Here is a 138,789-nt window from a genome sequence, read left to right as displayed (position 1 = left end):
CAAAGCCAAAGTACTGACTTTTTGCCATATTTCAACACAAAACATCGTATTTAAAAGGTAAGGAATTATTTTTTTCCACGGTACTTCAGTATTCAAAGTTATGGGACTGGGTAGTTGTTAAATGTAGGTTAAGTTACTGGTCCACTGGCAGCAGTTAAACAAAGGCAATGAAGCGGTTACCAAAATGAATTGCTTTTTCATGATCAATAACATATCTAAAACTAAATATATTTCTGACAAATAACTAACTACATGCCACTAAGGTGATGGATTGATCCTCAAACTGTATGTTTATGGAAAAATAAATAGTTATGGCCATTAGTGATCACAGACCAATTTTGATTTGGTTGTCCAAAGCTTTCTTCAGAATGTCCAAGCTTCCACCTCACCTTCCTCCATTCCATCCCTGGAAGCCCCAGTCCACCTTGGATGCTGTAGTATCAGCAATGTGGCGCAGTCTCTGCCCTGGTCAAAGGATGCTACCAAACCATGATCTGGGACCAATCTTCACCAAGCTGTCACAGGACCTGGAGTCTGCAACCATGCCCCTCTACACCAACTACTTTGACCCAGTCACTGACCACCTGCCCAACAGTTTCACATTGGGACACAAGTGGGTACTATTCCATTTGATATACTTTTACTATCTAAACCAAAATCTTACCATTGATAGTAAATGTCTATCTCCAGAGAGCTTGACTGACTAACAAAAAGCCTTTCTCCCCTTGTGGTGTAAGGCTGAACTTCAACCTGAGGCTGAACTGCTTTGACTCATGGGCAGACCCAGAGAGAGAGAGGGAAAGAGGGAGAGAGAGAAGCCACCATGTCCCCTCTTACGGAGGACCCCGCATCAGTGGTGCCTGCCTGTCTAGACTGACTAGGAACGGAACGCCAAGCGAGAGTAGAGGATCTATGACCAACAGTCAGTTTATCTATCAAATGTATGGCTACCACTGCAGGTGACCCTGGGCATGTTAGAATGCGTGTCTTGTCACATCATTAGACTTTAAACCAATATATTTCTGTCAGTGTGAAAAATAAAGAGACTATGCATACTTTAATTACATTTTTATGGAAAACTTATTTTTAGAGTACTGTTTTATCAGTGAGTACATTACAGGTACAAACTCTATGCCATTATACTAGCTACAGTCAAGTAAAACATACTTAAGAACCTGCAGAGCACATAAAAATACCCTCCATTCACTATGTGTGTGTTCAAGTTTGGAATCACAGCCCCTGAGTTGTCAATGGCCCTTTAGTAAATTAAGCAAAATTCAGTCCAAGGTCAATGTTAGAGTCTGTGAAACCACAAACGGACAAGGTAGTACAAACACACACAACTCACAAAATGTGTGTCTAAATGCCTTTTTCTTTTTTTTTATGGAGAATTGGGGGTGGGGTTACTTTCTACTTGTAGAACTCATGCTCCTGCTCATCCTTCTTGATAACAGTCTTGTAGGCCTTCTCAAAGTCCTTGGCCAGGACGATGTACCTATTTTCACGGACAGCCAGCATGCCAGCCTGAGTGAGAGGAATGAAAGAATTATAAGCACATTTATCAGAGCGTTTCCACTTCTCACACCGACAACAGGTGATGTAACAGAGGATATTTAGTTATCTTTGGAACAAGAGTTAGTGAACGCAATAACTCGCTACTCTTTGACATTGAGTCTTTTGGAGTAGGTTGACCCCCCATGGAAGAATTCCTCCCAACAGTACGGGGTCCCACTCACCTCCTGGCAGATAGAGTTGATGTCTGCTCCAGAGATCTTGTCTGGTCTGGCCACATCTACACACTGGTTAAGGACAACCGCAAATACAAACTCATACGACACTGAACAATGTAGTGTTCTTTGGGTTACTTAGCAACCAAGGGACGTTATGGGAAAGTGCATTAGACTATACAAAGAAGGCATTCAGGTAGAGTACTAAAAGTCATGGTTCATATGACCTTTAATTGAGAATATTGTCCCAGATCAGAGCTGTATTCAAGGAGGTAAATATTTAATGAAAACTTAAAGCACACAATGAACCGGACACAGAAAAGGATTTGTGCTCCTGTGCCTTGATCTGAGAAGGAAACTATTGCATGATGCCGCTAGGTTTTTCTTGACACATTGATAGAAAGTTAATACAATACACACCTGCACCCATTAACACACACACACACACGTCATGAGAGACTGTTGTAGGTAGGGCATAATAAGGATACAGTCCTCCAGGTCCACCTCCTCAGAGAGGTTCATCTTGCTGGTGATGGTGGAGAAGACCAGACGTTTCTGCCGGCGGTCAGGTAGGGGAAACTCAATCTTTCTGTCCAGACGGCCCGGGCGCAGGAGGGCGGGGTCCAGGGTGTCTGCCCTGTTAGTGGCCATGATCACCTGACAAGAGATCAAACAGGTGGATCAGACAGAGGCAGGAAGTCATGACAAAGGCTTAACCAGAGGCTTTAAGAACCATAGTAGTACATCACTCACTGTATAGGTTTAGCTTAAGTGTGACTACATTTATTTTTTTTATTTTTTTTACATATTCTCAATGTGACACACAAGGTTACAGGTTAGCTGCATTAATCAGACTACAACCTACAATAAGCCCTATAGACAGTAAGTCACAGAGGCAAAGCCCATAGCCCTCTCACACTTTGCTCACCTTGACGTTGACGGTCTGGTCAAAGCCGTCCATTTGGTTGAGAAGCTCCAGCAGAATCCTCTGCACCTCCCTGTCCGCTGTTTGGGAAGGAGAGAATACAATGAGGGATTATCAATGTCAGGGTTCAACCACACCATTAACTGCTTGGTCTTGTTTTCAGTCCTAATAATCAATCCCACTCAAGATAATAAGGCCACAACCAAGTTTGTCTTTATTGTAGATCTCTGTGAATCTGTTTGCCTGGATGCTTTAAACAATGATGACATTTACCAACATCTTTACAGGTAGTTCTGTTTTGAAGGTAAATTCCGATTCCCAACTCTAACCTGAAGTTATCTGCAACTACCCTGTCCTTAAAAACCCTATCTAACTCTATGGTGGTGGCAGTCAAAACAAATCAAAATATGAAGGTTATTTATTTCCCCATTGCTCAACTTGATAAGCTGACGGACCATGGGTCTGTTGTGTCCTTGTGTCTCCATCTGGGCCAAGGATAAACCATAGCCTAGCTAACACTCACAGCAACTAGGGGGCCTTTACAGAAACATGTTTCACCTGCTTAGTTGAGGCCGATTTGAACATTGTTTGATTGAAATACTGCAATTTAAACCGCTCAAATGTGTGTTGGCATGACAAGATCCAGGGTTCGTACAGACAGTGGCAAGTCAAATTCAATGACTTAAATATTTTTCCAAGCACTAATGTTTATTTTTAAGGACAATCAATTCGTAGTATTTCATACTACTCAATTGTTTCTAGTCACCACCAGATGGCAGTATATCACCACAGCCAAAAAAAGAAAACAGTATTCATCACTACCTTACAAGTTCTACTCAATAACGCATTGTTTCACGAGATACGTAAGTCAGTACTGATGATTTTGTCATTTGACCACCGATGAGCAGAGTTTTGGGAGATGAATACTGGTGAACACACATTTCCTATTCGCATTACTACCAACTTCCAGCTTAATTACTTTTTTATTGGGCCTTTGGGAATCTACTAGTTAATAGCTGCGAAAAATAGTCTTGCATCTGACTGGCAGCTTTAGGGTCGCCGGTCGGGTGGGCTGTGTCAGAAAAAAAATGATAAGTAAACGGCCACCAGAACAGCAGGAGCACAGCTGCCACTTGTCTTTCCCCCTTTATGTGGCTCTTCAGGGCCGATTTACCGATTGCGAGCACGCAATGTCAAAGTCTGATGCATTTTTTGCACCTTACATGGTGTCAGTTGGTTGGGTCCAGTGATGTAGTGGTAAAAAAGGTGGGTGAACTACATTGAAAAAATATATAAAAACGCAACATGTAAAGTGTTGGTCCCATGTTTCATGAGCTGAAATAAAAGATCCCAGAAATGTTCCATATGCACAAAAGGCCGGCTTGAATCAACATTTTCCCGGCATTCTAGCCATCGAAGTGATGTTTGGCGGCGCCTAATCAGTCAGTTCTGTACCTAACTGGATGAGTGGCAGTGTGGATGGAATGAGCAAGCTCCCCTGGCAACTACAGCGTGAAACATGTGAGGAAATACAACTCTGTAGTCTGTCTGGAAATTCATTCGTAAGACCAATACATTATTATATTTGATATTTTTCATATCCAACTTCCGGCGCCGATAGAGATGGCTGCCTCGCTTCGCGTTCCTAGGAAACTATGCAGTATTTTGTTTTCTACGTGTTATTTCTTACATTGGTACCCCAGGTAATCTTAAGTTTTATTACATACAGTCGGGATGAACTACTGGATATAAGAGCAATGTCAACTCATCATCATTACGACCAGGAATACGACTTTCCCGAAGCGGATCCTCTGTTTTGCCCACCACCCAGGACAATGGATCGGATCCCAGCCGGCGAACCAAAACAACAACGCCGTAAAAGGGGCAGACGAAGCGGTCTTCTGGTCAGGCTCTGGAGACGGGCACATCGCACACCGCTCCCGAGCATACTACTCGCCAATGTCCAGTCTCTTGACAACAAGGTTGATGAAATTCGAGCAAGGGTAGCATTTCATAAAAGACTAACGTTCTTTGATTCACAGAAACATAGCTCACACGAGACACGCTATCGGAGTCGGTACAGCCACCTGGTTTCTTCACGCTTCGCGCCGACAGAAACAAGCATCTTTCTGGTAAGAAGAGGGGTGGGGGGGTATGCCTTAAGATTAACGAGATGTGGTGTGATCATAACAACATACAGGAAATCCAGTCCTTCTGTTCACCTGACTTAGAATTCCTCACAATCAAATGTCGACCGCATTATCTACCAAGTGAAATCTCTTCGATTATATACAGCCGCATATATTCCGCCCCAAGCAGACACATCGATGGCCCTGAACTAACTTTATTTGACTCTATGTAAACTGGAAACCACATATCCTGAGGCTGCATTCATTGTAGCTGGGGATTTTAACAAGGCTAATCTGAAAACAAGACTCCCTAAATTCTATCAGCATATCGATTGTGCTACCAGGGCTGGTAAAACCCTGGATCATTGTTATTCTAACTTCCGCGACGCATATAAGGCCCTCCCCCGCCCTCCTTTCGGAAAAGCTGACCACGACTCAATTTTGTTGCTCCCAGCCTATAGACAGACTAAAACAGGAAGCTCCCGCGCTCAGGTCTGTCAACGCTGGTCCGACCAATCTGAATCCACGCTTCAAGATTGCTTCGATCACGTGGATTGGGATATGTTCCGCATTGCGTCAAACAACGAATACGCTGATTCGGTGAGCGAGGTGATTAACAAGTGCATTGGCGATGTCGTACCCACAGCAACTATTAAAACATTCCCAAACCAGAAACCGTGGATTGATGGCAGCATTTGCGCGAAACTGAAAGTGCGAACCACTGCTTTTAACCAGGGCAAGGTGACCGGAAACATGACCGAATACAAACAGTGTAGCTATTCCCTCAGCAAGGCAATCAAACAAGCTAAGCATCCGTATAGAGACAAAGTAGAGTGACAATTCAACGGCTAAAACACAAGAGGTATGTGGCATCGTCAATCACAGATTACAAAAAGAAAACCAGCCCCGTCGCGGACCAGGATGTCTTGCTCCCACACAGACTAAACAACTTCTTTGCTCGCTTTGAGGACAATACAGTGCCACTGACACGGCCCGCTAGCAAAAACCTGCGGACTCTCCTTCACTGCAGCCGACGTGAGTAAAACATTTAAACGTGTTAACCCTCGCAAGGCTGCAGGCCCAGACGGCATCCCCAGCCACATCCTCAGAGCATGCGCAGACCAGCTGGCTGGTGTGTTTACGGACATATTCAATCAATCCTTATCCCAGTCTGCTGTTCCCACATGTTTCAAGAGGTCCACAGACGATGCAATCCCACTGCCCTAACGCATCTGGACAAGAGGAATACCTACAGTGGGGCAAAAAAGTATTTAGTCAGCCACCAATTGTGCAGGTTCTCCCACTTGAAAAGACGAGAGAGGCCTGTAATTTTCATCATATGTACACTTCAACTATGACAGACAAAATTAGAAGAAAAAAAATCCAGAAAATCACATTGTAGATCATCAAGGACAACAACCACCCAAGCCACTGCCTGTTCACCCCGCTATCATCCAGAAGGCGAGGTCAGTACAGGTGCATCAAAGCAGGGACCGAGAAACTGATAAAACAGCTTCTATCTCAAGGCCATCAGACTGTTAAATAGCCACCACTAACATTGAGTGGCTGCTGCCAACATACTGACTCAACTCCAGCCATTTTAATAATGGAAAAATGTATGTAAAAAATGTATCACTAGCCACTTTAAACAATGCCACTTAATATAATGCTTACATACCCTACATTACTCATCTCATATGTATATACTGTACTCTATACCATCTACTGCATCTTGCCATATTTATGTAATACATGTATCACTAACCACTTTAAACAATGCCACTTAATATAATATTTACATACCCTACATTACACATCTCATATGTATATACTGTACTCGATCCCATCTACTGCATCTTGCCTATGCCGTTCCATCACTCATTCATATATCTTTATGTACATATTCTTCATCCCTTTACACTTGTGTGTATAAGGTAGTTGTTGTGAAATTGTTAGGTTAGATTACTCGTTGGTTATTACTGCCTTGTTGGAACTAGAAGCCCAAGCATTTCGTTACACTCGCATTAACATCTGCTAACCATGTGTATGTGACAAATAAAATTTGATTTGATAAACACATTTGATCATTATCTGTTCTATCAATTAAATATATATTTTTTTAATCCCCTTTTTCTCCCCAATTTCGATCTGGTCTCATCGCTGCAACTCCCCAAAAGGCTCGGGAGGCGAAGGTCGAGTTATGCGTCCTCTGAAACATAACCCGCCAAACCGCGCCTCTTAACACCAGCCCACTTAACCCAGAAGCCAGCCGCACCAATGCGTCAGAGGATACACCGTCTGAGGTCAGCCTGCAGGAGCCCGGCCCGCCACCAAGAGTCGCTAGAGCGCGATGAGACAAGTAAACCCCCCCACCGTCAAACCCTCCTTTAACCCAGGCAACGCTGAGCCAATTGTGAGCAGCCCTATGGGATTCCCGATCACAGACGGTTGTGTGACACTCGGGAGGCCCTCTATTCTCATTTTAATTCCAAGTACCTTTCAAGTACCATCTTGACAAAATGTCAGATTTTCAAGGTTTTCCAGTACTTGAATTTCAGAGTACCAAATTCAAGTACTTTAAGCACCTTGTGAGAACCCTGAAGATCACAGGTAGAGACATTTGATATCAGGAATGCCAATCTGTAAATCTGCTAAATTTTGCTTGTCTTATTGGATTTGGTTGCTATGTGCAATGCTAGTGATTAGCCAATGACCAGTCCATTCCATAGCCTATTCTGTGCAGCTGATTTTAAAAGGTACACAATGGCTCATACCTCCAGTCTGTGCATCAAAACGCTTGGTAGCGATGGCATCGATCTCATCGATGAAGATGATGGCGGGTGCGTTTTCCTTGGCCAGCCGGAAGACGTCACGCACCATGCGGGGGCCCTCGCCCAGGTACTTCTGCACAAACTCGGAGCCTACCACGCGGATGAACGCCGCTGAGAGAGAGAGACCAAGATATCAAATCAAATGCATTGGTCAATAACCAAATACTGATATGGTAACATGACAATTTTTTGCTACCAAAAAAATTACATTGTCTAATCACCTGTGCATCCTATAGATAATGGTGAACATGGTGAATGGCCTACCTGTTGTGTGGTGAGCCACAGCCTTGGCTAGCATGGTCTTCCCACAGCCAGGAGGCCCATACATCAGAACCCCCCTGGGCGGGTCAATGCCAATCTGTTTGTAAAGCTCAAAGTGTGTGAGTGGAAGCTCCACTGCTTCCCTCACTTCCTGCTTCTGGATATCCATCCCTCCGATGTCAGCATACATCACATCCGGCTTTTGGTCTGCACGGAGAGATACAGGAAAATGGTATCAATGAGTGGACTATGCATGTATATGTATGTAAGCACGCATGAATGCATGTTTGTTCCACTCATGACTGTGCAATATATATGACAAAGGGATATGTATACCAGGGGGTAGAATAAGTGTGCATGTGTACCTGATGTGAGCATCATGATGCTGCTGTCAGCCTCTGGGGGGAGCACATCCACCAGGGCATTGCTGTGCTTGTGCAGGGCCACCGACGCATTGGGCTTCAGCAGCTCTCTGTCGATGGTGCTTAGGATACGCACATAGTAGTTTGAGCCTGAGTCAAGGAGAAAAGGGGGTGACAGAGACAGAGAAGGGGGTGGACAGATACAGAAAAGGGGGTAGACAGAGAGAAGCAGAGAAAGAGGGTGGCACAGGGAAAGAGGGGGAAATGTCATTAGTGAATATTAGAGCCACATATTTAGCATTACAGTAAGAATGAGGCATTGGTGTTACTGTGCAAAATATGGGTGCTTATGGGTGTGGCTATTAGAGAATGAACAATATGGATTTTTTTAGGGGTCAAAGACCAATATTTTAGGCAGATATACAATATCATAAAATTTAAGCCATGTATGCAATAATGCATCAATTTTAAAACCGACCAATAAATTTGACTTTGTTTTTAACCAAACTAAATAACATAATGGTAATTGTATTTGAATGGTAAATGAAGATGTCATAGGCATACTCACAATACAGGTGAATCCATATTCAATACTAGTGTGTGCATGCATTGAGTTTTTGAGCTTGTTTTGGCTGGTCAGTAGAGTCTATGGCGCTAAAGATGACACTTTGTTTGCCCTTCATTTTGGACTTAGAGTATATTAGCCAACTGATCAACAACATTCGCATGAAAGTACCATGCCAGCATGTCACGCCTGTATGGAATGACATCATATAGGCACTGCTGTGAGTTTGAGAAAATAAAATAACATATATTTAATGCAAATGGCACAAAGGAAACGTTATGATTTGTGATCACGGATGTTTACGAAACTAGAAGTTGTTATTTTCTGGGATCGGGAAAAAAGTATTCTCTCCAAAGAACTCAGGATGAAATTTGAAACAACTCAATTGGCTATTCTAGCTATCTGTCAAGAAATGGGTGGGTTATAACGTGATTCTACTGCTACATTTGGATAGAGCGAGGCTGTAACTCCGCTCCCTTTCACATCTCTCATATCACTTGCTGCTGTTTACTGCTACTATGATAAATACACTGCTAGTCCCATGTATCGTGAGCTGAAATAAAAGACCCCAGAAATGTTCCATATGAACAAAAAGTTATTTCTCTCAAAAGTATGCACAAATTTGTTTACATCCCTGTTAGTGAGCATTTATCTTTTGCCAAGATAATCCATCAACCTGACTGGTGTGGAATATCAAGAAGCTGATTAAACAGCTGTCTCAAGTTGAGGGAGGGGGAAATTGGCATGCTGACTGCAGGAATGTCCACAAGAGCTGTTTCCAGATAATTTAATGTTAATTTCTCTACAATAAGCCGCCTTGAATGTCATTTTTGAGAATTTGGCAGTACGTCCAACCGGCGTCACAAACGCAGACCCCGTGTAACCATGCCAGCCTAGGACCTCCACATCCAGCTTCATCACCTGCGTGATTGTCCGAGACCAGCCACCCGGACAGCTGATGAAACCGTGGGTTTACACAACCGAAGAATTTCTGCACAAACTGCCAGAAAACCGTCTCAGGGAAGCGCATCTGCAATTTTGGTCACCGTGTCAATTAATCTGTTTCTCAATACTGCACCTTTCTGTTAGAGGATGAGCAAGCTTGCCGCTGCTGTTGCTGATTGTCCCAGTTAGACATTCATCAGCATTGTGCAGTGCTCGTGGCTCAGGCAGTGAGTGGCGGCTGGCATAGCAGCAGTATTGCTATGCAGCGGGACTATCAGCCAAACCGATAGAGAAGGGCCAATAATCGGACCGATATATCGACTCGGACTCAAGTCTCCAGTCTCTAGAGGAAACAACCAGAGGCTTACCTACACAATATATGTGAGGTCAGATAAGAGTAAAAATACTGTACCTGTGGTGGAGCCCACAATGGCTGTGTTTTGGTCCACAGCCTCAAGGAACTGCCCGATGACCAGGGGGATACTCTGTATCCTCTTCACCTCCTCCTGGGCGTGGAGGAACTCCTTCTTCAGGTTCTTCTGTTCATCTTTGATGTACTCCTCCTGCACCTCCAGAAACTCCAGCTCCTGCTGCAGCTTCTACAATAGTAAAGGAGAGGGTGGGAACGGTGTCATGGAGAATGTATGTTTGTTGATGAATCATGGTGAACCAATTTTTTAAAATCATATTACTCCAGTGCTAGCCTCTACACTGGCTTCCTGTTAAGGCAAGGGCTGATTTCAAGGTTTTACTGCTAACCTACAAAGCAATACATTGGGTGCTCCTACCTATCTTTCCGATTTGGTCCTACCGTACATACCTACACGTACGCTATGGTCACAAGATGCAGGCCTCCTAATTGTCCCTAGAATTTCTAAGCAAATAAGAGCTGGAGGCAGGGCTTTCTCCTATAGAGCTCAATTTTTATGGAATGGTCTGCCTAGCCATGTGAGAAACGCAGACTCTGTCTCAACCTTTAAGTCTTTATTGAAGACTCATCTCTTCATTAGGTCCTATGATTGAGTGTAGTCTGACCCAGAACAGACTATGGGAGGCACACAGTACTACATAGAGCCATGACCACACAAAACTCTATTCCACATCAAGTAACTGACACAAGCAGTAAACTTAGATTAAAAAAAACATCTTATGGAACAGCAGGGACTGTGAAGCAACAACCATTGGCACAGGCACATGCATTCACACATGATAAAATACACATGGATTTAGTACTGTAGATATGTGGTAGTGGTGGAGTAGGGGCCTGCAGGCACACAGTGTGTTGTGAAATCTGTGAATATATTGTACATTTTTTTAAATTGTATAAACTGCCTTAATTAAGCTGGACCCCTGGAAACGAAGCTGCTTCTTTGTTTAAATACAAATACAAGGTGAACGGAAAGGCACTGGAGCGACAATCCGCCCTTGCCGTCTCTGACTGGCCGGTTCCCTTCTCTCCACTGGAATTCTCTGCCTCTAACACTATTACGGGGGCTGAGGCACTGGCTTACTGGTGCTCTTCCATGTTGTCCCTAGGAGGGGTGCGTCACTTGAGTCACTGACGTGATCTTCCTGTCTGGGTTGGCGACCCCTCGAGGTTCATGCTGTGAGGGAGATCTTTGTGGACTATACTCGTCCTTGTCTCAGGATAGTAAGTTGGTGGTTTGAAGATATCCCTCTAGTGGTGTGGGGGCTGTGCTTCGGCAAAGTGGGTGGGGTTATATCCTGCCTGGTTAGCCCTGCTTGGGGGTATCGTCGAACGGGGCCACAGTGTCTCCCGACCCCTCCTGTCTTAGTCTCCAGTATTTATGCTGCAATAGTTTGTGTCGGGGGGCTAGGGTCAGTCCGTATATCTGCAGTATTTCTCCCGTCTTATCCAGTGTCCTGTGTGAATTGAGTATGTATGCGCTCTCTCTCTCTCTCTGACTTGAGCCCTTGGTCCATGCCTCAGGACTCCTTGCTGTCCCCAGTCCACCTGGTCGTGCTGCTGCTCCAGTTTCAACTGTTCCACCTATGGAACCCTGACCTGTACACTGGACGTGCTACCTTGTCCCAGACCTGCTGTTTTCAACTCTCTCTCTCTCTCTCTCTCTCTCTCTCTCTACCGCACCTGCTGTCTCCAACTCTGAATGATAGGCTATGAAATGCCAACTGACATTTACTCCTGAGGTGCTGACATGTTGCACCCTGTACAACCACTGTGATTATTATTATTATTATTATTATTATTATTATTATTATTATTTGACCCTGCTGGTCATCTATGAACGTTTGAACATCTTGGTCATGTACTGTTACAATCTCCACCCAGCACAGCCAGAAGAGGGCTGGCCACCCATCAGAGCATGGTTCCTCTCTAGGTTTCTTCCTAGGTTCCTGCCTTTCTATGGAGTCTTTCTGAGCCACTGTGCTTCTACATCTGCATTGCTTGCTGTTTGGGGTTTTAGGCTGGGTTTCTGTATAGCACTTTGTGACATCTGCCTATGTAAAAAGGGCTTTATAAATACATTTTAATTAGTGCTTTCAGATAGTATTCATATCCTTAGACTTATTCCACATTTTGTCTGAATTCAAAATGGATTAAATGTTTTTTCTCAATAATCTACCTTCATAACCCAATAATAAAAGTGAAAACTTTCATAAAAAATGTTTGCAAATATAATGAAAATGAAATATGTGAATGTTATATTTCTGTAAGTATTCACACCATTGAGTTAATACTTTGTAGAAGCGCATTTGGCAGTGATTACAGCTGTGAGTCTTTCTGTGTTAGTCTCTAAAAGCTTTCCACACCTGGATTGTGCAACATTTGCCATTTTTTATTTCTTTTTTATTCTTCAAGCTCTGTCAAATCATTGCTAGACAACAGTTTCAGGTCTTGCCATATATTTAAGTCAAAACTTGGCCACTCAGGAACATTCACTGTCTTCTTGGTAAGCAACTCCAGTGTAGATTTGGCCTTGTGTTTTAGGTTATTGTCCTGCTGAAAGGTGAATTAATCTCCCAGTATCTAGTGGAAAATAGATTGAACCAGGTTTCCTCTAGGATTTTGCCTGTGTTGAGCTTCAATCCACGTATTTTTTTTATCCTGAAAAACTCCTCAGTCCTTCACGATTACAAGCATACCCATAACATGATGCAGCCATTATTATACTTGAAAATACAGAGAGTGGTACTGTGTTGTATTTGCCCCAAACATAAATTTGTTTTCAGGAATAAGGTAATTGATTTGTCACATTTTTTGCAGTATTACTTCAATGCCTTGTTGCAAACAGGATGCTGCTTTGGAGTATTTTTATTCTGTACAGGCTCTCTTGTTTTCACTCTGTATATTAGGCTAGTATTGTGGAGTAATAACTCCATTGTTGTCTCCTATCACAGCCTTCAACTCTGTTTTAATGTCACCATTGGTCTTGTGGTGAAATCCCTAAGCGGTTTCCTTCCTCTCCGGCAACTGAGTTAGGAAGGATGCCTGTATCTTTGTAGTGGCTGGGTGTATTGATGCACCATCTAAAGTGTAAATAATAACTTCACCTTGCTGGAAGGGGTATTCAATGTCCATATTTGTATATCTACAATATGTGCCCTTCTGTGCAAGGCATTGTAAATCCTCCCTGGTCTTTGTGGTTGAATCTGTTTGAAATTCACTGCTCAACTGAGGGACCTTAACGATAATTGTGTGTGAGGTACAGAGGTTAGGTTGTCATTCAGAATTCCTGATAAACACTATTATTGCACAGTGAGAGTCCATGCAACTTAAGCACATTTTTACTTCAAAACGTATTTAGGCTTGCCATAACATAGGGATTGAATACATGACTCAATACATTTCAGCTTTTCATTTTTTATTAATTTGTTTAAAAAACTCAAAATATAATTACACTTTGACATTACGGGGTATTGGGTGTAGGCCAGAGAAGAAGAAAAAAGCTATATTTAATACATTTTGAATTCAGGCTGTAACAACAAAATGTGGAAAAAGTCAAGGGGTGTGAATACTTTCTCTAGGCACTGAAATAGTTAACATCTTTACTGTGACTGAAGAAATCACAGAAAGGGCCTGTATGATTTAAAGTGCTTTTCTTGTTGTGCTGACAGAAATAGACCTCAACAGTCAAGCATAGACAGAAGCTGTTCCCAGTACAGACCTTATATCTGCTGTAAAGGTCTTCAAGATCTTCTGGTTCTGGGGCCAAGAAAGAAAGCCCCGTCTGGGGTCGTGAGTTCAGCATGGCAGGCACTTCGTCCTGTGTAGACATAAGACAACATAAGCATTTACACAAATTCGACGTTGTAAGCATAACCCCAAACATGTGAAAACGCTGTAGCAAATGTTAACGTTAGCTACTAGCTAACTGTTTGTGGTGTTGTTAGCTAGCTTGTTCATTTACTTGCCTAATGCTGGGTGAGAGATGACCGATAGAAAAAGTGAGAGGAGCGGATTGGAAGATATTTCAATCCACAACATTGTTTCAGTGCTGTTCCGTAAAGGATAAGTACGTTGCCGCGGTAGGTAACGTTAGCTATTCATGTTGTGGGTGTAGTATTGGTAAGCTTGAAGCTACAACAAACAAAATAACAAGTCAACGGCCGGCAGCTAAGGTTAGTTAGCTAAGTTAACAAATCAGATAACAACCGAATGTAGAACTAGCGAAGTAGTTAAATAGCTAGCGCGATAAATTAGATTGGATATGACGGAGCCTATTGTAATGTTAACGTTAGCCTTTTCTAAATGCCTTATTATTAATTACTAGCCAAGGCAGATGTCAGCTAACGTAGCTACACCAAAATACAAACGTTTAGCTAACTGGCTAAAGTTGCCTAGCCTGCCAGTTGAGATAGCATGTTAGCTTACATGACAGAGCATTTACAGTGCCGTGAATGAATTGGCACGTTTAGTTGGATGACGGACGAATTAAATGTATTCAGAGAACACTTTAAATTAAAGATAGTACGTTTTAAGTTGTCTGTACTTTTTAAAGTTGTGTATAACCAAAAACAACGGTAAAAATGTACACAGTCAAAATGAATCATACCTGAATTTTTTCAACAGTTACTCCAATGTCCTCCATGTTAAATTCCCTATCATGCGACGTACTACGTAAGGACCCAAGCGACATTTGTGGGATTCATGGGTAATGAAGTTTCTGTGGACAAGCATTATCAACAAATGCAAATTAATTGAGAGATTGCTCCACAAATACAATGATTTGTGTTCTTCGGAGTAATTTGTTTTCTAAACCTTATAGTAAGCAAACACCCTCACATCACTATGAATAAGATGAATAGTAATGATAGATATGATGGACAGCAGGTGAATGACTGCTCACGCTCTCTTTAGCAGAATCCTAGTTTTATGTACAGAACAGTTTGGCAAATTATGTTGACAGTGACGTTCAATAGGTTAGGTGAGGTTTGTGTATTTCCTGACAGTTAGCTGGTAGCTTTAATAGGCTGTATGACTCTGCTGCTGCTGCATAGTCTGTTGCATCTTTCCTCTGTTGCATTGCTTTTCATTTTTGTCTTGTATTAAATCTGTCCACAGATGGAAAAAAAATGCTTTATACCAAATCTATCACAACAACATTCAGTTGTTTTCGATGGATCACTGTCCATAGGCTAAGCTTCCCTTAAAGGCAATTACATTAAAATTGCCAAAATTATATAGCCTAATTAGCCTACTCCTGTCTATACAGAAACAAATAAAATAATTCTAAATAGGCTACTACACCAGAAAGCATGATTTGGCCACAGAGGGTCATTAGCGTCTTTGAAATAAATAAGATGTGGATTGTTTTAAATCGCATTGCCTACAGTCGTTTTTTTTTTTTTTTTTTTTTAATATATAAATATTATTATGGAAATAGTGTGACGGTGAAGGGCTACGTAAAGGACAGGGCGCAGTTTGCTTCTGAGAATCCCCGTCTAACTGTCGCTTCCCAATCAATTATGTCCGGTAGCCTCTGGATATCCTGCGAACGTTAGATAATATTGCCATGTTATACGATATATATACATTTTTTAAATTACAAGAATATGGGCATTTTACATTTAAAACATCGCTGTCATCGGTTTAAAACACATATAACTCCTGTTTAATATTACAATAACATCCATGATATTCAAACAATTCCCCTCATCCAAATCTAATATATATATTTTCACGGACTCACCTTCAGAAAGCTCCAATAGGATGGATTCACAGACTATCTTTTTATCTGTCCTGGCCGCTAAATATTCGGGGCTGTTGGCCTGTGGGTTTGTGGGCTTGTAGTTGCACTAAAGCGGTGCTAAACAGAGTGGATCGGTTGTCACTAGACTCGCTCCACGGTTGTGTCACTAACTAGACATAGTACGGAATGAGTTTACTTTGGGGTGACGTTTTTTTCGGGCGATATCCCGTATGTCATAAAAATGGGGATGGATTACCCCCCAGAATGTTTTAGAGAACAAAAGGCAGTGAATTCAAACAACGGGAGGGGATGTCGAGACATTTTGTATGCGTGTATTGCCTTTTTGATTTAGACCGGGTTGGGGGCACCGGGCGCTGATTAGAAATAACATTGTTTAACCCCGGGGTCGGTCTACATACTGTATTCTTTCTGGGGTGTTTGAATTTAAATTCGGGTTTGAAAGACCTGTGTGTTAATGAATCGAAAGTGCCCATTTTAAGAGACGCCGTCACACTTTTTGATGGGGGGTAGGCAGATATCCGGACATACTGTATGCATGATAGTGCAAACCTTGGTTTCAAACGATCCCTACAGAGACACACACCCCCCTTTTGTTTTTGAAACACACACACCTCCTGGCCCAGCACAAGCACACCCGCGCACCCGCGCACGCACATGGCTTTTCCGTAAGTCTTTTTCTTCGCGACAGACTGGGTTGAGAGCGAAAACGAGAGCTTCCCGTTCATTAAGAGGTGAGATACAATTTTTAAACCATTTTATTTAATTAAAAATATTTAGTACATACAGTTTAAAGCACGTTATAATTAAACATTTTTACTATTCCTTTCTTACAGATAAAGGGGCTGGTTAGCCCTGACCATTATCCATTTCCAATTCACGATCGCAAAGACGCTTGCACGCTCCATCAAAACTCCGTAAATTTTCACTCCATGGGTAGATAATCCGTCCGGCATGTAAATCCTGGGTATGCCCACAGCATTAATTAATAAAATGGGTAGAAAATGAATCTGTTTAAGTCATAAGTAAAGGCCTTTCATAAAGAGGCTGTCATGATTGACTGTGACACATATTTTACACGTACTGCTTGTTACAGGAGACTACTGTTGTACATTGAATATCCACTAGCAGATTTTTGTAGCATCTCCACTATATCTGTCATGTTACTGGGGTCTTTTAAAAAGTCAATAAACATGCGTGTCGATTGTACACTCTTGTTTCACAGTAGATTTGTTTAAGCCCACCAAGAAACACCTGATTTATCACACGGCATTAATTAATAAGCTGGGTATAAAATTATTCTGTTTAAGTCATAAGTAAAAGGCCTTTCGAAAAAGGGGCTGTCATGATTGACTGTGGCCCATATTTAACACGTATTGCTTGTTACAGAAGACTACTGTTGTACATTGAATATCCACTAGCAGATGTTTGTAGCATGCATCTCCACTATATCTGTCATGTTACTGTGGTCTTTTTAAAAGTCAATAAACATGTGTGTAAAGTGTACACTTTTGTTTCACTGTAGATTTGTTTAAGCCCACCTAGAAACACCTGATTTATCCCACAGCATTAATGAATAAGCTGGGTATAAAATTATTCTGTCATAAGTAAAAGGCCTTTCGAAAAAGAGGCTGTCATGATTGACTGTGGCCCATATTTAACACGTATTGCTTGTTACAGAAGACTACTGTTGTACATTGAATATCCATTCATCCCTGTTACACCTTTATGTGTTGGCTCTCTATGTCTGTGCATAGTGTGAAATGTGGTTTCCCTAAAGTTATGACACCCTAAACCTGAATCTGAAATGACCTTTAGGATCTTTCTTATCTCCCCGGTGTACATGCACCGAACATCCATAGGCTGGAGCCACCTGGAAGCTCGGTGCATGTACATATAAAGATAACTAAATAGGAAACTCAACAGTGTGTTAGGCCGAGAAACATTATTTAGATGGCTGTTTTATTGTTGTTGAAAGCATGAATTGTACACAATGTGAAGGGACCTTGTTTTTAGTTTTTAGTTTTCCATGTGTGCCAATTCACCGGTGAATTCTGAAAAGATTGTTCCATAGGGGTGTTTTTAGGGTGTGAAATTGGTTCTTGTAGAATACGCTTCATTTTCTTCCATATTGTCATGGTGTTCGTAACTATGAAGTTGTTCATGTTCTTAGCTTCATTCTTTGAAAACAGACACGTGAAATATTCTGGGGATGTGCATGCGCATCTTCAATATGTACCCATGGTTCCTCTTCAGTGTATTTAACTATATGTCACAAGTAAAGGCATTGGGTGGCGAGTTGATACAATTCCAGGTCTGGAAGGCTAAAACAACCCTCAAACTTAAGGACATGTAAAACTTTCCTATTTATTCTATGAGTTTTATTTGCCCATAATAAGTCTGTTATGTCCAAGTATACTTTTTTAAAGAGTTTCTTTGATGGGGTAATTGGTATTACCAAAAATAAATATAAAATCTTTGGTAGCCATGCCGTTCTAAATAGGTCTATTCTACCGGTAATATTTATGGGTAGATGGCTCCATTTAATTATATCTGCTTTCATATTGTTGAGTAATGGAATAAAGTTATCTTTATATATTTGTTGTTTGTTGTCGCTCATTAAGCATCATAAGTATTTCATATGTTTTTGTGGTCCACTTAAAGGATTGCTGTAGATCATGATTTATTCTTTTTCCTATTGCCATTATTTCAATTTTCTCCACGTTAATTTTATATCCTGAGATTTAAGAGTATTCTGAAAACATTCTTTACAAGGGGGCAGTTTTCAATATTAGTCGTCAGGTATATCAAGAGATCGGTGTCAAATAAGTTTAGTTTATATTCATGTTTACCAATACTGATGCTTGTTACATTTGTGTCCTGTCTAATTATTTTTGCAAGTGGTTCAAATGCCAGTGCAAACAGGAGAGGGGAGAGAGGACATCCCAGTCTCATGCCCCTTTCTAAAGACATGTCATCAGATGTATTATTTGTGTATATTTCTGCTTTAGGATATTTATATCATATTTTTATTAAATGTATTATTTCAGTTGGAAAGTTCAAGGCTTCCAAAGTTTGAATAGAAAAAGCCAACTTTGTCAAGTTACTTGCTCAACTCATATGCACATGAATTAAACATAGACAACAAAAAAAAACAGTTTTCATTCTATTAAAAAACAAAGAGGTGGTGTGTTTCTTATAAGGTTCTCTAGATTACGTTACTTAACCATACAATAGATACAGGACATGATACCTAAAAACTTTTTTGCACAGCTTGTATTCTCACTTTAGTCTGTGTTTTGACGGAAGACCACAATACTCAGATCATTACTGTGGCAAAAAGGAAGATGGCAAAGGCTTTGATATCATCAAATATAAAAAAGATTTGTGGAACATTCGGATTATTGTCTTCACCGCTGTAGGTGAGATTTTTCAACCCATTCAGTTATTATTGTATTAAAAATGTTATAGCAAGACGAATTCATATTTGAAATAAGTCTGACTGCTTCATCATTACTAAACCATGATGAACACATAGCCATAAACTATATTTAGAGCAAACTATGTTAACAGTCTGTCACGAGTACAGGATAATAGCCATTAAATACCATGGCTAGTAACAGGTACGTAGTAGGCTAAACACAGGATTTTGCTTGATTATCCTCTATGTTTCTCAGGAACCTGGGCCCTTAAAGTTATCCAGAGACCTGATGAGATTGTAAAACTGGCTCAGAATACCGCATTGGTCTGTCAGTTCATCCACATCCCAGACTAGCAGGTAGCAAATAAGTCCCATTCTCCACTGGCATAAAATGACCCAAATGACAAGACTGTGGCCTGACCCAGAGTCACCGTACAAGGATCGTGTGGATGTTCTGGACAGTGACTGCAACTCACCAAACAGATCTGTACTTCTGAAGAATGTCCAGTGGGACGATAGCAGAGGTAAGTATGAGTGTAAACTTTGTTATAGGGCCGCCGGACAAGAGGACCAATGGGAGCGGCGTTAAGCTGTTGGTACATGGTAATGATATCATTTCTATGCTTTTGCCATGTTGTCCACTAATAGCAGTTTTTCAATTTCTATACCAGACTATGTTATGAGACAAATGTGTGTGTGTGTCTTTCTGTATGTCTAATCCAGATTACATGAGAATGAGACCCAAATCATGTGTGATGTGAATGTTTCCCGGGACTATCGGTTTGTCTTATCCTTGCTACAAGTATACACCATTCATCCTCGTCACCCCAACATTCCACTGTCTGTTATCCTGTCTGTGATTCTCCCGTTGGATAAGGGCAAGAACTATGAGTGCCAAATCCACCTGGGCTCCACCATGATAATGAGCCAGCCCTTCCAACAGCCGCTTGATTACAGTGGGTCACATCTATGATGACTTCTTGTCCTGCGCAGGTCAGACAGTAAGACTGACTGTCACTGGCTCATTCTACAACACATTGAAAGCCATTCATGAAAGCGGTGGATGTTGTTAATATTTGTATTATTTATTTTATCAAATCAAGTTTTTCACCACATTTGTGTGAGGATAGACTTTTGTTATAAAATTAACTTTCCTGTGTGATGAGGGGAATTCTAACTCTTTTGCTTCCTCACTGTTTTGACATCCATGTTTCAGTAAATGTTTTCTTGTGCCCAAACGGGGGAAGTTCTAAAAGGGGACATTTGTGCTCCTATATACCAGCCAACAATATCAACAATCATGAACATTTTGATTATAACTGAAAGTACTGAAGTTGTATCTATCAGGTTTCAGGTATGACCCAGATGCAGACAGTGTCGAAGAAACAACAACAATGTTCTTGTACAGGGGCAGGCAAATGACAGGTCAAAGGCAGGCAGAGGTCAGTAATCCAGAGAGGGCGTAAAAGGTCCAGAACGGCAGGCAGTCTCGGGGTCAGGGCAGGCAGGGGTCAATAATCCAGTGAAGTGGGCCAAGGTATAGAATGGAAGGCAGGGTCAGGGCAGGCAGAACGGTCAAAACCGGGAAGGACTAGAAAACAGGAGCAAGAACAGACAGGAGAAGGGGAACATACTCGTGTGGGTTTCACAAAACAAAACAAACTGGCAACAGACAAAAAGAGAACAAACGTATAAATACACAAGAGATAATGGGGAAGATGGATGACACCTGGAGGGAGGTGGAGACAAGCACAAAGACAGGTGAAACAGATCAGGGTGTGACAGTATCAGATTAAAGTGCCTTTTTCTAACTTGTGTAAAATATTTCTTCAGACAAGATTATCAATCTTTTCTTGAGAGAATGTTTTTCCACGTCTCCTACATAAGATGGAGTGTTTACCCTTTCCCGCTACCAAACAGAATGAAACATATGGCATAGCAACAAGGCCCCAGGATACAAGCACCAATCAAATTGGAAGTAAACAACCAGTCAGTCGAGTCACTGTGCAGCTGCAAATGTCTTAAGGAGACTCTCGAGTAACATCTGTGACTTGCTTCAGTATTGCTGGGATAACACTTGAGTACTAGGAATCAGCAACTTCTTCACTGTCACCAAGCACAAAACTGACTTCTTGTTGTTAGAGTCCCAACTAACCATATCTACAGAAATCTGTTGTATTAAATGTGTGTTGTTTTGTTGTTTTCTCATTGTTTTAGCAATATTACATGTATTGTAAATGGTCAACTAAAATGAATTCATAAATCAAATGAATACAAAAGTATATTCTCACAGCTTTGCTCCCTGGAAAGTCACAATTTGTGTTTGAACATGGGTCATATTTTCATTCCCTCATTTGATAATGCTGTGATTTATAAAGTGTTATTCTCATACAAAAAAAATACAAATGACTGGAGTTAGAGGAACAAACAATTTGGAGGTCAGGTCAGACTGACTGGATGAGATGAGTAGATGTGTCTCCCTGTGAGCCAAAACATGGGACAATAATCCTAGAGTCTACTGTCATTGTTCAATTGTAAAATGAGATATGAGCCATTCATTTGACTGATGTTCCCTGTCCCAGTGTGCACTAGACTTGCTTTAGTTGACCTGTGTTCAGAGAGCATCTGTGTGTGTGTGTGTGTGTGTGTGTGTGTGTGTGTGTGTGTGTGTGTGTGTGTGTGTGTGTGTGTGTGTGTGTGTGTCTGTGTGTGCTAGCGAGTATTCTTCACAAATTAGCTATTATAATACCGTTACAGAATAAGTTGTGTTTTATTGGGAGTCCAGTAATACAACTAATAACTAACACTCCTTTATCTCTCCTTTCTCTCTATTCCTTTTCCTTTTTCCTCCTCCTCCTCTCTCTTCTCCTCTTACGACTGAACTGTCATCCATTCCTGGTTTATTCATTTCCTATAGGAAACACAGTCACCATGTTTAGATACAATGTTAATTAACAGCAATTGACACCTCTCTCTCTCCCCCTCTCAATTCAATTCGATTTCAATTTAAGGGCGTTGTTGGATTGGGAAACATATGTTAACATTGCCAAAGCAAGTGAACTAGATAATAAAGAAAAGTGAAATAAACAATAAAAATGAACAGTAAACAATACATCGCTGTGATGGCACTGTGGTATTTCACCCAAAAGATATGGGAGTTTATCAAAATTGGGTTTGTTTTCGAATTCTTTGTGTATCTGTGTAATCTCAGGGAAATATGTTTCTCTAATATGGTCATACATTTGGAAGTAGATTAGGAATGTAACAATAGGGCTAGTAGAGTTAACAGAAACAAGGCAACCGCTCAAGAGCACACTAATAAACATGAAACCTAAGCAAAGATACAGGCCAACTGTGGAATCTAATTAACAAGGCAACCAGGTGAACAGAGAAAGTAATTAAACACAGGTGAATCCAATAAGTAATAATCAGGGTAACCTGGAAACTAGAAAACAGGGTAAGGGTGCCCTCCAGCGGTAACCTAATGTAACAACAATCAAATAACAGAAACTGTGAAGGAAGTGCAGCTCAGTTTCCACCTAATGTTGTGGGCAGTGTGCACATAGCCTGTCTTCTCTTGAGAGCCAGGTCTGCCTACAGCAGCCTTTCTCAATAGCAAGGCTATGCTCACTGAGTCTGTACATAGTCAAATATTTCCTTGAGTTTGGGTCAGTCACAGCGGTCAGGTATTCTCTGTTTAGGGCCAAATAGCATTCTAGTTCGCTATGTTTTTTTGTTAATTCTTTCCAATGTGTCAAGTAATAATCTTTTTGTTCTCTCATGATTTGGTTGAGTCTAATTGTGTTGCTGTCCTGTGGCTCTGTGGGGTCTGTCTGTGTTTGTGAACAGAGCCCTAGGACCAGCTTTCTTAGGGGACTCTTCTCCATGTTCATCTCTCTGTAGGTGATGGCTTTGTTATGGAAGGTTTGGGAATCGCTTCCTTTTAGGTGGTTGTAGCTGCTTAATTCTGCTCTGCATGCATTATTTTGTGTTTTACGTTGTACACAGAGGACATTTTTGCAGAATTCTGCATGCAGAGTCTAAATTTGTTGCTCGTCCCATTTTGTTCATTCTTGGTTGGTGAGCGGACCCCAGACCTCACAACCATAAAGGGCAATGGGTTCTCTAACTGATTCAAGTATTTTTAACCAGATCCTAATTTGTATGTTAGATTTTATGTTCCTTTTGATTGCATAGAAGGCCCTTCTTGCCTAGTCTCTCAGCACGTTCACAGCTTTGTGGAAGTTACCTGTGGCGCTGATGTTTAGGCCGAGGTATTTTTTTGTTTTTGTGTGCTCTAGGGCAGTGGTTCCCAAACTTTTTATAGTCCCGTACCACTTCAAACATTCATCCTCCAACCGTGTACCCCCTCTAGCACCAGGGTCAGCGCACTCTCAAATGTTGTTTTTTGCCATCATTGTAAGCCTGCCACACACACACACACTATACAATACATTTATTAAACATAAGAATGAGTGTGAGTTTTTGTCACAACCCGGCTCGTGGGAAGTGACAAAGAGCTCTTATAGGACCAGGACACAAATAATAATATTATAATAATTAATAATTTTGCTCTTTATTTATCATCTTACATATAAAACCATATTTGTTCATAAATAATTGTGAATAACTAACGACAGGTTAATGAGAAGGGTGTGCTTGAAGGATGCACATAACTCTGCAATGTTGGGTTGTATTGGAGAGAGTCTCAGTCTTAAATCATTTTCCACACTCAGTCTGTGCCTGTATTTCGTTTTCTTGCTAGTGAGGGGCGAGAATCCACTCCCTACATAGGTACGTGGTTACAAAGGGCATCAGTGTCTTAACAGTGCGATTTGCCAAGGCAAGAAACTCTGAGCGTAGCCCGATCCAGAAATTTGTCAGTGGCTTCTGATTAAATTACATTTTTACAGAACCGCTTGTTGCAATTTTGATGAGGCTCTCTTGTTCAGATATCGGTAAGTGGACTGGAGGCAGGGCATGAAAGGCATAACGAATCCAGTTGTTTGTGTCGTCCGTTTCGGGAAAGTACCTGCATAATTTCGCACCCAGCTCACTCTGGTGCTTCGCTATATACATTTGACATTGTCCGTATGCTTGAGTTCATTTGCACACAAGAAATCATACAATGGTGGAAAGACCTGTGTGTTGTCCTTGTTAATGCAGACAGAAAAGAGCTCCAACTTCTTAATCATAGCTTTAATTTTGTTCCGCACATTGAATATAGTTGCGGAGAGTCCCTGTAATCCTAGATTCAGATCATTCAGGAGAGAAAAACATCATCCAGATAGGTGTGAGAAACTCGTCATCATGCAAGCGGTCAGACAAGTGAAAATTATGGTCAGTAAAAAAAAAACATGTCAATACTTTGCCCCTTGATAACCAGCGCACTTCTGTATGTTGTAAAAGTGTTAAATGGTCGCTGCCTATATCATTACGTAATGCAGAAAATACACGAGACTTCAGGGGCCTTGCTTTAACAAAGTGAACCATTTTCACTGTAGTGTCCAAAACCTCTTTCAGGCTGTCAGGCATTCCCTTGGCAGCAAGAGCATCTCGGTGGATGCTGCAGTGTACCCAAGTGGTGTGGGGACAACTGTTTGCACACAGTTTACCACTCCACTATGTTTCCATGTCACGGCTTTTGCACCATCAGTACAGATACCAACACATCTTGACCACCAAAGTCCATTTGATGTCACAAAGCTGTCCAGTACTTTAAAAAGATCCTCCCATGGTTTCCTGGTTTCCAGTGGTTTGCAGAAGAGGATGTCTTCCTTAATTGACCCCCCATAAACGTAACGGACATATACCAGGAGCTGTGCCAGGCCCGCCACATCTGTTGACTCATCCAGCTGTAACGCATAGAATTCACTGGCTTGTATCCGAAGCAGTAATTGTTTCAAAACATCTCCTGCCATGTCACTGATGCGTCATGAAACAGTGTTGTTTGATGAAGACATTGTCTGTATAGGTTTATGGCCTTTTCCCCCAGCATTGTCCAAGCCATATCCACGGCAGCAGGAAGAATTAAGTCCTCCACAATAGTGTGGGGCTTGCCTGTCCTAGCCACTCGGTAGCTCACCATATAAGACTCTTCTAGCCCCTTCTTATTAATAGTATCTGTTGCTTTTATACACGTCTTACTACTCGAAAGTCGTCTTGATTCTCACTCAAAAAACCCTGTGGCTTATTTTTCAAATTGTCATGTTTCGTTTCTAAATGTCTGCGCAAGAGTGAAGGTTTCCTGCGAGAGAGCAACAGTTAATGTGATTGGATGCTAATTATTTGACTAGGCTACCTGTGTTTGACATTGTGTTGTTATTACGCTGAACTCTAGATGGTTTAATTTAATTTTTGGCAGTGAAACAAGGCTACTCAGGCGAGAAAAAAACCTCACCCAAATGTATTTTTTATTTGGTGTACCCCCGACGGCATTGCGCGTACCCCAGTTTGGGAGTACCTGCTCTAGGGCAATGGTGTCTAGGTGGAATTTGTTTTTGTGGTCCTGGCAACTGGAACTTTTTTGGAACACCATTATTTTTGTCTTACTGAGATTTACTGTCAGGCCCCAGGTCTGACAGAATCTGTGCAGAAGATCTCTCTCTCTCTCTCTCTCTCTTCTCTTGTAGACTTGCCATTCTACTTTTTGCCTTCTGTATCCTCCTTTTCCCCCCACCCTTCTTGTTCCTCACTAGATCCTGTGTCTCTTTTAAAACCTTCCTTTCTAATTCCATTTTTGTCTTCCCTCGTTCAATGGCTTCCAGTTATTTCAATCTTGATTGTGTCATTATCTCTCTCGATCATTTCTTTGTTCTTTCTTATTTCCCACTTTGTGCCTCCCTTTTAATATTCTCTCTTTCTATCTTAGCCCTCTCTTTTACTATCTCAGCTCTCTATTTTACTATCTCAGCTCTCTCTTTTACTCTCAGCCATCACTTTTTCTATATAGGCTTTCTTTTTTCCTATCTCAGACCATTTTTTCTTCAACTGTTCCTCGTTATCCTCCAACCACCATTTCTCTTCCTGGATCTCATGTCGAGGGCATCTCCCCTCATGTATGGTCTTGAAGTGTATCTCCTTATTTCTGACCATATCCTTTCCCTCTTTCTCTCTTTTCTTTCTCCATTTCTCCATCTGGTTTGAGTGTGGCAAGAACTGCAACACTGCTGGGGTTTTCACACAACAGTTTGCACCGTTTATCAAGAATGGTCCACCACCAAAAGGACATCCAGTCAACTTGACACAACTGTAGAAAGTATTGGAGTCACCACTTACACCTTGTAGTCCATGCCTCGAAGAATTTAGGCTGTTCTGAAGGCAAAACGGGGTGCAACTCAATATTAGAAAGGTGTTCCTAATGTTTTGTAAACAGTAACAATAAGCAACAGTAACAGTAACAGTAACAATATAATAGAATATAACAGAATAAAATACAACATATATTTTTCCCACACAACTTGTGGAAAAAGTGATTGTTTCAAACAGTGCCCAAGCCCATGCTTTTTTGATTGCACTTTTCAGCTCTTTCCTACCCTCACTCTGCTTTGCTAGGGAGCAGGCGTAGGGTCTTGCCTTCATAGAAAATAATAGCAATCCTATTTCCAAAAGCATGTCTCCAACCACCATTTCTCTTCCTGGATCTCATGTCGAGGGCATCTCCCCTCATGTATGGTCTTGAAGTGTATCTCCTTATTTCTGACCATATCCTTTCCCTCTTTCTCTCTTTTCTTTCTCCATTTCTCCATCTGGTTTGAGTGTGGCAAGAACTGCAACACTGCTGGGGTTTTCACACAACAGTTTGCAATGTTTATCAAGAATGGTCCACCACCAAAAGGACATCCAGTCAACTTGACACAACTGTAGAAAGTATTGGAGTCACCACTTACACCTTGTAGTCCATGCCTCGAAGAATTTAGGCTGTTCTGAAGGCAAAACGGGGTGCAACTCAATATTAGAAAGGTGTTCCTAATGTTTTGTAAACAGTAACAATAAGCAACAGTAACAGTAACAGTAACAATATAATAGAATATAACAGAATAAAATACAACATATATTTTTCCCACACAACTTGTGGAAAAAGTGATTGTTTCAAACAGTGCCCAAGCCCATGCTTTTTTGATTGCACTTTTCAGCTCTTTCCTACCCTCACTCTGCTTTGCTAGGGAGCAGGCGTAGGGTCTTGCCTTCATAGAAAATAATAGCAATCCTATTTCCAAAAGCATGTCTCGTTCATATTTCACCATCTCCATAGGCTTTGGGAGTTGCTATACACGATAGAGCAAAAATAATAGGCCTACACTTGATTTGGGCTACATTATTGCTTACTAAATGTTTCTGATCAGTGATAGATGAGCAAACCAATAGATGAGCTATACCACCTCCCCTTGTTTGCACAGCCAGAAACCAATTAATCAAATAGCCTATAGGCCTGGAGATGGAGATTCAGTGAAACAAAATCACATTGATTATCATGCGTGTCAGTGAAGTCACAGGCTTTTGGTCGGGAGTAGGCCTAGGCTACTAAGACACTGTGAGTGAAGAGCGAAATAATCCACTTGTTAAACTAACTATAATGAACATATAGAAATTGTTGCATGTTGCGTTTAATATTTTACTGAGTTACAGTTCATATAAGGAAATCAGTCAATTTAAATAAATTCATTAGGCCCTATGGATTTAATATGACTGGGAATACCGATATGCATCTGTTGGTCACATATGCCTTCAAAAAAAAAAGTAGGGGCGTGGATCATAAAACCAGGCAAATGTGACCCTCATTTGCCTCATGCAGCGTGACACATCTCTTTCTGCATAGAGCTGATCAGGCTGGTGATTGTGGTCCTGTGGAATGTTGTCCCACTCCTCTTCAATGGCTGCTGGATATTGGCGGAAACTGGAACACGCTGTCATTCAACGTTGATCCAGAGCATCCCAAACATGCTCAACGGGTGACATGTTTGGTGAGTATGCAGGGCATTGAAGAACTGGGACATTTTCAGCTTCTAGGAATGTGTGTACAGATCATTGCAACATAGGACCGTGAATTATCTTGCTGAAACATGTGGTGATGGCGACGGATAAATTGCACGACAATGAGCCTCAAGATCTCATCACTGTATCTCTGTGGATTCAAATTGCCATTGATAAAATGCAATTGTGTTTGTTGTCCATAGCTTATGCCTGCCCATACCATAACCCCACCGCCACCATGGGGCACTCTATTCACGCTGTTGACATCAGCAAACTGCTCGCCCACATGACGCCATACACATTGTCTACGGTTGTGATGCCGGTTGGACGTACTGCCAAATTCTCTAAAACGATGTTGGAGGTGGCTTATGGTAGGTAATAGCTCTGGTGGACATTTCTGGAGTCAGAATACCAATTGCACGCTCCCTCAAAACTTGAGACATCTGTGGCATTGTGTGTGTGACAAAACTGTGCATTTTTGAGTGGCCTTTTATTGTCCCCAGCAAAAGGTGCATCTGTGTAATGATGTTGTCTTATCATCTTCTTGATATGCTACACCTGTCAGGTGGATGGATTATCTTGTCAAAGTAAAAAATACTCACTAACAGGGATGTAAAGAAACTTGCGCACAAAATTGGAGAAAAATAAGCATTTTGTGGATATGGAACATTTCTGGGATCTTTTATTTCAGCTCAACACTACATGTTGCATTTATATTTTTGTTCAGTGTACATAACATGTCAAAATGTTGTAATAAATGAGCTAACTAGACAAGAGGATCATGGGCAGCACTCACTTCAACTCCATTTTCACAGCCTATTTGTAGCCTACCCAATGTCCAAACGGAGATTCTGGTTAAACAAAAATCTGACATTTATTGATTTATCAAGAGGATTCCCCACGCTTGTCTCAAAGCAGAGCCATGGCACTGTCCCAATCAAAATGGTACTTAAATTGTGGTCTAGTTGACCGCATGCTTTTGCTTCAAATGTATTACAATGATTGGATGACTTTGGAAGTGTCAGTAAGCAACAATTTCATTCATGCCTTCAATTGCAATAGCCTACTTTATTACAATACTTTCGTCATTCAGTGATATTTATTCACACAGTAATTATTTATGGATGCATTCGGTTGTGGTTAAGAAAAGTGTATACTTAGTGGTGGACTATGCGAAGAGACATGCCTTGCAAAGTTAAGAACTGGCAGGAGGATGGTTAACAGGCCACTACAACAACCATCAAGAGTTTAAGAGCATAGTGCAAAGCTGCCTCGGCCTTACATGCTGACCAAACCGAGTGCAAAGGCGCACAAATTGATTTTGTTCACCCACACCAGACGGGATCAGGACACGCAAAGGAAACTCTGAACCAATTATATTAATTTGGGGACAGGTCAAAAAGCATTAAACATTTATGGCAATTTAGCTAGCTAGCTTACTGTTGCTATCTAATTTGTCCTATTTAGCTAGCTTACTGTTGCTTTCTAATTTGTCCTGGGATATAAATATTGGGTTGTTATTTTACCTGAAAGGCACGAGTAAATCCTCTACTTCGACAATTAATCCAGAGAAAACGGTAAACCGAATGTGTTTCTGTCATCTCTCCTCCTTCCTTCAGGCTTCTTTTTCTTCTTTGGACTTTATATGGCTGTTGGCAACCACCTTTATGGTGCATTACCACAAAGATAAACTGAGTGTGGACCTCAGTTCATCTTTCAATCACCCACGTGTGTATATGCTCCTAAAAACAAATGTGTCACTGGTGTAGAGAGGGGTAGGCAGTCGCAGGTTTAGAAATACTGAATTTATTTAAGCACCATATATCAAAGCATGACGAAACCCAAACACTCTTGTGCTCAAAATATATCTTCATAAACAAAAAGGCACAGGGCGAACCCAAAGTGCAAAATATAAAGTACTCAGGAAATAGGAGAGATTCCTCTCTAGAAAACAATTAACATTTACAATGACCGACAAAGACAAATGGCAGAGGGAGTATATATACAGTGATAGAGTGGGGATTGGAACCAGATGTGTGTAATGACAAGACAAGTCTGGGGTTGATGAGTAAAGGGCATTTGCCAGCAGTAGGTTCGGCAGCAGCTAAACTCAGCAAAAAAAGAAACGTCCCTTTTTCAGGACCATGTCTTACAAAGATTATTCGTAAATATCCAAATAACTTCACAGATCTTCATTGTAAAGGGTTTAAACACTGTTTCCCATGCTTGTTCAGTGAACCATAAACAATTAATGAACATGCACCTGTGGAACGGTCGTTAAGAAACTAACAGCTTACAGACAGTAGGCAATTAATGTCACAGTTATGAAAACTTAGGACACTAAAGAGGCCTTTCTACTGACTCTGAAAAACACCAAAAGAAAGATGCCCAGGGTCCCTGCTCATCTGCGTGAACGTGCCTTAGGCATGCTGCAAGGGAGGCATGAGGACTGCAGATGTGGCCAGGGCAATAAATTGCAATGTCCGTACTGTGGGATGCTTAAGATAGCGCTACAGGGAGACAGGGCAGACAGCTGATCGTCCTCACAGTGGCATATCACGTGTAACACCACCTGCACAGTATCGGTAAATCTGAACATCACACCTACGGGACAGGTAAAGGATGGCAACAACAACTGCCTGAGTTACACCAGGAACGCACAATCCCTCCATCAGTGCTCAGACTGTCCGCAATAGGCTGAGAGAGGTTGGACTGAGGGCTTGTAGGCCTGTTGTAAGGCAGGTCCACACCAGATATCACCGGCAACAACATCGCCTATGGGCACAAACCCAACATCACTGGACTGAGCGTTACACCGAGGTCTGTACTCTGCAGGCCTGTACTCTGCAGCGGGATCGATGTGGAGGGCCCGTCATGGTCTCGGGCGGTGTGTCACAGCATCATCGGACTGAGCTTGTTGTCATTGCAGGCAATCTCAACGCTGTGCGTTACAGGGAAGACATCCTCCTCCCTCATGTGGTACCCTTCCTGCAAGGCTCATCCTGACATGACCCTCCAGCATGACAATGCCACCAGCCATACTGCTTGTTCTGTGCGTGATTTCCTGCAAGACAGAAAAGTCAGTGTTCTACCATGGCCAGCGAAGAGCCTGGATCACAATCCCATTGAGCACATCTGGAACCTGTTGGATCGGAGGGTGAGGGCTAGGGCCATTCCCCCCCGAAATATCTAGGAACTTGCAGGTGCCTTGGTGGAAGAGTGGGGTAACATCTCAAAGCAAGAACTGGCAAATCTGTTGCAGTCCATGAGGAGGAGATGCACTGCAGTACTTAATGCTGCTGATGGCCACACCAGATACTGACTGTTACTTTTGATTTTGACCCCCATTTATTCAGGGCCACATTCTTCCATTTCTGTTAGTCACATGTCTGTGGAACTTGTTCAGTTTATGTCTCAGTTGTTGAATCTTGTTATGTACATACAAATATTTACACATGTTAAGTTTGCTGAAAATAAGCACAGTTGACAGTGAGAGTACATTTCTTTTTTTGCTTAGTTTAGAAGGCCGGCAACAACGAACGCCTGAGCTGGACAGAAAGGGGAGCCAAAGCGAAGGCTGGTGTGCCAGTACACGCTGGCAGAAACGCAGCCCACTCCCCCGACCAGTCCTGACAGTAACTACGAAGGTACGTACCCAGTTCCTGATTTAACCTTTCCACCTGCCCATTTGATTGGGGACGGTACCCGGAGGTGAGGCTGATCGTGACTCCCAGTCATTCCATGAAGGCCTTCCAGACATGGGAGGTGAACTGAGGACCACGGTCAGACACGATGTCCTCCGGGATCCCGTAGTGCCAGAAGACGTGAGAGAAGAGAGCCTCCGTGGTTTGCAGGACCGTAGGGAGGCCAGGCAGAAGAATCAAATGACAGGCTTTGGAAAACCGGTCCACAACGACCAGGATGGTGGTGTGTCCTTCTGAGGGGGGAAGATCTGTGACAAAGTCCACGGAGAGTTGGGGACCAGGGTCATTGTGGAACCGGCAGCGGGTGGGGTTTGCGATTGGGAAGGTGTCTAGGTGTCTTGCTCTGTGCGCAGGTGGAGCAGGAAGAGACGTAAACCCGGACTTCCCAGGCCAAGGTGGGCCACCAGTACCAGAGAGACTGTCGATAGTCCGGGCTATACCCGAGTGCCCCGACACAGGTGATGTGTGGCCCCAGGTGAGGAGACGGTCCCGCACATCAGAGGGCAAGTAGATATGCCCCTTGGGACAGTGGGCAGGTGAGGGCTCCTGTCGCAGGGCTCGACGGATGTCCGTGTCCACATGACAGGAGCCACAATGCGGGAGAGGGGAATAACGGGTGTCACTTTCTCCCTCCGATCCTCTGTGTCATGCACCCGGGACAACGCATCGGCCTTAACGTTCTTTGATCCCAGCCTGCAGGAGGGTAAAGTCAAACCTGGTGAAGAATAGGGCCCACCTGGCCTGATGCGGGTTCAGCCTCGTCGCTGCTTGAATGTACTCCAAGTTCCTGTGGTTCGTCCAGACAAGGAAAGGGTGTTTAGCACCCTCCAGCCAGTGCCCCCATTTTTTCAGCGCCTTCTTGACGGGCAACAACTCACGATTGCCCACGTCGTAATTCCACTCTGCGGGAGACAGCTCCATGAGTAGATGGAGTTTAGCTGGCGATCCAGTGCGTTGGGAGAGAACAGCCCCTACTTCAACCTCGGAGGCGTCCACCTCCATGATGAAAGGCAGAGACAGGTACAGGTTTAGAAGGCCGGCAACGCCTACCGCGTGAGCTGGACATAAGGGGGAGCCAAAGCGGAGGCTGGTGAGATGGCATGCTCCTAAAAAATCAATGAGGAGATGGGAGGACTTGCAGCGGCTGATGAGAGCAGTGTGGGTGCAATGATTGAATAACATGTATGTGCAAATGTATTATGTAACGCTCGCCAGTATGTTACATAAATGTTTAATGCTTTTTGCCTGTCCCCAAATTAATATAATTGTTTCAGAGTTTGTTTTGATATTTCAACCTGGGTGTCCTGATCGCATCTGGTGTGGGTAAAACCAAATCAATTTGCGCGGTTTGGTCAGCAAGTAATGCTACAGAGTCGTTTCATAGGCGTATTGGCTCTGATTTGACCATTTTACATTTACTATAGGCCTATACAGTATGTTCGAGAAACACACGTGGATTTTGCATGGGATGAAAACAGCACATTAAATCATCGTTGCCATCACAACAACATCCGCATACCTCTCCGATCCTCCCTCTCCATCCCACTGCTGCAATACACTACTCCTCCCATTCACCTCACTCCCCAACCTCTCTTAGCGCTCCCGGTCCCAAAGAGTGATATAGCCTAAATAGGCTGCAGCCTTCCGAAGACCATGTAATTTCGCAGACTCATCCGTTTTCTCCTCGGCGCTCAGGTCGCCTATTCAATAGCAAATTATGTTGAAAAATAGCCTGTTCGTAGGCCTACTGTGGATATTATTTGAAAGTGCCTAGAATGGGATTTTTCGCTTTTTATTTGTAAAACTCTGTGCCACGTTTTACTCGCCGCAGCAGATCTCTCAAACGCACGGACTTGCCTGGGAGGCAACAGTCGTCCGAAAACCTTGGAGTAGACGCAATGGAGAAAGAATCTAAAGAGGAACACATGGGGAAAGAAAATAAGGAATAGGAGGGTACCGTACATAACGACAGATATTGCTCATAAGCGCAGCATATCTTTTTAAAATGTGAAGTGGCCAGAATCAGAGAAAGTCACGAATTTTATTCGGTTTTTAATGAGGCATTTTGATTAATTAATTTTGTGCTTTGTATAGTCATATCCAATAATATACCGGAATGTAGCTTTGCAGGGTATGTGTATGACCACTGCTATAATAACAAATGGTAAAACGCTAGATAAGTCAATAAGGCCTATTGTAAAGTTATTTCTACATGCCTTCTTGGCCACTATCACTCTTAATTGTTGTGTATGGAATGACCTGTTATCCTGACCAAAAGGGTTCAGTGTTACCATGCAGGAGTGTATTGGTATGAACAAGAACAAACATGTAAGCACTAAGAAGGCCTACTGTAAGTCCTCTGGATAAGCGCATCTGCTAAATGACAAAAATGTCAAGTAAAAACCTAAATTATCATAAGTGTTGTGGAATGATGTTTATTTTTGCAAATATAACACTTTCTTATGTTGAATGGTGCATTGCATCTCTCAAACTCATTGCACAATTATCTGTCTTCCGTGAAATGCACAAATTCTATCAGACACACTAATGTTGTCTTCTACTTTCTGAGCCTAAACTCAACATGTCTTCCCGAACAATCTCATCACAAAGAATCATTGATCATATCAGCTGCTAGTCTATTTACCACATGTTGCTTTTTTTCTGTGTGCACCCAGTCACATTGCCAACCAACACGTCCAGATTATAAATAGTTGAACAAAAGCTTTAAACGAGCAGCCAGGGTTACTGAAACCGAAGGCGCAGGGCATTATTTCTTCATCATTAGTTACTGAATACGGTTGTGTGGAGACTGTGAATTCTGTAGACTATCAGCTGGACAGGCACCAGTCTGATTTAGAACGGAGGCCGGTAAGGTAAGGAGGAGGCTGCTTATTCCTGACGCTGAAGGGGCACTGACAAGGACGCAGCCTAGAGCTGACATCCACCTCACCTGGCCACTCGTCCCACTCCCCCCCCCCCCCCCCCACACAGGGACACCCCCTAGGCCGAGCACCAGCTGAAGAGGAGGACGAAAAATGTTCTCTGACTGTGAGCTGCATCTCACCAGAAGAGGTCCTGCCTCAGATCTCCTCCCCCAGACTGGTTGAGACGCTCCGGTTGTGTTTTGATATTTTTCCCTTTAGTTTTTTTTTACACATCCTCACTGGAGTGAGAGAGTGAAGACATTTTGAAGACCCAGAGGTTTTTGCTGTGGGAGCACCTTTACTTGGAGTAACTGCTAATAGACGGAGACCTCCAGTCTTTCTTTGTCTTTCCCTGTCTGTGGTGTTTGTGGTGTGTGTGTGAGAGTGCTTGTCGGTTGGCATCGGTGAGAGCCGTCTCCCTTCCCTCCGTCAGGATGTTTGCAGTTCAGCTGCTGCTGGTCCCGCTGGCGCTGTGGGCTCTGCAAGGTGAGTGGGCATTGGGTGGTTGTCACAGCCACAGTCCAGTCTTCACTCTTTGTCTGCTCTTATAGGGGCCAATAAGCATAGGGGCCCAGTACTGTGTGCATGATCAGCTTTTGAGAGGAGAATGGTGTGTGAATCTTTTGTTGGTTTAGCCTTAGTTACAGGGACTCTGACTGCTGTTGTTACACTGATTGTTAAATAATAGAGATACAGTATATTGAATGTCCTGTGCACTGTTTAACCAAGCTTTCCTTCCCATTAACTGCAATGAACAAGACCAGTGTGTACTTCTGTGTGTGCGTGCGTGGGTGGGAGTGTTCCCTCATTTTGCCGGATTGCTCACTAAAAGCCTAAACCAGCTGCTCTTGTTTTCAGAGCGAATAACGAGATGAGATGAGGCCATGCGTTGGAGTTAAAATTGAGCATGGAACAGTCTAGCACAGTGTAGATTATTACCTGTACTCATTGTTGCTTAATCGGTCACACAAGCCCACTGTGTGTACCCACCTAGCATCATGGAAAATAGAATGGACTGTGCTGTGAGGTGTACTTCACTATGGTTTGCATACATTAAATATATTACAGTATGCACAAATGCACATAATGCACTCTGAATCCATATTACATGGACAGTGCTGTGAAAAAGTATTTGCCCCCTTTCAAATGTTCTCTCCTTTTGCATATTTTTGATACTTGAATGCTATCAGATCTTCAACCTAACCTAATATTAGATAAAGGATAAAGCGAACCTGAGTGAACAAATAACACAACAATGACATATTTCATTTATTTCATAAACAAAGTTATGCAACACCCAATGCCCCTGTTTGAAAAAGTATTTGCCCCCTTACACTCAATAATAACTGGTTGTGCCACCTTTGGATGCAATGACATCAATCCAATGCTTCCTATAGTTGAAGCTGAAGCACAGCTGGGTCATGTATGAGATGAGTCCCGTACTGCAGTCCACAGTAAGAACCTCATACCAACGGTCAAGCATGGTGGTGGTAGTTTGATGGTTAGCAGATGTTAATGTGAGTGTAGCGAAATGCTTGTGCTTCTAGTTCCAACAGTGCAGTAATATCTAATCTAACAATTCCCGACAACTACCTAATACACACAAATCTAACAAGTAATCTAACAATTCCCCAACAACTACCTAATACACACAAATCTAAAGGGATGAAGGAGAATATGTACATATAAATATATGGATGAGCGATGGCCGAGCGGCATAGGTAAGGTGCAGTAGATGGTATAAAATACAGTATATACATGTGATATGAGTAATGTAAGATATGAAAACATTATTAAAATGCCATTGTTTAAAGTGACTAGTGATCCATTTATTAAAGTGTCCAGTGATTGGGTCTCAATACAGTATATACATGTGATAGGAGTAATGTAAAATATGTAGACATTATTAAAGTGCCATTATTTAGAGTGGCATTGTTTAAAGTGACTCGTGAACCATTTATTAAAGTGTCCAGTGATCGTGTCTCAATGTAGGCAGCAGCCGCTCTGAATTAGTGATTGCTGTTTAGCAGTCTGATGGCCTTGGGATAGAAGCTGTTTCTCAATCTCTTAATGAATTCTGCTCTGTATCAGAGAATCTACAGGAGAATGTCACGCCATCCACCCGTGAGCTGAAGCTGAACCACAGCTGGGTCATGCAGCAAGACAATGATCCACAACACACAATCAGGTCTACATGAAAATGGTTCAAAAGCAGCACTTTTTAAGTTTTGGGATGGCCTGGTCAAAGTCCAGACCTAATCCCAATTGAGATGTTGTGGCAGGACTTGAAACGAGCAGTTCATACTTGAAAACCCACACATGTCGCTGAGTTACAGCAGCTCTCCGTGCAAGAGTGTGTCAAAATTCCTCCACAGCGATGTGAGAGACTGATCAACAACTACAGGAAGCATTTGGTTGCAGTCATTGCAGCTAAGGGTTGTCACGACCAGTTATCAAGTGTAAGGGGGCAATTACTTGTTCACAAAGGGGAATTGGGTGTTGCATAAGTTTGTTCATTAAATAAATGGAATAAATATATATATATTTTTTGTTATTTGTGAAGTCAGGTTCCCTTTATCTAATATTAGGTTTTGGTTGAAGATCTGATAACATTCCGTATTAAATCAGAAAGGGGGCAAATACATTTTCACGGCACTGTAGTAGCCATTACAACCTCATTAGGTAATGCAGGAGGCAAGGTATAGAAAAATGCTCTTGGAGAATAAGGTCCTGGTTTACAATGCTAATGCCCCAGTTGGTAATTTGGAGAATGTCCCCTATGGTTCAATTCATACACACCTGTACCTGTGTGGAACTGTGGAACAGAGTCATCCATCTCTCCCCAATAAAATATGTTATAAATAGGCCAAAATTGCCAAACTGACCCCCTATGTCATGTTTCCCAAACTGGTTCATTGTTGGACATAAACGACCATAAAATCCCAGGAAATCAGCTCCAAGTGATGTTAATTTTGGAAATCTGTTCCCACGCATAATAGACATAATGACACAATACATTATTTACCATAGCTTTCTATTGGACACAACATAATCAGAAACACAGCCAAAACAAACTGCAAATGCATCCGACCCACTTGTAGAGTCACAAGCTTTATGTAGTCATTGTGTGCTAGAAATATGGAAACATGTGATTGTCTAAAAATGTAAGTATGGTTTGAAATGATTATGTTTTAGTCAAATGTTATACACTGTATATACAAAAGTATGTGGACACCCCTTCACATTTGTGTATTCTTTGTGTATTCGGCTATTTCAGCTACACCCGTTGCTGACAGGTGTATAAAATCGAGTACACCGCCATGCAATCTCCATAGACAAACATTGTCAGTAGAATGGCCTTACTGACGAGCTCTGTGACTTTCCGTGTGGCACCGTCATAGGATGCCACCTTTCCAAAAAAGTTCATCAAATTTGTGCCCTGCTAGAGCTGCCCCGGTCAACTGTAAGTGGTGTTATTGTGAAGTGGAAACGTCTAGGAGCAACAATGGCTCAGCTGCGAAGTGGTAGGCCACACAAGCTCACAGAACAAGCCTGCCGAGTGCTGAAGAGTTTTATTTATTTATTTCACATTTATTTAACCAGGTAGGCCAGTTGAGAACAAGTTCTCATTTACAACTGCGACCTGGCCAAGATAAAGCAGAGCAGTGCGACAAAAACAACAACACAGAGTTAGACATAAACAAACGTACAGTCAAAAACACAATAGAAAAAAATCTATGTACGATGTGTGCAAATGTAGAAGAGTAGGGAGGTAAGGCAATAAATAGCCCAGAGGCAAAATAATTACAATTTATCATTAACACTGCAGTGATAGATGTGCAGATGATGATGTGCAAGTAGAGATACTGGGGTGCAAAAGAGCAAGAGGATAAATAACAATATGGGGATGAGGTAGTTGGGTGTGCTATTTACAGATTGGCTGTGTACAGGTACAGTGATCGGTAAGCTGCTCTGACAGCTGATGCTTAAAGTTAGAGAAGGAGATATAGACTCCAGCTTCAGTGATTTTTGGAATTTGTTCCAGTCATTGGCAGCAAAGAACTGGAAGGAAAGGTGGCCAAATGAAGTGTTGGCTTTGGGGATGACCAGTGAAATATACCTGCTGGAGCGCGTGCTACGGGTGGGTGTTGCTATGGTGACCAGTGAGCTGAGATAAGGCGGGGCTTTACCTAGCGAAGACGTATAGATGATCTGGAGCCAGTGGGTTTGGCGATGAATATGTAGTGAGGGCCAGGTTCTACATTTTTTGAATGGGGCATGCTTATTTAAGATAGTGAGGAAAGCACTTTTAAAGAGCAACCAGGCATCCTCTACTGATGGCATGAGGTCAATATCCTTCCAGGATACCCGGGTCAGGTCCATTAGAAAGGCCTGCTCGCTGAAGTGTTTTAGGGAGCGTTTGACAGTGATGAGGGGAGGTCGTTTGACCGCGGACCCATCACGCACGTAAGCAATGAGGCAGTGATCGCTGAGATCCTGGTTGAAGACAGTAGAAGTGTATTTAGAGGGCAAGTTGGTCAGGGTGATATCTAAGATGGTGCCCATGGTTACAGATTTAGGGTTGTACCTGGTAGGTTCCTTAATAATTTGTGTGAGATTGAGGGCATCTAGCTTAGATTGTAGGATGGCCGGGGTGTTAACTTCTTGGCGCACCAATCCCGTTAGCGAATTGCAGAGCGCCAAATTCAAATTAAATTACTAAAAATATTTAATTTTCATGAAATCACAAGTGCAATATAGCAAAACAAAGCTTAGCTTGTTGTTAATCCACCTGGCGTGTCTGATTTCAAAAAAGCTTTTCGGCGAAAGCTATCCAAGCGTTTATGTAAGGATAGCTCTCAGTAGGCAAAACATTACAAACAGCTAGCAGCAAAGTAGATTGGTCACGAAAGTCAGAAAAGCAATAAAATGAATCGCTTACCTTTGATGATCTTTGGATGTTTGCACTTACGAGACTCCCAGTTACACAATAAATGTTCCTTTTGTTCCATAAAGATTCTTTTAAAATCCAAAAACTTCCATTTGGTTGGCGCGTTATGTTCAGAAATCCAATAGTATCCGTAAAGTTTGTAGAAACATGTCAAACGTTTTTATAATCAATCCTCAGGTTTTTACAATAAATAATCAATAATATTTCAACCAGACCGTAGCTTTTTCAATTGGAGTGAGAGAGAAAATGTCTGCTCCAAGCTGCTCACACATGCAAAACTCTGCTGGCACCCAGCCAACCAATGACGAGATGTGATCTTTCTCACTCATTTTTCAGAATAAAAGCCTGAAACTATGTCTAAAGACTGTTCACACCATGCGGAAGCCATAGGAAAAGGAATCTGGTTGATATTTTCCTCAGGTTTTTGCCTGCAATATCAGTTCTGTTATACTCACAGACAATATTTTGACAGTTTTGGAAACTTTAGAGTGTTTTCTATCCTAATCTGATTTATGTGCATATTCTAGATTCTGGGCCTGAGAAATAGGCAGTTTCATTTGGGTACGTTTTTCATCCAAACATCAAAATACTGCCCCCTACACTCAAGAGGTTAAGCATATCCCAGTTTAGGTCACCTAACAGTACGAACTCTGAAGATAGATGGGGGGGAAATCAATTCACATATAGTGTCCAGGTCACAGCTGGGGGCTGAAGGGGGTCTATAACAAGCGGCAACGGTGAGAGACTTGTTTCTGGAAAGGTGGATTTTTAAAATTAGAGGCTCGAATTGTTTGGGCACAGACCTGGATAGTATGACAGAACTCAGACAGATTCAGATTCAGACAGCTAGATGGGCATCCGGTGACGTCGCAACGGAAGAGCCTGTTGAAACCACCTTGGACAGTTACATCAGCAGACCAGTCATGATGGATCGGCGGGGCTCTGTGTCGGCAGTAAAGGGTCCAGGCCAATTGTCAAAAGAGGTATTGTAGCCCAAGAATTGGCTGGTGGACCTCTTTGGCTAGCCGGAAGATGGGCCTAGCTCCAGGTTAGCTCCAGGCTAACTGGTGCTTGCTTCGGGACAAAGACGTTAGCCAGGAGTAGGCACTCAGATAGCAACTAGCTAGCTGCGATGATCTGGTGTAAAGGTTCAGAGCTTGCGGTAGGAATCCGGAGATGTGGCAGGGAAAAAGCAGTCCAATATGCTCTGGGTTGACATCGCACTGTACAGACTGGCAGGAATTGACCGGGTTGAGGCTGGCTGATGTCCGAGTTAACGGTGAGGACCGCTAGCAGTGGCTATCTGACTACTAGCTAGTAGCTAGTTAGCTGGCTAGCTTTTGAAGGGGGTTCCGGTTCTAAAGTATAAAAATAGCAGATCTGTACCACATTGGGTGAGGCGGGTTGCAGGAGAGTATATTCAGTCTGTAGATGGAAAGTGAGATTAAAATATATACGAAAAATATACGAAAAAAAAACAATATATACACGGGACAAGACAAAAACACACGTCCGACTGCTACGCCATCCTGGATTATATTGTGAAGAATGTAAAATTAGTCTGTCCTCGGTTGCAACTACAGAGTTCCAAACTGCCTCTGGAAGCAATGTCAGCACAAGAACTGTTCGTCAGGAGCTTCATGAAATGGGTTTCCATGGCCGAGCAGCTGCAAACAAGATTAATATGCGCAATGCCAAGCGTTGGCTGGAGTGGTGTAAAGTTCATCGCCATTGGACTCTGGAGCAGTGGAAACGCATTCTCTGGAGTAATGAATCACGCATTTCCATCTGGGTTTGGCAGATGCCAGGAGAACGCTACCTGCCCCAATGCACACTGCCAACTGTAAAGTTTGGTGGATGAAGAATAATGGTCTGGGGCTGTTTTTATGGTTCGGGCTAGGCTCCTTAGTTCCAGTGGAGGGAAAACTTAACGCTACAGAATACAATAAGGTGTCCACATACTTTTGTTCATGTAGTGTATCTGTTTGGGCTTCTTGCAGTCAATTTGCAGTCTACAAATTATTTGTAATAATGTTCCGGCCCCCTGACCATTTGCTGAAGAAAAAAATTGTCACCATGCGGAATCTAGTTCATGATCCCAGCCCTATGTGAAAAACCTGCAGGTTTCTATTTGAATGGATGTACACACATTGTCTGGCTACCCAAACTTCTTGCTCCGGCCAAACGCTACTCCACGCCCACGAACGTTAGTTTCTTCTCTGCAATTAGACTGGATCTGAGTACCTCCCAGACGATTTCTAGAACGCTAACAAATTCTTACCATTCTGATTGGTCCCAGAAACCGATGGCAGCATTTGGAAAATTCGTCATTGGCTTTGTTACTCTGATTGGTTAGAGATGATCCAATCGCTGATGACTTTGTTTTGTACAACACCCTTCATTTTGACGTCACCACAAACGACTTCAGTGATAGTAGTCAGACTGAAACATGTAGTGAACATAGAGCAGCGGGACGAAGTCAGAGTCGTCAGGCAAGTACGCACACGTGGCCCTTACTATTACAGAGTGGTGGTGAAAGCACAAATCAGAGAGAATGTTTGCTGATGCATGGTCAGATCTATGAGTGTACAGTATATTCTGTAGATATGTATACAGTATATGTACCTATGTATAAGTACGTGCTGTGCGGTTTTGCTTATGCTTCCGTGTGGCATGCTTTGATTATGCTGAGGCTCTGAATACAATAAAGGAAGCATTTCCTTAAATGGGGGATTTAGGGAGAGCTTATCTCCCCCAGCCATCCTCTGTCCCCCTCTAACCCTGCCCCTGTAAACGAAACAACCGCTACCACCACTCGTTGTCCCAAATGTAGGACACACAGTGTGCCCACCATGTCCCCATCTAAACCTGCCCCCGTTAGCAGTACCGCGGCCCTCACGCTACCATCTGTAGGACACACAGTTTACCCTCGCTGGCAGAACTACAGCCAAATCTCCTAAAATGATGTCAGTGCATCAAAATAATGGAGGGATGGAGAGAATGGAGAGTTTCTGCACAAAGAGAGCTGTAGAGTGATGGAGGACAATGAGACCATGCTAACAAAAAATAGTTTTGGAGAAAAAGGTAGAGGGAGAAAGAGCGAGAGAGAGAGAGAGAGAGAGAGAGAGAGAGGTTGGGGTGGAGGTATGAGCGTTATGCAACAGCACTTCTGCAACGGGTAAATAAAGCAGCCTGTCTGTCTGCTGGACCGGCCGGGCCAAGTGAGGGCAGCCCAAAGAGAGACAGGGTCTGGCGTGCTGTGCACATCTGTACCCATTCAGGGAGAGGAAATGAGAGAGGACAGACAATGGGTGATGATAAGGACAGACAGAATCCTCAAAGAAGCCTGGTCTTCAAATACAGTAGATGAGAGTGAGACAGGTAGATAAGAGTGAGACAGGTAGATGAGAGTTGGACAAGCAGGTGATTGAGACAAGTAGATGGTGAGACAAGAAGACAAAAATGGGCCGATCTAATTTTTTCCCCGATATGACTAAACTGCATACTACCTGCCTCGCTTGTCCTTGCTGTTGACAAGAGTGTAAAACATAAAGACAAATCAAAACTAAAGAATGGCAGCCTTGAGGAATCCTCGCTGTTAGAGTGACCATCCTCGCTGTTAGAGTGACCATCCTCGCTGTTAGAGTGACCAGCACAGGCCCATAGACCCATAGCCTGTCAAATGTACGAGCAGGAATTTCTAGAGGACGAGGTCAATGTTAATGCCATACTGGAAGTGGCAAGCCTCTCCAAACTCTCAAGCACTTTGGAGATGAGATCAATTCAATAGTCCATATCTTCAATTAAGATTACCATAATTTCTTCACTTGCCCATTTCAAATAGCCCTCCCAAAGGCTTTCCTGATTGACGGGCTCAAGTTGTGTGTGCTAGCATCTTGGGAATGAGGACTGTAAATGGAAATGCAACAGCCATTGCACTGTTTAGATCATTCAAATCCTTGTAGTTGTGATCTGGTTCAAGCTTCTCCTATGTGTTCAGAATAGCCTCAAAATGAAATATATTATTCAAATCTGTAAATTTGATGGAAGGTGTAATCTATCTGTTTAATCTAATCCACTAATCTGGACCATGACCAAATGTTCTAATTGCACGCACACACACACACAGTGAATGGAGTGTTTTTATAAGCTCTTTGCACGTTCTTAAGTATGTTTTACTTGACTGTAGCTACTATAATGTCAGAAAGTTTGTACCTGTTATGTACTCACTGATAAAACAGTACTCTAAAAAACATTAAAGAAGTTTTCCATTAAATGTAAGAAAAGTATGCATAGACTTTATTTTTGGATTGAACTAAAATATTTGTTTCGATCTAATTACAACAATAGACGAGACAAGAGAAACAACCCAAGACAAACACATGCCCAGGGTCACCTGCAGTGGTAGCCATACATTTGATAGATAAACTGACTGTTGGTCATAGATCCTCTACTCTCGCTTGGCGTTCCGTTCCTAGTCAGTCTAGACAGGCAGGCACCACTGATGTGGGGTCCTCCGTAAGAGGGGACATGGCAGCGTCTCTCTCTCCCTCCCTCTTTCCCTCTCTCTCTCTGGGTCTGCCCATGAGTCAAAGCAGTTCAGCCTCAGGTTGAAGCAGTTCACACACACACAAACACCTCCACACACAAACAGCCAGCGTATTGGGCCTGGAGTCAGGGAGACCAATGAGGAGGGAGGATAGTGCTCCAAAGTGATTTCCTGATGTGTGTGTGTGTGTGTGTGTGTGTGTGTGTGTGTTCGCTCTCTTTCCCCAAACTGATAGAAGTCCCCAGACCACACTTCAATGTACAGTACTATGGACACAACTCCTTCCCTGGAGATTCTAATTCAAATATTGAAAAATCGTAGGGGGTGTCAATAGGCCATTTTCAACACAGATCCAAGAATTCTTGCATCCTCAAATGCGACGCTGGTCTAGATGTGTCCATTCCTCTGAGAAAATGAATGTGACAAACAGTACATTACACGTATTTGTTACTATGGAAAGTTTATTTCTTGGTTAGTGTCCAGGGACATGTCGTGGATGTTTGCTATTTCCCCAGGTCGAGGGTGTGTGTGCATCTCCACTGTGAATGGGTGGTAACCTTGTCATGGAAACTGACGTGATCTGCTTCCCCTCTCTCTCTCTCTCTCTCTCTCTCTCTCTCTCTCTCTCTCTCTCTCTCTCTCTCTCTCTCTCTCTCTCTCTCTCTCTCTCTCTCTCTCTCTCTCTCTCTCTCTCTCTCTCTCTCTCTCTCTCTTTCTCTCTATTTCTCTCTCTCCCTCCTTCACTCTACTGTTGATCAGTCTCTTTTATACTTTCTCTCTGCTTTTTCCCTCTATCTATCTCCTCTCTGGCTCAGAGAATGACCATCCATCCTCTTGCAATCCCTTCCGTTCCTAACAGTTGTCTTACCAACATCAGTCTGTAGGGACTGACAGATAGACGGCCTTTTCAGGGACTGAACTATAACTCACCATTTTGTATTGTTGCATTCAGACTGAGGGCATTCAGTAAATTGATATCAAAGGCTAATCCCCCACACTGCCTCCTCTCCTAATCTAATCTGCAGTTTCTGGAATATTAGTTGCATAAGGCGAATCTCTGCCCAACCGTCAACAGATTACGCAACGGATTTGGATATTGTGCTCTGTGTCTGTCACATTACCGGAAATGAGTTTGCAGAAGGTTGATGATAGGTCGCTGAGTCTGCACTTTGTTTGGATGAGTCTACACACTCTGCATGTTCTGTTCCTCTCACTGTCTCTGCTATGAACAGCCGGCAGCAGCATCCACTCCTCCCCACTGTGCCTCTCTCCTCTCCTCTCTTCAAACAACGGCCTGCTACTGTTTGTGTACTCTATAATTACACTGCACTGTGTCAGTTTTCACCACTCTCCCTCTCTCTCTCCTTCCTCTGCTGTCTTGCGGCAATGGTGCATCAGCATTATCTCCTGTCTTGCGACCTCCCCCAACCCCCTTCCAACTCTCTCATTTGCTGGATGATATGGTGGTAGTGTGAAATGTGACAGTGTTGTGTCCTCATGTCTGTGTTCCTTCCGGGTCTTTTCCTTTCTGAGCAGTCAAAACCAGCCATCTCTGTCCCCTTTCTACACGTCTGTCTGCATGGGCTGTCTCCCGATCCCCCCCACCCCCCATGTGGAAGTAGCTGATGTGATGAAACTGTTGTGATGTTAACTTTCTCTCCTCCTCCCCCTCTCTCTGCAGTGAATCAGCAAGCATTACGCCTGTCCCCTCCTCTGCCTCTCCTGGAAACGGCTGTGTTAACTCTCTCTCTCTTTCCTCCCTTCCTTCCCTCCCTCTGTTTCTTCCCTCCCTCCCTCTGTTTCTTCCTCTTTCTCTGCAGTATTCTCTCTCTCTCTGTCTTCATCTGTATAAGTATTCAGTGTTGCAATATTTCTATCAGAGAGTTCTCACATTGGTGCATATCAGGTAGTATATTATGAATGGTGACTATGAAATTCAACCAAACTATGTATTGGTTTATTTTCAAGTCACTTTCCATCTGACCACCTGTGCAATGTGTATCCTGTCCCCTTCATCTCATTACGGTTGAACAAAAAAGCATCGCCAGAGGTCAAAGCTGAAAATAGCACGAGATCATTGGTTGAGAGCGATGCAGGTTCAGATGCCTTTGTGGAAACTGCAGGGTGCAGTGTGAGAAAGAAACACTTGCAGTTACAGGTGTGTTGCTCTCGGCCGATGTACAGTATGTGACATGATGGCATATATAGACTTATGCGTCTATATATGCAAATAGCTTACTTATATATACCTCGCAGTCAGGCTGCAAGGAGACTAGCGTCGCTCACTGCAATCTGTTTATTTCCCCTCAATTTCTACATCCAGGTCACCCTTAGCCATTGTAGCTTTTTTAGCTAATTCGTCAATCGACTATATGAATCTGAAAAAAACAACACAATTGACCAAAACGACAACAAAACGTATATCGAAATTATGAGTGGAAATAAAAAAAGAAAATAAGACAAGCATGCTATGAGCGATAGGAGCAAGCACGCAAAAAAAAACTCTGAATTATGTCATTTCCATATCATTGTCATATTATCTGCCAATTCAATTGACAGGCATTAGGAGACAGTTTGCCTGCAATGTATTGAGACAATATCACTAGAGCGTTGGCCTTGTGTCAGCCTGTTCTCAAGCCATCGATCAATGAACAAGGGTCAACACCCATTATGGCTCTCAGGTCTACTTCAGATTTACTCGTACACTGCACTCCATTTTTAGTGAACGTGTCTATATTGACCAACCGTTTATAGTGATCAAATTATCGTGCTGCACGGATGTGACCACTGTAAAAGAGGTGTGCACTCCCATTGGGCACAGACGTCAATTCAACGTCTATTCCACGTTGGGTCAACATCATTTCATTGAAATGACGTGGAAACAACGTTGATTCACCAAGTGGGCCGTGAAGACAAATATCCATGGCTAGCACCAAATATCCATGGCCAACTGTATGTTTGTTGTACTTTATCTCTCCTCAGCGTCTCTATGTCATGGAGCGTGTGTGGAGGTGGACTCTGACACTGACGCAGTGGTCAATGAAGGCTTTAAGCTGGGCTGTATCTCCTGTAAGATGAGGGGCGAGGTGCCCGCCGAGGCCACTGTTGAATGGTCCTTCATGCCCAAAGGAGAGAGCGAGTTCACAAAAGTGAGTAGACACGGATCTCCGGCGCATAGGGACAGTAGCAGGTTATATCCCAATTATCTCTCCTCCTTGCAAAATGTGCACCTGTTCACATTCCTTCACTGATTTGATAGGAAATGACTGGTAGAAGAAATATGGTACTCCCACTAGCCCATGACTGCACCAATCCAGTGATTTTAGATCTGTGGGAAGTAGTGAATGAGTGCACACTTCAGGAGAAAATAGATATTGTTGAGACACACCTTAGATTCTCCACACTTTGCCTCTATTGGTTGACCTAACTAACTATAGCTAGGCTACTCATGATGTATTGCTTGACCTAGCTAACTATAGCTAGGCTACTCATGATGTATTGCTTGACCTAACTAACTATAGCTAGGCTACTCATGATGTATTGCTTGACCTAGCTAACTATAGCTAGGCTACTCAGGATGTATTGCTTGACCTAGCTAACTATAGCTAGGCTACTCATGATGTATTGCTTGACCTAGCTAACTATAGCTAGGCTACTCATGATATATTGCTTGACCTAGCTAACTATAGCTAGGCTACTCATGATGTATTGCTTGACCTAGCTAACTATAGCTAGGCTACTCATGATGTATTGCTTGACCTAGCTAACTATAGCTAGGCTACTCATGATATATTGCTTGACCTAGCTAACTATAGCTAGGCTACTCATGATGTATTGCTTGACCTAGCTAACTATAGCTAGGCTACTCATGATGTATTGCTTGACCTAGCTAACTATAGCTAGGCTACTCATGATGTATTGCTTGTTTGTTTTTTGCTTTTGAAGCGCTTTGATTTTTATGAAAACCGCTATAGAAATGTAATAAATTATTTTTATCATTCAACTTTGCACTTGCGCACTCACCGACATGGATTTTAAAGGATTGGATTGGTGTTAACATTGGCTAGAGGGAGTTTCCATCGCTGTTAAATCCATGACAGGGAGTGTGCAAGTGCACAATAAGTGATCCCTCCCAGCAGAGTTTAAAAAGTGTCCCCATTCATTCTGTGGGGATCGACCCCATGAGGGGTCAATGAGGTAGCCAAGCAGGTTGACTTGTCTGTTGTATCAGCAACAAAGGCAGGTCTTTTAGTTTCAATTTGGATTGTGAAACTAGGTGTCATAAGCAATTCATGAATGGGAGAGCCCCACTGAACACAATGACTACCAAGTCATCACACCAAGGGGTGCTGCACAATGGAGACACATCAAGATAGATCATTTTAACTTATTCAGTAAAAAGACTAAACACATCAATCAAAACAAGCATGTATACATTTAGTAGGCAATTTCTATGTCAGCAGAACAAGTAGTCTTTTCTCCAGTGAAATGGGCGCTATCATGTATCATGAAAGAGCATCACAGCCATGTAAATCATGCAATGCTGTCAATAAGAGATTGTTTTAAATATGCACACTGGTCTAAAAAGGATTCACACCTTAACATCCAAACTTTTGTTTCACAGTTTCCAAATATTGCAGTGTCAAACCAGGCAACTGGCTGCGGCCACTCCTAGCAGGAGCCCTTGTTGAGGCTGCATTAGTCAGAGCCTGCCTCCACCACTTCCTGATGGGATCTCTCTCCTCATGTATGCGTTTATGTGCTGGAGCGATTTAACGGCTAATGGCCGCCCTGTATTGATGTTGGAACACACTCCTTCCTTGTAGGGAAACGTGTGTATGTTTACATCTGACACCGAGGAAAACTAAAACCATCTCTTATTGATAGCAATAATTGTTATACACATGCATGATGTTATAGACAGGCATGCTGTATCAGGAAAAACACTGCAAATTATACTTAAATTGATGCAAAAGTACTTGGATTTTTTTTTTACTCCATTCATTTTCCCTGACACCCAAATGTACTCGTTACATTTTGAATGCTTAGCAGGACAGGAAAATGGTCCAATTCACACACACTTATCAAGAGAACATTCCTGGGCATCCCTAATGCCTCTGATCTGGTGGACTCACAAAACACATTGCTTAATATAAGGAATTATTATTATAATTTAAATTATTATTATAATTATTATTATATTTATAGCAATTACATTGACTTTTGATAAAGTATATTTAAAAGCAAATACTTTTAGACTTTCACTCAAGTAGGATTTTAATGGGTAACTTTCACTTGAGTTATTTTCTCTTAATGTATCTTTACTTTTACTCAAGTATGACAATTGGGTACTTTTTCCACCACTGCTTATACTGTAATAACCAAACTGCTTTAGAAATCACTTCACCCTTTTTTGAAATCACTCCATAATCAAATCATAACAGAACCAAAGTGCCTGATTGAGCACTTAGTCAAGAGATATGAGCCCTTGTTGATGCAGAACATTGGTGCTTTGACAAAAGTGCTGCACAGATTTCATCCAGTAATGTAAAAATTATAATATCCTAATATGATCTGCCCAGGATGAGTGTGTTGGCTCACCAAACTCATATAGCCAGAATAAAAACTAAGTAATCTTGTCCAAGCCAGAATAGCAGGATCCTATCTCCTGTTTCTGTAGCGTGAGGCAGCTTGATGTACAAGTACACCCCTGGACAGGATGTTAGTCTATCGCAAGGCCTTTCCCCAATGCATCTCCTTAATGTTTTAACAGTCTTTGGTATGAGACAACCAAGGTTCAAACGGCCTACCTTCCAATCTCAGGGCATACGCTCTAACCACAAGGCCAATCCTAACTGATATGCTCCAGTTAACAGCATATTAGTTTGCAAGCTCGTATGTCTCACTTTCCCCCATTGTGTTTTCCAATAGATCTACAGCTACGAGGACCTAATGAGCGACATTCCGGACGAGCGCTTCTACGAGCGTCTGGACTGGAACGGCAGCAAGAAGACCAAGGACCTGCAGGACGGCTCCATCTACATCCTGAACGTGACGTGGAACGACACGGGCACCTACCGCTGCATCTTCAACCGCACCCTCACCTTCACCTCCTACGAGTTCCACACCAACGCCACCAAGATCGTCCAGCTCAACGTGGTGCCAAGACGTAAGGCTTTGGCTTTAAGGTTCACAGGCTTAAGCTTAGGTCTAGACACAAACGAACACATGCAAACGAACACACACACACAAACAGTATAGTAGAAACGCACCCTCCTCTTGGGAGAGGTTGAGAGGGAGAGAGGAGGGGAGGGGAGGGTGGAAGAGAGGGAAATAGTACACTAAGATCACCCTCGTGAAAGTAGTGCCATGACATAGGCTTACTTACACCCTGCATGGGGAGGGGGAAGAGATGGAGGGAAGAGAGGGTGCTGGGGAAGGGGGAAGGGGGTGGGGTGGGGCAGAGGGAGGGAGGGAGGGAGGGAGGGAAGGAAGGAAGGTTAGAAGAGAGGATGAGAGAGGACAAACACTCAATGTCCATGCCTGAATTGACAAAAATTGCAGTATTGTCAGAGCGGATGATGGGTTATGCATGGGTTATATGATTTTGATTTAGGGTCAGGGTTCGATAGCCCATGGTAGATTGGACCATGTTTCAAAATGGAAGCATTGATATCAAAATCAAGGACGTATGACAGAGGGACGAACAGGAAACAGTCATACAGCTCATTATCTATACAGCTGTTGATGGATGGTTAGTAGTAGTAGCCCTGTCACAGAAGCGGTCACAGCTGTCATTAACGCTCATATCTCCCAATCCAAAGGCTCAGCCACAGCCACGACAATGATTGTCCAACACATCACTGTCAATGACAGCTGGCCATTAAGTAGATACTGTATCAAGAAAGACAGACAGTAGACATGTACATACAGAGACAGATACAGTGCCTTCAGAATGTTTTCACACCCTTTGAATTTTTCCAAATGTTTTTGTCACTGGCCTACACACAATACCCCATAATGTGAAAATGGAATCATGTTTTAAAAAATGTCTACAAATGAATTCAAAATGAAAGCTGAAATGTATTGAGTCAATAAGTATTCAACCCCTTTTCTATGGCAAGCCTAAATAAGTTCAGTAAACATTTGCTTAGCAAGTCACATAATACGTTTCATGGACTCACTCTGTGTGCAAAAATAGTGTTTAGCATGATTTTTGAATAACTACCACATCTCTGTACGCCACACATACAGATAATTGTAAGGTCCCTCGGTCAAGCAGTGAATTTCACACACAGATTCAACCACAAAGACTAGGGTGGTTTTCCAATGCCTCGCAAAGGGCACCTATTAAACAAAAAAAAGCAGACATTGAATATCCCTTTGAGCATGGTGAAGCTATTAATTACACCTTGGATGGTATATCAATGCACCCAGTCACTACACAGATACAGGTGTCCTTAATAACATAGTTTCCAGAGAGGAAGGAACCCCCTCAGGGATTTCACCATGAGGCCAATGGTGACTTTCAAACAGTTAGTTGAAGGCTGTGATAGGAGAAAACTGAGAATGGATCAACAACATTGTAGTTACTCCACAATACTAACCTAAATGTCAGAGTGAAAAGAAGGAAGCCTGTACAGAATACAAATATTCCAAAACATGCATCTGCAACTGTTTGCAACTGTTTGCAACAAGGCACTAAAGTAAAACTGCAAAATAAATGTGGCAAAGGAATGAACTCAATGTCCTGAATACAAAGTGTTGTGTTTGGGGCAAATCCAACACAACACATCACTGAGTACCACTCTTCATATTTTCAAGCATGGCGGTGGCTGCATCATGTTATGGGTATGATTATTCTCGGCAAGGACTAGGAAGTTTTTTTTTAGGATAAACAGAAACGTAATAGAGCTCAGCACAGGCAAAATCCTGGAGGAAACCCTGGTTCAATCTGCTTTCCAACAGAATTCCCTATTCAGCAATAACCTAATACACAAGGCCAAATATAGTTACTTACCAAGACGTCATTGAATATTCCTGTGTGGCTTAGTTTCATTTTTGACTTAAATCGGCTTTAAAATCTATGGCAAGACTTGAAAATGGCTGTCTAGCAATGCTCAACAACCAACTTGACAGAGCTTGAAGAATTTGAAAAATAATGGGAAATTGTAGAATCCAGGTGTGCAAAGCTTTTAGAGACTTACCCAGAAAGACTGTAATGTAGCTGTAATGAGGTGATTCTAACATGATTCTAAAGGTGATTCTAACGTGTATTGACTCAGTGGTGTGAATACTTCTGTAAATGAGATATTTCTGTATTTCATTTTCAATAAATTTGCTAACATTTCTAAAAACAAGATTTCACTTTGCCATTATGGTGTATTGTGTCGACGGGCAATACATTTGTTTTTATCCCATTTTGAATTCAGGCTGTAACAAAACAAAATGTGGAATAAGTCAAGGAGTATGAAAACTTTCTGAAGCACTGTACATACATACATACATACATTACATACATACATACATTACCATTCAAAAGTTTGGGGTCACTTAGAAATTCTTGTTTCCCATGAAAACAGACATGAAATGATTTGCAAAATGAATAAGAAATATAGTCAGGACGTTGACAAGGTTATAAATAATGTTTTTTAAATGAAATAATAATTGTGTCCTTCAAACTTTTCTTTCGTCAAAGAATCCTCCATTTGCAGCAATTACAGCCTTGCACACCTTTGGCATTCTAGTTGTCAATTTGTTGAGGTAATCTGAAGAGATTTCACCCCATGCTTCCTGAAGCACCTCCCACAAATTGGATTGGCTTGATGGGCACTTCTTACGTACCATACGGTCATGCTGCTCCCACAACAGCTCAATGGGTTGAGATCTGGTGACTGTGCTGGCCACTCCAATACAGACAGAATACCAGCTGACTGCTTGTTCCCTAAATAGTTATTGCATAGTTGGAGCTGTGCTTTGGGTCATTGTCCTGTTGAAGGAGAAAATTTGCTCCAATTAATCGCCATCCACAAGGTATGGCATGGCATTGCAAAATGGAGTGATAGCCTTCCTTCTTCAAGATCCCTTTTACCCTGTACAAATTGGCCACTTTACCACCACCAAAGCACCCCCAGACCATCATATTGCCTCCACCACGCTTGACAGATGGCGTGTTTCTCAAACTAGACACTCTAATGTACTTGTCCTCTTGCTCAGTTGTGCACCGGGGCCTCCCACTCCTCTTTCTATTCTGGTTAGGGCCAGTTTGTGCTATTCTGTGAAGGAAGTAGTACACAAGATTTTCAGTTTCTTGTCAATTTCTCGCATGGAATAGCCTTCATTCCTCAGAACAAGAATAGACTGACGAGTTTCAGAAGAAAGGTCTTTGTTTTTGGCCATTTTAAGCCTGTAATCGAACCCACAAATGCTGATGCTCCAGATAATCAACTAGTCTAAAGGCCAGTTTTATTGCTTCTTTAATTCAGCACAACAGTTTTCAGCTGTGCTAACATAATTGCAAAAGGTTTTTCTAATCATCAATTAGCCTTTTAAAACGATAAACTTGGATTAGCTAACACAACATGCCATTGGAACACAGGAGTGATGGTTGCTGATAATGGGCCTCTGTACGCCTATGTAGATATTCCATTAAAAATCAGCCGTTTCCAGCTACAAAAATCGCTGAAGCTGGAGACTTATATTTCTCTTACCAACTTTAAACATCAGCTATCTGAGCAGCTAACCGATCGCTGCAGCTGTACATAGCCCATCTGTAAATAGCCCATCCAATCTACCTACCTCATCCCCATATTGTTTTTATTTGCTTTTCTGCTCTTTTGCAGACCAGTATTTCTACTTGCACATCACCATCTGCTCATCTATCACTCCAGTGTTAATTTTCTAAATTGTAATTACTTTGCTACTGTAGCCTATTTATTGCCTTAACTCCTCACGCCATTTGCACACAATGTATATAGACTTTCTTTTTTCTATGTGTTATTGACTGTACGCTTGTTTATTCCATGTGTAACTCTGTGTTGTTGTTGTTTATGTGCTTTACTTTATCTTGGCCAGATCGCAGTTGTTCTCAATTAGCTTACCTGGTTAAATAAAATGTAAACATTTTTACAACATTAGCAATGTCTACACTGTATTTCTGATCAATTTGATGTTATTTTAATGGACAAAAAAAATGCTTTTCTTTCAAAAACAAGGACATTTCTAAGTGACCCCAAACTTTGAACGGTAGTGTACATACATACATAGAGACCTACTGTACTGCTTTAATGGACCTGCATTTGGATGAATGATTTTTCTTCTAAAGAGAGGAGAGGTCAAAGACTTCCAAGAGCTAAATAGCTTTCATAATCCTAAGTAATATTTTAAAGGCTTCCACAAAAGGTTGATGCAGTGTCTCTAGAATGTTTGGTTTGGCAGCAAGCTTAGTCAGCTCACTTACTACTTGAGGTCATTCCACCAGTTTAACTTGAGATTAATGTTGACCTTGAAAAACTGGGCCATTCACAGTGAAACACTGAACCCTTGTGGATGTCTGGGGATAATTGTACCATCATGTTTTCCAGGAGGCATCAGACATTCAGAAGCCTGTACATTTTCTTTGAAATAGCTTCTAACTAATTAATAATTCATTAAGCCCAAGGCGGACTCTTTCTTAACCCCTCCTCTCATTCTCTAGTGACCAGGGGGATAGCGTCCATCTTGTCTGAGGTGATGATGTATGTCACCATCATTGGGCTGCAGGTATGGCTGGTGGTAGAGATGATTTACTGCTACAGGAAGATATCAGCACAAGGCGAGGAAGCATTGAGAGAGAGCGCGTGAGTAGACACAAACACACAGCTCCAATTCATCGCAGTCACCTTCGCACAAGAGCACACACTTTTTCCTCAATCTTCCTCTGGAAATATTATTTTCTTGCCATGTAATTTCCTAGCTAAAACTGCTACTTTCTAACGGCCCCCCTCTCTTATTCCTCACCTTCTCTCTCTCGGTCTGTCTCTCAGGGCGGAGTACTTAGCTATAGCTTCGGAGAGTAAAGAGAACTGTGCAATGGTGGCAGTGACAGAATAACACTGGTAGGTTTCCCCTACTAATAATCCATAACTGGACTCTTGGCAGTTTGTTGTCTGTTCTTTCCTTTACTCCTATTCTGCCACTGATGGAGAACTCATATCAGCACCCAGAACCAAATCACCTACATTTGAATTTTAAAAGGGATTGTTCAGGATTTTATAACTTGATATTAGATGGTTTCTTCCCCGAAAATAAATCCAGGAGAAACTTCACCTTTAAGGCAGTCACATAAGACTAGTGGACTCTTGGCATCCTCATGTTTTCTTACACTTCGTCTTCATTTCAGGTTAAAGAATGGCTCCAAACGACAAATAGCTCTCGGTAGCCCTTCGACACTTCACCCCTTCTTCCAGACTTCCATTATGACACCATCTCATTACCCCATCCAGGAGGAGCAGCCAAGAGGCTTGTCCAGAGAACAGATGGATGAGAAGTGAAACAGCCAATGAAAAAGGACTTGTGTTGAAAAGCAAATATACAGCACGAGTGTACTATCTAGCAGTACTATAATATCAAGGAGAGTTGTAAATACAGTACGTGTGCTTAATTATGCAATCCAAAATCCTCATTGTAATACTGATACATTATAATAAGTTAGTTCATACATAGCATTGTACATTAAGTAGAGCTGCATGTTTACTGATACATCATAACTAATGGCGTTAATGTTTCTCAAAGGGTCATTGTCAGGATTCTAAAGTGTGCTTGTATGAGAGCAGTTAGAGGTCAGAACTCAACTGCGATCTTGTCCAATGGCTTTAGTAGCCTGTCTTGATCAGACCTTCCATGGCTATTTATGTGCAGGTCCAGACTAGCCTAGCGGTATATTCAAAAACATTCCAAGAAAACTTGAGGTTATGCATTCAGGTGAGTGACTACCCTGAGGAGTAGTAGCCTAACACGGTTGACTAGCTGGGAGTAATGGATTGTACACACCCAGAGCAACTATTTCTGGTTTGACAGCATTTGTCTACCTGTTAAAAAGGTTAATGCTTTATTTGCTAGATTTTCCTTATCATATTTACAACAACCAAGGGCTTGTGATATTAGCTACCATTTTCCTGCCGTGGGAAAATACCATAATTTGTCCAGTGTGCCTAGAGCAGGTATGTCTGACTGGTCAAATACCAATCCCTAAGGAGCAGAATACAGTTTGCTGCTATTGAAAAAAAATACTGGACATCCCTGTCATTCCTGTTCGGCAGTCAACTCTGTATTATACCTCTAGGGGCAGCATAACACTGCCTAATGTGGACTGCAATCTTGCACACATACTTTCTTATACAATTTCATTGGGATCTGGGTTTAACTACTAAGGGGTCTGGGTTTTCTACCTTTGAAGTACGGAAAAGTGAAAGAATAATAGGATTGTTATGGCATGATAACTGCCACACGTGAACAAATTGTAATTAATGTTCAAGATTCGGGAATGATTCAAAATTCCCTTTAAAAAACCTTGAAGCTGGTTTGGTCAGATTAGAGATTCTAGTCACCTTTCACAGAACTTCTACATTGAATACCGGAATATATGTTGGAAAAAAAACAACAGGCTTATAATAGGGAATAACCGACTTCTGCTGTAATTCACTGAAGAAGAGAGAGAGAAAGAGAGATCCAGCACACACTACTGTGGAAATGTTGCTTGCCAAAACAGTCAGCTTTATACCTTAATATAATTGTCATGTGAGAATGGAGTAGGCTTTGTGTCTGGTTTATTAAATCAAAACAATTTCTACCTTGTCAGATTTCTATATTTGGGAAAATGTTTGTGGGAACTTTTCAGGTCTCTGACAAGACCCTCTTTCACACGCACACAAACAAACAGACAGACAAAGACAGAGAGACAGAGTGTAATAATACAATCTGAAGAGAATAGAGGCAACTGAAGTGTGGGACAGAAATGGCCTGTTGTTCTGGCATGCAGTCACATGTTGTTTGGCTGTCACTGAGCTGTGGCTAACCTCATGATAGAGTACCTGACTGGAAACTGGTGATGTGACATTTCCAGGGAACTGACGGGCTCACTGGGAGTCAGGAGGATCAGATAGCAGATAATGTAGTCTGTTGACCGTGGCGTTGACCATGACCGACTTCGGCGAGTGTCAAACACAAACTTTCCCTTATGACCTTTTAAAACCACTCGTATTAAATATTTAATTGACAATTTCAAAATGTACTTTAACATAAGGTACAAGGTGCCCGAGGGTGGCCTTTACAGTTAAGGGCTCTATTCTCTGCACATATACACCCCCCCCATTCGAGCTTTGACTCGACTGATAGCTACGTTGACAGGAGAAAATGTACTTTCTATACCTGTGATGTGGTTGTCCCACCTAGCTATCTTAAGATGAATGTACAAACTGTGTCTGCTAAATGAGTAAAATGTTTAAAAAAATTGTACGTATCCTAGCGACTACCAGCCCTACATTGCAATCCCCTTCTCTCAGTCTCCTCTTAATTTCATACCGTCTCTGTTAATAAACAATAAAAACACAGGAGAGTTCAAGTTGTCTCCCTTTAAAAAAAAAAAAAATAATTCTCCATGAACTAACGTGTCCTCTGACGCTCAGTGGGTACAGCATGGCGCTTGCAACGTCGGAACAGCGGGTTGGATTCCCGGGACCACTCGTAGGGATAACGAATGCACGCATGACAACGTTGCTTTTGGTAAAAGCATGTGCTAAATGCCAGATATTATGCTGATATATTATCTAAGAATTGAAGCAGAACAGGTGGGAGTCACCCAATGTAAACATTAGATATAGCAGATCTATTAATGTCACAGGAAATTATCATAACAGTGTCTTCCTGCTCTTTGGTAATGATGTAGGCCAGTAGTACAAATGTGTTTGTAGGTCAATTGACAGTATCGATCTACATGGACTTTGTCTGAAGTCACTGTCATTGGCAGACATCTAAATCAATTAAATGCTTTTGCCTGAACAGGTCAAACCAACAGATCAGCTTGAATTTGGACACGCTGGGAAGTCAGAAAGATGACATAATTACACCGACTGTTTTGAAATACTTTTTTAGTTAAACTTTATGAAAATGGTAGATGACACACACACACTTAAAAAAAATAACACTCCGATGAGTTGCTGCATATTTTAGAACTTTTCATTTCTCTCCAGGGCATTGTGTACAATCAACTCTTTTACAGTACATTTGCTCCCCCGACCCCCCCCCCACCCCACTTTCCTCCCTGAACCTAATAAATACAGTACATCCTTTGATCACTCACTGTTTGGCCGTGCACAGCAAGGCTCACACACTTACACAGCTGACTTACTCAGTGCACAGGCAAGAGACGGAAGGAGTGGGGGAGGGCAGTACAACGATGGAAGAGAGAGAGGAAGAGTGAAAAAGACAATAGGAGGGGAGATGAAAGGGAAAATAATTAGGAAAAGAGAAGACGTTTTTTGATAGACAGTGAGCGGGAATCAGAGGTTGGGGGAGTGAGCAGAAAATAAAATGAGATGACCCTCCGACAAACAAAAACAAGAAGAAACAAGACAGACTACAAAATAAAGATATACAATGAAAAGGAACAACATATAAACATACATTTGAACTCACAAAAACAATACTGCAACATTTCCCTTTATCCAGGCCTACACTACTGGTTGGTCCTTTTTAAGTCCAGCCCAGTTTACACTAGAAAGTCACTAGTTTATCGCATCTCTCTGTTTACCTGGTCTACAAAGTCTGCGTCCCAAAGGGCACATTATTTCCTATGTAGTGCACTACACTATAAAGGGAATGGGGTGCTATTTGGGACGCAGAGCCTGGGTCTACAGAGTACAGTCAGTAACCCTGAAACACTTCCAAGTCCAATCCAATAACACAATTAGAAGTTGACCAAGTGCAAGAAAAAAAAGAAGAAAAAGTATCCGACAAACACAAACTCAATCATACTCATCTTAATAATACCAAATGTAACAGTGACAATGTGACGATGAGGACACTCCTTTCTAATACACATATATCTCCGTCTTCTTGTCCAACGCTAGATCTTCGCTTGCTTGTCTCATTTTGCCCTAAAAACACACTTTAGTGATATACTACTTTTTACACATTCAAAAGTAGTATAAAAATCACCAAATATCCTTATTGCTATGACCAGTAAATATAAAAGATGAACTTAATAGCTCTTTCTTGGTCCGCGCTGAAGCATTAACACAGAACATATAGGGGGAAAAGAAATCACTCGCGTTGCGAGCGGGACAGGACTTTTCGAAATCAAAGTCGTGCTAAATAAATACTGGAACGGTCTGGCGCGCACACTCATCATTCGCTCGCTCGCAATTCTCGAAACAACCCAGTCACCCTCAAAAAGACAGCTAACGATAAAAACGAGCTAGTAGAGGATTTAGGAGTCTTTTTGGATTATTAACGTCTAAAAAATAAAGTATTGTTTGGAAATGATTCTCCAATAGCAGATCAAGTCTAAGATGGAAGCTGCTGATCCCAGATGGAGAGAGAGAGAGAGAGAGAGAGAGCGAGAGAGAGAACGAAAAAAAAAAAAGTGTTAGAAACAGGAGACTTTCTGTAATCCATCAGAGCTTTCCCCTCCCTCGTCATGTGTCCCTCATTTCCAGAGGCTCAAGGGGGACTTAGCTGAGCGGACCCCTCACACCGAGGCACATAAGTCCCCTAGGCTGGCTTCAGCTGGGAACAGAGCCATTGCTGTTTATCAGGGCTGGGAAAGCTCCCAATTTCCCAAATGTCAGAGTCCATCCATTTTGAAACGCAAAGTTAAATCTGGGTTGGCCCATTTTGAGAAATGCAGTCGGTCCAAGTCAAGTCAGTCCGTTATGAAATGCGCTGCACCGGAGTCTGTCCATTTGAAACGCAGCAGCAGGGCTGCACATGTTGAAATGCAGTAGATCGTCCGTTTTCTTTTGAAAATGTCTCTTGGATTCTCAGGCAGGGGAGATGGTTCAGCGTGAGCAGCATGGTTGGTTGCATGTGAGGAGCAGATGGTACTATACAAACTGGCCAGCCTTTAGCCCTGACTGTGGGAGATATGGTTGGCTCACCGTGCTATGTTATTGCTGTAGTCCTGAAGACATTCCCAGTCTGTCTGGGCGTGAGAGAAGGTGGGACTTTACCATTGCAGGTTACTCAGACTGAGGTGTGGGGAGTTATGGGTAGTGTAGTACCCTAAAGGTCACTCACCACCCACCTCATTGCAGGTTGCTCAGACTGAGGTCTGTGTCACTCTCCCTGATTGGCCCAGCTGGACCCTCCCCCACATCTCTCCCTGTCTGTTTTGAGTAGAGAAGCAGGAGCGGAGCTTGGGATCAGGTGAGAGAGTGTCACTCTCCCTGATTGGCCCAGCTGGACCCTCCCCCTCTGGCCACCTCCACCTTGGTTCTCTCCCCCCGTGGTCCATTCATACCCACTTGAGGGTTGGAGGGTGGAGGGAGGGAGGATCAGTGCTCAGTGAGAGACTCTGAAGTGGGGTTCGAGGGGGGATCCTGCTGGACTTCTGGAGTGACGACGCCTCGGTGGAGCTTTTCCAACGACTGTTTCATCTGAGGGAGAGAGAGAGGACAGAGGAGGAGGCTAATGTCATTACGACAGCCATGATGACTCACTCATGAATAACAGTGAAGTCGTTTGTAAGCCTTAGGGAACGATGCTTGCAAATGATGCGTGCACATGCTTGGACACACACACACACCTGGTCTAGCAGAGTGACTGAGGATTGGAGGATCTGTTGCCATTTGCCCAGCTGGGCCTGGTGGAACTGTCTCTGGAGCTGCAACACCTGGGCCCACTCTCCTGCCGACTGGGGTAGAGGACTGGATAGCGAGAGCGAGAGCGAGAGCGAGAGCGCGCGCAAGAGAAGAACAGTTAGTTCACATGCTAAAAATGCATCTTTGGTAGTAAGTAATATCCAATGAAAGTGCTGGTTTGTTCTTGAGCAAAGGAAGAGAACAAATCATAGAACAAAACAGAACAGTGGGAATCAGAGGTGCATTCGGTTCTAGTTTAAATCTAGTTTTCAATCAAATGGAGAACAGGAAGCCTCCTGGGTGGCGCAGTGGTCGAAAGCACTGCAGTGCTAGCTGTACCACCAGCTCCCGGTCGCGACCGGGAGGTCCATGGGGCGACGCACAATTGGCCTAGCGTCGTCCGGGTTAGGGAGGGTTTGGCCGGAAGGGATGTCCTTGTCTCATCGCGCACTAGCGACTCCTGTGGCGGGCCCGGGTGCAGTGCACGCTAACCAGGTCGCCAGGTGCACAGTGTTTCCTCGGACACATTGGTGCGGCTGGCTTCCGGGTTGGATGCCCGCTGTGTTAAGAAGCAGTGCGGCTTGGTGGGTTGTGTTTTGGAGGACGCATGTGTCATGACGTTGGCCTGGGGGGTAGGTTTATGACAGTCATTAATACCTCTTCCCCCCTTTCTCCTCTCTCTACCCTACCGAGGTTACATTTGCAAAACCCTTGGTTAACAGAGATTCTGGGAACATCAGAAGGTGAGGGGAAATGAACTATATTCTGGTAATCCGACCAATTGAACATATGCGGTGGTACTTAATGAATATGATGTCAGTTCGTTTGTCATCTGAGACATTCTCATCAATGATATGACAAACTCTACAGTGGAAAGTCTACACAGAGTTATCGGATTCACATGGAATTGTTGTTCAATTTAAATGTTTGAATATGAAATTATTCGTGATGGGATGAAATGTGATTTTAGCTTCTAAAATGTGAGATTTGGGTTTTCATGCTTAATCAGTGGCCCGCCCCTGTGAAGGGACATGGGCTATAAAACTTTTCCAACACGCCCTCCTCTCCCTTCCTATATAAGCCCTTGACGACAATATAACCTCCTGTTCCGAGGACGTGAGGACGATGGCCCGATGTAAGAATGGTTCAGATAATAACTACAGAACGAAGCCAACATCAGCGTGAGCTTGGTAGCAAATGGTATGAACTTTGAACTCTTATTCACTACAGAAGTGATACCTCCTAGTCGTTGAGTTAGCAACAGCAGATGCAAACAAGGGTTAGGAAGGAACAGACAGAATATTCCGTCTATCACCCAAAGACGTTACTACAATGTATCCAATTGACAACCAGAGACATTCTTCAAAGGACTCGGTTTGGCAACACGGCCTTCCATCTACCACCAACCTACCGAAGCGCAGCTCAAAGTAAATATTTATTGCATTTTCCTTTTCCAAATGGGCGGTAATTTAGAATGCATAAGATACTGTATTTACGATAGCACAGCTTCTTCCCTTTGTACATCAGTCTTCCCGCTCTTTCACTCAAACCTAGCCCTTTTCTTTTGTGTAACAAACTGTCATATCTGTTCCGCCCGCCAGGGACGTTTTCCAGGGACGCTTTCGACCTTCGTCTCTCCCGAGCCCGTACGGGAGTTGTAGCGATGAGGCAAGATAGTAACTACTAACAATTGGGTACCACGAAATTGGGGAGAAAAAGGGGGGTAAAAAAAAAGACAAAAAAAGAAAAGGAGAACAGGACAGTGTCCTCTGATGGATAAGTAGTAATAATACTATAATATAAAGATGTATCCTGGCTTGGTTACCTGTCAGACAGAGAGAAGGAGTGCCACGTCTCCAGTGTGTGTGCAGCTCTCTCCAGAGAACACAGCTTGTAAAACAAGAGCATGTTGAGGGCCACCAACACCACCAGACTAGAGGAGAGAGAGAGCAGAGGTGATAAGACAAAAACAGCATGGAACGAGAGAGAGAGGGTAAATGTATTGACGTAAGTATGGGCCAAAAACGGAGGGAGCGAGACTGGGTTACGAATTAAGGGAATATGAGAACTCGAGGAGGAACGGAAAAGTGGTTGCGCACCTCAAACTGTAACACAGCACAAATTGTTTTTGGACAACAAAGCATACTAGACCATCAAATGACAGCGCAGACGCCACAACGCCGAAACAGTCATTCAACGAGACATTGACGATGTGACACCCAGTCTCTTATTATACTGTACCTGACACAGATCCTATGCACATGAAGCGATAGAGAGAGAGAGAGAGTGGGAGGCCGTCAGTAAGCAGAGGAGATATACATTTTCATTGACCCCCCCCCCCAAAACACTGACGACATGGACTACAGAAACAAAGAAACAAGCATTCAGACTCATTTGTCACATACGGTGGTGATTACGGTAATGCTCCAGGGATGAGAAGTCCCCAAAAACACTTTCAATCACTCACAAAAGGTCCAATCCCAACTTGAGTTTAGTGTAGGTTATGTATTGATGTCAATAGGAGGATTGTGTGAAACGTATCTCAAGTATGGATTCATCCTAAAGCTCATACGCTGGACAAGATTAGGCCATTGATAATTCCCTTAGGGGAAACGATCAGTGTTTCTTTTCACACATGCCGAGAGGTCAGAACTCACATGAAGCTGACTATGAGCAGTATGGTAGAGATGCTGTTGCCTCCGCCACGCGACCGCTCTCCGTGCTTGTACTGACCACCTGGTCAAAGGGAGAAACGCATTACTTCCTGCCAGAAGAGCCTGGATGCAGTTCCAAAATCACACCAGCAGATGTCAGTGTATAAAGCAAAGAGGAACACCAGTGGCATCTGACATTTAGCTGTATGAATCATCAGAAACCTGGAGACAAATAAGTTTGATTGACACATTTGAGGTAATCGTTGAACTCTGCTTGACAATCTTTTATATGGGTCTTATTTATCAGGTGTCAAACAGAAGAATATTAACTGATGCATCTCCTGACGCCACCACGACCCTGTTGACTCACCCGCCTCTCTCCGCTCCTCTCCTATTCCCCGGTCCCCGCGCTCTCCACCTCCCTCTCTTTCCCGGTCCGCCAGGCGCCGGGAGCAGGTGCGTTTCCGTCGCCGCAGGGCCGGGGGTGTCTTGGCAGAGTCTGCCCCCACCACATCCCCAGAGGTCACCACTGACACCTCAGACTGGAGCAGGGTCTCCAGCTTACACACCTCACTCTCTGATAGGGAGGGAGGGAGAGAGAGACGGCGACAGAGAAACAGAGAGAGGGAGAGACAGAGGGGGAGAGACAGAAAGGGGGAGACAGAAAGAGGGAGACAGAGAGGGGGAGACAGAGAGGGGGAGACAGAGACATAACCAGAAAGAACCAAAAAGAGGTAAGCAATAAGAACACAGACACTTCTTTATCCCGAGTAGGAGAATAAGACTACAATGTAAATCAGTCTCACCCATGTGTCTGTAGTACTCCTCGATACCACTCCAGGTGTTCTTCTCGATGAGCGCCTTCACCAGGCTCCACGGCTGCTTCTTGTAGCAGATATCTGACGACACCCTGCAGACACACAAGCAGCCACAAATCAGAGTCCATCACACTGTAACCAGTAAGCCATCCCTGAAGCACTCTGCATCACTAGACATAATGCACGGTACTGCACATACCTGGGATCCCCAACAGAATTAAATAGAACGGATTATATAACAGTATTATATGACATCTCTAAAGGGATCACACGGTTCACCAACGACAGAAGCTAGAAACGTATCATAATGAACACCGATCCGCCACTCGTGTGATGGCGCCGACAGACCTGGCAGTTCTGCTTCTAGCATTTCGCTACGCCCTCAATAGCAATCTGCTAAATATGTGTATGTGGCCAATAAATCCGATTTTAAGTTAAACTTTCACCTCTTAGAACAGTTTAAAAAGGACACTTCATCCATATCGGGTGTATTTTATGTGACGTAAGAACATAAGCTCGCGGTTTCTAAGGCAGTGAGTTCACCTGGTACATACAACATTTAGTAGGTTAGCACACAAAAAAAAGTTGTTTCAAACAACTAAATGTTTCTATTGCCATTTGATCTGCACAGGCGACTCAAACACAAACTATTAGTCAAAAGGCCTTCTTCAGTGTGCTGGGTGGGGAAAGTAGGTATACCGGAGTCTGCTCTTGTTCTTGTTGATGGCGGTGAGGCAGTAGCGGTGCACGGTGTAGAAGTAGTCCTGGTAGGGGATGCCCGAGGTAATGACCTCAGAGTCCACCACGTAACACTCACCCGGCGCACTGTTCTTAAACAGCGTCTGGATGGAGCGAGGGAAAGAAAGGTGTCAGCGTTAGCAAATTATCTACGGGGGTGTGTCTCGATCCTCAGAAGGCGAGTCAAGTCTTGTTCTCCAACTCAGTGGAGACTCCCAACTCCAACGTCTCTGTGCCGTGACCTAGATTTTGTGTTGTTGTTGTGTAAACCGGATATTCAAACCAGAACATGGGAGGACAATGGAGGCTGGTGTCACTTTAGAAATCGGAGGACAGGCTCATTGTAATGGCTGGAATTAAATGAATGGAACCCTATCAAACACATCAAATCTATAAGTTTGATCCGGTTCCATTCATTACAATGAGCCAGTCGTCTGATTTAACGTGACACCAGCTACCACTAATGTTGACCAAATGTTTTTTAAAACTGTAAAATCCAACGTGCTGACTGACTGACCTGAGTTTCCACTACGGGGGCGGTCTTGGGGCCCAGGGGGTTGTTGATGGCGATGGTGTAACTCAGGATCCGGTTGGTGTTCCCACTGCAGCTGTCCTGCTGCCACTCGCGAACTGATAGGTCTGAGAGGGACAGAGAGAGAGGACAAGGAAAAGAATGAGGGAGGGAGTGAGTGTGTGTGAGGGAGAGAGAGAGAAAGTAAGTGAGAGAAATCGAGAGAAAGGAGGAGTGAGAGGACAGAATGAGAGGAAGAGAGAGGGAGAAAAGCGAGAGGGACACAGCACCGCTTCACAGAGGGAAATGCACTAATTAAAGCCACACAATGTCCTCAAAAGCTGGCAGGGGCACAAACCAGGGAGGCCACCAACCAACCAACTCCACGCCTCTATGGCAGCATCTAATAAACGACAACTTTAGGGAACTGTGCTAAGAACAACGAATATGCAGAGCCCTGTACTGCTTCTCTCAAAACAGACAATAGCATACATATCAGGTGTTGAAGAAAAGAAAAGAGAGCGAGAGAGACAGATGGAGGAAGGTTAACACAGCGTAAACACAGTGGACTGCTCATTAGCGCTACAACACACTGGCCTATGTCTGAGGAGAGGGGAAGGAAGGAGACCCTGACCGCATCCCAAATGGCACCCTATTATTCATGTAGGGAATAGGCCAGGATGCCATTATTTGGGACAGCTCCAGTCTAAGCACTAGGAGGATAATAATCATTCCATCCCCGTACATGACGACAGCCATACTGCGTGGAGCAGCAGAGACGTCCTACAGATGAGCACCAGTGTATCAGGAGATAGTCGGTCGGGTGGAAGAGGCAATGAGCGTCTCACGCAGTAACACTCCTAGGCCGCATCCCAAGTGGCACCGCATTCCCTAAATAGAGCACCACGTTTGACCAGGGCCCTGGTCAAAGGAAATGCACTATATACGGAATAGGGTGCCATCTTGGACGCAGCCCTAAAGCTTACTGTACAAGCCCTGGAGGAGTGGACTTTAGGAAGGGCTGATCAGTCACATGGAATGAACTAAGCATTTAGCATCCTATCGTGTTGTAGCCTATCCATGTTTCTAGGCAGACTATCACTAGTACTGGGAAACAGTTGTGTGTACAGGAATGTATTCTAGGAACAACGTTTCTACTTAAATGTAAGGAGATATTTGGAAAGGGAATGAAAACAGAATGAGCAGAAAGGGAGAGGGATCAAGAGGAACAAAAACGTTGCCAATGCCAACCATGTGTAAGATCAACAAAGAGTGTGTGTGTGTGTGTCTCCGCGTATGTACAGTGGCTTGCGAAAGTATTCACCCCCTTGGCATTTTTCCTATTTTGTTGCCTTACAACCAGGAATTAAAATAGATTTATTGAGGGTTTGTATCATTGGATTTACACCATTAAACACCATACCTACCACTTTGAAGATGTAAAATATTTGTTTGTTTCACGATAAAAATAATAATAAAAATAGAAAACCTGAGCATGCATAACTATTCACTCCCCCAAAGTCAATACTGCAATTACAGCTGCAAGTCTCTTGGGGTATGTCTCTATAAGCTTGGCACATCTAGCCACTTGGATTTTTGCCCATTCTTCAAAGCAAAACTGCTCCAGCTCCTTCAAGTTGGATGGGTTCTGCTGGTGTACAGCAATCTTTAAATCATCCCACAGATTCTCAATTGGATTGACGTCTGGGCTTTGACTAGGCCATTCCAAGACATTTCAATGTTTCCCCGTAAACCACCAGTGTTTCTTTAGCAGTATGCTTAGGGGCATTGTCCTGCTGGAAGGTGAACCTCCGTCCCAGTCTCAAATCTCTGGAAGACAAACGGGTTTCCCCTCAAGAATTTACCTATATTTAGCTCCATCCATCAATCCTTCAATTCTGACCAGTTTCCCAGTCCCTGCCGATGAAAAACATCCACATAGCATGATGCTGCCACCACCATGCTTCACTGTGAGGAGGGTGTTCTCGGGGTGATGAGGTGTTGGCTTAAAGTGGTCCTATGGACAGCTCCTTCAGGGTCATCTTTGGTCTCTTCGTTGCCTCTCTGATTAATGGCCTCCTTGCCTGGTCCGTGAGTTTTGGTGAGCGGCCCTCTCTTGGAAGGTTTGCTGTGGTGCCATATTCTTTCCATTTATTAATAATAGATTTAAATGGTGCTCCGTGGGATGTTCAAAGTTTCTGATATTTTTTTATAACCCAACCCTGATCTGTACTTCTCCACAACTATGACCCTGACCTGTTTGGAGAACTCCTTGGTCTTTATGGTGCCACCCCTTGCTTAGTGGTGTTGCAGACTCTGGGCCCTTTCAGAACAGGTGTAAATATACTGAGCTCATGTGACAGATCATGTGACTTAGATTGCACACAGGTGGACTTTATTTGACAAATTATGTGACTTCTGAAGGTAATTGGTTGCACCAGATCTTATTTAGGGGCTTCATAGAAAAGGGGGTGAATTCATATGCACGCGCCACTTTTCCGTTTAGAATTATTTTGCATTTTTGGAAACAAATTATTTTTTAAATTTCACTTCACCAATTTGGACCATTTTGTGTATGTCACATTACATAAAATCCAAACAAATTAAAATATGAAACAATATGAATGTGTATGTGAAGAACAGGTGTGAGAGTGTGTACACGTTTGCGCTGTACGGACCTGTGAAGTGCCGTTGGGAGAAGAGATGCTGGATGAAGTGTGTGTCTGCGGAGAAGAGTAGGTCATGCAGCTTGTCCACGCTCATGCGCACCACCATGTTGATGTGCAGCCGGCCAGCCAGGTCCGCACAGAACGACTCCACCTCGTCTGGACGGGGACAGAGTTACACAGTCGTCACGACTATAGTAGAGATACCACAGGTGAGATCAAGTCTAATCATCAGAATTTCTATGATAGATTTTTTAAATGTTATATCCCCCCCAGGATTTGTTGCAACTGCATTGACAAACGGGGCCTAGATAAGCTGGCTTGCCAATCAACTTCAATTCCAGTGTCAGATGAAATGGCCTTTCAAGTCAATTAAATATAAAAACTTTCAGCGATAATGGGGAGGATAATGTCCTTTTTGTTGACGAGAGACACCGTTTAACACAGTTCTGTTTGAGCAGAAGAGAACTGTAAAAGACTCCCCACTTTACAGGCCTCAAAGTAAATACATTGTGGTTGCGAACACTAGCACTAGTTCAGACTTCTGTAACTTGAACGTTGCACTTTATCGGTCAAATCAGTCACTACATATTGTTTTTCTGCTCCTAGTACTCTGTCATCTGCTAAGTGAATGCTGACGTCTCGAGTTTCTCTTGAGTTTTGCCTTTAATGCAGCAAGTAACAGTCTGTTCTCAGGAGAGTCCATGACTACAGTAATGTAGGTCCTACTAGACTACTATTATGGTATCAACAGGAAGGGAGTATTTGCAGTAGTTTCAACTGGCGTTCTCTTCTGCATCTACACTAATCTGAGAAAAAAGGATAGCTGAAAGCAGCAGAGTGGAAACCAATCGCTTTCACCTTCTTTCAGATTAGTGGGAAGGAAGGAAAGGAGACGAGGAAAGAACCCCCTTACGGACTATTAGAATTTCACCTTTGTGAAGTGTCTACAATCCCATTTTTCCCTCTCAAATCTCCCACATCTGCATCAGATTAAAATGTATTTTCTGTTTGCCTAAACGTAAATGTTTTTCCACGAAACTACTCTCCTGTGGGCTCCAGGAACTCACCCTCTTCCTGTGTGTCTGAGGAGTTGCTGGGGTCAGTGGGCAGCTCGTCGTCGTTGGTGAGCTGGTCCAATGAGGAGAGGTTTCCCAGGCTGGTGGCAGACGGGGGCATCATGTGATTGGCAGACTCCAACAGGAAGTCCCCGTCCTCCTCCACATACTAGGAAATGGCATGCGAGGGGAGAGAAAGGGGTAGTTAGTTACCACACGCCGTGAGGTCATTATGGCAGAAACACACACTAACACAGCAATCCCAACACCCTCACATAACTGAGGAGCCTTGGAGGACTAGTACGACCTCAAAGCCTCTCTACTCTGCCCTGGTCAGACAACAACACTGGCTCTTTTAGGTACAGCATGGGTCTCGTCCCAAATAACACCCTATTCCCTATATAGTGCACTACTTTTGGCCAGGGCCATAGCACCCTATTCCCTGTAGTACACTATATAGGGAAGAGGGTGCCATTTGGAACACAGCATTAACATTACATCCGGATGGCCGTTTAGAGCCAACAAGCGACTCTGATCTACTGGGGTATATGTATCCTATCAAGATAAACCACAGAACTATCTCCAAAAAGTCAGTTCAAAGTTATATACACCCCCCCCCGATGCCCTGGGTCATATTCACTTAAGACAAAGTTTTGAAACATTTTACCCTAATGAATACGACCCTGTAGTTCCCTGGCATGAAATCAAATAAAACTCACGAAAGAGGCAGCAGCCGAGGCGGGGGCGGACAAGGAGGCGGTGTGCGTGGTGGAGGGCAGGGAGCTCTGGGAGCTGGGCGGGCTGGGGTCCGGGGGGTCGAGGGAGGGGCTGCCGGGGATGTCTACGGGCAGACAGGTGAATGAGGAGGGGGGAGAGGAGCCCAGACCACCGCTGGCTAGGAGGGGGCCACTGGGGAACAAGGCTGCCATGGAGGGGGGCGAGCTGCCCAGAGAAGCTATGGCCCCCAAGGAGCTGAGGTCCAACAGGTCAGAGACAGAGACTGACTCTTCCACTGGCCTGAGATGTGGTGGGGGAATGGAAGGAGAGGTTGAACGATACACAAAGAGACAGAGAGAGATGAAGGTGACAGAAAAAAAAGGGCAGTACGGGGGAAAGAGGGCGAAAACGAGAGAGAGAGAATGAAGGACGGGAAGACAGAGAGGACAAAAAGGAGAAAGAAACAGCATGATTAACAATTCACAATCCCAGTAGTGGCTTTTAATTGAAGGTATCGATAATCCAGAGACATCAAAGTTAACGGACGAGAGTTCTAATTTAATGGACAACGCCAAACTAAATGGTCGCACGCACACACACTTCAGACTTTTTCTCACACACAGCGAACATGTACACTCACAGTAGACCGTTAATGTGCTCGTCGGTGGGGGAGACATAGTCATCGTCTTCACTGGTGAGGCCCAGCTCAGTGCCGTAACACTGATGGACGATGTGCCACAGCTCCTTTGGGGACAGAGGCTGAGGGGAAACAGACATTAACCGTCTCAATAACTTCTTGGATTTTCCTCTTGTAGGACATTAAAACGCCAATCAATAATTCAATCATTCAGTAACCGATAGTTTTGGTCAGTGTTTTATGCATTTTGGGTCCCGTTGCATTATGTTATATTTCATCACTGAATACTTATATTATCCAATAAACGACATAAATAACATTGTTTGCCCCCTCTCAGTATTTGGAAGTGCCTTCGTTCCGGCACGGTGATATATATGCCCAGTTAATGTCACAGTGGCAGGAGTGTGAGAGCTGGAGGTGGGAGGAGGGAGAGGAAGTGGGTACCTTGTCCATCAGTGCGTTCTGCCACAGTCTGAACATCATCATGTAGCTGCGGTCCCTCGCCCCGAAAGACGTGAAGAAGTGCTGGATGAAACGACAGAGAGAGAGAAAGAGAGCAAACAAAGAGGAAAACAAATTGAGTGAACGATGGAATGATGGCTAGTGGTCATTGCTATTGATTTGGCTTGTCAAAAACAATGACAGAAATAGTTAATTTTGCCATGATAAAAAAAAAAAAAAGTTGTTTGTCAGTCAAGCATTGGAAGCATCTAAACCAGTGGTTCTCAACTGGTTTTGCCTTGGGACCCAAATATGACAATTGAGTCACGTTCGAATATTATGTAATGTTGATCATTACATTTTGTAATGTTGTATTGTAGCTGCCTTTTTGGGCAGGTTTCACTTGCTAAATAGACTCTCTCAATTGTGGTATTAAAAGGAAGTACACACAGCCATATTAACTGAGAAAACATTTACCAATTGAAGAGAATAAGCCATTTAATTTTAGACCACCAATTCAGGAGTGGGGTGTAACAAATGATCAGACTCAGAACATAACATTATTGGACTGGTTGTGATGTCAATGAAAAGTAACACATACCAGTGTTTAAAATAGGAAAAAAACACCATCATTAGGAATTCTTAATTATCAATTACAATGTCAATAGTTACACAACCTTGACTTTAAAAAAAAAAGGTGTACATTTTTAACCAGATCACTAAAATGTAATATGAAAATCAGAATGAATTAACAATAATAATTAACATAGTGAACAATAAGTCATTAACATGTTTATTTATTGTGTGTGTGTGTGTGTGTGTGGCCTATCAGTGGGAAAGCTGGGGGTGTTTCTTTAGTTTGATAAGTTTATTTATTATTGAAGTCTGGGGTGATGGTTGACAAGGCAACTCAGAGGTCATGCTGGCTGTCCAGTTTTTTTTCTGATTTTAGTTTGTTTTCAGCACTGCCATTGCAGAGAAGCCACTTTCAGACTGATCGGTACCTTGATTCTGATTGCATGACAAGCGAGAGCAGGATACTCTACCATTACGCTCACCAGAACTGTAATTTCCGGGAAGCGCATGCTCAGTCCACGATCAAATTACAGCTCCACCAGCTGGCATCTCCGTTGCTTGGCAACGTGATGTTTCCCATCTCCACTCGATAGGGGTCCCCGTATCCAGTCTTGTCTCCTGTTCTCCTCCGGGAAGTTGTCGCAAAACTTTCCCTGCAGCTTGACAAGATGCTATTTAACGGTGTGTCGCCGTGCGGTTTGTTGATCGGATTCTGAATAACGAAATCAGCATTGGGAAACATGTCAATCCTCCGGTTAGAAACATGATTTGCCCAAAAAGGCAAGCTTCATCTTGAAGGCTTCCACTTCGTCCCCCTGTGCAAATTGATTGTGCCCCCTCCCTTGCATTGACACATTGAGACAATTCAGATAAAAAATATCCACCAGGTAGGCAACCTGCGCGAGCGTTTCCTCACAATCGGAAAGCTCGGGCAGAGGGGACTTGTTTACCAAAAGAAACGCAGCAATCTCTGCTCGAAGCTCATAAACGCGACCCAACACTTTACAGATGGAAAGCCAGCAGACCTCTGCATGATAAAGCACCTGATGGTGCTCCCTCCCCATATCCCTGCAGAAGGCCTGAAACACCTGCTTCTCCTACAACTCTTTTTGATATAGTTGACACGCATGATCACATCCTGGAGAGTGGCGTGGAGCTCAGGCACCATGTCCTTTGTTGCCAATGCCTCCCTGTGTATTAAGCAGTGGTTCCACCTCGCACTCGGTACTCTCTCCAGGATCCACTTTGCTACCCCGGAGTGCTTTCCCGGCATGGCAGCTGCCCCATCAGTGGTCACACCGACGCACCCATCCCAGGCCAGTCCCACAGAGCCCAAGTGCATATCCATTGTGTTAAAGACAGGCTTTGCAGTGTTGGTGGTGGGCCAATCAGCACTTAAAGGAACTGCTCCTAAAAGTTATTATCCCAGGCGTGTCTGACATAGACCATTAGAATTGCATGTTGAGCCAAATCTGTAGATTCATAAGTTGCAGGGCGTAATGGCCATTTGGATGTCTGCCGTATTATGCCCTCAGACATGTCCTGGATTCTCCTGTCATTGGATAGGGGTGTGGTTTTCAAGTTGGTTGGCGGCAAACTCTCCCAAGATTTCAGTGCACATATCAATCGCAGCAGGGAGTATGAGATCCCCTGCGCTGGTGTGGGATTCTTTGCACTTAGCAATGCGCTGGGCCTCAAGGAATGATGCGAAGTGCCTTTTCTTGTACCGTGCATAGGTTCTTCAATTAATCTTGTGAGGTCTCCAGATATTGACATTTCCTTCTTTTTTTTTTTTTTTAAGTCAGCCGTCTTATCTTTGTCTTGGATGCTTGGTGTCCAGATCCCATTTCACTTTTGGAAGGGTTTCATGCTCTCATTAGCTAACAGTTCGCTGCATAGGACGCACTGCGGTCCACACTCACCCTGCCTGTCTTATATGTAAAACCATATTTGATGGGGGAGGTCGGGGGAGGTTTTTTCTCTTCTTGACAGGGACCGGGTTGTCTGCCTTGGTGTTCATATGGGATGCAGCAATGGATGAAGAGGGAGCTGCACGTTTTAAAAACTTGTCCATGATTTTACTCTGATGACTAGCCGACATGAGTTAAATGACAGTTAACTATGCACATGTGCAAGGCCTGCAGAACACACCTGCATAGTTAGCCATCAATCAAGCTAGCTGTCAAAAGATCTGTATTATCTAAGTGGACGTGTCACAATTAAAACAAAATAACAATCTGTCATTTCATTGGATCAGTGTGTGTGTGTGGGAGGGGGGGCGAGAACGTTATTGGATTGGTCAGCGAGTGAGCGCAGGGCGAAAACCCTCAGAATCCGAACGTAGCTAGCCATTTCCCCACTGCGGACACACTGCGCGTGTAAAGTCAGCAGCAGTAAGTGCTGCAGCGGTATCCTTTCAAAATAAACCTCCTGCGACCCTCCCCCCAGTTGACCATCACTGAGCTAAACAATACGTATACTGTCTACAAGAACCTATAATAAAAGTTATTTTCCTTTTTCTTTACATATCATTGATGCACCTGTTAACTACTACTCTTCCACTACTCTGAACCGTCATAGTAGGCTGTGTGACTGAATATCGAGCCCCTTGGCTCACCTTGTCGTGGTCGGTGCTGATCTGAATGGCGTTGGGGATGACCTTGGCAGTCTTCTCCTTGGTCAGGGTGGTCACATCTTTCAGCAGGATTGTGATCTGAACAGAACAGGAGGGTTAGTGTGCGTCTGTGTGGAGGGTTGGTTCTTCTATCCTTGTGGGGACCTAAAATCTCCCAAAGTCCCCACAAGGATAGTAAAACAAGGAAAATTCTCCCTCGTGGGGACTTTGGGGGATTTTTAGCCCCCCCCCCCCCACACACACACACACACACACACAGGATTAAGGCTATTTAAAGCTCAGATGTTAGGTTTAGGGTTACAATTAGGGTTAGGGTAAGTGGTGAGGTTTAGGCTTAGGAGTTGGGTTTAAGGTTAGGGAAAATAGGATTTTTATTGGAAATCAAATTTAGGTCCCGACAAGGATAGAAGAACAAAAAGTGTGTGTGCGCGTGTCTATAACTTACAGTGGTTTCCCAGCGGAAGATATTGCTATAGAAGCAGAGCCAGTTCTCTGACAGATAGAGTCTCCCCTGGAGTAGAATGTCTTTCTGCAGCGCACATGAGTAGTCTGGGGAGGAGAGGAAGAGGTTGGAGGAGAGACGTCAGGCTGACAAAGCCACAGCATCGGCCCTTCACTTCCACAGTGTCAGCACAAAGTACGTGTTTGTGAGTGTCGCGCGTCACTCACCCACTATGAGGCGTTCCGTGTCTGGCAGCTTCTTGAAGAGTTTACGGAAATCCTCATTGCGCTGTTTATAAGTTGGACTGAGAACCTGAGAGAGAAAGAAAGATTACTTTGTTGCTCTTCTATGCTTTATCAAATATAATCTTGCAGAACCAGTATGAATATTGTATATACATCGAGTTCCAAAAGTATTTGGACAGTAGCAATGTGGTTTTGTCTCTGTACTCCAGCACTTTGGATTTGAAATGATACAATGACTGAGGTTAAAGTGCAGACGGTCAGCTTTAATTTGAGGGTATTTTCGTGCATATCAGGCGCTGTTTAGAAATTACAGCAGTTCTTGTACATAGTCTCTCCCCCCCCCCCCCCATTTTAGAGAACCAAAGGTATTTGGACAAGTTCACTAATATGTGTATTAAAGTAGTCAAAAGTGTAGTATTTGTTCCCATATTCCTAGCATGCAATGACTACATCAAGCTTGTGACTCCCAACAAGACTCTGCTGACAGTCTGCACTTTAACCTCATAGTCATTGTATCATTTCAAAATTATGAGCCAAAAAAAAAAAGTGTCACTGTCCAAATACCTTTGGACCCCACTGTACATCTGGCATGTGAGATTACATCAGATACTATGTCCCTGAGGTAAAACCGACAGGCTGAGTAGATAAATGAGAAGAACACTAAGGTGACTGAACAGTTAAATCACCTAAAGTTCAAAGCTTAGTGAAATGGTTAAATGAGGGAGGTGGCAATTTAACAGAAACCGTTTTCGGCATCTGTTGGTGCCATTTCACTGTTAAGTGCCATTTCATACTGTACTGTGCACTCCAACCAGGAAACACTGGAGCTACCATCAGCAGAATAAAGTGCACCGGAGTGTGAGCCCCTGATGAACAGTTCCTTGAAGTGTATACTTACATTGTACCAGCTCTGCATTTTCTGCAATGGAAAGAAAGAACAGCAGATAATCAGTGACGAACAGCATCCAAAAGGTTTCTCCATCATTAAACAGTAAATGTAGAGTCTTATCTATTTTGACATTCATGCAGTTGGGGAATAGGTTAAAAAGGGACACTGCGGAAAAACTAGCTATTAGGCCTGTATGGCGTTCCTTGATGTTCTGGTCATTTATCAAGCTTGGTGTGTGTTTTTCATCTCTGACTGTTATGTGTGTAAAAAGGTCTGATGCAGCCGTTTTTATCTTAATATTAAATCATTTGTGTAAAAATTAAGTACCTTACTGTGATATTTTTTTTTACCATTTTGATTCAAAACAAACAAAAATTGCTTCTTAGCAAAGAGCAATTCCTGAAGCAAGAATTTTTCGAAGACTGTCTAGGAGTGGGGAGGGAAAAACTGAAAACTAACTGCTATTGTTAGAGGTTTGGAACTCCATCCCACCAAAACAGGTTGAAATGCCAGATGGTCTTTTCAAACAGCTCTAACACTAAAATGGCATCATCATCATTTTCACAATATTTTTCCAAACTCATGTGGAAATATATATATATATAAATATATATACACACTGCTCAAAAAAATAAAGGGATCACTAAAATAACACATCCTAGATCTGAATGAATGAAATATTCTTATTAAATACTTTTTTCTTTACATAGTTGAATGTGTTGACAACAAAATCACACACAAATGATCAATGGAAATCAAATTAATCAACCCATGGAGGTCTGGATTTGGAGTCACACTCAAAATTAAAGTTGAAAGCCACACTACAGGCTGATCCAACTTTGATGCAATGTCCTTAAAACAAGTCAAAATGAGGCTCAGTAGTGTGTGGCCTCCACGTGCCTGTATGACCTCCCTACAACGTCTGGGCATGCTCCTGATGAGGTGGCAGATGGTCTCCTGAGGGATCTCCTCCCAGACCTGGACTAAAGCATCCGCCAACTCCTGGACAGTCTGTGGTGCAACGTGGCGTTGGTGGATGGAGTGAGACATGATGTCCCAGATGTGCTCAATTGGATTCAGGTCTGGGGAACGGGCGGGCCAATCCATAGCATCAATGCCTTCCTCTTGCAGGAACTGCTGACACACTCCAGCCACATGAGGTCTAGCATTGTCTTGCATTAGGAGGAACCCAGGGCCAACCGCACCAGCATATGGTCTGAGGATCTTATCTCGGTACCTAATGGCAGTCAGGCTACCTCTGGCAAGCACATAGAGGGCTGTGCGGCCCCCCCAAAGAAATGCCACCCCACACCATGACTGACCCACCGCAGAACCGATCATGCTGGAGGATGTTGCAGGCAGCAGAACATTCTCCACGGCGTCTCCAGACTCTGTCACGTCCGTCACATGTGCTCAGTGTGAACCTGCTTTCATCTGTGATGAGCACAGGGCGCCAGTGGCAAATTTGCCAATCTTGGTGTTCTCTGGCAAATGCCAAACATTCTGCACGGTGTTGGGCTGTAAGCACAACCCCCAACTGTGGACGTCGGGCCCTCATACCACCCTCATGGAGTCTGTTTCTGACCATTTGAGCAGACACATGCACATTTGTGGCCTGCTGGAGGTCATTTTGCAGGGCTCTGGCAGTGCTCCTCCTGCTCCTCCTTGCACAAAGGCGGAGGTAGCGGTCCTGCTGCTGGGTTGTTACCCTCCTACGGCCTCCTCCACATCTCCTGATGTACTGGCCTGTGTCCTGGTAGCGCCTCCATGCTTTGGACACTACGCTGACAGACACAGCAAACCTTCTTGCCACAACTCGCATTGATGTGCCATCCTGGATGAGCTGCACTACCTGAGCCACTTGTGTGTGTTGTAGACTCTGTCTCATGCTACCACTAGAGTGAAAGCACCGTCAGCATTCAAAAGTGACCAAAACATCAGCCAGGAAGCATAGGAACTGAGAAGTGGTCTGGTCACCACCTGCAGAACCACTCCTTTATTGGGGGTGTCTTGCTAATTGCCTATAATTTCCACCTGTTGTCTATTCCATTTGCACAACAGCATGTGAAATTTGTCAATCAGTGTTGCTTCCTAAGTGGACAGTTTGATTTCACAGAAGTGTGATTGACTTGGAGTTGCATTGTGTTGTTTAAGTGTTTCCTTAATTTTTTTTTGAGCAGTGTATATAAAACTCAGTAAAATCATGTTTTTGACTGCACAGGGCCTTTAACATTTGGCTTTTAGCCTATGATTCATGCATTGACAATCTGCACACAGTCAATCAATTCCAATTCCATTTAACACTGTGGCCGTGTCCAAAATCTAGATGTCAAAGTGCACGACAGATCTCCTCTGCAAAAAGGTCCAAATTAATGACAGATTCTTGAGTAATCTTCGAGTAATTCTGACTATTTTGAGGAAATGTATACTGGCTATGGTGTGTCAAAATGGACAAACAGTACTATTGCTGCTTTTTTCTAGTTTTTCCAGCTAACGTCTTTTAAGGGAGTGTGCGAGCACACTCGTTCAGTTAGCTGAGTTCAGCTAGGCGTCAGCAAACTGAAGCATGCTGACACCATTACTTAAAACTCCATACTGTGTACTAATCGTACCACATACTATTTCGAACTTACAGTTTAGTAAAAACAAATGCAGTAAGCAACAAATATCAGCATACTAGGCATCCTACGGATAATGTATCTAATGGCAATTGTGTTTATTCCCTTCATTCATACATTTTGGCACAGTGCATCCCATCAGCAGATTATCAGCTGTTGTCAGACACACGTGGGCCTCGAAAGACTATTCTCTTCCTCAATAGTGTTCTTTGAATTCTACTAGATTAAATTCCGAAATGAGTATGACATCCTGACATTTAAAGCACTACATTTCACATACTATAAAAGTTACTTTTCTCACCTTCCCAAAACGCCTACTATTTACAAAGCAATTATGGGTATTCGGACACGGCCAATGACTACTGACTGTGTGGCTGTGTCGTCATGTCTGTCCTTATCTCTAAGCAGGGCTGTATTCAGCAGGACACATCGTTGTGGAACGTTCAGATAGAAACATAGTATAGAAATACACAAATGACTCTCTGACATGTAGACTAAGGAATCACGTCAGCTCTATTCATGACATTTCTGTCTGCAATGCTCCATCTCCTTTTCCTACTGAATATGGCCCCGGTATATTGTTGACATAACAAAATGAGTGTGGCATTAGACGGGGCACCCTTACCTTGGCATTGCGGCTGAAATGGCGTGAGGCGACGGGGTATGCGGAAGCGGCGGCGGAGGGCAGGGGGCTGTCCGAACCTCTCCTTTCCCCACTGCGCTCCCCCGGGCCACCCTCCACGTCACTGGTCCTGCTTCCACCCCCACCACTACCCCCCAGCACCCGACGGCGCAGAGAGGGGGAGCTGCCAGGGGTGCTGCGCGGAGAGTTACTGGCGGTACTGAAGAGAGAGACAGAAGAGGAGGAGAGATTAGTGGTAGGCTAAGGGAAAGAGTATAGACATTCATGTTCATGTCATCATCAAGATTTCACAGTGGCCAAGGATGTAAGTAGTTAAGCCCATCTGGCCATGCTGGAAATGATGGAAGAACTGTGCTTTGTATTTAGCTAAAAACACACTAATCACCAACCACTAACTAACCTTTCTCCCAACTGATTGGTGGCGATTAGAGCGGTCAGACACGGTCCATTCCTATATAGCCTAGATATCCTACCTGTGGCAGTGCAGTGGTATGAACCTTGTGGATCCTTCCTCTACCATCAACATAAATGGGGAAAAAAGCACTGCTTGGTAATACTACAGTAGGTAGGTGCTGTTTCTCAATTGATCTTATTTCCAAGGCACTGGAGCAAGAATGAATACGCCTACATGCAACACATTAGGGCAGAAAATGTTCAATGGAGGTTTTTATGAAGAGCACTTTTATCAAGTTAGGTGTGTAGTGTGCTTACACAAACATGCTGTTGTCTTCCTTATAGTGAAAACAGACATTCGGAACTTAAAAGACAAGGTCAAACCTATATTGCTGCCATAATATGTGCAGCTCAAGTTCAGAGTTCAGGTATGGCCCCATAAAAATGGCTGTATTGATGCCATAACAAAAGTTTCCATGGTTGCAGACTTGCGCTTAATTTGCAGTTTGGTCAAAACTGACAACCGCCTTCTGTTTTGACTCTTACAATCATATCGTACTAACTAGCTATAAACACACACAAACAGTCTCTTTCAACAGACACTGTGGTCTACTGTGTGAGCTCATTTGATCCTTTTGTTCATCTCAAGCAATAACTGATAGCCCACACACAGACACAGAGTAATCCCTCCACTGTATACAGCCACAAGCATTTATACACTACCACCAACCTCTAGATCATATTGTTCACCCTTCTTTTGCATCTGTTTCTATTTCTCTCTTCATGCACCTTCTGTTTCTCTTTTCTCAGTGTTCCCCTCTTCTTTTTTCCTATCCATAGCCTCAGTTCAGTCAGCTTCCCCTTCTCCATTGCAGTCTCTCTTCCCTTTCCTCTAACTTCTCTCATTACTGCCAAAACCACACTGGTCCAACTGTCGGTTGTCATGGTGACCTGAGGGAAGGTGGGTGGACTAGGGGTTAATATCAGCATTATCGCCAAGATAACAACCCCCTTGTGAAATAACCCACCAATAGTAGCTGTGATTCTGAATAATGAAATCATAAGAATGAGCCAACACTTGAGGCGATGCCTGCTGCCAGATTTGTGTATTCAGAAATGTTCTCAAAGCACTTTATCCATGTACAGTAGGGTTTCCCAAACTAGGTCCTGCCCCCCCAAAATTGTGAAAGAATTAAATGTCAATGTAAAATACTGTCATATAATTATACAGTTAAAGGTTTTATGCACTTTTCGGTATAAATAGCCTCTAAAATATAAATAGACCATACATGTAGAAATGTGTGTTTTTCTGGGAGGCTGAGAGTGCTATTATATGAAACAATATCAGTAGGCCAACTTGTTACATTTACAACGTGTCTAAATCCTATCATCAACTGATTTCAGACAGTGTATGTATGGCTGTGGATTAACTGCATTGTGTGAATGGGATGTTACAATATTGGCAGTTGATTTGACAAATTAATGGAATCATTCCTCTAAAAAAGGCTGGCTGGCTAGCTTACATACAGTGCAGAGAAATTCTTCAAATTCACAATTTTAAATATTTTTTAAATCACAGAAATAGCAAACCATGGTTGACCAACTCCCTGACCAAAATGGTTTAAGTTTATCCCATCATAAGAAGGTTCATGTCCTTTCTAGTATTCTAATTCTGTGGGGTGTGACCCTTCAAATACGTCACTGGTGTAACCCGAACCGGACATTATCGTGCTCGTGTCAATCTGTCAGTGAGTTTGCAAACGACTGTCAAATGGAACTACCACAATATTGCATATATTTTATTTAGCGCTCTGTTTTTGAAAGATTACTTTCACCCAAGCACAGCCTACTGTAAAACGAGTCAGGCGCAAAATGAACGCTACCACCATCCATAGCGCCTGTCAGACAACAGAACGTAAACAGCGATAGAATGTAACTCTGAACTCGCGCTGCCTACGTGAGATATGAATTATACAAGAACAATAACAGATGCTGTCAGAAATTAGCCAAATCAGATCGCTGATTTCGACTGCTATAGACGCACACGTATGGCAGGCACACGGGTTCCGAAATTGCCATTCGAATCAAACGACGTTCATATCCTTTCTACCAGTCCATCCATCTTTCAATTGGCAATCACTGACTGCCCACAACCACTGACCCCCCCCCCCCCCCCCCCAGTTCCGCATCCACATGGATACGACTGTAGCCTATACCTTTAAAATACGAGGACAAACAGGCAAAACATTTCCATTTGGAGGGCAGACTGCCCTATTACGTAAATAATAATATTGCCACTTACTCTACCATGTCATGAGGTGTTTTCAATTTGGACGTGATGTCCACACGCTGCTTTATAGTATCTGTATCACTTGGGCACCGGTCCTGTGTGCACAGCGCCGAGCCAGCCGACGCTACACTGTCCATCCAATGCCTGTTTTGTCGGATATAAAAACGAGCACTTCATGTGCGACCTGTTTCACTTCCCCATAACCAACATCCTTCCCTCGCAGGCAGGTAGCCCGAACTCAACCAGTCTCCTATTCTGTGTCTGAGCAAGCTAGCGTTGACAAGCTGCGCCCATAAGTAATCCGTTCTGAACACACAGGCAGCAGAGAAAGGGGGGAGGAGGAGGCACAAGAGAGGCCATGCACAGTAGCAGTGCACTCTTATGGAAAAAAATAAATAAAAAAGGGCCATCTAGAACCTAAAATGGTTCTTCAGAGAACCCTTTGAAGAACCCTTTTTGGTTCCAGGTATAACCCCTTTGGTTCCATGTAGAACCCTTTCCACAGAGAATTCTGCATGGAACCCAAAAAGAGTTCTACCTGGAACCAAAAATAGTTTTACACGGACAGCCAAAGAACTCTTTTTGAACTTTTTTTCTTCTAAGAGTGTAGCGTTGAACAGAGCCAAATAAAATAGGTTTTCAGAGTATTTGTGAGTTATTTTTAAATCAATAAAGACAGTATTGGGAAAGGTTATGAAAGAGGAGAAAATGCAAGCAGCTGTAGACAGATTATATATAGGCCTAACATGGTGTAATGAAATGGTGTAATACCAAAATATCACAGCCATTTGCTAACATGGTTTATCACACTGACTGTAATTATACAGTGCTAAAACAGTGCTGCCCGCAGTGTCCACCTGGCCGAAGCCCACCCAATCCTTTAACCCTCAATCGCTCTGTCCATCTCTGGATTAGAGACCCACTGAGTAGGATACATCATAATCCATGCTGTACAGATCCCCCTTCTCTTGCTCGCTCCCTCTGTAATCTGCTTTTCTGAGGTCCAGGAGTGCCTGCTGTAATCTCTTCAATTCATAGGGCAGGCAGGAGGGGAGGAGGGTGAAGAAGGGAGCAAGAGAAAGAACGAGAACGTGAAGACGAGTGAGGGGGCAAAGAAGATGGGATGCTCAAATCTGGTCCCTGGCCCATTCAACAGAAAGTAACTTACCAAAGAGCAGTGGTTGCACATCATTGATAGGAGAGAGATCAATGTTCTTTGGGCTAATTAGATGAGTGGTGTTTTAGGCCTGTGCGCCACACATTTTTCAGGTGAGGCCCTGTTCCAAACTATCTAGCAGAAAAATGTCTGAGTGGCAGCCTTTCTGCTGAGTGGGAGATCTGAGCCAAAACTTATTAGTCAACATTAATCCAAACATAAATATGATGAACAGTGGGCGACACCAAACACCTCAAATATAGGCTACAGAGAGACAATGGCCTGGCCTGCAGACAATTGATCTGCAGTTGTTTTTGTGTGTCGGTGGATTATCAACTGGGATTATGTGGCCAGCAGAGAGGGGAATGGGGGGGACGGTACAAAGGCAATTACTCAATTAGATATCCGTCTGCCAAGCAGGTCAGGCCTAAACAGACAGGGAGGACATGCATCAGCTAGTGGTTTTCCCTTCACCTCAGTTAACTTAACCCCACTCTGCAAGTAATGTTTGACGAACTGTTGACTAAAAGAAACAACCCAAGGGTGAAGAACATATGCCTAACCTACTTTTTTTATTTATTTTATAAATGTGATGGGTTTTAGTTGTTCAGCTTCAAGTGTGCACGCAACAGTGGTGGAGCTGGAGAAAACATGAACCCCTCCCCCCACCCACCATATTACTGTCATCCATCCTCTGTTACCTAACAGATTATGGAGAAATGTTATTTGGAAACTTACACGTCACGTTTGTCTTACATTAACACTTTGTTAAACCGTCAAAGTGCAATCTTTAAGATGTTAACTGACTTCATGACTGTGGTGCTGAGATCTGATAGCCAACTGTTCCGTGTTAGGCTATTTACTAGCCTTATATTGGAAGAAGTTGCCGCGCCGTCGCTCAGACTATCGCTACAATTATGCTACTGCTTAGACAGTTGTGCGGTTGTGCAAGTGACTGAGGTCTGATCACCACGGGAAAGTGCTTTTAAGCCACTGAGGAATCCAACTTGGTCTTTGATAGATAAACACAACACACAGCAGTCCCCAACCAACAAAGTGTTGGGGTCTGACAAAAGGAGCCTATAGACTGTAGCCTCTCTGAGGTTTAAGGTATAGGTAATATCACCTTAGGCTATATTAGCCTTAGTCTACCTAACTACCAAGTCTCTACAATAGAATGACTGGGAGATGTGGCTACACAGCATCTTGTAGGAACATGCCTCGCATAACATATCTCGCATTTCTCCACGTCAGACTGCTTCACACATGAGTTGTTGGCCTCCGATTCAAATCAACTGCCGCCCCCACTAAACACCCTGAATACGCGACTGTATTATAACTCATTATTTGCATTAGAATCCTTCCATGTTCTTCCAATGCAAATTGTTATTCAGATCCCCATGGAAATTAGCCGTCTGTTGAGACCACCACAGCGTCCACACAGAAGTCATTAGCCTAACCATAACTAAAACGCCTTCATTGGCCTTAATCATCCGTTCCCGTCAGGGTGTGGCTGTCAATGGTCAATTATTCTCATCTACACTGTGGGTTTCTTTCATGCAACAGGACAAAAACAATGGTAACCAAAATATATTAAATGAACTGGCTAGTGTTTTAATGATATAAGAATATTGTGCCTCATTGTATTAATGCGTCCAGGCTAAATGGGAACGAGTCCAAATAGTCTCAGGCCTAATAAGTTCACGTGTCCTCTAAAACAGAGGGTCAGCAAAAAAATATTCCAATTTAGAGTCAGTGTTACAAAACACTGGAATGAAACAGAAAATGCTTGGATTTCACCACAACTTGATCAATGAAGTGTTGATGACAAGATGACCATCATTCACAGCAATGGCCTTTTCCGACTTCAACTGTATATGCAACAGAAGTTTAAATGTCTTTGGCTAAGGTGTATGTAAACTCAGTTTTTCACAATTCCTGACATTTAATCCTAGTAAAAATTCCCTGTCTTAGGTCAGTTAGGATCACCACTTTATTTTAAGAATGTGAAATGTCAGAATAGTAGAGAGAATTATTTATTTCAGCTTTTATATATTTCATCACATTCCCAGTGGGTCAGAAGTTTACATACATTCAATTACTATTTGGTAGCATTGCCTTTAAACTGTTTAACTTGGGTCAAATGTTTTGGGTAGCTTTCCATAAGCTTCCCACAATATGTTGGGTGAATTTTGGCCCATTCCTCCTGACAGAGCTGGTGTAACTGAGGTTTGTAGGCCTCCTTGCTCGCACATTCTTTTTCAGTAATGCCAACACATTTTCTATAGGATTGAGGTCAGGGCTTTGTGATGGCCACTCCACCACCTTGACTTTGTTGTCCTTAAGCCATTTTGCCACAACTTTGGAAGTATGCTTGGGGTCATTGTCCATTTGGAAGACCCATTTGCGACCAAGCTTTAACTTCTTGACTGATGTCTTGAGATGTTGCTTCAATATATCCACATCATTTTCCTGCCTCATGAGCCATCTATTTTGTGAAGTGCACCAGTCCCTCCTGCAGGAAAGCACCACAACAACATGATGCTGCCACCCCCATACTTCATAGTTGGAATGGTGTTCTTCAGCTTGCAAGCCTCCCCCTTTTTCCTCATTTTACTGTGGATATATATACTTTATATAGATATATATACTATAGATATAGATTTTATATAGATATAGATACTTTTGTACCGGTTTCAGCCAGCATCTTCACAAGGTCCTTTGCTGTGGTTCTGGGATTGATTTGCACTTTTCGCACCAAAGTACGTTCATCTCTAGGAGACAGAACGCATCTCCTTACTGAGCGGTATGACGACTGCGTGGTCCCAAGGTGTTTATACTATTGTTTGTACAGATGAACGTGATACCTTCAGGCGTTTGGAAATTGCTCCCAAGGATGAACCAGACTTGTGGAGGTCTACAATAATTTTTTCTGAGGTATTGGCTGATTTCTTTTGATTTTTCTATGATGTCAAAGCAAAGAGGCACTGAGTTTGAAGGTAGGCCTTGAAATACATCCACAGGTACACTTCCAATTGACTCAAATGATGTCAATTAGCCTATCAGAAGCTTCTAAAGCCATGAAATCATTTTCTGGAATTTTCGAAGCGTTTTAAATGCACACTCAACTTTGTGTGTAAACTTCTGACCCACTGATATTGAGATACAGTGAATTATAAGTGAAATAATCTGTCTGTAAACAATTGCTGGAAAAAAAATTACTTGTGTCATGCACACAGTAGATGTCCTAACCGACTTGCCAAAACTATAATTTGTTAACAAGACATTTGTATAGTGGTTGAAAAAATGAGTTTTAATGACTCCAACCTAAGTGTATGTAAACTTCCGACTTCAACTGTATATATAGCCATTGATTCTTGACGATTATAACTTATGTCGTACCCCATCAGAACTGATATTAGCTATAAAAAAAATGTTTTACTGTAAACAATGTAAAAGCAAAAACTATAATTTTGTCCTTATATCCATAGCTCGGTCAATTAATTTAAAAGCGGTTACATTTATCCAGGCCCATCCCTTAGCTTTTTACCAAATCAGAAGGGGGGTGGCCACTTTGTTATTGTTTCAACTAATGAATATAGCTTTAACCACCTTATATAGAAACTACAGGCAGTATAATTTAGGTGTAAAATTATGTCAGAGGTCTATCTTATTAATGTTTCATTAAAACAAAACAAAAACTGGTAAATGAACAGGACAAGGGCACTGCTGTTAATGTGGAGCATAATAACACCCTCTGCCTGCCTGGATGGTCCTTTAACAGGCTCACAGAGGACACTGCAGCACCACCAGAGACCCCCTCCAATTGGACAGAGGTGACATCATCAGACAAAGCGTGGGCTCCTATTGGCCGGCGGCGATGTCATGGATTCTAAGCAGGATGAGCGGTGCACACAAACCCGCCTCCCTGATCCTTGTGAATGACCAAGCGGAGGTGTCTCTCTCTCTCTGCTACAACAGATAGATCTCTCGTTTTCCCTAACATTTCCTTTAGCGTACTCTCTTTTCAGCCTCATGCCTTTGTCTTCATATGCTTATTTCTCTCCCTCAATTTTACAATTTATCTAGAATAGAATTTAAGATGCAGGCTTACTTTAATTGTGGCGGTGGTAGCACCTTTAATATTGTGACCAGTGCTAATGATTTTGTTCTCTTAAAGAAAGATTATAAGAGCATAATGAACATGCTCCTCTGCCTGCCTGACCAAATCAAACTGTGACGTAACCCAGATTGGAGTTCACCAGGACATTAACAGCATAATCTGCCCTCTGTGGTTTTAGTGCTTAACCAATAAGCCCTCTGCTGTGCCCTTTCCAAATAGTTGGCTTGTGGTGTGCCATTACAGAAAACTGTATCGCTGTCAAACAACCGTGCCATTTATTTTATCTGTGACACACCATTATCAGTCTCCTCGTCTTATCTAATGTAATATCAGTGAAGTATGTAGCCTGTGAATTATCATTTAACCTTATGCTTAGATATAAAATGGACTAAGTGCCTTAAGTTACAGTTCCCAGTTCAGTACATCACAAGGCCATGAACCAATGTGCTGCAGCTTGCAAATAACTGAGCCCATCCCTAGATGGGAGAGCCTTGAGGGGGGTCTGAGGTGAGTCTTGCAGGGAACCTGAGGCCTCTGGCTGCCTGGCTGTCCTAGAGAGGAGAGAGATAGAGAGCAGAGCACTGACCTGCAGCTGTCCCAGTCAGACTCCCTGCTGAGCAGACTCCTGAGGGACCAGCGTGAGCGCCGGCCGAGAGACGAGCTACGTGACCAGGAGATGCGAGACGACGGGGGTAGCAAGAGGTCCAGGGAAGGGCCAAGGACTGTGTCCTCCACGTGGGGGGGCAAGAGGGGTGAAGGGAGAGGTGAGGGGCTTCCTTGAGGAGTAGCGCTCCCCTTCACCCTCTCTACCCCCTCCTCCTCAGTGCCGTTCCACCGGGGTTTGGATGACTCCTCTTGTTCTCCATCGCTCCTCTTCTTGGTCCGGCCTCTGCTCCGGTGGGGGTGGGTGAGCCGGTGGCGGCGGGGAGGCCGAGGGCTAGGAAAGCGGGACCAGGCCTCAGTGTCTGAGGACGGGGGAAGGATGTTCAGCGTGGGAATGGGGACGAGCTGGGTCACCCCGCTTTCTGGTCCGGCGGTGGCCAGTACAGACATGGTCATCATTCTCAGAGCTTCTTCAGACCAATTGTTTTACTTCAAAACACCCCGATGAAGGCTTGCTGTGGCGAAGCTAATTATGCTGACACTAGCTCAGGATGTTGAGGAAGTTAGTCTGAGATCCGATCAAACTTCTGCTTTTTGATACAAATCAATTGTGGACTTGTCCTAGACTGCTAGGCTAAGATTTGTGAATGTACCTCATGTTTCCAGTGACATCCAGATGGTGCAGTATGAAAGATGCCATTATGGAAGGCAGGTTTTATTCTCCATGGTAGTGCAGGGCATGACAGTACTACACTAGGTTATAGTCGTTTAGCTTCTCCCCCTAATTTCAGTCAATAATGTTGCAGCAGGAAACCAGGGTGGGACCCTTATTGAATTAAAAAAGCTAATACAACGCAGTCTTCTCCCTCTAATATTTTCCAACACTCCACCTCATGCTCTGTGCGTGGGGCTTCTTTGCATCTTTTTGTCAGTAGTCTGTAGTTTTGTTCCTCACTTCCTCCTCTTCCGCAACTCCACCTCTGTCCAATGTCTCCGTCTCTCCTTCGATGTGCCTGCTCTCCCTCTTACATTGAGCCAAGTTCACAGGCCGTGCAGTCTCACATTTGGTCTCATTATAGCAACGGTTGAACTTGCGGTGGGAGAGATAACGATCTATGTCCCGCTGTTGCAGGGGGCTGAGGAGAAGAGAGACTGTAGTATTGGCTAACAGTCGAATTCTCCCTTAATAGACAGAAAAAAAACTAACATTGTAGAAGATCAATTTTCTGGACAAAAGATGATCCTAGTTACTTTGATACATGTTATCTATTTCTATTGGTTTTGAGATCTGACCTCAAATGGTATCAGGAAGTACTGAATGACACAGACAGCTTGTTTTGAATTATTGATCGTCAGAGAGACAGATCGATGGAAGTTATCTATTCCGTGTCCAATATCAGTGGTGTCTGATTGCTTTTGATGCATCGTTTGGTTGGAAATTGCTGTGAGGCAGATTTTGCAGCTTTGCTCCCTTCTGGTATTAAGTCAGTAAAAGTGATTATAGTGCGCACTTGGAGTCAAATGATGAGAGATTACGCTATTAAAGTACTTTTAAAAAACATACACAATACGTACAACAATCCTTTATCCCATCTCAAAGATTAGCTCAAACACCCCAACAACACCTCCCATTCTTCAAATCTCAAGATCCAACTTAACCACATTAACATCCCCTCTTTTCATTCTTAAAGCTTCAATACGGAACTTTTGGGACGACCCGACAAAAATCATATAGGATGTCTAAGAAGCGGTAGATCTGTGCACTATTTCTATGCTCCCCATTCTTAAGTTTCATTTTTTACTTTTGGTTTTGTACACCAGCTTCAAAACAGCTGAAAATACAATATTTTTGAGTATGAAAAATATATTTCAGCGGATGGTACAATGATTCTCAACACTATACTCACTTGTTTTGTCACAAACTGAAATTAGGCTACCAGCAAATGGCAGAGAGATTATAAATCGACAAAGACAAAAATCAACTCTCAGCCAGACAGCACAGATGATGCAGAACATATGTTATATTGTCACAGACATGATGTGTGTGTGTGTGTGTGCGTTTGTATCTACTGTCTAGCTTCTTTTGACCAATTGAATTTTTATAATTGTTTTTACCTTTATTTAACAAAGTCAGTTAAGAACAAATTCTTATTTTCAATGATGGCCTAGGAACATTGGGTTAACTGCCTTGTTGTGGGGCATATTTTTACCTTGTCAGCTCGGGGATTTGATCTTGCAACCTTTCGGTTCAAGTCCAATGCTCTAACCACTAGGCTACCTGCCGCCCAGCAGGTAAGTGCAGGCACTTGTTTTATAGTCAAGGCCCAAGCCCTACAGTGTATTTGGTCATCTGTTTACACAAGATAAATCTTGGCATGCTCTTGTTTGCTAATCCATGGTAATACTCGTGTGACACTCTCGATCTTTGCTTCACACACAGCCATATCTTGTAAACTAGCAATAAAACACACCACAGAGATTCAGATGGGCTATAAACAATCATCAACAGCAAGGACTTCCCCAAATCATGTTTACGTAGGTGCAATACTAACCTGGCTCCAGTCTTAAAAGTTATGATGACACAAACGCATGGGTAAAATAGGATCATGGCATAGATGACAACAATTTTGTTCAGGCAGGGCCAAGAAGTTATCAGTTGGGTTGCTATTATTCACAACTTCAACGTCCTCACGTCAACTTCAAACGCTTTTCAATACAGTAACGTTAACCTGTCTGTATTCAATACAGTCTGTCTAGTTAGCTAACGTTAGATATCTAGTCTTTGGTAGGTACAATAAAAAAAGACTATTGTAACTAGTTAGCTAAAATTAGCCTAGCTTACTGTCTTGCCAAGTTTCAATATCTTCAGAGCCTCTGAGGAAGTTCCCAACAACGTGCTTCCACATCTCCTGCATTGATTGATGTTTGGGATTTTAGGCTTGGTTTCTGTCTAAGCACTTTGTGACATCTGCTGATGCAAAAAGGGATTTGTAAATACATTTGACTGATTGCACAAAACAAAACGGTTAACATTTGCATTCAGTTCCTACCTCCCATTTGATGAATTTCCCCCATTTCGATTATCTTGCTCGGCTTCGAAGACAAGCCGAGCAACAGTGCGAGGAGCGATATTAAAATCCACTTTTTCACAGGATCCCATCAGCAGCATTCTTTTGAGATGTAAAACCCTCCACTCCTGCTGCCAACACACCAGGCAGCTCGCCGAAATAGACCTGACTGACAAGATAGTTAGCTAGCTAACCAGACTTCCTTGCTAAATATACACGTAGCTAGCTACTGCTGGAACATAGAAGCAGTCAACGTATTGTTTATTCCGACATATGCCTAGTTGAAGCGAGCTAACTGTTGGCTAGTTAGATAACAAAACCATTAGCTAGTTATGCTAACGACGTCGTAAGCCAGCTAGCTACGCACCGGGTAACGCGGTTCGTTGTCTGCTGGTCTGACGTTATAACTGGCTTGCTAACGCTAGCGACATTGCTTGCTGGGATTTATTGTGCTTTTATCTTGTTGTCTTAAACATCGATGATGCGTCTTATATGGGAAACTTTAATGTTTCCCATTTTTGTGTCTACCACTTTTGGCTAAATATCTTCTGCAAGACAGAAAGCGACCGAAGCGGAATCTCAACAGAGGCAAACAAAAACTTTTAAGAGGGAGGCATCAACACTCATATATATTCGTATATTTCCTGACTACTTCTAAAATGTAACATTATGTTCCGAAGCCACACAAATATCTAACTGTGGGTTGATTTGTATCTAAATGCTTAAAAATATTGCTAAATAATAATACACTGTTACATAATAATTTTACATTATAACCCTTTCCCCAAAACGTGTGGTACAGTCTGGTGATAAGAACGCCGGATGACAAATAACGGGTTCTCATGATGATGGGAAGCACTTTAAGCGAATCAAACGAAGCTCTATCCTAGTAGGGCGGGCTTAAAACTGTGAAACTTTATTCAGCCACAGGTGACTGAATCAACGCCATCTCAACGATCAACACTAGAATAAAAAGTGCATGGCTAGCGCCCACAACAATCTGTGAATCTGTAATGCCTCTCAATTAATGACTTAATACCATGGGAGCTGTTTAAACCATGTCCAATAATGCAGATAGAAATGTATAGATGAAGGCCAGGAATAGACTTGTTGCGCCCTCTTGTGATTCAAGTGTGTGCAGTCACAATAATGATATGCAAAATAATGGACTTTAAGCACGCTTGAAATTTCACACAGAGGAAAAGTACAACTAAATACACATATTTAAATTATCATGAAACAACCTTGATATTGTTGATTAATATAGGTTTATTAGTCCGGATCTCACCTTCATGAGGTAGGTCACAGTGGTCCACCATTGCTGCAAGGCTTGTGTGTGTATGCTGCTATCGGCAACTCTCTCTCTGAGCTGTAACTGATTAATTTCTGGCCAAGCTGAGAGATACGATATCCATGCAGTCGAATACTTTGCGGCTGCAGGCGCCTGGGTGAAAGACAGGTCACCTTGTTCTGGTAGAAGACTGAAAGCAAGAATGGGATATTGACAAGGAACAGGAGCATTTGGTTTCACCACTTGGGCATTCTATCAGAAACAACAGACAATACAGTAACCTATGTTTTATAATAATAATAATAATTAATACAACTGAACATTTTAGTAGACTAACAAGATGTATGTATAAATGTATGATATTTAGGTTAATATGAAAGTGCAATGGTCAACAACAGGTCAATGTTTGTGTATGACATCTAGACAGGGGCAGAGACATGGACAGTGTTCATGCACGTGACAATATTTACTTACAATATGCTCTCTCTGCTCACCCTCGTTTCCATGTGTATGCATATATTGTATAAGTACCTGTGTAACTAGGCTATAACGTTGTTGTCTTAGCATTTACCTCAAAAAACTTGTGAAAAGTTTTTCAAGAAATAGACTGCTCAGTCTACATTTAGTCTACATCATGATTGATACTTCAGGGACAGATGGGCTACAGAGCTGTATGTAAAATGCAAAGAAATATCAAATCAATAAAACATGTTCGTTTGTTACATTTAATATGTTAAATAAACCACTTTAAATTTTAACAAATCTAGCACACTATTATACGTCCATACCTGAATAATGTTGCTGGTAAAAGCTGCTCCTCTCACAGGGGTTTATAAATTTCACTCGAGCTTCAGTTTATCAGACTATTTCACGAGACAATTATTCTGGAGAATAGCCAATAGTGGTCGCAATTACTTTGCATTTTCAGAATTCCCTCTTTGGTTTACATCTTCGCGCTTCATGGCATTTTACATCCGGTTATAAACACCTGGACAGCTCCAGTTCCATGGTGCTAACGACTCAACGAGAATCCGAGTTTATGCCTGCGCAAACCAGGTCACGGAGAGATGTGTTGCTGAACGCTTCCCTTCGCAGAATGGGGAACCAGAAACCAGATCTGGGCTAAAAATAAAAAACACCAGCATGTGTGGTTTGGAATAAAGAGAGGGTAGGTGTGTGTGTGTGTGTGTGTCCTATACAGGAGAGATGAAAGCAACATAACAAATGGATCCCCCCCCTCTACACCAACAGGCATCATACATAAATGTAACTGTTTATCTTGAGTCAATATTTGCTTTAAAGCTTTAATGATGTCAACCCTCAAGGTCTAAGTAAACCTGTGTGTGTGTGTGTGTGTGTGTGTGTGTGTGTGTGTGTGTGTGTGTGTGTGTGTGTGTGTGTGTGTGTGTGTGTGTGTGTGTGTGTGTGTGTGTGTGTGTGTGTGGTTACATCACATGAGAATGTCCTAGACATACAAACAAGACCTAGACGTTCCCTGACAGAGATGAATTGCATCTCTTGTTATTGTGCATATCAAATTACTGTACATCATAGAGCACATTTCATTAACCAGCTGAGATTTCATCACATAACAAATACATTTGAAAACATGTGAGGTAGACATGTTATTAGATCCTCAAAGGCTATCTGCTCCTTGGGTCTTTTTATCATTATGTTGTCCTTCAGTCATCTGTTTTGTTGACCTTGCCTTCTATTGCAATAGCCTTGTGTTTCCAAGTAATTTGTCATTGAATGAACTTCAGATTCCTGATAACAGATATCTGATGACATTTGATACATCAACCCTGCCTGTGCATCAGACTGACAGTTTAAGAAAATGTTGCTTTTGCCAAGGAAGTTATTAGAAATATAATAGAATATAATAACTTAATTTTCCATCCCACTTCTGACACTACTAGGAAAGGCCAACAATGACAAATACATTCATGGATTGTTTGAGGTTCTGGAACATTATAGAGTTGTGCATCATGTGTGTCCTACAAGCAAACTATAGACAGGCACACATTTGAATACACATAGCATGTCTGTATCTTGCCTCATTTGCTTAACAAATTTGACATCATGTCACATTTCCTGGTCAGTGATAGCAGAACTGAATACTTATTTGTTGATTTTTTTTTCTCTCAGCTTAGAGTGTGGACAAAATGTTTATCGAAATAATCCTCCTTCATAACCAAACTGTTATTTGGGCAATGTGCATTACAACTGCAGTTTCATTACTGCCTATAGGGTCCATCTATTCTCAGAGATTAAAACCAGAATGATCAGTGACAGACCATTCAATCAAAACCATAGGCCATTGAAAAAATCCAAACAAAGAACAATTTAATTGATTGATAAAATAAGAATAGATTGTTGGTTAAAACAAAGCTTAATTAAAAACAGCCCCATATGATAATTAGTTGGCTATGATTTGCATTAGAAAGGTTTGGTTGGCTTGGCTATCATGCAATAGTACATTGATTTCAACTTCTCTTACGCCTTGGCCTGGGTGCGCTAAAACTGTTGGACATTCAAGACAGGCATGTATTCACACGGTCTAAAAATAGCATTGTAAAATACGAACTCATACCGTGTAGACTAGACTGTAGGCTGAAAACTGCATCGATAGCTTCTGTATTGTTATTATTCGCGTAGCTTGAGGCAAATTAATAAGTAATAGACTCCGATTATTTGACAGAGATCATACATCAACTTCAATCCGTTTTTATCTAAACAGTTATCAATTGGAAATGTCAAATCAACCCTGATTAAGAGGAAATCAGAACATGCCAGAATAAGGTGGGAAAAGTATTGATTAACAATGACGAAGTTAACAACATAGCAACCTATTGGAAATTTAGTTCACTCCGTTTCATGCAAGGATAAACTCGTGGGGAGTAAAGCAAGAAAATAATTGTATTCTATTAATTTGCTGGCAAGAGTTTTGGAAGAAAAATGATACAACAGTTATTATCGTCACTCCTGGTCTTTGTTCTTTGTGGTAAGTTTTCCATTAAAAAAAGATAACGAATCAGCCTGCATAACACATTATAAGGCTATGACTATGGCCTAAGGCAAAAGTCAAGTGTGTAGCCGACAAAATGCGTAAATATTAGCTTGTTTATTATATTATACATAATTATAATTATCAATACAATGTATTGTTCCTGATCATGTTAGTGTTGTTGTTATTTATAACCCCACTGATCTTGGGCAAGTATTTCGTCATCATGTCAAACTGCTGTCTAATTCCTTGCTCTTCTCTCTTCTGACCCGAACTCCCCACTCCTCTTACTCTTTTTCTGGCACCATGATCCCCTGGTTACCCAAGTGCCACATTGTCATGGGGGCTGTGCAGAGGTGGACTCCATGACAGAGGCGGTGGCCGGGGAAAGCTTCCTCATGGGCTGCATCTCCTGTAAGAGGAGAGAGGAGGTCCAGGCCCAAACCACGGTTGACTGGCACTTCAGAGCCACAGGAGAGGAGGAGTATATCCACGTAAGTAGGCCTACTACATAGTACTAGCTGTAAAGTGTATTATGTATTAATTAGTGTGTATTATGTATTAATTAGTGTGTATTATGTATTAATTAGTGTGTATTATGTCAGTGTATAATGTTTTTGTAAAGTGTAATGAGACTTGTTAAATGCACTGTAAATAAAATGTGACTTGACTACCAAGACAGTAGAAAGGCTAAAAATGACAATATGGAACAATTTGTTATAGAGGAATGCATGTGTAATACCATGGGTGAAATATTATGTAATTTATAATCTGGGAGTGTATAAACACTGTGTGGGTGTTCTACTTTCTTTCAAGATCTTTCACTATGACCACCCACACCCCAACACCCTCCACGAGGACTTTAATGACCGGCTAGAGTGGCAAGGAACAATGGGGAGTAAGGATGTACAGATAGGAGCCATCTTCATTCACAACGTCACGTTTAATGACACAGGCACCTACCGCTGCACCTTCCAGCGCACCCTCTTCCTCCCATTGGATAATGAATATATCACAGTGGAAAAGGAGGTGGAGCTTACTGTGGTGGCCGAAGGTAATGGGGATCCCTCCCAGTGAACAATGTTTCTACTATCTATTGCTTTTTAAATCAATCTCTCTTTAATGGTCTTTGTTGTGTATGTGACAAAGTCCTGAAGTTCTTCCTTCATGGTTTTCACAGTCTGACCACGCTGCATATTTAGACTCTTTTCCCTCTTAGTAAAAAAACAATGCATCTTATGTAACACATGTTTATGTGATGATAGGATGAATCCAAAAATACTGTTAATTATCCACATTTTCTTTCCTTACTTCCTCATCCATACCTTTTTAAAAGTGAGGCCCATTAACCATCTACTTAAAAGTACTCAGATTCACCTTGAACTCTACATGCACGCTATAGAAATGAATGTATACAGTAAAGTACACATGATCTCTGCAAAGCACTCCCTCTCCTCCTCCTAGCCAATCGGGAGCTGTTGTCGGTGGTGTCAGAGATCATGATGTACGTGCTAATTGTGGTGCTGCAGCTGTGGATGATCGTGGTGCTGATCCACTGCTACAACAAGATCTGGGCTGAACATGAGGCACGGGATGCCCGCAAAGCCCTGAGGGCCCAAAAACTGGCCCTAATAAAAGAGTGAGAGCCAGTCTCACTAATTTATACCTTATACTGTGCAAATGTACACACCATAGAGATTGTGTAATTTGTGAATCAAAGTATGTCTATGGTACATATTCTCCATTCTACTCTATACCAGATACTGTAACTTCACTTTCTATGTCATTATTTCTCTCTCGTCATCCCTCCATCTCTTTTGCTTCCTGACAATTAACTCAGTCTATTTTTTTTACATTTCCAGACCTTTAGACTCAAAGGACAATTGTGACGGAGTGCTTCTGGAGTGACTTGTTTCAGTGAGTTTGTTTTGAAATCCTCTCACATGATTGAAAGTGTAATTTTATAGACTTGATTGTACCGTAGATATGACTGTAGACCGCTGACTGCAGAGAATAAATTGAATTACTTTCCCCATTATAAATTAGGACACAATTTTACTGCAATCAAAAGCTTTTTTGCATTGCTATTCTTAAAGCAGATGTTCGATCTTGATGTATTTTGTTTGTGTGTATCTAACAGGTAAACATCAAAGGTGGAGAACTCTGTCACAAGCAACTGTTGCCACTACACTACAAGGCTATTATATCATAGAAATAGAATTTGAATGTCTTAGCATAGTGTGTAACACATGCAGTTTACAATGTACTTGATTTACTGTACGAGGTAGTTGCAGCTGGTGTGAGTGGTGATTAGATTAACAGGTGGTGCCGAATAGCCTTAGTGTGTCAGCTCAACAGAGAATGTCATCACGTGATGATCAACAGTTCTGACAAAGCTCTGATTACAGATGGTTCCACCTGAGCTACATAGAAAGCTTTGGCAGGAACAACCGTGCATCTACATAGGTCTCATCTGCAACCATGTTATTACAGATTTTTTAAATCGCCATTTTCACAAGTATGTGGTACATTTTCACAACTCTTAGAACAAAATACCAAACTGGTCACACTTGTAATGCAGCAAGTCTTTCATTCAAAACCTGTCATTGTCCATTCATTTGGATTATAAACATCTCTCACCCCACAACCATTGATTCAAGTTTATTGTGAAATGTAATGAGAATTGGTTTCAAATCACCGAAACACAATATCTTTTCAAATTAGTTTTTTTTTTATTACCAGTTAATCCAATATCAAACAATGCAAGATAAGGTGTTTCAAATCACCATTAGAAGTTCTGAAAGTAATATGTTACAGTACTGTTAATTACAGTAGATTCAGTTCTCACATTAGGCAATACACTTACAGTACCCAACAAAATTGACAGAAAATGTATCCAATGTGTGATCAATGAAAACATCCTCTACAATCATTCATGCACATTTAAAAATATATATAATTGCAACATAGGTGTACTGTCTGTAATCAAATGTAAGAAATTAAATTAAACAAATTAAAATAAAACAACGTTTAGCATGCATTAATTTGCATCAAGCCTGTCTTGTACATTTGGCCAAAAATTCTCATCCACATCACAGTTAATGTCATTGTTCATGCATTGAGGTAAAAACATTTTGGTAAGGCAAATCCAAGCTTGACATTGGTCTGAAATGATGTTGTCACATGCCTCATCCATGGCCAGAAGGAGGGTGGCACGCTCCTGGGGAAAGCGATCGTACACCTACCACCATGCTGAAAATAATTCCTCAATAGGGTTGAGGAAAGGAGAGTATGGGAGCAGGTATAGGGTCACAAATCAAATCAAACTGTTTTGGCCACACACGCATGGTTAGCAGATGTTAACGCGAGTGTAGTTAAATGCTTGTGCTTCTAGTTCCAACAGTGCAGTAATATCTAACAAGTAAATCTAACAATTCCACAACAACTACCTAATACCCACAAATCTAAGTAAAGGGATGCAATAAGAATATGTACATATAAATATATGGATGAGTGATGACCGAGCGGCATAGGCAAGATGCAATGGCTGGTATAGAATACAGTATATACAGTTAAAGTCGGAAGTTTACATTCACTTAGATTGGAGTCATTAAAACTCGTTTTTCAACCACTCCACAAATGTCTTGTTATTAACAAACTATTGTTTTGGCAAGTCGGTTAAGACGTGCTTTGTGCATAACAAGTCATTTTTCCAACAATTGTTTACAGACAGATTATTTCAATTATAATTCACTGTATCACAATTCCAGTGGGTCAGAAGTTAAAATACACTAAATTGATTGTGCCTTTAAACAGCTTGGAAAAATCCAGAAAATTATGTCAGGGCTTTAGAAGCTTCTGATAGGATAATTGACATCATTTGAGTGAAATGGAGGTGTACCTGTGAATGTATTTCAAGGCCTACCTTCAAACTCTTTGCTTGACATCATGGGAAAATCAAAAGAAATCAGCCACGACCTCAGAAAAAATAATTGTAGACCTCCACAAGTCTGGTTCATCCTTGGGAACAATTTCCAAATGCCTGAAGGTACCGCGTTCATCTGTACAAACAATAGTACGCAAGTATCAACACCATGGGACCACGCAGCGATCATACCGCTCAGGAAGGAGATGCATTCGGTCTCCTAGAGATGAACGTACTTTGGTGCGAAAAGTGCAAATCAACCGTGAAGATGCTGGAGGAAACACATACAAAAGTGTCTATATCCACAGTAAAACGAGTCCTATATCGACATAACCTGAAAGGCCGCTCAGCAAGGAAGAAGCCATTGCTCCAAAACCGCCATTAAAAAAAGCCAGACTACGGTTTCCAACTGCACATGGGGACAAAGATCGTACTTTTTTGAGAAATGTCCTCTGGTCTGATGAAACAAAAATATAACTGTTTTGCCATAATGACCATCGTTATGTTTGGAGGAAAAAGGGGGAGGCTTGCAAGCCGAAGAACACCATCCTAACCGTGAAGCACGGGGGTGGCAGCATCATGTTGTGGGGGTGCTTTGCTGCAGGAGGGACTGGTGCACTAAACAAAATAGATGGCATCATGAGGCAGGAAAATTAAGTTAAAGCTTGGTCGCAAATGGGTCTTCCAAATGGACAATGACCCCAAGCATACTTCCAAAGTTGTGGCAAAATGGCTTAAGGACAACAAAGTCAAGGTATTGGAGTGGCCATCACAAGGCCCTGACCTCAATCCTATAGAAGACTTGTGGGCAGAAGGAGGAGGCCTACAAACCTGACTCAGTTACACCAGCTCTGTCAGGAGGAATGGGCCAAAATTCACCCAACATATTGTGGAAAGCTACCCAAAACATTTGACCCAAGTTAAACAGTTTTAAAGGCAATGCTACCAAATAGTAATTGAATGTATGTAAACTTCTGACCCACTGGGAATGTGATGAAATAAATAAAAGCTGAAATAAATAATTCTCTACTATTCTGACATTTCACATTCTTAAAATAAAGTGGTGATCCTAACTGACCTAAGACAGGGAATTTGTACTAGGATTAATTGTCAGGAATTGTGAAAAACTGAGTTTAAATGTATTTGGCTAAGGTGTATGTAAACTTCCAACTTCAACTGTACATATGAGATGAGTAATGCAAGATATGTAAACATTACTAAAGTGTCATTATTAAAGTGACTTGTGATTCGTTTATTAAAGTGTACAATGATTTTGAGTCTGTATGTAGGCAGCAGCATCTCTGTGATGGCTGTTTAACAGTCTGAAGATAGAAGCTGTTTTTCCAGTCTCTCGGTACCAGCTTTGATGCACCTGTACTGAACTCGCCTTCTGGATAGTAGCAGGGTGAACAGACAGTGGCTCAGATGGTTGTTGTCCCTGATGATCTTTATGGCCTTCCTGTGACATCGGGTGCTGTAGGTATCCTGGAGGGAAGGTAGTTTGCCCCCGGTGATGCGTTGTGCAGACCGCACCACCCACTGGAGAGCCTTGCGGTTGTGGGCGGTGCAGTTGCCATACCAGGCAGTGATGCATCCCAACAGGATGCTCTCAATTGTGCATCTGTAAAGGTTTGTGAGGGCGGTTGCGCCTTCACCACACTGTCTGTGTGGGTGGAACATTTCAGTTTGTCCGTGATGTGTACGCCGAGGAACATAAAACTTTCCACCTTCACTGCTGTCCCGTTGAAGTGGATATGCGGGTGCTCCCTCTGCTGTTTCCTGAAGTCCACAATCATCTCCTTTGTTTTGTTGACGTTGAGTGAGAGGTTGTTTTCCTGACACCACACTCCGAGAGCCCTCGCCCCCTCCCTGTAGGCTGTCTTATCATTGTTGGTAATCAAGCCCACTACTGTTGTCTGCAAACTTGATGATTGAGTTGGAGGCGTGCATGCATGGCCAAGCAATCATTGGTGAACAGGGAGCACAGGACGGGGCTGAGCACGCAGCCTTGTGGAGATGTTTCGTACCTTCACCACCTGGGGGCGGCCCGTCAGAAAGTCCAGGACCCAATTGCACAGGGCGGGGTTGAGACCCAGGGCCTCAAGCTTAATGATGAACTTGGAGGGTACTATGGTGTTGAATGCTGAGCTGTAGTCGACGAACAGCATTCTTACATAGATATGATTTTTGGCCAGATGGGATAGGGCAGTGTGATGGCGATTGCATCGTCTGTGGACCCATTGGGGCGGTATGCAAATTGAAGTGGGTCTATGGTGACAGGTTAGGTGGAGGTGATATGATCCTTGACTAGGCTCTCAAAGCACTTCATGATGACAGAAGTGAGTGCTACTGGGAATAGTCATTTAGTTCAGTCATCTTTGACTTCTTGGGTTCAGGAACAATGGTGGCCATCTTGAAGCATGTGGGGACAGCCGACAGGGAGAGTTTGAATAAGTCCGTAAACACAGCAGCCAGCTGGTCTGTGCATGCTCTGAGGACGCAGCTAGGGATGCCGTCTGGGCCGGCAGCCTTGCGAGGGTTAACACGTTTAAATGTCTTACTCACGTTGGCCACGGAGAAGGAGAGGGAGGGGGCCGTAGTCCTTGGTAGCGGGCTGCATCGGTGGCACTGTATTATCCTCAAATCAGGCAAAGAAGGTGTTTAGTTTGTCTGGAAGCAAGACATCAGTGTCTGGTTTTCTTGCCTGTAGACCCTGCTACATATGTCTCCTGTCTGAGCCGTTGAATTGTGACTCCACTTTGTCCCTATACTGACATTTTGCTTGTTTGATTGCCTTGCAGAGGGAATAAGTACACTGTTATTCGGTTGGCCATATTCCCAGTCATCTTTACATGGTTAAATGCAGTGGTTTGTGCTTTCAGTTTTGTGCAAATTCCGCCATCCGTCCACAGTTTCTGGTTAGGGTAGGTTTTAATAGTCACACTGGGTACAACATCTCCAATGCACTTCCTTATAAACTCACTCACCAAATCAGCATATAAAATCGATGTTATTCTCTGAGGCTGCCCGGAACATTTCCCAGTTCGCGTGATCAAAACAATCTTGAATCGTGGATTCCGATTGGTCAGACCAGCGTTGAATAGTTCTAGTCACGGGTACATCCTATGTGAGTTTCCACTGACATTGACCAAAAAGGGACACAGTCTTCCAGCTGATGGCTAAACTCGAGTTACACTGCCTTATGCACAAATTCATGCTGTTTACTCCTATGAACAGAGAAGGTGAAATATTCTGTTATATAAAAAAAGCCCAAGCCGCTAATAACAACGCAAGCCTATAGATACACTTTCCTACTCATTCATTACTGCTGCAATGCTTGTTGTAGTGCTGAGTAGAAATTGGAAGAATTAGCATTTTATTCCTTATAAAAGTGTTGAATACAAAGTGTTGACAGTAATTAGTAAGAACATAAACAGCATATCTTTGCTGTGTTCATTGACAGTCTCTCTCTAGTCATGGTTTAAATGTTTTGAAATCTCACAGTATCAACTTTGCTGTAGCTTTCTTTTATGCCTGCTATGTTACTACAGACGCGGCCATCTGATTGGCCAGCGGTAGACCTATAGCGCAATTGATTTGCTCTCTGGGCCCGCCGGAAAGGCAGAGTTTGTACCTTCAGACACATGTAATGGTTCAAAATGGCAACAGTTCACCTACCCACCTCGTAAATCGGGTGCACCTACCGCCAGCACCCTGAGATGTTTGGAGATCAACCATTGGTGACCACTGCTCTTGAAAATTGAGTGAAGCTCCATCTTGTGCTTCTGTCTGTGGGCTGTTATTTCTGCGCGGCAGTTGCGGGGGAGTTATGGTTCACAGCAGTATCAAGCACCATCACCCGCTAAAAATATACTTTGGTTAGTTATTTTTACAGCATAATTCCAATATGATATTGTTAAGTAGCATGTGCATCAAATAGTAACAGTAAAACAGTACATAGTGCTGTACCTGAGCATACTCGGCTGCAGTTGTTAAACCCGGTCGTTTTTTCTCTCAAAAGTCACCAGTTATGTTACGGTTTTCTTCTGTCGAAGGAGAGGAGGACCAAAATGCAGCGTGGTTATTCATAAACGTCTTTAATGAAAGATGAAAATACAAACAGTATACAAAAACAATAAACGTGAAAAACCGAAACAGCCCTATCTGGTGCAACAAACACAGAGACAGGAACAATCACCCACGAAATACTCAAAGAATATGGCTGCCTAAATATGGTTCCCAATCAGAGACAACGATAAACACCTGCCTCTGATTGAGAACCACTCTAGGCAACCATAGACTTTCCTAGACAACTCTACTAAACACAACCCCATAAATCTAATAAACCCCTAGACAAGTAAAGACACATAAATCACCCATGTCACACCCTGGCCTGACCAAAATAATAAAGAAAACACAAAATACTAAGGCCAGGAAGTGACAAGTTAAATGTGTTTCAAAAGGATGCCACATTGGCAAAGGTGTCATCATTCTCCTCAATAGCCTGCTTTTTTTCAGACAACTGTATGTCATTCCTGGCCCTCACCATTTCCACCACTGCGCACTCCTGCTCGTCTGTCAGCACACGGCCACAGCCACCCCCATGGGGTCTTCTGTCAAATCTGAGGGTAGAACGGTGTGTACTGTCAATAGATCATACTGTAAGAATACTGCAACATGTTTTGTGAATTTACATACATATTGTAATGTAACTTACTGTAAATGTAATGGTGCATATCCTACAAACTTACCGGTTTTCTTCGCAAAATGTTCTCATGATCAAATTGACAGTTGATCTTTTCAGATTAGGGTGAACTAATCTGGCAGCCTCTGCCATAGTAAGGCCTCTGTTTACCACATGGTCAACGACGATGGCCCGGATTTCACTAGACACAACAGTTCCCTGCCATCTGCCACCCTCTCTCTGTTGTCCACCTCTTAGATGGGGCCCATACCCACCTCTTTGACCTCTTTGATAGAGTCCATGCCCACCTCTCTGATTACTTCCTCTCCCTTGCTGTCTATCCTGCTCCACGTTGAAAGAAATTGCAAATGTTGACACCCACCCTTTTATATGGTGACCAATTGTGGTTAACACTATGTGAAATCAATTAGCAATAATGAGTAGTCATTATGTATGGTTATCATGTATGATACATGTAATTTAGATGTTTATACTTTACAAACATACATTTTATTTCTGTAGTTCTCAAAATCCATATATAGTTGACAAAATCTTAAAATCTATAGGGTACCAAACGGTTAAGTGGTTAACCATTAAGCGCAGTTGGATTAAGTGATGGTCAACTGTATTTCAGACCTGCCAACCCTGTCCAACCTTTTAGAGTACCAGACGCCCGCGGCAAATTGGAGATGTAACACGGGACGAATTAGGGTTCTCTTTCTCCCGCAAACCGGCTACATACACAAAGATTAAGCCCGCCGCAAAGGGAATCTGAGCACTGTTCGCTAGAAGAGTCCGGTGTTTCAGCCTATGTAAAGGTGCCTATTGTATTTCTTTGCAGCGCATACATAATTTCAGATTTTCAAAATTGATAAAATCTCAAATCTAGTGCAAATGCATTTTAGAAGCATTGCCTCTCTAGCTAATACCGGACACTCATTCATTCTTCATCGCGCAGTCTTCTAAACTCCCGACTCCATTTAATGCCAATATGTTTTTTGGCCATCCTCACTACCGACGCCTATTTACCTATTCCCTGCCTGACCTTTTGCCTATCGGATTTCCTGTCATCAACCTCTTGCCTGATCCTGGACTACGTTATTAGCCTTTCCCTGCCTGTACTGTTACCTTTTTGGAGCCCCTGTGTATGACCTTCTGCCTGCCCCTGGACACAGCTACCTGCCTCTTCCTGTGGTCCTTTACAATTAAACACCTGCTGTGCCCTGCGCTTTAAACCAGCACTCTGTCTCCCATCGTATTCATTACACAAATGAGAAGAGGGTCATATTAAAAGTATTGTGAGCACATTGCATTGTTAAAGGCAATTACTTTATATGAAAGGTATTTCTAGATGAAACACTGATTTAGGTTTGGTGAAAAGGTGTAAGATTGTTTTACTTAGTCAATTGAAAATGTGCTTAATGTTTTGAGGGAAAAAAAAAACTGCCTTTTCGATGATCTGTTTTGAGTTGTGAAATTTCATCACACACTTGTGAAAATAGTACCAAAGCGATGAAGAAAAAAAAACTGCATTTGACATGATCAACCTATAGGAATGTAATGAATGTTGAGTCTGATCGTTTAAACCCGCCACTGTATATTTCTTTATAGTGTTTGTAGGCAGAATGTTAACTGTCATATATGGAGCAAGGAAAATCAAATCGAATGTGCTCACAAACTCGCCACTTTTCCTTTTGTGTTTGAAGGATGTATCCGTCTTGAATGGAACATTTGCAACAGAGCCAGCGGTCCTGTCACAAACTAATCCAAAATGGCCAGCTGGTGGCAAACTCTGCTAACGGATGAGAATTTAGACCACGCAACCTTGATATTCATCGCAGCAATAGTAAGATATGATCAATATTGATAAGTTATACAATTATTCCAGAGGTCACAGAAAAAGATACAATAGGATTATAGGATATTTGTTTTGTATAGGCTTACACCAAACATCTAAAGGCATAGTCAAATAATATTTTATCTGCAAATTATGAGATTGTCCCAAGGACTCCTTAGATGCAGAATGGGACACTGGGACATGTTTATCATGCAGAATGGACTATTGACACAATTATATGTTGTTCACTCTGTCTGCAATGCTGAATGTTCGCTGGACTGCTTAGGCCCCTGAAGGTGAGTCTCTAGGTAACACACACATGCACGCACGCACGCACACACACACGGAAAAGCAGTGGGATAGCTAGGACGTTTGGAGGTGATTTGTGATTTGCTCCTGTTGTAACTTAATCTCGCCACTCTCCCTCCAGTCTGAATGCCGCTTTGTTCTACAGCCTAGCTCCATCACAACCACACATGAACGTAAGACTGACCATACATACAGATATGACAATCCAGAAGTGACCACAAAACTGACCATACACCTTACAACACTGAAGCATGTTGACCAGGTGATCATAGCTATGGAGACAACTATAACAGAGTTATTACCAAACAGGTTTAACTGTACTGAAGTGTCCGTAACTGAACCACAGTGTCTTGCGGTCATAACAGTAAATCACACGGCCCCACTACCATACCATGGGGAGGTTCTGACCTTGACCTCTGACATGACATCTATGGCTCATTAAACGTGTTGACGTGGTTAAGCTCTTTGTGTCCGTCAGTGTGTGTGTGTGTATGTGTGTGAGGGAGAGAGAGAGACAGAGCGAGAGAGAGAGCGAGAGAAAGAGAAGTCTTGGAGTGGAAGTGTAGGTGGAACCAGATTACCTTACAGTTTTTCCCCTCGAAATCAACGGAAATCAACGGAGTACTCTATTTAAAAAGGTCACCATCTTCTACTAGCACCTTTGTGAGCAACAATACCGAGAGCTTCCAAAGGTATTTGCACTCTTCATTTTACATATTTCTTCTGTGATTGATAATTTGTCCTACACTTGTATCTTAGATGTGTAATACCAAGTTTTCTCAGGCAGGTCAACAGAAACTGAGGCAGAAGCCATCGGAGCAACTAGAGATAAAATATTTTTATCCACAGCAAGAGAACAGAGAAGTGAGTTCCGCAGCATTAGTTTGTGTGTTTGTCATATTGGCTGTGCCGTGTCTGTGTTAGACTTTCTGCAATGTGTGTTTTTGTTTGTGTCTCATTGGGCGAGTGTACTGACCAAGGCTCTCCTCCCTCATCAGTTGACAAGAGCAGCAGTTCCCTTCCACAACCAGCAGAGATCAGCAATGTTGCACTTAAATGGCACAGAGCTGCAGACTCTCCTGCTGTCCTTCCTACAGCAATGTCTGAACGGCACAGGTTTACTGGTCCCAGTACTCTCTCAGAACTACACTACCCAGCACGTCGTTCTCCCAGTGGGTGGGGCTATACCTAAGGCTCAAGCTCAGGGATTTGTGTACGTTCTACTGATGGTAGGTATGTTTAGTTTCTTCACGTTTGGTATCATGCTGAGCTACATCCGCTCCAAGAAGCTAGAGAGCTCCCACGATCCGTATCACCAGTACATTGCCCACGACTGGACCAAAGGACTCACCCTCCCACGGGCCGTCACACAGGCACTGCATGAGGCAGACACACGTATTGGAGACAACGGGAAGAACCCCATGGTCATCTGCAACCCTGCTGCATTGGAGCAGCTCCCAGGATAGATTGGGATGGATAGTGAGGAGTTAATAGTGTTGATGTTCTCAATCCTAATATAACATATTATAGTCACAATGACAAGTGAGCGAGAGATTGAGTTACAGTACCTCTTTTATTGTAATGCAATCATAGGCAGAATCTACCGCACACCCATTATCGATTAGTGAAGTTGCGGGAGGCAAAATGCAAAACTGGAAAAAGTCACCACACACTTCCAGTCATAGTAGCTTAGCATTCGGTCAGTCGACTGACCGAAAGCTTACCTCCTATTTTAAGAGATTTTCATCTGACTGGAAGTGTGCGAAAAAATCTTCAGTGGTTTCTGTTTCCCCGTATTTGAGTTCAGAGCAGTTTCAGTCAACTGCTCATTCATAACGAACATTGAGTATTCTATACTTTCATTCCTTCATTCAGCAAAGAAACAAATAAATGTAATTAGAATTGCTTAGCTTATAAACGTAGATTAAAAGTATTTCATTAAATGGATTATTGTAGTCCGATACCATTATCATTGTGTCCTGAGGTCCAGACACTGACACTGTGTAGTATTATTGTAAAGCACAGTTGAGTTACAGTAAGGTCAAGTAACCGTGTTGTAGTAGTGGCTTGTTGTATTATTCTGTGTGTTATAACATGCTACTGTAATCAACCCAATGTAGCAAAAACACTGAAAATGACATAAAAGACAAATGATTCAACACCTCTGTCTTGTCCTCTCGAAGTGTGTTGACACCTGTGTAAATGGATTATAAATAAAAGTTTGATTTGAAATATCCTTTTTTATCTAATTTTGCCTTCAAGGTCCATTGCTCATTTTAGTAAATTCTGCATCCATGCCAGCAGGCCGCCTTGCCAAGAGTGTTGATGTGTTTTAATCTTATCTCTCTTCTCCCGCTCCCTTTCTCTTTCTCTTCTCTGCTCCTCCCACTCCCTCACTCTTTCCCTCTTGCTCTCCTGTCTGCCTTGAAAGGCTGCTTTCTCTGCACGGTCGATCTCACGCTCCAAACTGAAGTGGACCATTTGCATGGTAAGCATGGGCGCAATCAGGTTGAAGTTATCCACCGTTTTATTGAGCTTCATAAGGTCATCCGCCACCACCCCACACAGCTGCTGCCACTGAGCATGCTCCCTGGGGTTCATGGGGTCGGTGAGCCGCGCCTGGCCCTGCAGCAGTCTCTCTCGGATCTGCGCGATGTCCTCTCGGATGTCGCGTTGCGTGACAATCCAGGGTGGCTGGTAGCCGTTGTCGATGAGGATGCGGTTGAGGTTGTGGGTCATGGGGTCGGCATACGGGTTGTGCTCAAACTTGTTGATGGGCTTCCCGGCGCCACTCAGGTTGCGGAAGTCTCCCCGGGACATGGATTCCTGAATGAGGTCTTCCACCAGCCTCTCCACTGCCTGTGTAACCTTGATCTGCCGGCTGCGCTGGCGGACGTCCCTCTCCACCAGCGCCCCCTCGGCTGCAGCCGCCGTCTCATGCTCCTTCTGGCGGTAGTCGAGGACCTGCTCCACCGCCCGATCCACTCGGAATTGACGGTATTGGCGCTCGCGCTGGCTAGGCGTCCCAGAGCCCACGCCCTCGTAGCTCAGGTAGTGGCGGTGCTGAGGAGCCACGCCTTTCACCTTCTCCTCCTCTTCTTCCATCGAACCCCCACAGCTCTGAAGCCGGGACTGGTGCGCCAGCACGGCGCGGTATGCCTCCTCTACCCGCGCAAACAGTGCCTCGTCTGCCGTAGCAGCGCCCGAGTCTGGATGGTACAGCTTGGCCATGCGTAGGTAGGCTTCTTTCACCTGCGCAGGGCTACTCTCGCCCACATCTGGAAGCTCAAGCTGTAGCAGCTGGTAGCTCTCCCGAAGGCTGCGGCTCACACGGGGACCAGAACTCAGCGTGCGGAGAAGGGACCGGAGGCCCAGGGGGAGCAGCGTGCGGCCATGACAGATATCCCCACGGTGAATCAACATCTGCATGGCGTAACTCATCTCTGCTGGGGCACGCAGAAGCACACACCTGCCCAACAGTGACAAGAAACATGATGTTGCTTGTTGTATTTGTTCCCACACTTAATTGTTAGCATAGGGATGCATATCATGCATTTGAAAAGGTCATGGGATGCTTTTGAACCATTGTTTACATTTTGTTGGTAGTGGTCTAGTCTGAAACACAGAACCACTTTTGCTAACATGCCCCTCCTTGTACTCCATGTCATTGCCAGGGATTGGTAAGGAGTGGAATGATAGTAGAAACAAATTGGTTTGTACCCACGCTGGTAGTATTCCAATATTTGATGGAATTATGCACTTGTTAATTTGACACCTACTGTCACATGCATTAAAGCTACAGCATGTAACTTCACAGACATGTATCGGTGACTACTGTAACTATTCCCGTGTTATGAAAGAACACCAGTAGCTAGCTGTCATCTTTATTACCCGGATAGCTAGAAGCTAAATCATGCTAGCTGAGCTTCATGGCTAACTGCATCGTTCTATGCGCGTTTTAGATAAACAAAGCATCTAGCTAACAAGATACTAATTGCACTAACCTTATTCAAATACAGTTGTCCTTCTCATTAGTTTCAGACAGTGTTATTTCCCAATAGGTTCAGCGCCAGACAACAATCAGGTCGGATCACTTTGGTATAATTAGAAGAGGTCGGACATGCTTGTTTGGTGCTGTTAGCTAACTCTCCCAATGAATGCAGGGAGTTGTAGTTTTTGCCTAATCCTGTGTTTTCTTAAACTACAGATACACTGAAGACAGAAACTTAACGTGAACAACTGTGGCTTTTGATTATGCTAGCAGCATAGTGTATGAATTTTATTTTATACTTTTTTATTACGTTTTATTTCAAATACATTGAGTGGACTGTTCAATATTACATTTGTTTTGTTCAAACAAAGCATTGTCACACAAGCCTACTAAGATAACATTTTGTGCAAGTAGCCTGCATTTTTAAACAGATGATGTGTCCTCCCCAAAGAAAAAAAAGAAATACACTGTGAATGTGTTGAACATGCAACTAAAAGCAGAATTCCTTGGAACGTGTAAAAACAGGCTAATGTGCGTTCATGTGTTAGTCGGAACTAGGAGAAAGCATTTCCGACTTGCTAACTGACTGAACGCAGCACCAGTATAACTACAACCAGTTCGAAAGTTTGGAAATGTCAGTTTCCTAGTTCAAACTAGTTCACCCAGTTAGTAAATCGGGAATGCAGGTACCTAGTTCCGACTAGCACATGAACTGCCATTATCCCATCTACATCTACAGACAGCCAAATATGGACGGTAGCCTGTATTCACTAGCTATAGCAACCAAAATAAACCAAAAAGAGGAGACTGATGCAAACAAAACAGAAAGAACGAAACGGAGGGAGCTTCCTGAATGTGTCCAATAGAAACTCTAATGCGACTCAAAGATACACTCCCGGATACCAATCTGTTTGTGCCATCATCATGCCAGTCCTTGCCATGCAAACAATGACAACTAATTGACAAGACAGATCAAACAGGTCTAGGACCAGGCTATCAATGGCTCACTTATGATAAGCAGACGTTTACGTTAAAATGGCCGTATGCTTGTTTATGTTTAAGAAACGACATAGCCTCAGCACAGATGTATTGTAAACTCATTTTTATAGGCTACATAACACCATGTTACTACATGTATTCAATGGCACCGTAGAAGAAGGCTGATGTTTTAAGTATCCCCTAACCAATTGTGCTTTTTTTGTCGTTTCTTTGCATTGTTTGCAATATTTGTACTTATTTTGTACTTATTTTGTACATAATGTCTTCTGAGAATTTGTAAGCGGTCAAATAAACTCCCACTTCCATTCTGCTAGCAAATGTGCAATATTTGGAGAATAAAATCGATGACCTACGCGGAAGATTAAACTACCAATGGGACATTCAAAACTGTAATATCTTATTCTTCACGGAGTCGTGGCAGAACGACGACACTATCAACATACAGCTGGCTGGTTATACACTGTACCGGCAGGATAGAACAGCGGCGTCTGGTAAGACAAGGGGCGGCGGGCGGACTATGTATTTTTGTAAATAACTGCTGGTGCACGATATATAAGGAAGTCTCGTGCTATTGCTCGCCTCAGATAGAGTATCTCATGATAAGCTGTAGGCCACACTATCTACCTCTAGAGTTTTCATCTGTATTTTTTGTAGATGTTTACATATGACCCCAGACTGAGGCTGGCACTAAGACAACATTGAATGAGCTGTATTCCGCCATAAGCAAACAAGAACATGCTCACCCAGAGTCTGCACTCCGAGTAGCCGGGGACTTTAATGCAGGGAAACTTAAATCCTTTTTACCAAATTTCTATCAGCATGTTAGATGTGCAACCAGAGGGGGAAAAAATTCTGGACCACCTTTACTTCACACACAGATGCATTACAAAGCTCTCCCTCAACCTCCATTTGGCAAATCTGACCATAATTCTATACTCCTGATTCCTGCTTACAAGCAAAAATGAAAGCAGGAAGCACCAGTGAGTACTTAAATAAAAAAGTGGTCAGATGAAGCAGATGCTAAGCTACAGAACTGTTTTGTTAGCACAGATTGGAATATGTTCCAGGATTCCTCCGATGGCATTGAGGAGTACACCACAACAGCCATTGGCTTCATCAATAAGTGCATCAATGATGTCGTCCAAACAGTGACCGTATGTACATACTCCAACCAGAAGCCATGGATTACAGGCAACATCCGCACTGAGCTAAAGGCTAGAGCTGCCGCTTTCAAGGAGCGGGACTCTAACCCAGAAGCTTATAAGAAATCCCACTATGCCCTCCTACAAACCATCAAACAGGCAAAGCGGCAACACAGGACTAAGATCGAATCGTACTACATCGGCTCTGACGCTCGTCAGATGTGGCAGGGCTTGCAAACCATTACAGACTACAAAGGGAAGCACAGCCGAGAGCTGCCCAGTGACACGAGCCTACCAGACGAGTTAAGTTACTTCTATGCTCGCTTCGAGGCAAATAACGCTGAAACAAGCATAATAGCACCAGCTGTTCCGGAAGACTGTGTGATCACGCTCTCCGCAGCTGATGTGAGTAAGACCTTTAAATAGGTCAACATCAACAAGGCTGCAGGGCCAGATGGATTACCATGACGTGTATTGTGAGCATACGCTGACCAACTGGCAAGTGTCTTCAGTAATATTTTCAACCACTCCCTGTCCGAGTCTGTAATACCAACATGTTTTAAGCAGATCACCATAGTGCCTGTGCCCAAGAACACTAAGGTAACCTGCCTAAATGACTACCGACCCATAGCGCTCACATCTGTAGCCATGAAGTGCTTTGAAAGGCTGATCATGGCTCACATCAACACCATTATTCCGAAACCCGAGACCCACTCCAATTTGCATACTGCACGAACAGATCCACAGATGATGCAATCTCTATTGCACTCCACACTGTCCTATTCCACCTGGACAAAAGGAACACCTATGTGAGAATGCTATTCATTGACTACAGCTCAGCGTTCAACACCATAGTGCCCTCAAAGTTTATCAATAAGCTAAGGATCCTGGGACTAAACACCTCCCTCTGCAACTGGATCCTGGACTTTCTTACGGGCCGCCCCCCAGGTCGTAAGGGTAGGTAACAACACATCCACCACGCTGATCCTCAACACAGGGGCACCTCAAGGGTGCATGCTCAGTCGCCTCCTGTACTCCCTGTTCACTCATGACTGCATGGCCAGGCACAACTCCAACACCATCATCAACTTTGCCGATGACACAATAGTGGTAGGCCTGATCACCGACAACGATGAGACAGCCTATAGGGAGGAGCTCAGAGACCTGGCCGAGTGGTGCCAGGACAACAACCTCTCCCTCATCGTGATCAAGACAAATGAGATGATTGTGGACTACAGGAAAAAGAGGACCGAGCACGCCCCCATTCTCATCAACGGGGTTGCAGTGGAGCAGGTTGAGAGCTTCAAGCTCCTTAGTGTCCACATCACCAACAAACTAACATGGTCCAAGCACACCAACAGTCGTGAAGAGGTCACGACAAAGCCTATTCCCCCTTAGGAGACGGAAAAGTTTGGGCATTGGTCCCTAGATTCTCAAAAGGTTCTACAGCTGCACCATCGAGAACCTGGTTGCATCACTGCCTGGTATGGCAACTGCTCGGCCTCCGACCGCAAAGCACTACAGAGAGTAGTGTGAACGGTCCAGTACATCACTGGGGCTAAGCTTCCTGCCATCCAGGACCTTTATACCAGGCAGTGTCAGAGGAAGGCCCTAAAAATTGTCAAAGACTCCAGCCACCCTAGTCATAGACTATTCTCTCTGCTACCGCAGGGCAAGCGGTACCGGAGCACCAAGTCTAGGTCCAAGAGGCTTCTAAACAGCTTCTACCCCCAAGCCATAAAGCTCCTGAACATCTAATCAAATGGCTACCCAGACTATTTGCATTGCCTCCCTCTCCCCTCTTTTACACCATGTGACATTTGTTTTGATTCGATTTGTTCATTTGTTTTCTGTTGTTGAGTTTAAAAAAAGCTAGATGATTAGAATTTACCACACAGTATTTGCTAATGAAAAGAAAAAAACAGCCGTCAATATAAAATGTTTCATTTATTGCAAATGTTGGAGACAATTCATTTTTCCAATTTAAGAATATAATGTCAAACAGAGTGCATTATTATCATCATATTTTTGTCACTTGCCTTAGAAAAAAGAAAAATGGCCCCTATCTACATTATTTCCCCTTCAGGTCATTGATCAGGAATGCCTCCAAATCCATCAGGATATCTAAGAATATATCTTTGCCTTTGGCTCCACATGCTTTCAGAGGGCCGTCGAAAAGCTCCCTCATCTTTTTTTGATTGGTTCTGTTAGCCCTCACTTCACTGTAGGCGTTTTGGGTGATGATTCCCCTCTCCAGGAGTCTATCCAGTAGGGGTTCCACCTGGCTCACTCTGTCGATCAGGGCCGTCCGGTGATGGTCCACAAAGTGTTTGTCTGAGGTAGAGAGAGGACATGACTTGGGACTTTTGGCAGTGATGGAATGCAAAGCATACATAATATATTTGATAGGTGCCTATATCTCTACATGCCTCCTTTAATGTTGTGTTTGTGTGCGTGCATGTGTGTAGGGTGTGCAAATTGGAGGATAGACGTGATGCACTTTTTCTAATTCAGACAGGATTAAATAAACTATGGGGAGTGAAACATGCTGCTGAGGATTCTAGAGGAGGCCAGCAGTTGCAACTACAGTATGTTGAAGAAGAAATTAAATGGAAGGACTTTTGTGATTGCTCATCCAGGTAGAATACTTTAGGTATTGAATGTTTCCCCATTAACCATCACTAATTACAGTAAAACATACATTTTAATAACGTCGGCATATTTGAGACATTAGGCTGTATAACACCTGGTTTAGTGTTTACCTTTGATCATGTTCTTTGTACCAGGTGCACCAGCCATTGCAGCACCAGATGTTACGCAAGATCTGTGAGCTGTAAAATAGGCTTCATGAGACACCACCAATCGAATAAAAATATGAATAGTAGGCCTAAAGATAAATCGAAATCAGCAAGCAATCGAAATGTGTGTTTATGGTATAATGTATTAGGCCTATAGGCCTATTTTGAGTTGCAAATTGAATATATGCTACTGTATGATATCATTCTGGCCAGAAGAGCAAAATAGAATGCTCGCATAAGTGAAAGTAAAACTGTCAACTTCCTTATAGTTTTCCTTCCATACGTTATGGACATTTCAATGCAATTTATTTAGGACCTAGGTCTAATAAAGGTTTGTTCTAACCTACTTTTGTGTTAACTGAAGTGGTTTCAAAACATTTCAAATATATTAAATAAAATAAATATGTTTTAAATGTCCGATGTACGTGCCTCCTACTTTATTCGACTTACATTTCTTGTAATCCGTCAGTTCCCTGCTGCACCCTGGAAGTTAATTGCACCCAAGACCTCTATATCCACATTCACAGCCCCGTATTCAGTGAATGTACGGGTCAGAAGCTCTACCAAGTCCACTGGGCCCGCTTTCTCAACAATGCTCTTGTGAACTTTTGGCTCCTGCTTGCGGTCACAGAGTTTACGTCTGAACTTCTTCAATTCAGGTTCTCCCAAGTCTTCAAAGACACCGATTAATATGTCGCCAACGGTTTTTGGCCTATTTTATGCCAACCTGTAATTTAAACCAGGTTTTGTGAGATTGGGCTATGTGTCTTCTATTCTATGTTGTCAAATAGGCTTCTCTTCAAGATACTGTACATCTTCGCACCATCTGACGTCATAGGCCAAGGGGCGGTCCATCAACACACTCCAGAATAAACAAAATAGCCTAATCCATTATTATTAATTTAGCATTTATCTAACGGATGTATTATTTATTATATTATTTGTATACATCTTTGCCTGCTCATTTGAGTGTTTTCTTTTTTTTAAATATAGGCCTTTATACCTTTCGAAATAATACAGAACATTTTAAATAGTATTTTCAAGTTATGTACAGTTTATTTACAAACATTTTACAAACAACATTGTTCCCTAAATCATGTAAATCATACACATTATATTCAACAGAACAAGCATGGTCCCTCTTAGCTTTACTTTGTCAGCAATAAAAGAGGTAGATATGTTAGGGTATAAAAATAGATCCTCACAGTCAAAGTTAATGTTGAACATTGTTCAACAGCATGGGTGGTAAGCAGTGGTGTCATGCACCCATTATTTTAGAGGCAAGAAGTACTTGAGGATGGAGGGGGGTTGTTAATCACTAACCATGTAATTAACATAAAGAGCATCAGTATTGGAGACAGCTGGGCTTACAGTTTCATTGAGCTCTTATTCTGCTGATGTTAATAGGAGGTAAGTCATTCACTAAAATGAAATCAAATTGAAGGCTACAACATAATTTGTTTATTCTGATTTTCAGGGGTGATGCACCCCTACTTTAGCACCCCTACTTCCCACATCTATGGCTACTACTGTATCACTTGGTAATAAAAGTCTTACACCAAACATTGTCTAATGGTGCAGATAGAAATGCCATAAATAGAGCCAATGTGATTCATTTTCTACATGTCTAAGAGGCATGTTTGTTCTACATAGCATATTAGTGATGTAGCTGCTGGTACACTCCCCCTACTGCGACGCCCATGCTTCGCTGGACTCTGGCGATAATACTGGTGCCCCCTGGCCTTGCCAGGCTGACTCTGTACTCGTGGGTAAAATGTTCAGGCTGGCTAGGACCTCCTGTGCCGTCTTTCCCAGCATCCCCTGCACGTCGCAGACGAAGCGGTAGACGTAGCGCTTGCCCGTCGTTTTGTGGATAATGTTCTTGTGGTAGTAGTAGCGCAGGCCGCGGCTCAGCTTCTCATAGTTCATCTTGGGCTTGTTCTTACACTGACCCCAGCGCTTGGCCACCTGGATGAAACACAAAAGGGGTGGTTGTTAAAAAAAAAACACACAAACGCCTGATAGCATATTCCCACTGCTCAATCCTGTGCTGGTTTCCAACTCCTACTACGAGTGGTTAAAATCTCTCACAATCAGTAGAGAAACTCACCTCTGCTGGGTCGGACATCTTGAACTCCCAACCGTCTCCTGTCCAGCAGATGAAGGTACAGCAGGAGGAGTCTAGAAGCAGCTCCAGTAAGAACTGCCACAATTGGATGGGCCCTGATCCTGAATAGAGAGAAAATACACATGAACAAATTCTGAATGGACTGGAATGGATACAAACGTTGTTGATTTGCCTGCTACTCTTAAGATATACTATGAATTTGTTTCTATTTAAAAGAAGACACAGTAATGACAGAGGCACATTCTAGAGCAAACACACAATCAGGCTCCAATATACACATACTACCAATGCTCACACACATGTGTATAACAGTAGTAATGATAAATCATGATAAGAGACTAGTCTTACCTGGATAAACTGACATTCCCATCACTTGTCCTCCTTCCCTCTCGGGTCTTTGGGAGTGTGCACTTTTGCGTTTGGCCACACGAGGGCAGTACAGCTCTGAGGGCTGCTGTGGTCCAGGGATTGAGGAACAAGATGGAGGGTGGTGAGGAGGCGGCAGGGATGCGCTATAGCTGGGAGAGGGGTAGTCCGGCCAGAAGGAGGTCTTCTGTGCTTCTGAGTCATACAGTTTTTCACCTGAGTGACGGGTGTAGCTTTGCTCAGATTCATCTATGGAAGAGGAGGAGGAGTTAGTCATTGTAAATATTATCCAAGTAATCATAGCCTATGGATTTCTCTGTGTGGTTATTTTTATAAGTTAAATAAACAGCTTTAAAAATGATATGAATTAGATATTACACAGCCTACAAACAAAAACAGGCAATATGTTTTTAAACACAAATAGGCCTCATGGTCATGCATTGGTTGATACATTTTTTTGTTGCGTTATGTCTCAAAATGTGTGGGCTTTCTTACTGAGGTGGTCCAGGCTGACAGTGCTGGGGGTCCCTCTGTGGCTCGTTCCTTTTCCAGGGAGGAAAGAGTTGCTGGTGCTGGCATCTTCCATGCCCGGGCTGAACTGTCCACTCTGGGCTGGGGAACACAGGGGCACAAGGCTGTGGTACGTCTGGGTGGAATCCTGGAACCCCGCTTGAGACTGGCCCAAAGTCAGCCCATCTAATAATGAATAGAGAGAAAAAAGGAATGAACAATCATGATCAATATTCATTCATTTCGAAAACTACAACAGGTGTTGATAATAGAATCATTCTCAAAATGATAGAAACATATGGATTGGAGTATAGGGGACTGACACTCACCACTTGGGTATGACGCCCAACAGTTAAACTCTGGGTATGAATCCAGGTTGAACAGGACAGAGTCACTTGAGGTTACTGAAAAAAAGAATGAAAGACGTCAAAAATAAAAAGACGTGAGCAACACCGGAAGTTAGTCAACGGTCATTGACAGGCCGATCTAGTGATCTCCCCCCCCCCCCCCCCCCCCCAGAATGCTTATCAGAGTGGTCTAATAAAGTGGTTGTTAAAGAGTCTCTGTAAGAGTCTTTGTAGGTGTACCTTTGTTGTCGTACGGACGTGGATTCTTCTGCAGCTCTCCATAACTCTCTGGATACTGTTGCTGCTGCCCTGGTCCTTTACTGTCTAATAGAAAAGACAGGTCTTCATCACTGTAGTCTGGAGGTCACGGAGATAGAAGAGAAGGATGGGGGTGAGTCAAAAGGCGTGAAGATCTGAACAGAACTCAAAATGGAATAGAAATAGAATTGATTTAGAATGTAATAGGTTATAATGCTACCCAAGGGGTTACAATCTCTAAAGACGGTCCAACTGCTATTCTACAAGCAATAATATGTTATGGTCTACTACTATTACTCATCATTCTTATTTACGTTTAATAATAGTAATACTAATACTAATTAATATATCTATTCAACAACTATTCTGCAGCACCCAGAACAAAATCTCAACCATACCCATTTGATTTGAATGGCGGGAGAAGAGGAAACAGAGGGAAAGAGGAGGAAACGCCAGCGGAGGGAGTGTGACAGAGTAGTGATGAAGGGGGAGGAGAGGGGCTCTAAATCTGTTGGAGAAGGAAGTCTGGAGGAAAGGATTAGGGAAAGAGAGAGGGAGGGTCTTTAACCCGACCACCCCATCTCGGCTCTACCTCCCTCAGTCAGACTGACATTCCTACAAACAGTGCATGGACACACACCCCAGCAACCCTTTTCCTGACGCAGCCCTCGGTTGGGTAGAAGAAGCAGATGTCAAGGTCTCATTTTGAGTTTCTGACAGGGCTGATGAGATACCAACTCTGCAAAAAACATTTCCTTTGTCCTTCAACTACCACACAGAGCTACAGGAAACATAGCTCAAAATCTTATCGTAGAAAAATGTGGATACTCCGAAAGTTAGTTTCAGAGTGTAAAATGATAACTATTAAAGTTGATGATTAATCGTAATTCTAGTGGCGTTGGTGGCAGTTATTTGGTTTGGTGTTTAGTTCAATCTGAACTGATACATTGATCTGTGTTCATCAATAAGTGATCCAATGAGAACATGACTTACCATATGATGCAAAGTCCAAACCAGCAGGGACTTCCTGTGTTCTGAAGTCTTCCCTATAATATCCAGCTTGGTATATCTCCATCTGTGTGGAAAAAAAGTGGAATACATATGCCATGCTCATTTTATTGTTGAACATCTTTTTCATACAATTTTACAGCTTTGGTTGATATGTATAATCGAATGGTCTCTGAAAATGTAAATATATATTGCATTCTTAATCATTTTAAGTGTTCTAGCAGGCTGCATACATGAACAAACTTAAAATCGCATGAGGCAAAATCCTACCTTTATTTTAGAGTCTCTGGTATCTATGTTTCTCTCGTTGGATTTCAGGATGGTATCCCAGTACATCTTTGACTGGAACAGTTGCTTTCACTTGGAGTTCAGAGTTACAATTGTGTAGTCTCCCTCTGCCCGGCCCAGTCCCGTTATAAAGCAGCGGAGCTTGGAAGGGCGTGCCTGCTCCCCGGCGCAAAGGAATGTGTCATCTTGCTTCGTGACTCCCCGTTCCCCTGTCCCAAAACACTGCGGTTTAACTGGCCGTGACGTCAGCCACGACTCACGAACACAGATTTGGCAGCCGCACACACACACCCATTCACAAAAATGTATCATAAAATGGTCAATTGAGCGCCCAAAATCTAATTCACATTGCATGCCCATTTGGCTATCTTACTCCCATGATAATTTGACAACCCATTCATGATCAGATAATGAATGGAGAGTTTATTAGTGTAATCCTAGATATATTATTTTATAGGAATACAACTTGATCTACAAATTATTTTATTTCAATTAGGCCAGTTTAAAAATAGCCTATGTATTGAGAAAATGTTTTCCCCAATTAGGTCAATAGCGAATACCCAATAGGCTACACCAAAATGCATATATGCCTATCAATAGGCTATTGACTTAGTCATTAAAAAATCTATGGAAATCATGACCTTTTTCTATGCTTGGCAACGTCGACTAGGCACAAACCCATGCGAGACAGGGGGGACAGATAGGGTGTTTTAAAAATCAGAACTTGCAAGTTGGTTATAATGAGGTGGGAGGCCATGAGCATATCTTTAGAAGCCATTCGACAGAACAATAGCCCGTAAACTACATGCTGAAGCTCTGAAATCACGGTGTGAGTGGCCTGAGCAGATAAGGCCGGCACAAGCGCCTTGTATAAACAAACACCGCAATTTTCCCCAGCAGAGAAAAAATACATCTGGAAAAGTGAGCTGCCAAGTCGTGTATGGTGTGGGAGACACGAGTCGTGATTGAGACCCCCCCCCCCTTGTCTCCAGACAAGGACACATGGGGGTTCTAGTTACACAACCTCCTGGCCTGCCTAATGATGACGAGTCCATCATCAACTCAACTGATTTACCAACCGAGTGACACAATGAAAAACTCCAGAATATCACAAAGCTGAACAATGCCAGAACCTCAATCACAATATATCATAGATGATCTTAAATAAAATAGGCCTAAACATTGTTCAGTGGACTGAAGGGACAGTTAAATTATTTTTCGTTATTTTCTTTCACAAATGAAGAAACTTTTACATGTATAAGACAGAAAATGCATAATAAATCTAAGTATACTAGCGGGCTATTAATGCTGTGCCTTGTTATCGGGCTTGGGTTCATCTCATCTAGGCTATTTATTTATTTTGTATTTATTTTTTACCTAAAAGGCCAAAGAATGTTTCGATTTTCTGAACACATTTTGATGATAGACAAACGTAAGCAGCTTTGGGCTACTCCATGCGTGCCTTAAAGCCAGATTGAGGCATAAGCAATGTGTGATAGCTTTCCTGATAAACCCATTGAAATTGATAATTAAAGGCAAATCTTTTCTATGAAAATACAGAAACACATTTTCTACTGTCTAACTTTGCACGCTATTAAATCATAAAACAATGTCTTGTGAATTTGTTTAAAGTCATATTTTACATTCAACCTCAAGGAAGTGCATTGGGCCTATCATATTATTAGCCATATCTATAGTCTCCATCTATAGACCTACTTGCAGACTAAAAATGTAAAGGCCTTAAAATATGCACTTTCCTACATCGACGATAGATGGTTATTTGTAAGAGAACATTTAATGATCCGTTTGCTAAGGGGAACATGGTCTTACTTTGTAACCTACTTTGGAAGGAGGTTCTTTTTATCACAGTGCGCAAATTTGCGGTCAGAGGTTTTTTTTTTTTTTACATCAATTGCAATTTCCGGAGTCATATTTAGAAAAACTACAAGAAGGCTCTACAATGTTCATCACCACTATGGTTATTATGATGTGGCTATTCAAGTTTAGAATGTTGCAAGCAACAGGCTTTTGAATGACAAACGAATGTATTCATCTCAACAATGTCCAATAACAAATTAGAAATGGGCCTACATTCATTTGCAAATTACATGTTGCTTGAAACACACATGATGCAATGTGTTTGTGCACCTCAAAATGCATGATGGCAATACATACTTCTCAAAACATTGCTGGACGATAACAACACTCGGAGCAAAGCCTACAGAAGCCTAAACAGCTCTGCACCTTAATTGCTCTATGTCCAATCATCAGCCTGATCAACTTTTACGCAGTCAGATTAGGAAGATTGTCATCGTTGGTTTGTAGGCTAATCAGCAGTTTTTTGTGTGCAATGTTGTAAGAAATTAAAAACGACTTCGTTTCACCAGTAGGGACCCAACCCTAATGCGTTGTTAGAGTGACTTCACTTCCCAATTTAGAGTGAGAGAGAGAAAAAAAGCTGCCATCCGGTTATGGACTAAGCAAGAATTGTTGCTGCAATGGTTTGCGCCAAAGGGTAAATGCGCGTGTGTATGGGTTGATGCGATTGAGTCAGGCTATCCAGACTAGTTATAACGTGTTTAAATGACTAAATGAGAATCAACGACTGAGTGACTGCTACAATGGACTGTACGATAAAGGTAGGCGATTGAACTGGTTTTAATGTCGCTTGTGAAAACGATACGCAGCCACCCACTGAGTCGGTTAGCACGTCTCTGCTGAGTGAGAGAGGCAAAGCGGTGATGCGAGGTCCCCACTCTTTCCTTCTTGTACAAAATTTCCTCTTCCTTCCCGTTCGTGGTTGTATGTCGGCTCTTTAATAACACAAGTAACCACTACATCTTTACACACCGATAAAAAACGAAATGGTGTCCAGCACTGCACGCGTAAAAAGGGGAGCGCAAAACTCGCGATTTTAATTGTTTCATTTAATCAAGTTTTATGCAGACGTTCCTGGTTTAAAAGCACATATGCTAGTCTAAAGAAAGTTAAAGGTAATTTAAAGAAGTGATTCACCTGTCACAATTTATGATAAAGACGACACATTTGAGGCACATTACACAGCATATAAGCAATCTTGATCAGTACAAGTTTATTGGAGCGCGCTCGTGGCAGGTGTCTTGGCGCCATGGAATGTATTTGGAGTATAAGGCCACTTTCCATAGAGTTGGAGGATCGAAATCCATGAGATGACTGGTATTTCATATTTTACATTTCTTTCAACATTAAACCATCATTACCACAACATATGAATAACTGTTAGGATTATTTTATCCAATTAACAAAACTGGACTTCAGTAAATTATTCTTCTTTAATCGAATTATTAAAATGGGGTAATGTAAAGACGATCTAAAGCTAAATTGGTGAGAATAACTAGGCTACTAGATGTAGCCTAACTGTTAATGGAATAGATCAAATATTGACTTATCGATTGTTCTGAAACGCATTTTTCTCATGAAGTGCGGCACAAGCGCTGACCAAGACAACAGAACAGCATCAATTACAAATATAACGCATTGAGGTATTCCTTGTTATAGCAATACTGATTATTATTTTCACAAAATAGGGTGAATTTAACCAAACAGTTAACGAATAGTTCGACCAAAAAATATGTAGAACCGGATTAAATAGCTTGTCCTATAAAACAACAAGGACCTTCAATTTTGAGGAAAAAAAATGCACTAAAACAACGAATGGATTTTCTGCCAAGGTTATACATCTCACGATCAATTCAGTCTATTTGCAGAACGAAACATATCAATTTAGAGGCCAATAACGAAACGAAATAAACGATTTAACAGGTTTTGAAATTGTTTGAAAAACCATGTTGATTATATTTTGAAGAAGCTAAGGCATTGGAATAAACCACTTACATTAAAATATTATTAAACTTGATTAAATTGATTGAAATGTATATGTTTTGGACCAACAGCTTTAGCCTACTTTCACGCATTGCAGGTGTCCATCCTGTTTCTCGTCCACTGAAGTCAAATCACTTCCAGAAACGTATAACGAAATTATCATTACTTTTCTTCATATCCTACAGCTATTACAACATATAGGCCTAACGTACTCAGGCTATTATTTGGATATCCTGAGGGTGGGGGGGGGGGGGGGGGGGGGGGGGGGGGGTAGGCTACTGGTTACTGAAAAGGTATGTTATTACAGTGACATAGTGAACGTAATTTAGGAGAGCGCGCGCACACACACACACTTTGAAAACTTAAATATGAAGGTCCATCTACTGAAACATGGATATTTACTAAAACATCCAGATAAAGTCAGTTGTTTTTGTCAAAGTTATTTAAAGAATATAGTGGCCTAAACTGCAAACAGGAGCGCTTGTCAGGTGTCGTTATCTGAACTCTGCAGGCTTCCTGTCTCAAACCTCTTTCCGCACACATTTCCGCTCCCTCCACACGAAAAAAGGCAACAGAGCCTTTGCAAAACAGTATCAAGTCACTGGATGTGTTGAAGCAGTGCATTGTTTAATATGTGAATAAATGAACTCTGAATATAACCAAGGCGACCGCGCTCATACTCCATGTGTATCCTTTATTATTGTCAGCTACAGTACATGCTTTATGTTTCTACTGTCTAAAAACCATGTCAAAAAAAAAAAAGCCATATCAAAAGTTGTGAAAACCACATGTTTTTGCATGTTGAAGGAGCAGCTGCTGCAGGCCTTTGCAAAATCAGCTCAACACAACCTCTACTTCTGCTTTCTTGGCCTCTACACCATATTGAGGACAGAGTTGGTCACATGTTACATGTATCACCATAGTGAATTAGGGATCAACTGCATGCAATAAGCAAAACAAACAGTTTCTTGATATATGGCTCTGTTTTCAATAGGCAGATATTTATTCATTTCAATTGTGATAAACAATAGCATAATGAACTTTTTTTTAGATGTACACTTTTTATCCATTAACTTTTTAAATAATAGACGATTGAATATTTAGCGGAGTCAATCTTCTTGTTTGGCAATGAACATTCCCCTTCGTAGACAAACTCTGCAATTTGAGGCCTCTGTAGAAAGGCACCATCAGCACAGATCAAAGCTAAAATAAATTCACAACATACAGTTGAAGTCGGAAGTTTACATACACCTTAGCCAAATACGTTTAAACTCAGTTTCACAATTCCTGACAATTAATCCGAGTAAAAATTCCTTGTTTTAGGTCAGTTAGGATCACCACTTTATTTTCAGAATAATAGTAGAGAGAATTATTTATTTTAGCTTTTATTTCTTTCATCACATTCCCAGGGGGTCAGAAGTTTACATGCTACCAAATACTAATTGAGTGTATTGCCTTTAAATTGTTTAACTTGGGTCAAACATTTCAGGTAGCCTTCCACAGGCTTCCCACAATAAGTTGGGTGAATTTTGGCCCATTCCTCCTGTCAGAGCTGGTGTAACTCAGGTTTGTAGGCCTCCTTGCTCGCACATGCCTTTTAAATTCTGGATTAAGGTCAGGGCTTTGTGATGGCCACTCCAATGCCTTGACTTTGTGACTTTGTTGTCCTTAATCCATTTTGCCACAACTTTGGAAGTATGCTTGGGGTCATTGTCCATTTGGAAGACCCATTTGCGACCAAGCCTTAACTTCCTGACTGATGTCTTGAGATCTTGCTTCAATATATCCACATCATGTTCCTTCTGCATGATGTCATCTGCATGATGTACACCAGTCCCTCCTGCAACAAAGCACCCCCACAACATGATGCTGCCACCCCCGTGCTTCACGGTTGGGATGGTCTTCTTCGGCTTGCAAACCTCCCCCTTTTTCCTCCAAACATAACAATGGTCATTATGGCCAAACAGTTCTAATTTTGTTTCATCAGACCAGAGGACATTTCTCCAAAAAGTATGATCTTTGTCCCCATGTGCAGTTGCAAACCGTAGTCTGGCTTTTTTATGGCGGTTTTGGAGCAGTGGCTTCTTCCTTGCTGAGCGGCCATTCAGGTTAAGTCAATATAGGACTCGTTTTACTGTGGATATAGATACTTTTGTACCTGTTTCCTCCAGCATCTTCACAAGGTCCTTTGCTGTTGTTCTGGGATCGATTTGCACTTTTCGCACCAAAGTGCAGTCATCTCTAGGAGACAGAACGCGTCTCCTTCCTGAGCGGTATGATGGCTGCGTGGTCCCATGATGTTTATGTAACGGATGTGAAACGGCTAGCTTAGTTAGCGGTGGTGCTCGCTAAATAGCGTTTCAATCGGTGACGTCACTTGCTCTGAGACCTTGAAGTAGTAGTTCCCCTTGCTCTGCAAGGGCCGCGGCTTTTATGGAGCGATGGGTAACGATGCTTCGTGGGTGACTGTTGTTGATGTGTGCAGAGGGTCCCTGGTTCGCGCCCGGGTATGGGCGAGGAGACGGTATAAAGTTATACTGTTACATTGATGCTGTCGACCCGGATAACTGGTTGCTGCGGAAAAGGAGGAGGTCAAAAGGGGGGTGAGTGTAACGGATGTGAAACGGCTAGCTTAGTTAGCGGTGGTGCGCGCTAAATAGCGTTTCAATCAGTGACGTCACTTGCTCTGAGACCTTGAAGTAGTAGTTCCCCTTGCTCTGCAAGGGCCGCGGCTTTTGTGGAGCGATGGGTAACGATGCTTCGTGGGTGACTGTTGTTGATATGTGCAGAGGGTCCCTGGTTCGTGCCCGGGTATGGGCGAGGGGACGGTCTAAAGTTATACTGTTACATTTATACTTGTGTACTATTGTTTGTACAGATGAATGTGGTACCTTCAGGCATTTGGAAATTGCACCCAAGGATGAACGACTTGTGGAGATCTACAATTTATTTTCTTAGGTCTTGGCTGATTTCTTTTGATTTTCCCATGATGTCAAGCAAAGAGGCACTGAGTTTGAAGGTAGGCCTTGAAATACATCCACAGGTACACCTCCAATTGACTCAAATAATGTCAATTAGACTATCAGAAGCTTCTAAAGCCATGACAACATTTTCCAAGCTGTTTAAAGGCACAGTCAACTTAGTATATGTAAACTTCTGACCCACTGGAATTGTGATACAGTGAATTATAAGTGAAATAATCTGTCTGTAAACAATTGTTGGAAGAATGACTTGTGTCATGCACAAAGTAGATGCCCTAACCGACTTGCCAAAAACTATAGTTTGTTAACAAGAAATTTGTGGAGTGGTTGAAAAACGAGTTTTAATGACTTCAATCTAAGTGTATGTAAACTCCCGACTTCAACTGTAAATCAACTTCAGCAACGATATGGAACAAAACTTAATCTAACCATGATATTTAAGCATGTAGACTGCAATGCATTTGGTTTAGACTAGTAATCAGTCTCCCTTGTGAATCAAGGATATATCTAGGAACTAAGAGAGAGCAGGTGGGAAGCAAGTGTTGGACAAGTAAATGTTTGTTTGCTTTTGCACTGCGTTTGAGTTCCAGTAGAGGTTATTAAGCTAGAGCTCTGTTGTGAGTGCGAGGGTGTATCACAACAGTTGGTAGTACATGGTTGTGGTACAAGGATGTGTCACTATTGGTGAACTGTGTGAGCACCACCCTTTGCGGCTGATTCATAAGATGATTATCTGATGTGCTGCTAACCATCAACCATTAAGCAGATGAACCTGAGACAACAGACTTCTAACTTACAGTCCAACATGTTCTTCCTGTGTATGGTTTAGTTGGCTTTTGTATTTTGTTGAACCTTTTTATGGCAGCATCTAGTATTAGCCTTAGGTGGGCCTAGTACATTCAGTACAAACCTTTCAATAGATAAAACATGGCCTAAGTGTGATAACGCACAAATATGCTGAAAATAATTTTGACAGCAGAACTGACAGGAAATTGATCATGTGCGTTTGTACTGTGAATGCTTGAACTTGGACAGCAGAACTGACAGGACTTTAAAATGTGTATTTGTAGTGTGTATGCTATGCGTGTGTGCAGACAAAATTGTTTTCGAAACTATTTTGTGTTCCTCAGCAACAGGGCCCAGCTTCTACGAAACTCATTGAACAGGAAGTCAGTTGTGGCATTGGCGGTCAGGCCACATTCGGTATATTTGTGTCAGTTTGCAAGCTATAGAGGGAGAGGGAGGGGGGGGGAGAAAGAGCAGGTGTATGAGCTTGTGGCTGTGAATGCACAAACACACCATTGAAACAATGAATGAACTTAATGAAAGATAAGAAGTTGAACAATTGATCAAATCACTCCAATGCATACCATTACAATATGAGAATGGCGCTCATGACCCTTTCCATGAATCGTTGCTGCTCAGCCTCAACCTCTTCTCAGCTCAGCCCTTAGTTTCACTTCTGCTGTCAGGGCCTCTGCACAACATGAGAGGAGGAGGGAGACAGACAGGGAGAAGAAAGAGAGTCGAAGAGAGAGCGAGAGGAAAGAGACAGAAAGAGAGGAGAGAGAGGGTAACGGTCAGGGAGGAAAGTGTGGTAGACCTGTGATGTGTTGTTCCTCTACCACTGAAAACAAACGTATCACGTGTGCTAACATTTCAGTATCAGTAATATTTATATGAAATAATATTATGTCTGTTTGATATATTAATCTCATTTATTTAAGCTACAATGTTGCTTTGGCTAACAGTCCTGTCACTGTTAGCCTGAATGAGGAAATGCCACTAAATGTGTACCATGCATAAAACACTTTACCCTGCTCAGGTAACACAATGGAAGAGCGGGACTTTGAACTTCAATCAAGGCTGTGTATTCTTGCTGTCCGACGTACCCAATCCTCCCCTACCTTCATCAAACCTAGGTTGTTTTCCAGCTTTAAATGAGCCACATCTTTACACTGTGGCCCCCCTCTGTTTCCTTTCCCTTGGCCTGTGCCAAAATGTTTCTCTGCACATGGGGGCCAGATTTCCTGTGGGCCACCAAAAAAGCCCGGCACTGACGTACGAGCCGCAAAGACAATAGTGAAGTCCTCTAAACACACACGCACTTACTCCCACTTAGACCTACACATATATACTTACCCACACAAAGACTCAAAAACAAGGCCTATCCTTACCCACTGTATAGACACAACACGCCCTCGCACACACACACACACACACACACACACACACACACACACACACACACACACACACACACACACACACACACACACACACACACACACACACACACACACACACACACACACACACACACACACACACACACACACACACACACACACACACACACACAGACACAGACACAGACACAGACACACACACACACAGACACAGACACAGACACACACAGACACACACACTCACACAGAAGAGTGCCATCTTGAAGAATGGTTTGGAGTTTGGGGGCCTTTGTCAGCGTTAAACACAGGAAGCAGCACAAAGAAAGCGTCTCAAATCTTGATCTGACTCCACCAAGCTCCCTCCCATCACCCCAATCCCAACGAATTAAAACTGTGACAAAGATCACAGAAGCTCTCATTTCTCAAAACATCGATGCCAGTGTACAGCATGTAACTGCAATCAAACATTATGTTACAGCTACATTTATCAAATAAAGACAGTGATTTATAAGCTTCATGCCACAATCTCCTATTTTCCAAGTAATGTTCCTCAAGTCACCAATCACAAATTCTAAAGACATCTGGACTATGACAAAGTTAGAAACAGGAGTTAATAAATCCTTCATCAATAGAACAAGACTCATTAGGGTGTGGAATCTCATCATGCGTGTTCCATTCAACCTAGTGTGGAAAAACCTCACAGAGGTGTGGGCAGTTTCCTGGATACCGTCACTACATGACTAGTTGTGGCCCATACTTACCGTAACCGCTGACTCCACTGTTTGTCCGTGCCGGCAGGAAGCACTGTCCGTGGTGAGCGAGGACCAGTCCATTTTCGAGTCGCCCTTCCCTGCCGCCACGACCATGCACATGAAGGGTGAGATGACGTCACCGGGAAGCTTCAGCCAGGCCTCCGAAGAGAGCCAAGAACCCACCGAGCCGGAGTGGGCCGGGCCGGGAGCACAGAACCCTGGGAAGAGAGGAGAGCACATCAACGGAAACAGGTGAAGGAGGGCGCATCAGTATTAGCAGTCTTTGAGAGAAGTTATACCACTCATTCAGTGTCATATTTACCACATTTCCACTTATTTAGTGTTGTATTTTTCATATTCCCACTCATTCAGTGTCATATTTACCACATTTCCACTTATTTAGTGTTGTATTTTTCACATTCCCACTCATTCAGTGTCATATTTACCACATTTCCACGTATTTAGTATAATATTTACCACATTTCCACTTATTTGTTGTTATATTTACCACATTCCCACTCATTCAGTGTCATATTTACCACATTTCCACTTATTTAGTGTTGTATTTTTCACATTCCCACTCATTTAGTGTTGTATTTTTCACATTCCCACTCATTCAGTGTCATATTTACCACATTTCCACTTATTTAGTGTTATATTTACCACATTCCCACTCATTTAGTGTTATATTTACCACATTCCCACTCATTTAGTGTTGTATTTTTCACATTCCCACTCATTTAGGGTTGTATTTTTCACATTCCCACTCATTCAGTGTCATATTTACCACATTTCCACTTATTTAGTGTTATATTTACCACATTCCCACTCATTTAGTGTTATATTTACCACATTCCCACTCATTTAGTGTTGTATTTTTCACATTCCCACTCATTTAGTGTTGTATTTTTCACATTCCCACTCATTTAGTGTTATATTTTTCACATTCACACTCATTCAGTGTCATATTTACCACATTCCCACTTATTTAGTGTTATATTTATCACATTCCCACTCATTTAGTGTTGTATTTACCACATTCCCACTCATTTAGTGTTATATTTACCACAATCCCACTCATTTAGTGTTGTATTTACCACATTCCCACTCATTTAGTGTTATATTTACCACATTCCCACTCATTTAGTGTTGTATTTAACACATTCCCACTCATTTAGTGTTATATTTACCACATTCCCACTTATTTAGTGTTATATTTTTTACATTCAAGAGAGTTGACCATCACCATAATAAATACTGCAACAGGATCACACAAAATCATACGAGAATATTACTCATCTCCCTACTCTCTCCCTCTCTCGACAGTCGTGAGTCCCCTGTGGACTGCAGTGTGACCAAACGCTCTCGACACATGAGCAGCAACGATGGGGGTCAGCTGGCCTACCAGGCCTCATACCCTGAGCCCCGCGCCAGCCCCCAGACCGCCACCCCGCCCAACAGCGTCACAGAGGAGAAGAGAGTCATAGTGCCCGCAGGTGAGGTGTCAACACACTCAGCGAAGGGGTGACCAGATCCTGTGGCACAAAAAGGATCTGCGAAGAGAATAGGCTGGGATGGTGTTCCCATCATATTGCCTTCACCTGTTAAATGATCTTCCATCATTTGTGACTTAGCCATTAAGAGCAGATTTTAGGAACAGGGAAGGGAGCACATTTTTGGAATGGAATCCAGCCAATGAGTCATTGTTGGGAGATTCCAACTAAGATGATATTCCAAACATTAGACATCATTAGGTGTATTACATCCTTACAATTAATAGACAAGACTACAAGGTTTGATTCTTACCCTGAGTCACACAGGCCAAGTTATTCTAGTGGCCATGATAATACACGGATATTACATCACAGCTATGTTAAACAAGGACAATGAAGACCCTAGGGCTGCCCCGCCCCCCCCTGTTAAAAAGTATTCCCACACATAATATAAGTGATAAGTCATCATATAAAAATGTAAGCAAGGTTTTTTAATCAAATATATCTGTTTGGGCATCTTGCGGTCAATTTGCAGTCTACAAATGATTTGTAATTATGTTCCAGCCCCCTGACCATCCGCTCAAGAAAAAAAAAGTTGATGATCTAGTTGATGATCCCTGCCCTAGGGCAGTGTTTCCCATACTCTGGGTCAGGACCCACTTCCGGGGACACTGGATAAAAACACTTTCAGTGTAAACTTAAATGACTAAAACCAAATAGAAAGTATGCAGAAAATATAAAGGACCTTTATTTTTCAATAGCAGCCTATAGTCTTTGAAAATTAACAATCATCTGAATAAAAGCTAGACCATCAGCCCCCATTGATTTTGTAATGTTTGAGCATAAGAACACAGCATTAGCCATGTAAAAATGCATAGAATTGTAGGAAATGTAGATTAGCTTTTAAACTGCAACATTTTCTCTCCGCTGCTAAGACAATATGTTTTACTTATTATTTGGTTTGTGTCCGTTTTTTTTCACTGCTCACCCCTTTTGGTGGGTCGTGACTCAAAAGACACCTCAATTGGTGGGTCACAAAGAAAAACAGTTTGGGAACCCCTGCCCTAGGGTACAGACAGAGGCTAGGCGTCTCCAAACTACTGTCTGATATTTTGGGGTATTCATGAGGTCCATACTAATCTTTGGGCTCTTACTGTACATTTTAAAATACCTTTAGTTTCATTTGAGAAGAAAACAAAGAGTAACTCCTCAACTTTATGAGATGCTGGGTCTGTGTGAGTTACAACAACCTCCTGTTAACCCGACTTACCGATCTCTCTTCCTTCTCCTCTTTCTCCTGGTCCCAGACCCTGAGGTGTGGACCCAGGACCATGTGCGCCAGTGGCTGGACTGGGCCATCAAGGAGTACAGCCTGGAGGAGGTGGACATCATGCACTTCCACACACTGGAGGGCAAGGCACTCTGCAAGATGACCAAGGAGGATATGATGCGCCTCACGTCCGCCTACAACACTGACATCCTGCTCGGCCACCTCAATTACCTCCGGCAGAGTAAGGGTTACGGCCTGGGACTCGTAGAAAGTTTTCATTTGACTATTTTCATACTACATGAGGACATAACTGATCTATGTATCCATTTTGTAACCTTCTTTGAATCTCTTTTTAGGCAGCCCTACTTTCTCCTACCCCACAACTCCAACCAACAACACACAGCAACAACCCAGACTACAGGTTAAATCAGGTAAGACAACTTCACAACTCATTACCAACGACATAGTGACTTAGTGCAAAATCCTTAAACTGCATGCATAAAGAACCTGGAGCTAGCAAGCATTGAGATAAACTGCCTTAAAATGAGAAGGGGAGTAAAATGGAGGGGTTTTGTGGCATCTATTCAAACCTCTCTCAGAGGCAGATCAAATACTTCACTCATTTAATGGATTCAAAATGAAGTTTTGAGTTGCCATTTCAGATTACATAGTTTAGAGTGCTTTAACGTTTCCCTGAGTTGATGACTCCACGACTCAACAGTCAGTTTCAGACAGGAAACAGCTGCACCAGCAGAGGAAAATGGGGGAGTATGGGCCCCACTTTGGGACACAATTGACAATCTAATGGCAGCAGAGGTGGCCCGGAAGAAAATAACACTCACCCCAAGGAATACTGGACCATCTTCAGCTCTCCTTTGTTTGTTTTCTTCTGGCTGCTTCAAATCACTTTTTTGAGGCTCCATTTATGGGCTTCCTTCCATAGACTGTAAAAAAAATATGGACGAAGCCATCGATGACAATACCCCATTGTTTTCATATAGGAATGCTCAATGGCGCATTTGATGATCAGGAAGTATCATTTCAGTGTCACCATCTTGCTACATGGAGGAATTTTTGAAAACAATGGATGTGCAGTTTGAGCTACTCTGGGAAGTGACCATGCATCCCACTGCTGGCTTGCTTCTGAAGCTAAGCAGGGTTGGTCCTGGTCAGTCCCTGGATGGGAGACCAGATGCTGCTTGAAGTGGTGTTGGAGGGCCAGTAAGGAGGCACTCTTTCCTCTGGTCTAAAAAAATATCAAAATTCTCCAGGGCAGTGATTGGGGACATTTCCCAGTGTAGGGTTCTGTCTTTTGGATGAGACATTGAAACGGGTGTCCTGACTCTCTGTGGTCACTAAAGATCCCATGGCACTTACAAAAGAGTAGGGGTGTTAACCCTGGCGTCCTGGCTAAATTCCCAATCTGGCCTTCATACCATCATGGCCACCTAATCATCCCCAGCTTACAATTGGCTCATTCCCCTGTAACTACTCATTCCCCTCCTTTCCCCTGTAACTATTCCCCAGGTTGTTTCTGAAAATGAGAATGTGTTCTCAGTCAATTTACCTGGTAAAATAAAAAATAAAAGTTGCAGGCTAGCTGTGTTGACCCCTCTCATTTCAAGTTAAAGGCCCTCTGGGGTACCACAGGCTAACAATAGCAACTAAATGATCCTTATAACTTTGTCTGTCGAAGTAATCAGACATGCATCTGGTGAAATAGAAGCAATTATTGATACCATGATTGTGTTGGGGAAAAAATGCTTCCTTCCTTCTATGGCTGCTGGGTAAATCCATTTGATTTCAATCACTTTTTGACAGCCCCCCCTTTTGATTTGAATGAAACATTCCATACACATTTGCACATTGTATATAAGTGCCCAGAAAGTTACTTTTTGGACCCAAATGCAAAAACATTCAAGAGATAAAGGTGCTCGAAGTTGATCTATTTTGCATACCCCACCATACCATGAGACAGCCATGTCTTAATCAATGGAACAGATAAACGGTTGAGATTGCTCTCATTTAAAAGCTTAAAAATAGTGTTGTCAAACTATTTGCTACTTTCTTGAAAATAAAAATGTAATTGAACCTTAAACATAAATGATAAAAAAAATGCTGAAACTCCAATTTGTTTCATGTTGAAATATATGTCCATTCTATTTCTACGATTGAAATGACACCCACCCTGTATTAAAGAGCATGTTATGTCTCAACCAATGGCAGGCACAACACAAAAACCTAAGATTGTGTAAAGTAGGGTCTAAGCTACAATATATGCACATATGAAGAAAATAAGAGTTTGCACGTTTTTAGATAATTAACATTAAAGGTAAAAAAGTCCATAATTATTTTAAAAACCTTTTTATAATTGATTTGAAAACAGTTCAAGCTCGAAGCTCTTAACTGATATCATACTCAACTGTTTATCCTTTCCAGTGATGAAGACATGGATGTCTCATGGTGGGGTATGCAAAATGGGTCAACTTTGAGCACCTTTATCTCCTACATGTTTTGGCATTCAGGTCCAAAAAGTCCCTTTCTGACTACTTCTTCCATGTACAAAAATGTTATGGAAAGTTTTGTTTAAATCAGAAGGGAAGCTGTCAAAAAGTGATGGATATACCCTGCTACCCTGTCTGTCCTCTATGCTTAAAAGCCTTCTTTGAACTTTCTCCTGTGGATGCCTCGTCTCACCCTCCGTTCTTTTCGAGCAGAGAACAGTTATGAGGAGATAGGCAGAAGGAACAGCTGGCCATCGAACCCCATGACACCTCCAGTACCCAAAGGTATAATAACCGACATCACATCTCATCCTCAGTGCTTTGCATTTATTGTGAGCACTAAGGCAGATTCATACTAATAGTTGTATCAAGATATTAGTTCTAAAAATTATTACTAGTGTTTCACAGTGGAGAGAATAAATTCATTAAGTCAAGCATTTTGTAGTTCAAGATGGAATAGTACTGATAGAGCAAACTAAGAGTAAACAGAGGAACTTTGTTGACATGTTTGCATTATGCTGATAAATACATCATGTTGTTTATGATTTAGGTTCTCCCATGGAGCACCAACACAGCACCAGAGTCACAGAGCCTCCACCGAGAAGTGTGCAAGGTGTGCATCTGTACTGCTTTCTCGTTTCCTGATCCTAGTTTGTTGAAACACTGGTATAACCTTTGTATCATAGTCAAGCCAACAATGTCTTAATAAAACAATCTAACTTTTCAAACCCTTAATTTCCTTGCAGACCCATACCAAGCATTAGGTCCCATCAGCAGTCGTCTAGCCAACCCAGGTGAGAGCATATCCCATAATGCACCATGTTAAACTGGTGAACCAAAAAGGTGGTGACAAATGTGGCCTTTACACTGTCTGCTTTGGTGTCATGAACTGTAACACTCCAAAAGAGATTGAATAGGAGAAAAGAGGAGGGCCAAGGTATTCCTTAAAGAGAGAACAATTAATGGTCATACATTCCCTGTCTGGGATGGCACATTGACAAAAACCTCCACCGAGATGAAAGCATTATACATTCACCCTCAGCAAAACTAGGCTGAAATATTTGAATTATTGTCTCCCGTTGACCCGAATGACCCTGTTTGACAGAATTAATTCTGTATCTCCTCACAGAAGGGCAGGCCCTCCACTCCAAGAACCGAACAAGCAAACACAGTTCATACAGGCTGCCTGACCCCAGCGCTCACAGGCCTGTGGGTAGGTTTCTGCCTGGTCCACCCACGTTCTCTCTCTCTCCATGACACACAGTGAAAAAGGTCACATTTGCAGGAGTAGTTCAAACTTCAAAGTATATTTAGAATCCTGGTGTTCTCTTATACAAGTTATATTCTCAGACACAAAGACACCCATTGGGACATTGATATGACATGACAGATGTTTTAATAGCAAAATAGTCCACGAGAAGGAGACATCAATGGTGCATGAATGAAACTGCATGTGAATGATTTAAGTTGTATTTTCGTGTCAAATTGACAGTTGGCAATCCATCCCTTACAGGATTAATTGACACAAACAAAAATGACAATGATTCACAGTGAAAATTCTTCTCGTGTTCTGTGCAGTGCAAATCGCATAAAGAATGAAATGGAAATCAATACATAATAGTAGATAAGTATATTCAAGCAAAAAACATCTTAAAAATCTATACAAATACAGAAAAATTTAAATCTGTATATGGATAAAACTACACTAATCTACAAACAATCCTACTCTTAAGAGAAGCATTTCAGAAACAGAACTAGCTCACTTTAACAGAACCCAGCGCTTTGATGCATCCATTCCCCTCACCCCCCGTCCTGTTTCTCTTCCTAGGCTCTGGACAGATCCAGCTGTGGCAGTTCCTGCTGGAGCTGCTGTCGGACAGCAACAACTCCAGCATCATCACCTGGGAGGGCACCAACGGCGAGTTCAAGATGACCGACCCGGACGAGGTGGCGAGGCGCTGGGGCGAGAGGAAGAGCAAGCCCAACATGAACTACGACAAGCTGAGCCGCGCCCTGCGCTACTATTACGACAAGAACATCATGACCAAGGTGCACGGCAAGCGCTACGCCTACAAGTTTGACTTCCAGGGCATCTCACAGGCCCACCAGAGCCACGGCGGAGAGGGGGGCATTGTTAAGTATCAGACTGAGGTATCTTATGCCCAGCCTTACCACAGCCACCAGCCAAAAATGAACTTCATGAACACACATGCCGCCCCTATGCCCGTGTCCCCTGGGAACTTTTTCGGGCCGCCTACAACTTACTGGAACTCAACAACCAGCCCAATGTATCCGGGGTCTCCCATGCCAAGGCACCCGGGGACTCACTCCCACCTGAGCTCATACTATTGATGCCTGGGTGTCTTGCACTAGACTGGATGGGCTGGCAGAGCATTCTGAAACAGACATATCCAAGATACCATCCACAATGTATCTGGTCTTTAATGTCAAAATTACATTGTAACGCTATGCAAGTTTTTTAATTTCTCAATTATGGAGGTTGAGAATGTTCATTTCCTGTGATTCAGTTTTTTGAAAAACCAAGTTTTTCAATTATGTAAGTATTTTTTTTCAATATGTAATTGAGGTCACTGAAGGATTTAAGGGGAAAGTCAGTGTGGGAAGTGGTAAAACTGTTGAGGTCTTGATCTCAATTACTATATTCATTAAATCTAACAGTTGTAAAAGTATAATTGTACAGAATGTTTCATACAATTGTAGCAATAAAACATTTACCCCTGTAGTAATGCTAATAAAAGGAACTTGTATATTTGAGTTGGTCTCCTCTCTTTTCTTCAAACCATTGATCATTTTAACCGACAAAAATATTAACAAGATGGTGTATCAGACTTTGTTTTATTTTTTTATTGTCAAGATGAATTATCGACATGAATATCAGACAGTGACCACAGTTGCTGTCTATTTGTCTACACCAAAGAACTCCGCGAATGTCCTGTGTGCTTCAGAGACCTGCTCCACTTCCACGACAGAAAATCCCTTCACAGGCCTCCCTTTAAGTCTCTCCACCTGCCTCACACCTAACTGCCCCTCCACCACGGTCTCGGGCTGTGAGGTTGTCGTCACCTCCTGGATCAAAGCGGGCTTTGTGTTGTACTCAACTGACCACAACTTGCTGGTGACCATCTTGGTGGTGGCTAGAGTACACAGAGCGAGTTAGATGCTAAACTTCCTCACCAACACAGACTGAATAAATGGGTACTTATTGATGGCGATAGGCTAAGCTTTGTGCATAAATGTTTGAAAATGGCTTTCCAAATAAAAAATATTCATATCATAATGAGGCCACCTGTACAAGCGTAAAAAAAAAGTACTCTTAACCAAAACAACATCAAAACCAACAGTAAGCAAACGCAAAGATACACTTGTCGGTACGGTAGTCACCAGAGGGGACAGCAGCGCTACATGTGGACTCACAACAGGAGCAAACTGAAGAAGCTCCATACAGCTCCTTCCATCTGATTGGACCAGACCAAGATGTGTCAGAGCAACATGAGTCTTTTCTCTATTATTCATGGTTTTCTATCATCTTTTGCAGGGCCTATATGGATAAAGTATCAGACAGCTTCAGTGTTATCAGGGCTTACCCTCCTGCTGCGGAATCGTAAGTGCAGGC

The 138,789-nt window shown here is 42.6% G+C and overlaps 7 protein-coding genes and 1 pseudogene across 17 annotated transcripts; 3 read left to right on the top strand and 5 right to left on the bottom strand.

The window, feature by feature from the left end:
- Positions 1 to 1,053: 1,053 nt before the first annotated feature.
- LOC139366136 (26S proteasome regulatory subunit 6B-like) lies at positions 1,054 to 14,865 on the bottom strand. Its single transcript, XM_071103283.1, has 10 exons — positions 14,782 to 14,865; positions 13,894 to 13,992; positions 10,158 to 10,344; positions 8,239 to 8,385; positions 7,877 to 8,080; positions 7,556 to 7,723; positions 2,656 to 2,732; positions 2,216 to 2,384; positions 1,737 to 1,792; positions 1,054 to 1,524 (listed from the first exon to the last, which is right to left on the bottom strand). The coding sequence occupies exons 1-10, from the start codon at positions 14,863 to 14,865 to the stop codon at positions 1,411 to 1,413; spliced, it is 1,305 nt and encodes a 434-aa protein (XP_070959384.1). The 3' UTR covers positions 1,054 to 1,410.
- A 20,175-nt stretch (positions 14,866 to 35,040) lies between these two features.
- LOC139380723 (sodium channel, voltage-gated, type I, beta a) lies at positions 35,041 to 57,326 on the top strand. Of its 2 annotated transcripts, none has more exons than XM_071123691.1 (6): positions 35,041 to 35,444; positions 47,441 to 47,607; positions 50,390 to 50,627; positions 55,155 to 55,296; positions 55,483 to 55,554; positions 55,839 to 57,326. In XM_071123691.1, the coding sequence occupies exons 1-5, from the start codon at positions 35,393 to 35,395 to the stop codon at positions 55,547 to 55,549; spliced, it is 666 nt and encodes a 221-aa protein (XP_070979792.1). In that variant the 5' UTR covers positions 35,041 to 35,392; the 3' UTR covers positions 55,550 to 55,554; positions 55,839 to 57,326. The 2 variants fall into 2 exon arrangements, with proteins under 2 accessions (XP_070979792.1, XP_070979801.1); XM_071123700.1 differs by having other exon boundaries at positions 55,906 to 56,882.
- A 1,241-nt stretch (positions 57,327 to 58,567) lies between these two features.
- LOC139366098 (protein Aster-A-like) lies at positions 58,568 to 93,606 on the bottom strand. 5 transcript variants are annotated; one of them, XR_011626720.1, is made up of 22 exons: positions 93,297 to 93,589; positions 92,506 to 92,698; positions 88,133 to 89,285; positions 79,567 to 79,783; positions 76,333 to 76,353; positions 75,417 to 75,501; positions 75,193 to 75,296; positions 74,730 to 74,825; positions 71,540 to 71,620; positions 71,099 to 71,217; positions 70,461 to 70,758; positions 69,754 to 69,910; positions 68,696 to 68,842; positions 66,024 to 66,145; positions 65,468 to 65,610; positions 64,757 to 64,860; positions 64,321 to 64,527; positions 63,954 to 64,032; positions 63,122 to 63,229; positions 61,242 to 61,362; positions 59,341 to 61,092; positions 58,568 to 59,260 (listed from the first exon to the last, which is right to left on the bottom strand). XR_011626720.1 is itself a non-coding variant. In XM_071103212.1 (21 exons), the coding sequence occupies exons 3-21, from the start codon at positions 88,606 to 88,608 to the stop codon at positions 60,991 to 60,993; spliced, it is 2,787 nt and encodes a 928-aa protein (XP_070959313.1). In that variant the 5' UTR covers positions 88,609 to 89,285; positions 92,506 to 92,698; positions 93,297 to 93,606; the 3' UTR covers positions 58,568 to 60,990. The 5 variants fall into 5 exon arrangements, 4 of the variants coding, with proteins under 4 accessions (XP_070959313.1, XP_070959301.1, XP_070959328.1 ...); XM_071103212.1 differs by having other exon boundaries at positions 58,568 to 61,092; positions 93,297 to 93,606; XM_071103200.1 differs by having other exon boundaries at positions 58,568 to 61,092; positions 88,133 to 89,331.
- A 1,167-nt stretch (positions 93,607 to 94,773) lies between these two features.
- On the top strand, positions 94,774 to 98,162 carry LOC139366125 (sodium channel regulatory subunit beta-1). The gene is made up of 6 exons (XM_071103254.1): positions 94,774 to 95,512; positions 95,843 to 96,009; positions 96,332 to 96,569; positions 96,980 to 97,154; positions 97,378 to 97,432; positions 97,656 to 98,162. The coding sequence occupies exons 1-5, from the start codon at positions 95,467 to 95,469 to the stop codon at positions 97,421 to 97,423; spliced, it is 672 nt and encodes a 223-aa protein (XP_070959355.1). The 5' UTR covers positions 94,774 to 95,466; the 3' UTR covers positions 97,424 to 97,432; positions 97,656 to 98,162.
- A 9,662-nt stretch (positions 98,163 to 107,824) lies between these two features.
- Positions 107,825 to 110,420, bottom strand: LOC139366120 (DnaJ (Hsp40) homolog, subfamily C, member 28). The gene is made up of 2 exons (XM_071103240.1): positions 110,275 to 110,420; positions 107,825 to 109,739 (listed from the first exon to the last, which is right to left on the bottom strand). Exon 2 carries the CDS (start codon positions 109,709 to 109,711, stop codon positions 108,542 to 108,544), a length of 1,170 nt encoding a protein of 389 aa, XP_070959341.1. The 5' UTR covers positions 109,712 to 109,739; positions 110,275 to 110,420; the 3' UTR covers positions 107,825 to 108,541.
- A 3,910-nt stretch (positions 110,421 to 114,330) lies between these two features.
- Positions 114,331 to 116,036, bottom strand: LOC139377114 (apoptosis-associated speck-like protein containing a CARD; annotated as a pseudogene).
- A 197-nt stretch (positions 116,037 to 116,233) lies between these two features.
- On the bottom strand, positions 116,234 to 124,199 carry LOC139366085 (protein C-ets-2-like). Of its 2 annotated transcripts, XM_071103180.1 has the most exons (9): positions 124,049 to 124,199; positions 120,088 to 120,314; positions 119,803 to 119,884; positions 118,792 to 118,908; positions 118,534 to 118,608; positions 118,190 to 118,390; positions 117,677 to 117,943; positions 117,311 to 117,429; positions 116,234 to 117,168 (listed from the first exon to the last, which is right to left on the bottom strand). In XM_071103180.1, exons 2-9 carry the CDS (start codon positions 120,151 to 120,153, stop codon positions 116,887 to 116,889), a joined length of 1,209 nt encoding a protein of 402 aa, XP_070959281.1. In that variant the 5' UTR covers positions 120,154 to 120,314; positions 124,049 to 124,199; the 3' UTR covers positions 116,234 to 116,886. The 2 variants fall into 2 exon arrangements, with proteins under 2 accessions (XP_070959281.1, XP_070959288.1); XM_071103187.1 differs by lacking the exon at positions 124,049 to 124,199 and having other exon boundaries at positions 118,792 to 118,875; positions 120,088 to 120,209.
- LOC139366050 (retroviral integration site protein Fli-1 homolog) lies at positions 122,549 to 137,930 on the top strand. 5 transcript variants are annotated; one of them, XM_071103138.1, is made up of 10 exons: positions 122,552 to 122,744; positions 129,935 to 130,140; positions 131,215 to 131,384; positions 132,689 to 132,892; positions 133,008 to 133,082; positions 135,369 to 135,440; positions 135,706 to 135,768; positions 135,902 to 135,949; positions 136,285 to 136,368; positions 136,984 to 137,930. In XM_071103138.1, the coding sequence occupies exons 1-10, from the start codon at positions 122,727 to 122,729 to the stop codon at positions 137,505 to 137,507; spliced, it is 1,464 nt and encodes a 487-aa protein (XP_070959239.1). In that variant the 5' UTR covers positions 122,552 to 122,726; the 3' UTR covers positions 137,508 to 137,930. The 5 variants fall into 5 exon arrangements, with proteins under 5 accessions (XP_070959247.1, XP_070959239.1, XP_070959255.1 ...); XM_071103154.1 differs by lacking the exon at positions 122,552 to 122,744 and adding an exon at positions 122,909 to 123,300; XM_071103160.1 differs by lacking the exon at positions 122,552 to 122,744 and adding an exon at positions 122,950 to 123,098.
- Positions 137,931 to 138,789: the final 859 nt, after the last annotated feature.

Source organism: Oncorhynchus clarkii, chromosome 2 (genome assembly GCF_045791955.1).
Source record: "Oncorhynchus clarkii lewisi isolate Uvic-CL-2024 chromosome 2, UVic_Ocla_1.0, whole genome shotgun sequence".
Lineage (NCBI taxonomy): Eukaryota > Metazoa > Chordata > Actinopteri > Salmoniformes > Salmonidae > Oncorhynchus > Oncorhynchus clarkii.
The sequence above is the reverse complement of the archived record's forward strand: the minus strand, read 5'-3'. Positions and strand labels throughout refer to the sequence as shown.

Coding starts and splice junctions, on each gene's coding strand:
- LOC139366098 (XM_071103212.1), bottom strand. CDS start 88,608: ATGATGACCATGTCTGTACTGGCCACCGCCGGACCAGAAAGCGGGGTG. Junction 75,502..76,332: donor AAATGCAGAGCTGGTACAAT/GTAAGTATACAC, acceptor TTTCTCTCTCAG/GTTCTCAGTCCAACTTATAA. Junction 71,621..74,729: donor TCAGCACCGACCACGACAAG/GTGAGCCAAGGG, acceptor CGTTTCATCCAG/CACTTCTTCACGTCTTTCGG.
- LOC139366085 (XM_071103180.1), bottom strand. CDS start 120,153: ATGTACTGGGATACCATCCTGAAATCCAACGAGAGAAACATAGATACC. Junction 119,885..120,087: donor CCAGAGACTCTAAAATAAAG/GTAGGATTTTGC, acceptor TTTTCCACACAG/ATGGAGATATACCAAGCTGG. Junction 118,909..119,802: donor TTTGGACTTTGCATCATATG/GTAAGTCATGTT, acceptor CGTGACCTCCAG/ACTACAGTGATGAAGACCTG.
- LOC139380723 (XM_071123691.1), top strand. CDS start 35,393: ATGTTTGCAGTTCAGCTGCTGCTGGTCCCGCTGGCGCTGTGGGCTCTG. Junction 47,608..50,389: donor GAGAGAGCGAGTTCACAAAA/GTGAGTAGACAC, acceptor GTTTTCCAATAG/ATCTACAGCTACGAGGACCT. Junction 50,628..55,154: donor GCTCAACGTGGTGCCAAGAC/GTAAGGCTTTGG, acceptor CTCATTCTCTAG/TGACCAGGGGGATAGCGTCC.
- LOC139366136 (XM_071103283.1), bottom strand. CDS start 14,865: ATGTCGCTTGGGTCCTTACGTAGTACGTCGCATGATAGGGAATTTAAC. Junction 2,733..7,555: donor TTTTGATGCACAGACTGGAG/GTATGAGCCATT, acceptor CTTCCCAAACAG/CGGACAGGGAGGTGCAGAGG. Junction 1,793..2,215: donor GGAGGTGGACCTGGAGGACT/GTATCCTTATTA, acceptor ACCAGTGTGTAG/ATGTGGCCAGACCAGACAAG.
- LOC139366120 (XM_071103240.1), bottom strand. CDS start 109,711: ATGAGTTACGCCATGCAGATGTTGATTCACCGTGGGGATATCTGTCAT.
- LOC139366050 (XM_071103138.1), top strand. Junction 130,141..131,214: donor GAGCACATCAACGGAAACAG/GTGAAGGAGGGC, acceptor CTCTCTCGACAG/TCGTGAGTCCCCTGTGGACT. Junction 135,950..136,284: donor CAGTCGTCTAGCCAACCCAG/GTGAGAGCATAT, acceptor ATCTCCTCACAG/AAGGGCAGGCCCTCCACTCC.
- LOC139366125 (XM_071103254.1), top strand. CDS start 95,467: ATGATACAACAGTTATTATCGTCACTCCTGGTCTTTGTTCTTTGTG. Junction 95,513..95,842: donor CCTGGTCTTTGTTCTTTGTG/GTAAGTTTTCCA, acceptor TGGTTACCCAAG/TGCCACATTGTCATGGGGGC. Junction 97,155..97,377: donor AAACTGGCCCTAATAAAAGA/GTGAGAGCCAGT, acceptor TTACATTTCCAG/ACCTTTAGACTCAAAGGACA.